Source organism: Hemicordylus capensis, chromosome 7, assembly GCF_027244095.1.
Source record: "Hemicordylus capensis ecotype Gifberg chromosome 7, rHemCap1.1.pri, whole genome shotgun sequence".
Classification (NCBI taxonomy): domain Eukaryota; kingdom Metazoa; phylum Chordata; class Lepidosauria; order Squamata; family Cordylidae; genus Hemicordylus; species Hemicordylus capensis.
This window is the reverse complement of record NC_069663.1, coordinates 19621428-19724341: the sequence shown is the minus strand read 5'-3', so window position 1 is coordinate 19724341 and position 102914 is coordinate 19621428. Positions and strand designations below refer to the sequence as shown.

The window sequence follows — 102914 nt, the reverse complement described above, 5'->3', positions numbered from 1 at the left end:
GTGTCTGGATGTGCCAGCAGCACTAAGGGGCATGTTTTAGTGGCAGGGTGGTCTTAGAGGGATGGACTGTGACACATCTGGCCGGGATGAACTGCCGTGGCGTGGGAGGCGCTGCATAGGGGGGGTGACGCGAGTCACTCGCCCTCCACGGCCAGTTTGGGGTAGCCCAGCAGGGGGAGGTTGGCCTTCAAGAAGACGAGCTGCTCGACCAACTCAGCACCCAGGCGTGAGCGCAGAGGAGTCACCACGTCCCCGGCCATGGAGAACAACCTCTCGCTCGAGACGCTGATTGGAGGGCAAGAGAGAAACCGGACAGCAACGGTCGCCAAGTCCGGCCAGACTTTGTGACACATTGCCCAAAAGGGGAACGGCTCACTCTCCTCGTCTTCCGTCGCCTCCTCCAGGTACTGCAGAACAGTCTGCTCAGCACGGCTGGGGCAAGGGACAGGGTCCTCCCGTCTCCCCGGCATGAGACTAGCATAGCCCCTGAGCCACCAGGTGGTGGTTCGAGGTCGCACTGGCTGCTCTGCTGGTCCCACTGCCGGAGAAACCACGCCGCTGGACTGGGAAGAAGTGGGGGTGGTGGCAGTGCTGCTGCTGCTGCTGGGGGTGGGATGCGCAGTGCCAGCCTGCGACCAAGACCCCTCCTCCTGGTCGTCTGCTGCATCACCTATCCCTAGCCTCCTTTCCTCTTCACGCTTCACGTGTTCGACCAGGAGGCCCCTCCACCTGGGCAGCTCGCCAGGAGGCACAGCGCTGCCCTTCATCCTTGGGTCACAAATGCATGCCAGGACATGCCATGCAGATGCGGCCCATGGTGTCTTGAGCCGCTCAACTACCCCAGTCCTCAACCGACCTGCCAGGGCAATCACAACCCCAGTGGTCAGAGTAGTCTGGAGATCGCTCATTGCCTTCTCCAGGAGAATAGCAGTGGGCAAAGCCAGGCTCAGCGTGGCGGTCTGAGTACACAAGTCGTTCGTAGCAGAATAGAACGGCTCTAGTACTAAGACCAGCTCGCGGATCACCGGCCAGTCATCATAGAGAGACTTGCACAGATCCAAGCAACCACGCATCCCCAGGCTGTTGAGTGCTCCCTCTTGCTCATGCATGCGCCGGAGCAAGAGAAAAGTGGAGTTCCACCGGGTAGGAACATCCTGGGGGATTTGGTGTTCAGGCAGGCCCAGCTCGATCTGTCTGGCCTTGAGCTGGCGCCTTGCCTTTTCACTCCGGTGGAAGTGGCCTGCTACCTGGCGGCAATGCTCCACCAGGGTGGCCACAGGAGCAGCAGGATCCTGACCTAAACTAGAAGAGCCCCGAACATGCTGGTGCTCCTTGGCCTTCTTCGGCGCCTCCTTGAGGCCAAGCGCACCCTTCACTATGAGGTTCAAGGTGTGCGCAGCGCAAGCGATGTTCACACTGTAAACCTGCCTAGCAGCCTTGGTGATGTTGGCTGCGTTGTCCGTCACCATGAAGCCTCGGCGGAGGGTTGGCTCCCCGGCCAGCCACGCCCCCACCTGCCGCTCCATGACGGCAGCCAACTCATCTGAAGTGTGGTCTGTGTCCATTGCCTCCACATGCAACACTGCCCAAGAAGGCGTGCATGCATGGGAGGAACTGGATACAGCACCAGCAGCACCAGATGTCCCCTCACCCCCATGCCCCCACCAATGGGCTGTCAGGGACATGAAGGCAGTGTGCAGCCCACTGCGGCTAGTCCAGATAACCACAGTGAAATGCACACTGGTGTTTGGCCCAGCTGCATGCAGCTTGGCCAACACGGCCCCCCTGCATGCACGGTACAGGGAGGGGACCACCCTCCTGCTGAAAGTGGTCCTTGAGGGGATCTTGTACTCCGGAGAAAGCAGCTGGAGCAGACGCCGGAAGCCAACATTGTCGACAATGGAGAACGGAGCGATCATCTCACCAATGGCCCGAGTCATGAAATGAGGCTTTGGACAATCAGACCGCTTTCCAAGAGATTGCACCCACTGATGATCGGTCAGCTTTTCCTGCCTGTGGGCAGGAGCCGCTGGCCGCTTGCTGCTGCTGTCACTACTACTGCTTCTGCTACCAGGTGAGGCACTGGGCCTACTGCCAGTGCCAGCAGAGGTCTCCACACCTGGGTGCCGCCGACGCATGTGTGACCACAGCCCCGAGGTTGTGAAGTGCATAGGGTCCCTGCCTCTGCTGACCAGTGCCTTGCAGTGGGTGCACACAGCATGGGTGGGATCACCAGGGCTAAGCTCAAAGTGATCCCAGACCACACTGCCAGACTCCCCAGCGACACAAGGTCGCTTTGTTGGTGGAACTTTTGCTGGTTCCTTCTCGGGCATACCACCACCGATGCCCTCAGCGCTGGCATGGGAAGGCCCAGGGGCAGGAGAAGATCTTCCCTCCTCCTGAGCCCCCTCAGATGCCAGACTGAGCCCCCCACCAACCCCCATAGTGACCGTTTGGGGGGTCCGCAAGGTGGATCTGGCTGGACTGCCAACCTCCTCCACCAGCACCACCTCCTCAGCTGCCACAGGAAGATCTTCTTCCTTGGCAATCTGGGAGGCCCCCCCCCCTAAATCCTGCCTGGCCGCAGGCCCTGGCATAGGGCCAGGCTGACCCGAGAAGAAGTCAAGCCTGCGTGCCGAAGCAGGGCCGGGGGTGACTTGGGGAGTAGGCCCCTCTTGCCGCCCCCTGCCATGACCAGCTGTAGGGAAGACAAGCCTCCCACTTACTTGCACCCTCCCTTTTCCTGCTGTCCTCCCAACCATTGCTTTTTAAAACTTTTTAAAAAATTTTAAAATGTGAAGAAGGGGTGTAGTTGTCTCAGGGGGCAGGTATACTAGAGGGGCAGAAAAACAGTGGATGTGCTGCGGTGACTTTACAATGCCTCCTTGCTTAAGGCTTGTTGTTGGCACAAATGCTGTTGCTGCAAGATCTCAGTCAGAAGTTGCCGTGCAATGAATGTGTCACGACACAGTCACAGAGGGACTGGGAGACAGTGGGAGTTACTTGATGCGCGATACAACAGAAGCAGGCTGTGCAACAAAAAAATATAAAAATTAAAATATTAGCTCAGCTGCTGTGCACAGGTGCAGGAGGAGTTATTTAAGGCTGGAGCCTTGCGCACACAGTGTGCAGTGCACTTAGTCAGTAGAAGTGAAAGTAAGTTTAGTTATATATCTTTCTCTCACTGTGGACACTTTGAATGGACTGGAGAAGTTGTTGCAAGTAACTTGTTACTAATGTATCGAACGCACTCCACCCACAGGGGAAGTTACTCTCTCTGTGGTCTGAAAGTAACACACAGTTACAAAAATGTTTCAAAAAATTATCTCTGTGTCAATTTCACAGGCAAACAAGATGGAAAAGTAACTGTGGGCAGACTAGGCCCTTAAAAAATATTTTTGCAAAAAACACGAAAGCAGCAACAGAAATATAAAGTTGCAGCACTACTAGGCCAGGCCACTCTTACAGTCTACTCTACAGTTGAACCTCCTAAAATAGCTAGCTACCGGGGAAGGCTACACACACAAACCCTAGTTATTTAAAACCCTATTTATTTAAAACCCTATTTATTTAAAACCCAATCTTACAACTATCACAAAACTTATAGAGAAAAGTTAAAACCCCAAAAACCTTAAAACAGGGAAAAAATAATAAACCCCAAACACACAGTTAAAGGAACGGAAGACTACAGATTAGAACGCCGTGTGTGACGTGCGTGTGTCTGTGTGTGTCTGTTGTGTGGTGTGTGCGTGTGTAAAATATAAATGGCTGGGCCAATCTCACTCAGGTGTAGGCTTCTCCAACGCAGGGTCTCTGTCGTCCACCTCTGAGGGTCTGGTCTGGTGGTCACACAGGCGGGCCTGGAGTGCAGGCAGGCAGGCAGGCAGGCAGGGACAGGCAGCAGTGACTCTCCGCAGGAAAAATTTGCCAAAGAAGTTTTTTGGCAAAAAATAGGGTGGGGGGATTCAAAAGGAGAAAAAAAACACCCCCTTTTCCACCAAGGGCTGCAGGCTGGCGATGCTTGCAGCCAGGCAGATGTTTTTTTAAAAAATTCTAAAATCTATTCCTCTTCTCTTCCCAAAAAAGGATTTAAAAATGAGAAGAGGTTTGCTCTGCAAGGAAGAGGTTTCCTTTCCTTAAAAAAAAAAATCCCCCTCTTCTAGCCCCAACAAGGATTAAAAAATGAGCAGAGGGTTTGCCTCTGCAAGGCAGAGGTTTCTTTAAAAAAAAAATCTCACCCTCTTTTAATCCAAAAAAAGGATTAAAAATTGAGAAGAGGTTTGCTCCTGAAAGGAAGAGGTTTCCTTAAAAAAAAAAAAAATCTCCCCCTCTTCTAGCCCCAACAAGGATTAAAAAATGAGCAGTGGTTTGCCTCTGCAAGGCAGAGGTTTCTTTAAAAAATTTTCCCCCTCTTCTCTCTTTATTTAAAAAATTGCTGAAATAAAGCAGAAAACCAACCAACAAGGCAGAGCACTGGCGTAAATGCAGAAAAACAGCACCCACAAAAATCCAAAATCAAAATGGAGACAAGGCTTACTAAGCAAGGCAGCAGAGCTCTCTCTTGTGTCTCTTCTCCCACGCAAGGCAGCAGAAAGAAAGAAAATGGCTACTGGTGGCCCCTTAAATACCCTCCTGCAAAGCCCTCCAAAAATCACCCCCACCCTTGACCTTTCCTCCACCTCTACCTGGCCAATGGGAGGGTGTGATTTACTATCAAAACCTTATTTGGTCATTTTCCTCTGCAGGTAGGAACTTTTATTTTCAATGGAGGTGAATGGGAAGAAATTTTTGCATTGAAGTCAATGGAGAAAAAAAGGCGGGAAATTCAAAGAGCTGTCAGAATGAAAATGGAGGGGGAAGAAGAAGGCAATTCTGCTGCCACACAATGGAGGCTGCTTTCATGCCCACGGAGGTCCGAATCACCCGAATTCCCCCCCCCCTGAAATCGGGGTGATTCGGCTCGGGCACAGAAAATTTCGGGGGTCCTCGGGGGTGATTCGGCTCGGCGCCGAATCACCCAAAATTCATTGTTTCGGGCAAAGAACGATCTGTGCCCGAAACAAAATGCACATCCCTAGTGCTGTCCCACTGAGCTATGGCTCCATCCCTGAATGTACAACTGTAGCTCAGCATCTTGTTTCACACAGTGGCCCACCAGATGCCTCTGAGAAGCCTACAGGCACGAGGTGAGGGCATCCTCTCTCTTCTGCTCTTGCTCCCCTGCAACTGGTATTTAGAGGCATCTTGCTTCCTAGTCTGGAGATGGCCTATATCCCCCAGACTATCTCTCTCTCTCTCTCTCTCTCTCTCTCTCTCTCTCTCTCTCTCTCTCTCTCTTTCTCTCCATCTGTCCATCATCTATCCATCCATCTACTTACTTACTTACATTTATATCCCGCTCTTCTTCTGAGGAGCTCAGAGCAGTGTACATGGTTATTTTAATCCTCACAACAACCCTGTGAGGTAGGTTAGGCTGAGAGACACATGACTGGCCCAGAGTCACCCAGTGAGTTTCATGGTTGAATAGCGATTTGTACTCGAGTCTTCCCGGTCCTAGTCCAACTAGTAGCCATTGATAGACTTGTCTTCTGTGAACCTATCTGCGCCCTTCATACAGCCATCCAGGCTGGTGGCTGTCACTACATCTTGAGGCATTCCATAGGTTGAGAATTCCATAGGTTGATTTATAGGTTGATAGCTTGTGAATAGGACTTCTGATGTGCCAAAGAACAGGAAAGAAAGGCTGCTTTGAGACTTTATTTTCTTCTTTATGTTCAAAGGTGACTGGGGTGGGGTAGGGGGGAAGCACCCCCACACTAGAAAAGTGGTTTGCCCTCCCACCGCCTTCACATTTCTGTTTCAGAAATCGAATATGAGGGACACAGTTCGCCCGCCCATACATGCACTTTGCTCCTTCTGTGGCCCCCACTTAATTTTTTCCCCTGGTGCCACCACTGTTTATCTTCTTCATCTCCTTTTCTCCTCCCTTCAGGTCCCCCCACAGCTGCATCCCATCACAAACAATTCATCACAGCTATTATGCAAAACGGGGACAGAAGACTGCAGACAGAAATCAAGCTGTTCCTCACTGCTTCCCAAAGCTCCACCATAGTTACTGTGACCATAAACAAATCAATGTACCAGAAAAGTTATTCAATTGGAGAGGGCGAGACAATATCTGTGCCAATCCCAGAAGGTGCAGAAATGATTGGGAGTAAGATATTTGATCAGTCCATTTTGATTCAGGCTGACAAAGACGTATCGGTGGTCTTGCTGCACAGGAAAGCACTCTCCACTGGAGCCACAAAGGTCTATCCCGTCCAGGAGCTCGGCACAGAGTATTATGTGGTGACCCCATCGGTGCTGCAATCAGCACGCTACTTAAAAGAATTTGCCATCATAGCCTGGGATTCCCCCACTTCCGTTGATATTTATCTGAAAGGGGGTGTGATATTCAACAGAAAGCACTACCCTGCAGGAAGCACACTCACTGTTTCTCTTGAGGCATTCCAAGTTATCCAGCTGCAGAGTGCATACGATTTGTCCGGCACCAGAATCCAGTCCTCGGAGCCAGTGGCAGTCTTGAGTGGGCATGCCAACATGAAGAACATCCATAATCTTGACCACGTTGTGGAACAGCTACTTCCAGTCTCCAGCTGGGGCACCAAGTTCCTTGTTCCTCCCCTGTCTTTCCAAAGTGATTTCGACATCATCTTTTTAGTGGCTGCCCAAAACACTCGTATTGATTATCGCGTGGGGCCTACACAGAATGTTCTCAGCCTGTTGGCTGGGGAAGTCAGGCAACTGGAAGCTGAGTTCCCTCAGGTGCTTTACATCTCAGCTGATGCTGGAATCCAGGTCCTTTTCTTCTACACGGGCGAAAGGATCAAGATGACCTATGACACATTCCTCATCAACATCCCAGACCTAAGAAGCTACAGTCGCTCCTACCAGGTTAATGGGATAGAAGGCTTCGACAATTTTGTCACCATCTTAGCCAAAAGCTCTGAAACCAGCAGGATAACAAAGGACAAGAGTGTTGTTATGGGTGTGCACTGGAGAGAGATCCCTGGCTCAGACTATTCATGGGGCGTATACAAGTTGGATCCAGAGGCCAGAAGCATCTTCCTGGAGCACCCTGCATCTCCCTTTGGTGTCTTGGCCTTTGGGGGCAGAGACTCTGAAGGCTATGGCTTCGTTCCACCATCTTTTTACCCACCTGGTAATTAATATGTGTATGAAATCTGGTGAAGCATAGCAAGAGCGTAGCCTGCATTCCAAGCATTGTTATATAATTCCTTCTACTGAGTTAATGAGATAGGACGTTGTGCACTTAGGGGTGTGGTTGTTAGCGGATTCTGGAGAAACGACTCAGTATCAGAAGAACTTAAGTAAGAAACTTTACTTAAAATAGGAAAAACTTAGGTGGGTAACACAAATGTATGAGATGAGAAAAGTCTGTATCCGTGTACGCGATTAAAAGCTGGTAAGAACATAAGAACAACCCTGCTGGATCAGGCCCAAGGCCAATCTAGTCCAGCATCCTGTTTCACACAGTGGCCCACCAGATGCTGCTGGAAGCCTACAGCAGGAGTTGAGGGCCTGCCCTCTCTCCTGCTGTTGCTCCCCTGCAATTGGTATTGAGAGGCATCTTACCTCTAAGGCTGGAGGTGGCCTATAGCCACCAGATTAGTAGCCACTGATAGACCTGTCCTCCATGAATCTGTCTAAGCCCCTTTAAAAGCCATCCAAGCTAGTGGCCATCACCACATCTCGTGGCAGAGAATTCCATAGATTAATTGTGTTGTGTGAAAAGGTATTTCCTTTTGTCAGTCCTTAATTATAGGACCGACTGGTATATCGAGAGTCCATTAGTATATGAATCCCACCACCCCACCCCACTCCGCCTCCCTGCAGGTGCTCAAGGTAAACAATAACCCTTTACCTTCTGGCTAGGAATAATCTGGCTACCACTGCAATCCCAAGAGTAGCAAGAAGAGACATTCTTCATTGGGGGAGCAGAGACAAACATTGGCAGATGAGGAGAGTTGGGGGATCAGTCACCAGAAAGGAGATTTTTGGCAAAAGGTTTTGATACGGAGGGATAGAATTATCATTTGGGAGGGCACTCCCCCTATTTGCCAACCCCGTCATTACACCCCTATATACAATATCTAATGTCTATTTCTGAAAGAGCTGGTATGTTAAGACAGTTATGGTTGCATAACCAGAGCACATGCAAGCAAGAGAGATGTACCGGAAGACCTGTGGTAACCCACAGATGTGTCAGTTTCATAAAGATCTGATGAAAAATAAGCCTAAGGGGAGGAAAAAAACCCAGACTGCTCCAGTGTTACTCAAGGGAGCAGAATGTTTGCAGACATTCATTGATAGTTAACAGACAATGAGGTGGGTGGAGCTAATGGAACTCAATGCTGAGGAGGGATGGAGGAGGGCTTGATCAAAAAGAGCAGGAAATATATCAGCTTGATAAACATTCACCTCACACAGTCCAGCATCATTATCATAACTTTTTTTGAAGGCCAAACTCATATTCAGCAACTACTGATTGAAGACCTGTGGGTTCTGCCTGTCTGCATGCACCCTATTTAATTTTAAATGTCTGCTGCCTATGTCCAGGGAACTCTTGTTTTTGAATTTATTAATTGCCTTCTCTGTCATCCCAGGGTGATGCACATAGCAAAAGTTAGAGTAAGAACAAAAACAAAATATCAAATCCACAACATACAATAAAACAGCAAGAATAAAAGCCATATTCAAAGTCAAGAAACGGAGCCAATTTAAAAGAGCAGATGATCCCAAACACAAATCGCAGTAAGCATTCAAAAGCTGGGATAAAAACCCAGATACATTTGTTTCTTAATTCTGCACGTAAAAGGTTTAGCTTTGTCTTCTCTTAGGAATTTCTTTCTTTCAGTTTAGAGGCATGCAGGACAGATTGCTATGCAGAAGCAGTGTTTTGGCCATTCAATTACATGCATGTTTACCAAGATTTATCTTCACAATTAAGGCATCTTGAGAAATTGACTGATCTGAATTTCCCTGGTTGGCTTGGATAACTGTTCCATTCAAATCCCATTCCAGGGTCATTCTCCTGTCCTGAGAACAGTCACTATGAGGCCTGTGGAAATGCCTGCCCAGCAACCTGCTCTGACCGGACGGCACCCTCCACATGTGACGACACCTGTGCAGAAATCTGCCAGTGTGACGAGGGCTACGTCCTGAGTGCTGAGAAGTGTGTCCCAGTGGAGACCTGCAACTGCACTCACAATGGCACAATCTACAAGCCAGAGGAGGAGTTCTGGGCTGATAAGGAGTGCCAGTCGCACTGCAAATGTGACCCCCACCTAGGCAAGGTTGTGTGCATCATGGCTTCCTGTGAGGCCAATACGAGATGCGGCGTGGTCAACGGGATCCGGGGATGCCACGCCATCACTGACTTCACCTGCGTCATATCTGGAAACCGTCACTACACCACCTTTGATGGAAGGAAGTATGGTTTTGATGGGAGGCGGGATACGTTCCAGGGAACCTGCATGTATCAGGTGGCGGGCGTCTGCTCCGGCGACCCCACCCTCACTCCATTTCTGGTCCTGGTAAAAGATCACTTCCGAGACACCGTGGCAGACCAACCCAAAGGGCTAGTTCTGGAGGTCTACAACATGAACCTAAGTCTAAGCCACCAGTATCCAGGCAAGATCCAGGTACAACTCTGCCGGGTGGGGGTGGGGGTGGAGGCAGGCAGGACATTCGCTGTAATTGTACAGTGTTTTGAGTGTTCAAACTGCTTCCCAGGAAGGATCAAGTTGTAGTGGGAGGAAAGCTGGTCTGCCCTGGTGTGCATTTGAATGGGAGACATGCGTGAGCACTGTAAGATATTCCTCTCAGGGGGTGGGGCCACTCTGGGAAGAGCTTTTGCATGCTTGCATGTGGAAGGTTTATTTCAATCAATCAATCAAATTGCATTTCTATACTGCCCTATCCATCCAAAGGCCCTGGGTGGTGTTCCAAGGTCCAAGTACCCTCTCTGGCATCTTCAGGTAGGGCTGAGAGAGATTCCTGCCTACAACCTTGGAGAAGCTGCTGCTAGTCTGTGTACTGTAGACAATACTACTGCTACTACTACTACTACTACTACTACCACTACTACTATTTATCTACCGCTTTTCAACAGAAGCTGTAAAATTGGTTTACATAGAAGTAAATAAGATAAGATGGTCCCCTGTCCCCCAAAGGGCTCACAATCAAAAAATACTGAGCTAGAAGGACCAATGGTCTGACTTGGTATAAGGCAGTTTCCTATGTTCTTAATCCTTATAACAACCAAGGCTTTTTTAAAAAAGGCAAATTTGGAACAGTACAATGGTACATGAGTGAAATTCACGTGCATAGCATGTTTGTGTATACGCACAATGGTATGTGAATTTTTGCACATATGCACAATGATATGTTGATGTGATTCATGCACAAAGTATCTCCTCCTCTGTGCATTTAAACTGTGGTGTCTAGAGTGAGATTGCATGGCATTTTGATGCCATTTGGAGGGGGAGAAAATAATCAAAACTGGGAATTTGACAGCACTATAACAGCACTATAGGCAAAGAGTGTTATGCTGACTGGGAAAGCCTCTGTTGGGAGCAGTAATGGTGTCTATGGGAGGCATCTTTGTAAAGGAGAGGAGAAATGAGTGTGTTTCATCAGGAGCTGGGATACAGAGGAAGCTGGAGGATTCAATTCCCTTTTCTCATGGTTATCATTCACTTTGCATCATCTGATATAACAAAATTTGCACGGCTTTAATTTTTGAACTGCACAAATATTATTTTAGAACTTTACTGTTTGGGGGAGGGGGGAACGGTACATTTTGTGTCTGATTTGCACAATAACAAATCAAGTTGTTGTGCACCTTTCAAAGTACAAAGAGGCATGCTTCAAAGTGGTGATTCTCCTATATTTATCAGGGGGAGAGCAACTGGGCCTCTCTAACCCCGACACAGCATCCCTCCAGTGGCTGTTGCTGGTGTTTACCTTATTATTCCTTTTTTAGATTGTCAGCTCTTTGGAGACAGGGAACCCTCTTATTTATCTATATATTTATTTCACTAAGATGGTCCATGCGTGGATTCAGGGGACTGTGTCAGGGGAAACTTGTGAGAGCTGCCGAACTCTCGCAAGGAACTCTCGTGGAGAGACGGGTAGAAGCAAAGTGGCCCAGAAGGTGGCGGGGTGGGTGGCGAGGGGGTTAGGGTTAGGGCAGGTGGTGAGGGTTAGGAGGAAGCGGACGGCCAAAGGGTGAAGTGGCCGTCGGGCTGAGGAGGAGGAGGGCTCTGGCCTGGCCTGGCCGCCAGGAGGAGGGGGGAGAAAATGGGGTGGGGAGTGCTGCTGGTGGGCGGGGACAGAAAGTTGAGAGGAGCCCGGCCGAGTGGGCAGCAGAGCCATGCCGCACCTGGCGGGGAAGGAAAGTACTGCTGGGCTGGCGGGCAGGGAGGGAAAGGCGAGAACAGGAGCTGTATCACTGAGAGGAGCCTGGCTGGGCACCTGGCGGGGAAGGAAAGCGCTCCTGGCGGGTGGGGAGGGAAAGGTGAGAGCAGACGGGTGCCGGCAGGGGAAGGAAAGTGCAGTGACAAATTAGCAGCACAGATGCAATGCGCTGGGGTCTGCTAGTTTATTCTTTATTTTTCTCTGTAAACCACTTTGGAAATTTTGTCGAAAAGCAGTATATAAATAGTAGTGGTAGTAATTAGCTACTATGCCACAGCAACTCTCTCTAAAGGTCTATAATTCACGTGCTTTGCATGTAAGTGGACCCGAGTTTCAGGGCCTTTTGCAAGTAATTTCTTTATCTGGCTTTGGCCAACGAAAGGGAATAGATGGTATAGCAGGGGTGTGCACAGAACCGCTACGGGCAGTTCGGTTCGAGTCTGGTCCGGCCCGGTTTGACCCGGATACCCTTTTACAAGCATCGGGAACCATACTAGCTTGAAAAAGGGCTTGTGGGGGCGGGCTGGCAGCAGTTTTCCTAGGCCCTACCAGCACCCCCCCCCCCATCACCACAGGCCGAGTCGAACTGGTTTGCACACTCCTATTCTATAGGACAACTCATAAACTGTGCATTGAATACATCGTCTTAAACCTTTCTCTGAAAGCCTTTGACAGTCTCTTCCATGTGTTTTCCAGGTCAATGGAATCCTTATGGAGCTGCCATTCTCCTATGAGAATAAACTGAGGGCTTACACCAGTGGAGTCCATGGCGTCATCAAGACAGACTTTGATCTGAGAGTCAACTTTGACTGGTACAGCTATGCCAGGGTCATTATACCCAACACTTATGCCAATGCCATCTGTGGACTCTGTGGCAGTGCCAATCAGGATCCCAGCGATGACTTCGCCATGAAGGATGGAACTCAGGCAAGTGATGAAGTCCAACTTGCAGACAGCTGGAAGTTGAGGGAGGTTCCAGGGTGCTCAGCAGGATGCACCACCGACTGCCCAGTGTGCAAAGAGGGAGAGAAACAAACCTACGAGAGTGACCAGTACTGTGGGATCCTCATCAGAAAGGATGGACCATTCAGGCAGTGCCAGGAGGCCATTGACCCAACACCTTTCTTTGATGACTGTGTCTTTGACACCTGCCAGTACAAGGGTCACCGTGATGCCCTGTGTGGTGCCATCAGTGCCTATGCAACAGCCTGCCAAGCTGAGGGCATCCAGATTGGACAATGGAGATCAGTCTCCTTCTGCAGTAAGTGTTCCCTCTTAGGTTTTCATTTAATTATCTGTTAGTGTGACGTTGTTGTTGTTGTTGTTGTTGTTATAGCAACATCCATGTATATGGTGACTTACAGTGTTTGAGAGGACAGTCCACAATATATTTGACAAGGGTCCATCAGTACCTTAGAGCAGGGCTGCACAACTTTGTCCTTTCTGTTGCATTGTTTTAAGATTTTATGTGTGTTTTAATTGTTTTATGTTAACTGCCCAGAGACGAAAGTCTGGCTGTTACAGAATAAACAAACAAACAAACAAACGGGGCGAAATTGGTAGACATCTGGCAATTGGTGAGAAAGTTTGCTATGGCGCCATATTGGTTTTGACCAACACGTATTGAATCATACTGCAGATTTAATTTCAGCTAGCACAATGTTAGTCTGGATTTCAGCCATTGATTTCAGTGCCTCTTACTTCCAAGAAATATGGTTAGATGGCATCATTAGCTAAAGCAACAGCAACAGTGTTCCCTCTAACAGGGATTCCCAGATGTTGTTGACTACAACTCCCAGCATTCCCAGCTGCAATGGCTTTTGTTTGGGGATTATGGGAGTTGTAGTCAACATCTGGAAATCTCTGTTAGAGGGAACACTGTATAGCAGTATAAGCCAGTTCATAGGATCTAGCAGTAAACTGTTTTTCATCTCTCTTTCTTAGCAACCTCTAAAATCCCAGCAGCCTATAATGAATTCACCTTACTCCAGATGTACCTGCTATTTCAGATCATCATAGACTGCACTGACGAGAATCAAGGAGCTTCATTTTGTTCAGCAGTACGTGCCATCGACCGCATAAACAGTGCTCCTACAAACATCCTTGCTTTCCCTAGCATTTGTATTTACAAGATCTATACATCACGTGCTGATGCTGCCAAAAAGTCCATTTTGCTTTGAGTGATACCTTTTTCTGTGCTCTAAAGACAAACGTTCTGAATAAAACGGTACGAGACTAAGTTTACTTGGAGTTTGTTCAAGGTCACTCTGTATTTGGACTCTTTGTTTTGGATCCCAGTGGCAGGCAAATTGATTGGCCAGCTCCATATACACACAATGTGACCTTTCTTAATAAGAGAAAGCAAAAATAAAATAAAATAAAATAAAATAAAAAAGACTCAAATCTCGCTTGTCATTGGCCATAATCCAGAGAGCTACATTAGATGTACCTAAGGGCAGGGAAGCGAGAACCTAACGGAGCTCTTCTGACTATTAGTGATCAGAGCTGTGGGGTGGTCTGTCTGCAGGGAAGGCAGGATTAACTCACCTTCCCCACAGGTGATCTTCCCAGATGACTGGCTCGCCCGGCAGAAGACCGCCTTGCCTGGCAGCTCTGGGGGTCAGGTGCCGCTGTGCCACCCCCCAAACGTGTTGCGGTGCCACCCCCTGGAGCTCCAATAATGCACCACACATGTGAGCAGTGCATTATGGGAATCCCGCTCCCCTCCCCAAGTGTGTAAGCCATGTCTGCAAGCAGCCGCGGCTGACACACTATCAGAAAAACAAGGATAAGGGAGTGCTTGCTCCCTTGACCTCATTTTAATGGGAAGCTACTTAGGCGGGTTTGCCACTGTGTAGCCACCAGGATTGGGCCTGATCCCAATTGTTCATACACATGTGCAAAACCGGGCTGGGCTCCCTTAGCCCAGTTTTGCGTGTGTGTGTGTGTGTGTGTGTAGCCTCAATACTGATTTTAAGCTAATATCCAAGTTAAAAGTCGATCTGATTTATCTCCGGATTCAATATAAATATTAAATATAAACTCCTCCCCTCACAGGGTTAATATTCCAGTCCTTTCAGTTCCCTGTTAGCCAACAACAACCACATTTTAATCTTTTTTAGAAAAGGTTTCTCAATCTCACCAGCCTACAGGTCACAATCATCTTCCTTTCCTCCCTTCTCCCCGTTGACTGGAAAAAGGGTGTACTGTTCCTGGCAGGCCCCTCCCACCCTGACCTTATCGCCAGAGATACCGAGTCCATTGCAAGAGTTTCCCCAGCGAGGAGGACAGTGAAGTTATTTCAAAGGCAAAACAAAAGGTGCGGATAGGGCTGAGAGAGACTTCTGCCTGCAACCTTGGAGAAACCGCTGCCAATACTGAGCTAGATGGACCAATGGTCTGACTCAGCATATGGAAGCTTCCTATATTCCTATGTTCCTAAAAGAGATTTTTCCTAGGAAAGCACTTCATTTTTTGGCCCTGCTTTCAGTGTTCCTTCTAACAGGAATTCCCAGATGTTGCAGACTACAATTCCCATCATCCCCAGCCAAAGGCCATTGCACCTGGGGATGCTGGGAGTTGTAGTGAACAACATCTGGGAATCCCTGTTAGAGGGAACACTGCTTGCAATGTAGGCTACACCTCCCCAATCAGGATGATCATAATATGCGAGTCAGAGCTCACCCTGCCATAGGAGAAGGGAGATTTCAGCAGATGCAGCTTTTCTCTCCTTTGTAAAGCCACAATGTGATAGTGTTCTGTCACTCTTGTAGCATAGTTGTGCTTTACAACAGTTTATTAAAGATGGGAGTTGTAGTTCAGCAACATCTGGAGAGCAACATGTTACCTACAGCTGCCTGGTGGGTCTAGAGTTGGCCTTTAGTTTTTTAGTCAGTTATTTCTTGAAAATATTTAGACTGATACAAATCATTACAATTTCACATCACTAACTGATAAGAGTTTTGATCAAGCTGGCTTGCAGCCCAAATCAGAAATAATTAGAAGAGCATTTCTGATTATCTCTTCAAAAGCAGTTATGTGTCAGTCCAAGAACCACTAAAATCCTTAGGTGGGATAATAAGAATCTCAGATTTGGCCGCAAGCAAACTGATAAGGAGGGGGACCTTCATACCTAGTCAGGTGTCACCATCTAAAAGAGCCTATAGTATAATCAGGGTGAGAAAGCCATCTCTTTAATTAATACCATGCTGATTATAAACATTAGGTGCTATTTAAGGAGAGGAGAGCTGGTCTTGTGGCCGCAAGCATGAATTGTCCCCTTTGCTAAGCAGGGTCTGCCCTGGTTTGCATTTGAATGAGAGACTACATGCGTGAGCACTGGAAGATATTCCCCTTAGGGGATGGAGCTGCTCTGGGAAGAGCAGAAGGGTGCAAGTTCCCTATCTGGCCTCTCCAAGATAGGGCTGAGAGAGACTCCTGCCTGCAACCTTGGAGAAGCCGCTGCCAGTCTGTGCAGACAATACTGAGCTAGAGAGTCCAATGGTCTGACTCAGTATACGGCAGCTTCCTATGTTGCTAAATAGAAATAATTGGCTCCACTATTTCTGTGCTGAATTAGGTTTTGAAAATATGGAAGCTGATCTGATCAGGGCAGCACTGGGACCTGCCCAGCCTCAGCCCCGTAGCAAACTCCATGGCTAAAGGGCTGCCAAGAGCAACAGCCCAGAGCAGGCAAGGTTCTGGCTTCATATTGCTTACTTAGCTCTTTAAGTGGGTGTGTCAATAAAGGTGGGAGGGTTGGAGAGTTCTCTCGTAAAGCACTGAAACAGGCTTTGATGCATTCCCGAGCCCCTTCCCTTATAAAAGGGGAAGTGGCTACAGCAAGACAAAGAGAATGGGCAGAGCAGTCGTCCCTGCTTCTTTCTACTGCCTCAAGCCGAGGCAGGTCTGCTGAGGGGCTGACGGTAAGAGACAGCTCTCCTACTCCCTTCAGGACCTTCAAATCCCTCCTCAGAAGTAGGGCTGGTCTGTCTACCAAGCAGGCTTAGGTTGCCGGATCTTGGGGGTCGTGGGACAGGTGTGGACACTGCTGCCTCCATTGGGCATAGCTGCCCATTTCATGACAGTTGGGGCAGCAGCCACTGTGGGGGGGGGGGGCGTCGGAGTGGGGCATTTCAAGTCTGTAAGTTCACTGCTGTCTCCCCACACCACTGCCCAGCTCTGATCGGAGTCTGGACCTGGCCATGCGCCCCGTCCTCACTGCTCACCAGGCCACCAGGTGGGGTGGCAGTGTGGATTTTAAAAGATATAGAGGTCATTCACACAGTCAGAAACTGTGTTCTACCTGGGTTTGGGAGCCGTGTGTGCTCCCAATTTTTGGTTGTGTAGAAGCAGGGTAGGAGGAAAACCTGAGTAGAAGTGATTGTGTGGAAGCCAGGGAGGAGGAAAACCTGGGCAGCTTTTCCTCCTACCTTGCTTCCACACAATCACTTCTACCGAGATTTTTTTTCTGCCTTGCTTCCACACAATCACTTCTCCCCAGATCAGTAAAGCTGGCCCAAAATTCCCCCTCCCACTTCCCGACTGTTTTTTATGTTTAGATTTGTGTGTGTGTGTAAGTCCATTTCAACAAGGGCAGTGGAAGTCTGATATTACTTTCAAAGGTGGCTTTATTGAGAGATCCATCTCAGAAGATCAGATGAAGCAAAGACCATACATATATACATACATACATACCCTTCCATAACAGAAAAATCACACGTCCACTTCCAGATTGCATATAAAGATTACATACACCTCCCATATTTCCTTTGTGCTAGCAGAAACCAAATCCCATTCTAGATTATTATCCCAATAAGAATAGCTGATACCAGGCTGCTTGGAACAAAATCTGAATTACTACCTAATCTATAAAGCATGCTTTGTCTGTGTTCAGTTGCCTGAACGCCAGGTATCCATTAGCCTAATAAAACATTCAATTCAAGAACTGTTTGGCATCTTTTAAAAACCATTCAGGCACCCTGATTGGTTTTAAAAGGCACCCAAACAGGGTTGAATCAATTCAAGTTTGATTCTAATTAGAATCGAATTTTCAGACCATATTCAAATCTTATTCTAATTTGAAACAAATTTTTGGAATTCAATTTTAATTTGAAACAAATTGAAAAATTCATTTCGTGCACGTCTCTGTAAACCTTAAGCACTTCCTGTTGCAGCAAAGCCACCCTTCTGGGAAAGCTCCAGGAGAAAAACAATTCGTAACTCTCACAAATTTAGTTACTCAACAATTGGCTTATTTTCCAGCCCTTCTCCCAATACATTTTGGCTGAGTGACAAAGACTATTGCATTAACTTTGAACAAGGTCCAGTTGCAGTGAGCAAATAATGCTTTCAGACTAGCAAGCTGTTTCTGCTGCTTCAGGTCAGAGGCTCCGGTGAGAGTTTTTGGATGTGGCATGAATATCTAGCAAAATGATAGAAATCCAGATCCAGACCCTACACTCCTCCCTTGCTGCTAGCATGGTAGTGGGTGTGATCCAGCACTGATAGTAGGACATCTGTCCAAATGCAATGGGTGGGCTCCACTCTTCCTTCTAACCGGGATTCCCAGATGTTGTTCACTACAACTCCCAGCATATCCAACTGCAGTTGCCTTTGGCTGAGGATTCTGGGAGTTGTAGTCAACAACATCTGGGAATCCCGGTTAGAGGGAACACTGGTGAGATCACTACTGCATGGAGTAGTGGAGAGGAAGCTAAGTTTGTTCCCATGCCAATGAAGACACAAGGCTTTGCTGGAAGTAATGGGCCACAACTGATATGAGGAGGCCAGACTGACTCCATTTTGTGTGCAAACACGGCTCTCTCCCCCTACATCAGGGATTCTCAACCTTGGGTCCCCAGATGTTATTAGACTTCAACTCCCATAATCCCAAACCAAAGGCCATTGGGGCTGGGGATTATGGGAGTTGAAGTCTATCAACCTAAGGTTGAGAACTCCTGCCCTACATAGTTCTTTGCAGCTTAAAGTTGATGGATAAGGGCTTTATAGTCAAAATTGCTTAAAGGATGATACAAGAATAGGTGCAACTGACATGAAGGTTGCTGCAGTGTCTGGAAAAAGGGGAAGTTGGTAGTTAGACATTGCTACATGACTTCATGCCAGTCAGACATGATTGCACTGATGTGCTCTTTTGAAATTGCTGATATTGACATGAATATTTAGGGAGAATTAGATAATAGTTGGGAGGGGGAAAGAAGGCGGGGGTAGCTTGTCACGTGTGAAATGCTGTAATCACTTAAGGAAATGTATAAAAATCCCCTCTGAGAAAGGAGGGGTGTCCTTTTGCTTTGTGAAATTATTCCCAAAGTGCCACCTTTGCTATTCTGCAGAATAAACTGCTTTTTAGTTTGAACCTCCACTCTCTTGGTGTGTTAATTGGACTGCACGCCAGGCAAGAGCCTGGCTTTCCGGCATAACACAACTTCATTGATTCAGGCAGCCAGTGAAACAACGGGATTGACACTCCACCTCCCACAACAGTGCAGGATCTCATCTTAATAAATGGTCAAGCTGCAAGCCCCCCGGCTCATTATTACAGATGATTACAAGCAGTCTCGGAGCAACATCATCGTCCTGAGGGTGATCGCTGCTGCTCTCTTCACTGACCCAATAAGGTCAAGGTATCAGCAGGAAGCACTGTCGCCCCCAAGCCAAGTAGCCTTTAAGATCGGCAGCCCTCCCCCTGCTGAGTAGATAAGCCCTAGCCGTGGCTCCCTGAGCTGTGGAACCTCGAGGCAAGGGTAAGGCAACCTTCGCTCTCCAGCTGTTGTTGAACTACAACTCCCATCATTCCCAGTTGTGGTGTTTTGGGTTAATCCATTCCTTGATCCAGGCCAGGTTTTGAATGGGGCTTTAGTTACTTGTATTCCAGTCCTGGGGTAGAGGCGGGGCTAACAAGCAGCCAGCAGCAAGAGGTGCTGGAAAGATGCAGGGATAACTAACAAAACAGAGGCAGGGTTAACAAACAGCCAGCAGCAAGAGGCAGTCTGTGCTTGCCTCTCTGTACACAATATCTGTCTCATTAAACTGTTAATGTTCCTAATTCCACCCCACTGCCTTATCCTGGCATACCACAACTCTTTCCCTTGGATTCTACACAAGGCAGCTTCCCATGTTCCTAAGCACAGCATTTATCTGTTCTTTTAGAAAGAAAGAAAGAAAGAAAGAAAGAAAGAAAGAAAGAAAGAAAGAAAGAAAGAAAGAAAGAAAGAAAGAAATATTCTTCTGAATATATTTCCCCTTCACCCCCTGTTTTTCAGCCATGGCAATCAAGAGGATCATTTTCATTTTGGCTGGTTTGGCACTATTGGGCGGTAAGTAAACTGGGGAGGAGAGCACCTCACCCTCTCCTTCCTTTTCCAAATGGTTATCCTAAGATTCTGTGACATAGTACAATGGGAATGGGCAGGATCTCTCCAGATTTCCCCAGAGCCCAAAAGGAAGTGAAAGTAGCTCCCTGATGTTCATCTAAAGGGAGCCACTTTCTCTTTTTAGAATTAGATGTGTACATAAATTCAGACAAAGATCCATATTAATATACAGTATGGACCAATATTAACTCATTGTGATGGGAAGACCAACAGTAGATGAAACTCAGCCTCCAATTCAAGGGGCCATCTCAAGTCTGGAGTTTACACCCAAAGGTCAGACAGTCAAAGAGGTGAGGGTGAAAGATGCATTTCACAAATTGCTTTGAATTAACTGGCCACTGAAGCAAATGAGGAGAGAAAAATTATGAGTAGGATTGAGAACATCCACCGGATTTTCTCTCATTCAAGCAGCAATAATGGACATTTGGAATAAGATTGGAAGTTTACTGGTGCCGAGTACTTCTCCTTCAGCATCTATGAGTATCAGTGCATGAAGAGAGAAGGGTTTTTAAAGACATGGAGGGAGGGCACCATAGGAATATAGTAAGCTGCCTTTTAACGCTGAGTCAGACCACTGGTCCATCTAGTTCAGTAAAATCTACACAGATCGGCAGTGGCTTCTCCAAGGTTGCAGGCAGAAGTCTCTCTCAGCCCTATCTTGGAGATGCCAGGGAGGGAACTTGGCACCTTCTGCATGAAAGCATATAGACACTCTTCCCAAAGTGGCCCCATCCCCTAAGGGGAATATCTTACAAGCCACGGAAGACCCTGCTTAGCAAAGGGGACAGTTAGTGCTTCCTACCACAAGACTAGCTCTTCTCCCCAGTGCTGATCATATTCAGAATGGCTCCAAACAGGGGCTTCTTTTCCTTTTCATCAGCACTTGCAAATCAAATATGGCCTTCATCAGATGAGAAGATTCAATATTCTTAGAGCTTGAACACTACTCAATTCATAGACAGTATTCCAGTCCAGTAAGACTCCATTCCAAAAGTCAAGTATTCCAGACAGTCGACAGTATCCCAAATTGTGTCTGCCCATATTATTAACATTATGATCTTTGACTTTTTCAAGTAATTCCTTCTCATCTCCTTCAGGCCCTTGTGGAGCAGATCCCAGAGGGAAGGAATTTGTCACAGCCTTTCTGCAGAACTACTGGCAAGAAGTACCCAATGCAGACTTCAGGCTGCTCATCACTGGGTACCATCCTGCAACGTCTGTCACAGTGATAGTGAACAACTCTACGTTTCAGAGAGCTACCATCAATGCAGGACAGACAGTGTCTGTTCATCTCCCAGGCTTCGTAGAGATGTTGGGGACCAACACCTTTGATAAGACTATGTTGATCCAAGCTGACAAAGACATCTCAGTCTTCTCCTATAACTACAAGAATTATTCAAGTGCTGCCACAGTCGTATATCCAGTCCAACAGCTGGGCTTGTTGTATTACGTGGTCACTCCGGTGGGTGACACGTCAAACACTTTCAAGGAATTTGCTGTGGTGGCCCATGAAGACCCCACTATAGTTGACATTCATCTGAAAGGGGCTGTGAGATTCAAAAGGCGGGATTATCCTGCAGGTAGCAGGCTTGTTGTTGACCTCGAACCCTTCCAAACAATCCAGCTGCAAAGCTCGGATGATTTATCTGGCACCAGGGTTGAATCAAGTGGGCCTGTGGCTGTCTTGAGTGGGCACAGCTGCGCTAAACAAAACACACAGTGCGACCATGTTGTTGAACAGCTCCTGCCTGTTTCCAGCTGGGGTACCACGTTCATTGTCCCCCCACTGTCCATCCAAAGTAGTTCTGATGTGGTGTATGTTGTCACCTCCCAGAGCACTTTAATCAGATACCAAGTTGGGCCGACACAAAACTCCCGTAATACAAATGCAGGACAGGTGATCCAGATTGAGGTAAAACGCCCTCACCCTCTTTATATCTCTGCTGATGCTGGAATCCAGGTTCTTTTCTTCTTCACTGGTGCTAAAACAGGAGTAGGGATCTATGACCCCTTCCTCATCAATATCCCAGCCTTGACAAGCTATTGCACATCCTACCACATCGATGGGATTAGGAAGTCTGATAATTATGCTGTCGTCATAACCAAAAGCACAGAATCCAATGGAATCACCTTCAAGAGGAAGGCCGTGGGAAACATCCAATGGAGAGTCATCCCAGGCACAGAATATTCCTGGGCTGAACATAGACTGGGCAGAGAAGATCGTGCCCTCTCCCTGGAGCATCCCAGCACACCCTTTGGACTCTACATCTTTGGAGTTTCATACATGGAGGGCTATGGTTATTCTTCCCTTTGCCCTTCCAGTAAGTATTCTCATATATATGCATAATACTGGTGCTTCCTTGTTCTGAATGGGTAATTGGACTGCAGTCTAAAGGTCATGTGGACACATATGCCAGTTCTAGAATCTCACTGGGTGACTACTGGAATGTAAAAGGAATCTTTCCATTTTCCATCTCTGCCTATGGCTGCTGCCATTACCAATATTCTGCACTGACTAACACAGGGGTTATCAGTCTTTCCTCTTGTTGCCTGCCCCGCATTTCCCCTACCTCCCAGGTCTATCCCCAGTCCCTTGTCTGCCTCAGTACTGTTTACTCTGACTGGCAGTAACTCTCCAGGGTTCCAGATGAATATTTTCCAGTCTTACCTGGAGATGCCATGGATTGCACCTGGATCCAACTGCATGCAGATGCACTGCCATGGAGCGATGACCTCATCTCCCTAACATCGTGAGCACTGATTTCCAATTGGTCTTACTCCACTTACATTGCAATTGCTCTGTTCTAGGCCAACCAGTGTCTTCATGCAGCTCAATGAAATGTGGAAGTAAGGAGCAGTGTGAGATCTTAAGAGGTCAGCCGATGTGTGTACCAAAATCTGGATCCATCTGCAGGGCTTATGGAGACCCTCATTATCACACCTTCGACGGAAAGCACTTTGACTTCATGGGCACCTGCACCTATACCATTGCCAAGACTTGCAGTCTAGATCCGACTCTTCCTTTCTTCAGCGTTGAGGCCAAGAACGAGAACAGGGGCAATGCTCATGGTTCTTACGTTGGTTCTGTGACAGTCAGAGTCTATGACACCATCATTGCGATGGCCAGAAATGAGATTGGACTTGTGAGGGTAAGTCTGAAAGACAAACATGCTTTTCTCTTGCTTTCCAGGCCTCCTATTACTTTAAATCCCTTTCTCACAATTGTTACATCCCCGCGAACTGAGCGAAGTGGCACCTTTCTAAACTGGCGATTCTCTTTATTGAGCAGGAGGAGAGCAACTGGCTCTATCCAACCCCAGCACAGCATCTCTCCAGTGGCTGTGGCTGGTGTCTATCTTAGGTTTCTTTTAAGATTGTGAGCCCTTTGGGGAACAGGAGGCCATCTTTTTTAAAAAATATTTATTTATTTCTCTATGTAAACTGCTTTGGGAACTTTTGTTGAAAAGCAATATATAAAAATTCGTGGTATGAACACAGGACACTGTCTTATACTGAGTCAGACCATTGGTCTATCTAGCTCAGTATTGTCTTCAAAGACTGGCAGCGGCTTCTCCAAGGTTGCAGGCAGGAGTCTCTCTCTCAGCCCTGTCTTGAAGATGCTGCCAGGGAAGGAACTTGGAACCTAGATGCTCTTCCCAGAGCAGCTCCATCCCCTGAGGGGAATCTCTTACAGTGCTCACACATATAGTTTCCCATTAATCTGCAACCAAGGCAGACCCTGCTTAGCTAAGGGGACAAGTCATTCTTGCTACCACAAGACCAGCTCTCCTCTGGTCTTGTGGTAGCAAACATTCCTACTCTAAATTCATCTTATTTAGCAGAACATCAACTAACATTCTCCTTATTCCATTGGTGACCACCTAATGGCGCAGTGAGGAAATGACCTGACTAGGAAGCCAGAGGTTGCCGGTTCGAATCCCTGCTGGTATGTTTCCCAGACTATGGGGAACTCCTCTATCGGGCAGCAGCGATATAGGAAGATGCTGAAAGGCATCATCTCAGACTGTGTGGGAGATGGCAATGGCAAATCCCTCCTGTATTCTACCAAAGGCAACCACGGGGCTCTGTGGTCGCCATGAGTCTCCACTGACTTGACGGCACACTTTGTCTTTACCTATTCCATTGGTTGTATTTGACTTCTCGTGCAGGTGAATTACCAGCAGTCCCAGCTGCCCATCTCCCTGCAGGAGGGGAAACTGAGGCTCTACCAGAGTGGGAGCTCTGTCCATATTGAGACGGACTTCTCACTGAGAGTCTCCTACAACTGGGACAGCAACCTGGCGGTGAAGATCTCCAGCAGATTTTCAGAGAGCCTCTGCGGCTTTTGTGGCGACTACAATGAAGACCCAGATGATGACTTTACCATGCCTGATGGGAGCTTGGCCTCCAATCCTGTGGAGTTTGGGAGAAGCTGGAAGGTGAAGGATGGCCATGAGCTCTGCTGGGATGATTGCAATGGGGAATGCCAAAGCTACACCCCCGAGAAAGCCAAGAAGTATAAAGCTGAGCCATTCTGTGGCTGGATCAACAAAGGGGGAGACGGCCCGTTCAGCCAGTGCCATGCCGTGATTGACCCTCAGCCCTTTCTAGATGACTGCGTCTTTGATGTCAGCTTGAATGATGGCCTCAAGAATGTGCTGTGTGATGCACTGAAGAACTATGCAGATGCCTGCCAGGGAGAAGGAGCTGCTATTTCAGACTGGAGGACACCCACTGGCTGCTGTGAGTATCCCTGTGTGTGTTGAAAAGAAGAATGGATTCAGAACTAAGGGAAGCAGGTTTTACTTCCTTCATGGAAATGTTTTCTGATGTGGAACATCCCCAGATATATCTATAGGGTATAGCCAGAACAGTTCCTCTTTCTGCAGTGGAAGAACAGAAAACAGAAATGGCGTCTTAAGAAAATAATGTCTCCCACAGTCAAGTTTCTAGTCCTCTCTGATGTAGAGAACAATAGAAAGTGACTTCAGAATGACAGGATGATGGCAAAGAGAACCATTGGGCACTATATGACCCATTTTTATAGCATATTTAGTTTGCAAGGGCAAATGAAAGATTTGTTGTAAACCACCCAGAGACTTGCGTTTTGGGCGGTATACAAATATGTTAAATAAATAGACAGATAAATAAATAGTAATTTCATCCTGCTTGACCTTGCAGGAATCCTGTGCAATCCACAATCAGTTGTAGCTGAGGAGGATGGGAGTTGTAGTTTAGGAACATCTGGAGTACTACAGGTTGGGAACCCCTCTCCTAGTGAAATCTGGTAAAATATATTTTGCATAGGAATTCCAGGTAATGTAATCTTGTAGTGCTGACTCTCTTGTCTCTTTGACAGACCTACCCTGCCCTGAGAACAGCCAGTACAAGGCCTGTGGACCTCCATGTCCTGCCACCTGCAACGGCGAAGCTGGTCCCACGAACTGTTCCTCATTGCCTTGTGTGGAGACCTGCCAGTGCAGTGAGGGCTTTGTGCTGAATGCTGGGAAGTGCATCCCCTCAACGTCCTGTGGGTGTATCTTTGAGGGGAAACTCTTCTCCCCTGGTGAGCAGTTCTGGGGAGACGACAGCTGCACGAGACGCTGCACTTGTGACCGGGAGACGAAGCGAGTGGCCTGCCAAGCGGCGAGATGCAGGAGTGGGGAGCAATGCAAGGTGCAGGACGGCCTCCAGAACTGCTACCCCGCCAGTTTCACCAGCTGCTCGGCTTCAGGGGGCCTCCACTACCTCAGCTTTGATGGCAAACGGTTCAACTTCCAGAGCAACTGTGTGTATCGGTTCACTGGGCTGCGTGAGAAGAGAAATGACCTGGAGGATTTCCTGGTGCTTGTCCAGAATGACCATCAAGGCAGCCAGTCGGTGCCTTTTCTCCAGAGGGTGGAGATCAGCGTTTATGGCACAGCCATTGTGATGAGCAGAGAACAGCCTGGAAAGGTTCTGGTGAGTTTTATCAGGTGTTCTTTGCTCTTTGAAGGCTGGTCCTTTTCCCTATTCGGGTGTGCAATCAGTTCCTTCTCACAGAGGCCATTTGTGCTTGCTCGGTGGCCGCCATTTTGGCTGCCGCTCCATTTTATGAAGGCCCGAACGGACCAAAAAATGGGCAGAAAAGGCCCGAGGGGGCATTTTGAAGGCCAGTGGTGGGAGGGGGAAACTTCGCAGACACACACACACACACCCCGCCGCCTCAAAGACCAGTTTTAAGATAATTTTTTAAAAAAACCCTTCAAAAATTCAGCAACCCCCCCGGACTGAACTGAACTAGGAGGCGGAGTTTGGAGGGGTGCCGGACCAAACTTGCCCAGTTGGGTTCGAGTCCAGTTCAGACTCAAAACGAGCTAGGCCAGCCGGTTCCGTGCACACCCCTAGTCCTATGTCCATTTTTCAATGTTTTTGAAAATTTCAAAACTGATCATACACATCTCTGTTTTTGGCCCTTGATTGTTAAAGGAAAATTCATTAACCTGGCTTCAAGCACTGCTTTCCCCATAATCCACCTTCGGAAGTCACGGGAAGCCTGAGTCAAACCGACCTCAGGTTGGCCCTCCATGATGGAATAATCGGAACTGTGGATTCCGGACCCAGCCACGGTTCCGATTCCTCCTCCAAATCGCTGATGGAACTCTCAGCTGCAAGTAAGTTACACTTACAAAAGTGAGGGTCCAGAGGTCCCTTCGTGATGCCGGTTTGGGACACTTTAGTGAGGAAGCTCCTCCCACCTCTTAAACCCTATTGGCTGGCATGGCTTTCCTTCAAGGGTCAGAGGAAGCCCGCGCAGCCAGTTCGGCCTCCTTTGTGGTCTCCCATACTGCAGCTTGTGATAGTCTGGAAGAGCACTGGGGGATTGGCAGTTTATCCAAAATCCATTGGACCCACAGTTTAAGATGTGTCCGAAGGTGACCATTGGTTCCAGAGTATGAGAGAAATGAAGGAGGTAAGACCAAGTGTGCCAGCTTGAGCATCACAGAGAATCCATAACAGATTGTATTTATGTATGAATTTATGTTTATATGTATGTATCTGAACATTTTAGGAAAGCACACAGTACATATAAGAAAAAATGAGTTGGATATATTCAAAATGATATTGTGTGAGGTTGTTGAACTTTGTGCTCTGGGGATGTTACAATAGCACTTCTGAATTTCCCTTTTTTCCTTTGTCGAATGGGTCCTAGGTGAATGGCTTGCTGAACAACCTGCCCTACAGGAGCAGAAACAATGACTTTTCCATGTACAGGAGAGGGCAAACGGTGGTGCTCCAGACTGACTTCTACCTGACAGTCACCTTTGACTGGCAAAACCTGGTTGCTGTGTCTGTGCCCAGCACTTATGCCGGGGCCCTTTCTGGTCTCTGTGGGAACTTCAATGGCAACCCAGAAGATGACATGACCACGAGAGATGGCCATGTGGCTCCAGATCCAACAGCTTTTGGTCAGAGCTGGAAAGTGAGAGAGGTACCAGGCTGCAGAGAGGTTGACTTAGAAGAGTGTGTGGGCCTAGCAGCCATTAAGCGACGCCAACGGAGTCTTGTCAAGGAGTGCGGGCTCATCGCCAACAAGTTCGGTCCTTTCCGAGATTGTCACAGCAAAGTTAATCCAGAGGGATACTTCCAAGATTGTGTGTATGATTACTGCTTATACCACCAGAAAACTGTGATGTGTCCGGTTATTGCCAGCTATGCAGCAGCCTGCCAGGCAGCCGGGGCCACCCTCCATGCTTGGAGAACTGGCCTTTCTTGCAGTAAGTACCCTCAAAACAAACATTCTAGGAATCTGCCTTATACTGAGTCAGACCATTGGTCCATCTAGTTCAGTATTGCCTACACAGGCTGGCAGTGGCTTTTACAAGGTTGCAGGCAGGAGTCCGATGCGAAGCGCTTCGACGTCGAACAGTTCGTGACACCCCTATAGAGCGCCTGTTTTGCATGCAGAAGGTCTCAGGTTCAATCCCTGGCATCTCCAGGTAGGGCTGGGAAAAGACATCTGCCTGAAACCTTGGAGAGCTACTGCCAGTCAGTCTTGAGCTTGATAGACCCAATGGTGTAACTCGGTTTAAGGTAGCTTCTTACAGGAGAATGCAGACTGGCTCTTAGCCTGAAAGCAAACTTCAAGTGCTTGGTGCCATTCTTATGGCATGTCACTCTGGCTCTTTCCCCCTATTTATGCCCCTCCACCCTGCCACTCATGCTCCTCTTGTTTCTTATTGGCAGGTCCTTCTTGTGCTGAAAACAGCCACTACGAGCGGTGCACCATGGACTGTGCCCAGACCTGTAGCAGCATCTATATTCCAGTCCCCTGCCCGGACAGGTGCCAGGAAGGCTGTGTCTGTGACGAGGACTTTGTGCAGAGTGGCGATCAGTGCGTCCCCATGTCCCAGTGTGGCTGCTACCATCAGGGCCGCTACTACATGGCTGGAGAGACTTTCCACCCAACATGTCAGGAGCGCTGCGTGTGTCAGGGTGGTGGGACTCTGCAATGCCAAGCCTTCTCCTGTGGCCCCAATGAGGAGTGCAAGTTGTCAGGGGGCATCCAGAAATGCCACCCCATAGACAGCACCACATTGCCACAGCATCACATATCGACAGCGCCACCCACCACGACAGCGCCACCCGTCGCGACAGCGCCACCCACCGACAGTGCCACATGCTCCGTTTCTGGGGGCACTCACTATCTCTCATTCGATGGGCTGCCCTTTGACTTCCATGGCACCTGCCTATACACTCTGGTGAAGAGCAGCACAGAAAACCAGAACCTGATCCCCTTTACTGTCAATGTGGAGAATGGCCAATGGGGGATTGGGAAGGCCTTGGTTCCCAAGGTGGTCTCTGTCAACGTCTATGGCATCACACTCACGTTACTGCGGGACAAGCAGGGGCAAGTGAAGGTGAGTCCATACGTCAAGCTGGCAGAGATCTTTCCCTCTGCATCCATTCCTTGCTGTATAAAGACTTTGTTCTGGTCCCTCCATTCAGCTGGGAGGGCAGCACAAGAGCAGAGTGTAGGAGCCCCTCCCCATGGCCACAGGGAGAGCCTTCAGTGTGGATCAGCTCCTCTACAAGAGCACCTCCTCAGGCCCAATTTGCATGATCCTCCTTCTGCTTCCTAAAAGGGAACCTAGGAAGCTGCCATATACACTCTCAGACCACTGGTCTATCTAGCTCAGTATTGTCATCACAGACTGGCAGCGGATTCTCCAAGGTTGCAGGCAGGAATCTCTCTCAGCCCTATCTTGGAAAAGCCAGGGAGAGAACTTGGAACCTTCTGCTCTTTCCAGAGTGGCTCCATCCCCTGAGGGGAATCTCTTACAGTGCTCACACTTCTCGTCTCCCTTTCATACTCAACCAGGGCGGACCCTGCTTAGCTAAGGCAACAAGTCATGCTTGCTACCACAAGACCAGCTCTCCTCCCACATCAGTAACTAGGGTTGCCAACTCTGACTGAAGCTATGCTTGAGGTCTACATACTATTTCCAAGAATTTAAATGATAACCTTTTTTGCTCACCACCATGTTCCTTCTTTTATTTTATCTTTCCCTCTTCTCTGACTGGTATAATGGTGCCACAGCTCCACTAGGCAATGTATTGAAAACGATTCCCAGACTTTTACTTTTAACTTCAGAAGTCTACCTAACAATACTGTGTTATGTGATAAATGATAACTAAATTGTATATTGTACGTTGCATGCTCTTAAAGTGGCAGATCAATGTTTTGGGTTAAGATGTGGATCAACAGTGCCTATATGTTTTAATCTCCCCCTTCCCCCCTTCCTCAGATTCAAAATTTCTAGTAAATATTGGATCTATAACTGATGCTGCAGAAAATTGTAATTGAGGTCAGTTATCCAGTATGAGTTTGATACGATTGGGTTTCCCATTATTGGAAAACTAGGATAAAATATTACTCTTTTGCGTGTTTATGGCCATCAACCCACTCTTCTTGGCAAGGTAACCCTACTCAACAGGGAAATGCTTTTCTCCCTGCAGGTGAATGGTCTGTTCCAACCCCTCCCTGCAACCCTTTCTGGAGGACTGCTCCGAGCCTATCAACATGGCACTAAAGTCCTGGTCCAGACGGACTTTGGCCTCATTGTGAGCTATGACCTGGTTTACCGCGTGACGGTCACTGTCCCAGGCAGCTACCAGGGCCAGATGGGTGGCTTGTGTGGGAACTACAATGGCCAGAAGGATGACGAATTCCAGCTCCCTGATGGCAGGCTGGTCTCTGATGCCACTGTATTCGGTGCTGTCTGGAAAGTTTCAGCCCCTGGGGCAGAAGGATCCTGTGTGGATGGGTGTCCTGGCAATGAGTGCCCAGTCTGCGGAGCCGGGATGGAGAGCATTTACAAACGACGCAACTACTGTGGGATCCTCATCGCAGCTGATGGCCCCTTCAGTGCTTGCCATAGCACTGTAGACCCCAACCTGTATCTCAACAACTGCATCTACGACCTATGCCTGGGCAAAGGGGACAGAAAGGTCATGTGCAACAGTATCCAGAGCTACATGTCTGCCTGCCAAGAGGCCAGGGTCTCTGTCCAGCTTTGGAGGAGTCCATCTTTCTGCCGTGAGTATTAGTGAGCACTGGGAGATGTGTAACTGAAGAGATCCAATGGGAGCAGCATTTCAGTTGACTTCCCATTATCCCAGGGAACAATCTGTTATGAGGGTTTTCACGACCTTAAATGGTTTGAGGTCTGGAGATGTGTGCAGATTTCTGTTCTTCAGTGACAAGTTCCAACCATGGTGGATCTATGTTTGAATCAGAGGGAGTAGTCTGGAGGTGAGGTGAGCTAGGAGGCTGGCAGGTGGCCCATTTGGTGTGCAGGGACAAACTCATTTCATTTTAAAATGCTTCTGTATCAATTTCACTTCTCTACCGCCCATCCAAAAGTGGCTCAGAGTGGTTCAAAAAATAAAATGATTTAAGCTATTAACATAAAATAAAAGCATTTAAAATATTAACATAAAACCCTTTTAAAAACCCGTGGGTAGGTTTCATGGGGAGGACGCCTGGTGGCTGGATCTCAGGGTTGCCACCTGCCTGTGACAGGATGCCCTCAGAGCATGCAGGGTCCTGGTAGGGATGTGCGAATCAGCTCAAGGTCGAGCCAGTTCACCATCACACTGGGCCGGTTTGAAGGCTCACCTTCGGGCCAGACAGGGACCAGTTCAGTTCGACCTCGAGCCGAATCCCCCCAGGCCAGGTCGGAGCCAATTTTGGGGTTCTAAGGTTTGTTTGTTTGTTTGTTTGTTTGTTGCATTTCTATACCACCTATAACCTTAGAGCCCCCAAACCAGCTTGAATTCGAATTGACCTGTGGGTCTGATCCTTTCCTCCATCTCCCCACCCTTCCTGCCATGCCAAGCCTGGGCAGAACCTCCTCACATGTGCGTGTGGCATCTCCTGGACCACATCCTTGCCAGGCACCCGGCAAGGCCCCACTGTGTCTCCCTGTCTTGTCTGCACTGGTGGCTCCTTCCGACTCAGGCCAGCTGGATATTGTGCTGCAATTGTGTGTGTGTTGCACTGCCGAGCCTGTTGCTACTCTCCCTGCTCCCAGGAAACGGGCCCTTGGAGTCAGTGGGGTCTACCCCCACAACCCTTTAAAACCTCTTACATATTATTAAAGGCCAAGCAGAAGAGGTGGGACTTGTTGGCTCTCTTGAAGGACTCCAGGGATGATCAACCTCTTATTTCCATGGGGAGCACATCCCACCAGTCAGGGAGCTCTATCTGTATCCGATGGCTATCCAATGCTAGATGGATAGCCATCAGATGTCTGCATTATATAGATAGCCATCCGATGCACCTGCATGGGAGTTGCAACTCCCAGGTTATGGGAGTTGTAGTTCAGCAGCAGTTGAGATACATCAGCGGTAGGCAACCTTGGTATTCCAATTGCCAAGGTGACTGAGGTGCATCCTTGCCTTCATGAAAATACAGAGCTCTCATGAGATACTGTGAGATTTCCTCCTGGGTATGTGGCCCTGTGTGGCGGTTGGGGGTGGGGAGCTGAGAAGAAGTCAGCCCTAAGTCCAGCTCCGGTAGATAGAAGAATGATAACTTGAAAAGAAGTGTACTGAGGATGATGAGCCTATTCTTCCTCTTCTGAGGTCTCCAGAGTTTGTAGGGTAGGGAGTGTGGGTTGCCCATTGGTGTTGGCCCCAACTGATGATTCCCAGTGGCCACACTGACTCTAAAATGTTAGGGATGGAGCAGGCAAATTTTATTTCTCCTTGTTGTGATTTCTCTAAATTCCCTGCTTCAGCTAGTAAATAAAGTATCGGTAATACTGGGAGAGTTGAGAAAAAAACTATTCAAATGAGAAATCATTTGAGCCAGAAAAAAATCCTTAAAAATCTCAGCCTTAAAAAAAATTTACATTGTCCTTTCTTCCAAGACTTAGCATTTATAAAACAACAGTATTAATGATTTGTTCCTTCAGCAGTCTATCTGTTTGTCTTCACTGTGAACCTGTACCCAAGTTCACCTCCTTTTCATTCCTTCTCCTCTTGAGTAGCACTGGGAACCTTTTCATCTAAAATATACACTCTTCACATTCAGATCTGAGCTGCCCAGCCAACAGCCGCTATGAGATCTGTGCTGATCTCTGCTCCACCAGCTGTGCCAACATCACAGACCCCAGAAGATGTCCAGAGACCTGTGTAGAGGGCTGCGAGTGTAATGATGGCTTCTTCTTTGATGGTCTTGGTTGTGTTACCATGGAAAGCTGTGGATTTGTCAAGAATGGGCGCTACTACAAGGTAGCTGGTCTTCTGAAGCTTATTCTCCCATTCCCCATTTGTGGTGGTCAATACTGATATTAAGGATCAGGTCTTTTGTTTGTTCTTATTTTATTGTCCATCCTGTCCATGCTTGCTTAGTTCCAGACACATCTCACGAGATCTTACAATCACCTCCAGCATTTCTCAGGAGTCAATTACTAGGATCCAAGTCTTTCTATCAGTTGTGAAATACTTATGACCGAATAAACTTACATCTGTCAACCTAGATCAGTGATAGTCACTGTTTTCCAAGCAGGGGACAGTTTGGCAAAACACCTTCAGTGTAAGAGCCATTCCCCACTGTGCTGACCTTCACACAGTACTGCACTTTTCTCAGTGCTGGGAGGGCCCTTTAAGATGGGGATGTGCACAAAACCATCTGGCCCAGTTCGGTTCGAATTCGAACCAGACTAGAACCGCACCGGGCCAGTTTGGCTTTGGCCCACTTCGAAACCTCCCTACCCATTTGGTTTGGTCAGGGGGGTGGGGGTGGGTTGACAAGCTTTTAATTTTTTTTTAAAACTTACCCTCTCAGGGGGGCTTCTCCAAGGTGGCGGGGTGTGTATCCACAGAGGTTCCCCCTCCCCGCTCCAGCCTTCCTTCCTTTTAAACTTGCCTGGTTCGGGCATCTTTGGCCCTTTCTGGGCCTATTCCCTGGTGCGGTGGCCCTGTTCAGTGGGGCCACCAAGCAGGGCCCTGTTCAGTGGGGCCCTGCTTGGCCGGGTCATGACCATCTGGCCTCCAAAATGGCCACTGCACCAGGGAATAGTCTGGGAAAGGGCGAAGACACCTGAACCAGGAGAGTTGTAAAGGTAGGAAGGCTAGAGTGGGGAGGGGGAACCTCCATGGACCCACCACCACCACTTAGAGAAGCCCCTCGGAGGGTGGCTTTTTGGTTTTGTTTTGTTTTTAGAAAAGGCTCACCGAACCCCCGAATGGGGGTGGGGGCAGTTCATGTTCAGGGTTGAGCCAAACCAGGGGGTGGGGTTTCGGCTCAACCCCGAACCTTCAAACTGAACCAGTTCAATATCAAACTGGTTTGGATTCAAGCCTGTTTGCACACCCCTACTTTAAGAGAGACAAAGCCTTCTGTTAAGAGCTTTGTGGGGAAAGCTTTGGGAAGAAAGGCTAGAGTCCTACCATTTTAAGGCAGTTGAGATTTTTGCAGCCAATATGTTCCAAACTGGTTTAAAGTGGTCTTTACTAACCTAACCCTGCAGATAACCCCAGAAAATACAGAATGGATCAGTTGCAAAGGCTTGCCAATCATAAATAATACCCTTTGATTGTTTGGGTAGGGTTAGGGTACCAGCTCCAATTCTATTGCTTTCTCACATTGTTTTCAAACTTCGCAACAGCCCAACGAGAAGATTCTGTTGAATGAATGCAGGGAAAGCTGCATCTTCATCCCAGGCCAAGTGGTGAACTGTGAGGCCCACAGCTGTGCCCCTAATGAGAACTGCGAGATCCAAGATGGAGTCATGGGTTGCATTAGCACAGGTAACGACTGAGATTCAGTGAAAAACACTAGTCATGTCTGCGCCAGATGCCACCTGCATTCAAAACAGGTGCTGTCCCACTGAGCTATGGCTCCATCCCTGAATGTACAACTGTAGCTCAGCATCTTGTTTCACACAGTGGCCCACCAGATGCCTCTGAGAAGCCTACAGGCACGAGGTGAGGGCATCCTCTCTCTCCTGCTCTTGCTCCCCTGCAACTGGGATTGAGAGGCATCTTGCTTCCTAGTCTGGAGATGGCCTATATCCCCCAGACTATCTCTATCTATCTATCTATCTATCTATCTATCTATCTATCTATCTATCTATCTATCCATCTGTCCATCATCTATCCATCTATCCATCCATCTACTTACTTACTTATATTTATATCCCGCTCTTCTTCTGAGGAGCTCAGAGCAGTCTACATGGTTATTTTAATTCTCACAACAACCCTGTGAGGTAGGTTAGGCTGAGAGACACATGACTGGCCCAGAGTCACCCAGTGAGTTTCATGGTTGAATAGCGATTTGTACTCGAGTCTTCCCGGTCCTAGTCCAACTAGTAGCCATTGATAGACTTGTCTTCTGTGAACCTATCTGCGCCCTTCATACAGCCATCCAGGCTGGTGGCTGTCACTACATCTTGAGGCAGAGAATTCCATAGGTTGATTTATAGGTTGATAGCTTGTGAATAGGACTTCTGATGTGCCAAAGAACAGGAAAGAAAGGCCGCTTTGAGACTTTATTTTCTTCTTTATGTTCAAAGGTGACTGGGGTGGGGTAGGGAGGAAGCACCCCCACCCCACTAGAAAAGTGGTTTGCCCTCCCACCGCCTCCACATTTCTGTTTCAGAAATTGAATATGAGGGACACAGTTCGCCCGCCTATACATGCACTTTGCTCCTTCTGTGGCCCCCACTTAATTTTTTTCCTGGTGCCAACACTGTTTATGTTGATATAGTCTTCTTCGTCTCCTTTTCTCCTCCCTTCAGGTGCCCCCACAGCTGCATCCCATCGCAAACAATTCATCACAGCTATTATGCAAAACGGGGACAGAAGACTGCAGACAGAAATCAAGCTGTTCCTCACTGCTTCCCAAAGCTCCACCATAGTTACTGTGACCATAAACAAATCAATGTACCAGAAAAGTTATTCAATTGGAGAGGGCGAGACAATATCTGTGCCAATCCCAGAAGGTGCAGAAATGATTGGGAGTAAGACATTTGATCAGTCCATTTTGATTCAGGCTGACAAAGACGTATCGGTGGTCTTGCTGCACAGGAAAGCACTCTCCACTGGAGCCACAAAGGTCTATCCCGTCCAGGAGCTCGGCACAGAGTATTATGTGGTGACCCCATCGGTGCTGCAATCAGCACGCTACTTAAAAGAGTTTGCCATCATAGCCTGGGATTCCCCCACTTCCGTTGATATTTATCTGAAAGGGGGTGTGATATTCAACAGAAAGCACTACCCTGCAGGAAGCACACTCACTGTTTCTCTTGAGGCATTCCAAGTTATCCAGCTGCAGAGTGCATACGATTTGTCCGGCACCAGAATCCAGTCCTCGGAGCCAGTGGCAGTCATGAGTGGGCATGCCAACATGAAGAACAGCCATAATCTCGACCACGTTGTGGAACAGCTACTTCCAGTCTCCAGCTGGGGCACCAAGTTCCTTGTTCCTCCCCTGTCTTTCCAAAGTGATTTCGACATCGTCTTCTTAGTGGCTGCCCAAAACACTCGTATTGATTATCGCGTGGGGCCTACACAGAATGTTCTCAGCCTGTTGGCTGGGGAAGTCAGGCAACTGGAAGCTGAGTTCCCTCAGGTGCTTTACATCTCAGCTGATGCTGGAATCCAGGTCCTTTTCTTCTACACGGGCGAAAGGATCAAGATGACCTATGACACATTCCTCATCAACATCCCAGACCTAAGAAGCTACAGTCGCTCCTACCAGGTTAATGGGATAGAAGGCTTCGACAATTTTGTCACCATCTTAGCCAAAAGCTCTGAAACCAGCAGGATAACAAAGGACAAGAGTGTTGTTATGGGCGTGCACTGGAGAGAGATCCCTGGCTCAGACTATTCATGGGGCGTATACAAGTTGGACCCAGAGGCCAGAAGCATCTTTCTGGAGCACCCTGCATCTCCCTTTGGTGTCTTGGCCTTTGGTGGCAGAGACTCTGAAGGCTATGGCTTCGTTCCACCATCTTTTTACCCACCTGGTAATTAATATGTGTATGAAATCTGGTGAAGCATAGCAAGAGCGTAGCCTGCATTCCAAGCATCGTTATATAATTCCTTCTAATGAGTTAATGAGATAGGATGCTGTGCACTTAGGGGTGTGGTTGTTAGCGGATTCTGGAGAAACGACTCAGTATCAGAAGAACTTAAGTAAGAAACTTTACTTAAAATAGGAAAAACTTAGGTGGGTAACACAAATGTATGAGATGAGAAAAGTCTGTATCCGTGTACGCGATTAAAAGCTGGTAAGAACATAAGAACAACCCTGCTGGATCGGGCCCAAGGCCAATCTAGTCCAGCATCCTGTTTCACACAGTGGCCCACCAGATGCTGCTGGAAGCCTACAGCAGGAGTTGAGGGCCTGCCCTCTCTCCTGCTGTTGCTCCCCTGCAATTGGTATTGAGAGGCATCTTACCTCTAAGGCTGGAGGTGGCCTATAGCCACCAGATTAGTAGCCATTGATAGACCTGTCCTCCATGAATCTGTCTAAGCCCCTTTAAAAGCCATCCAAGCTAGTGGCCATCACCACATCTCGTGGCAGAGAATTCCTTAGATTAATTGTGTTGTGTGAAAAGGTATTTCCTTTTGTCAGCCCTTAATTATAGGACCGACTGGTATATCGAGAGTCCATTAGTATATGAATCCCACCACCCCACCCCACTCCGCCTCCCTGCAGGTGCTCAAGGTAAACAATTACCCTTTACCTTCTGGCTAGGAATAATCTGGCTACCACTGCAGTCCCAAGAGTAGCAAGAAGAGACATTCTTCATTGGGGGAGCAGAGACAAACATTGGCAGACGAGGAGAGTTGGGGGATCAGTCACCAGAAAGGAGATTTTTGGCAAAAGGCTTTGATACGGAGGGATCGAATTATCATTTGGGAGGGCACTCCCCCTATTTGCCAACCCCGTCATTACACCCCTATATACAATATCTAATGTCTATTTCTGAAAGAGCTGGTATGTTAAGATAGTTATGGTTGCATAACCAGAGCACATGCAAGCAAGAGAGATGTACCGGAAGACCTGTGGTAACCCACAGATGTATCAGTTTCATAAAGATCTGATGAAAAATAAGCCTAAGGGGAGGAAAAAAACCCAGACTGCTCCAGTGTTACTCAAGGGAGCAGAATGTTTGCAGACATTCATTGATAGTTAACAGACAATGAGGTGGGTGGAGCTAATGGAACTCAATGCTGAGGAGGGATGGAGGAGGGCTTGATCAAAAAGAGCAGGAAATATATCAGCTTGATAAACATTCACCTCACACAGTCCAGCATCATTATCATAACTTTTTTTGAAGGCCAAACTCATATTCAGCAACTACTGATTGAAGACCTGTGGGTTCTGCCTGTCTGCATGCACCCTATTTAATTTTAAATGTCTGCTGCCTATGTCCAGGGAACTCTTGTTTTTGAATTTATTAATTGCCTTCTCTGTCATCCCAGGGTGATGCACATAGCAAAAGTTAGAGTAAGAACAAAAACAAAATATCAAATCCACAACATACAATAAAACAGCAAGAATAAAACCCATATTTAAAGTCAAGAAACGGAGCCAATTTAAAAGAGCAGATGATCCCAAACACAAATCGCAGTAAGCATTCAAAAGCTGAGATAAAAACCCAGATACATTTGTTTCTTAATTCTGCATGTAAAAGGTTTAGCTTTGTCTTCTCTTAGGAATTTCTTTCTTTCAGTTTAGAGGCATGCAGGTCAGATTGCTATGCAGAAGCAGTGTTTTGGCCATTCAATTACATGCATGTTTACCAAGATTTATCTTCACAATTAAGGCATCTTGAGAAATTGACTGATCTGAATTTCCCTGGATGGCTTGGATAACTGTTCCATTCAAATCCCATTCCAGGGTCATTCTCCTGTCCTGAGAACAGTCACTACGAGGCCTGTGGAAATGCCTGCCCAGCAACCTGCTCTGACCGGACAGCTCCCTCCACATGTGACGACACCTGTGCAGAAATCTGCCAGTGTGACGAGGGCTACGTCCTGAGTGCTGAGAAGTGTGTCCCAGTGGAGACCTGCAACTGCACTCACAATGGCACAATCTACAAGCCAGGGGAGGAGTTCTGGGCTGATAAGGAGTGCCAGTCGCACTGCAAATGTGACCCCCACCTAGGCAAGGTTGTGTGCATCATGGCTTCCTGTGAGGCCAATACGAGATGCGGCGTGGTCAATGGGATCCGGGGATGCCACGCCATCACTGACTTCACCTGCGTCATATCTGGAAACCGTCACTACACCACCTTTGATGGAAGGAAGTATGGTTTTGATGGGAGGCGGGATACGTTCCAGGGAACCTGCATGTATCAGGTGGCGGGCGTCTGCTCCAGCGACCCCACCCTCACTCCATTTCTGGTCCTGGTAAAAGATCACTTCCGAGACACCGTGGCAGACCAACCCAAAGGGCTAGTTCTGGAGGTCTACAACATGAACCTAAGTCTAAGCCACCAGTATCCAGGCAAGATCCAGGTACAACTCTGCACGGTGGGGGTGGGGGTGGAGGCAGGCAGGACATTCGCTGTAATTGTGCAGTGTTTTGAGTGTTCAAACTGCTTCCCAGGAAGGATCAAGTTGTAGTGGGAGGAAAGCTGGTCTGCCCTGGTGTGCATTTGAATGGGAGACATGCGTGAGCACTGTAAGAGATTCCTCTCAGGGGATGGGGCCACTCTGGGAAGAGCTTCTGCATGCTTGCATGTGGAAGGTTTATTTCAATCAATCAATCAATCAAATTGCATTTCTATACTGTCCTATCCATCCCAAGGCCCTGGGCGGTGTTCCAAGGTCCAAGTTCCCTCTCTGGCATCTTCAGGTAGGGCTGAGAGAGATTCCTGCCTACAACCTTGGAGAAGCTGCTGCTAGTCTGTGTAGACAATACTACTGCTACTACTACTACTACTACTACTACTACTACTACTACTATTTATCTACCGCTTTTCAACAGAAGCTGTAAAAGTGGTTTACATAGAAGTAAATAAAATAAGTGGTCCCCTGTCCCCCAAAGGACTCACAATCAAAAAATACTGAGCTAGAAGGACCAATGGTCTGACTTGGTATAAGGCAGTTTCCTATGTTCTTAATCCTTATAACAACCTTGATGTGATTCATGCACAAAGTATTTCCTCCTCTGTGCATTTAAACTGTGGTGTCTAGAGTAAGATTGCATGGCATTTTGATGCCATTTGGAGGGGGAGAAAATAATCAGAACTGGGAATTTGACAGCACTATAACAGCACTATAGGCAAAGAGTGTTATGCTGACTGGGAAAGCCTCTGTTGGGAGCAGGAATGGTGTCTATGGGAGGCATCTTTGTAAAGGCGAGGAGAAATGAGTGTGTTTCATCAGGAGCTGGGATACAGAGGAAGCTGGAGGATTCAATTCCCTTTTCTCATGGTTATCATTCACTTTGCATCATCTGATATAACAAAATTTGCATGGCTTTAATTTTTGAACTGCACAAATATTATTTTAGAACTTTACTGTTTGGGGGAGGGGGAACGGTACATTTTGTGTCTGATTTGCACAATAACAAATCAAGTTGTTGTGCACCTTTCAAAGTACAAAGAGGCATGCTTCAAAGTGGTGATTCTCCTATATTTATCAGGGGGAGAGCAACTGGGCCTCTCTAACCCCGACACAGCATCCCTCCAGTGGCTGTTGCTGGTGTTTACCTTATTATTCCTTTTTTAGATTGTCAGCTCTTTGGAGACAGGGAACCCTCTTATTTATCTATATATTTATTTCACTAAGATGGTCCATGCGTGGATTCAGGGGACTGTGTCAGAGGAAACTTGTGAGAGCTGCCGAACTCTCGCAAGGAACTCTCATGGAGAGACGGGGGAGAAGCAAACTGGCCCAGAAGGTGGCGGGGTGGGTGGCGAGGGCGTTAGGGTTAGGGCAGGTGGTGAGGGTTAGGAGGAAGCGGACAGCCGAAGGGTGAAGTGGCCATCGGGCTGAGGAGGAGGAGGGCTCTGGCCTGGCCTGGCCGCCAGGAGGAGGGGGGAGAAAATGGGGGAAGGAAAGTACAGTGGTCCCTCGACTTACGAAGCACTCGACATCCGAAGATTTCGACATACGAACGACAAAAAATACCGGAAGTCGTTGCCAGTTTAGATGCGGCTTCCTCGACCTACGAATCTTTAGATGCGGTTTCCTCGACATACGAGTGTTCCGGACCTCCGTGGATGCACTTTTCGACTTACGAAAATTCCGACCTACGAACGTGCGTTCGGATCGGATTATCTTCGTAAGTCGAGGGACCACTGTACTGCTGGGCTGGCGGGCAAGGGAGGGAAAGGCGAGAACAGGAGCCGCATCACTGAGAGGAACCTGGCTGGGTGCCTGGTGGGGAAGGAAAGCGCTCCTGGCGGGTGGGGAGGGAAAGGTGAGAGCAGACGGGTGCCGGCAGGGGAAAGAAAGTGCAGTGACAAATTAGCAGCACAGATGCAATGCGCTGGGGTCTGCTAGTTTTTTCTTTATTTTTCTCTGTAAACTGCTTTGGAAATTTTGTCAAAAAGCAGTATATAAATAGTAGTAGTAGTAGTAATTAGCTACTATGCCACAGCAACTCTCTCTGAAAGTCTATAATTCATGTGCTTTGCATGTAAGTGGACCCGAGTTTCAGGGCCTTTTGCAAGTAATTTCTTTATCTGGCTTTGGCCAAGGAAAGGCAATAGATGGTATAGCAGGGGTGTGCACGGAACTGCTCCGGGCAGTTCGGTTCGAGTCTGGTCCGGCCCGGTTTGACCCAGATACCCTTTTACAAGCATCGGGAACCATACTAGCTTGAAAAAGGGCTTGTTGGGGCAGGCTGGCAGCAGTTTCCCTAGGCCCTACCGGCACTCCCCCCTATCACCACGGGCCGAGTCGAACTGGTTTGCACACTCCTATTCTATAGGACAACTCATAAACTGTGCATTGAATACATCGTCTTAAACCTTTCTCTGAAAGCCTTTGACAGTCTCTTCCATGTGTTTTCCAGGTCAATGGAATCCTTATGGAACTGCCATTCTCCTATGAGAATAAACTGAGGGCTTACACCAGTGGAGTCCATGGCGTCATCAAGACAGACTTTGACCTGAGAGTCAGCTTTGACTGGAACAGCTATGCCAGGGTCATTATACCCAACACTTATGCCCGTGCTGTCTGTGGACTCTGTGGCAATGCCAATCAGGATGCTAGTGATGACTTTGTCATGCAGAACGGAACTCAGGCGATGGGTGGAATCCAATTAGCAGACAGCTGGAAGCTGAAGGCAGCCCCGGGATGCTCAGCAAGCTGTGCTAACCAATGTCCGATGTGTGGGCCGGACCAGGTACGAACAATGAGGAGTAACAGCTACTGCGGTGTCCTCATCAGGAACTCTGGACCATTCAGACAATGCCATGAGGCCATTGACCCAACACCTTACTTTAATGACTGTGTCTTTGACACCTGTCAGTTCAATGGCGACAAGAAGCACCTGTGTAGTGCCCTGAGTGCCTACGTGACAGCCTGTCAAGCTCTGGGCGTACAGATTGGGCAGTGGAGATCAGCTTCCTACTGCAGTAAGTGTCCATTCCTAAATCTAGGGGTGAAATTGACATGAGAGAGAGAAAAGGCTAGGTGCCAAGAAAAAAAAATCTCATGATTCACAAAGCTTGCTGAGGTTCAGAGAATCCCAGGAAAAGAAGCAGAAGATAACACTGCCTCTGAAGAAGGGGCCACCTCAAAACATACTGGGCATTTTGTGGAGTAATTTAATAACACAGTTTCTTAGTACCTTGGGTTTGCGTACTCTCTTTCATTCCAGTGCATTAGTGGCAATCTTCTCCCCTGCTCCCCGCTTTTCTAGTTGGTGAAACAGACACCAATTTAACCAGAGGCTTCACTCAACCACCAGCAAGTGCGTAAGCCATGGACCTGTCAACGAAAAGTTGGGAAAAGCTGGCATATGCTCCCAGCAGGTGTGATGTTCGAATCTGCTCGAGTTTGATTCCTACACCTGATTCCCAAGATTCACCTGTCATTCTCTTGAGATCCTCCACCCAACTTCAAATATAATATAAACTTCAAATGTAAACTGCCCTGAGCCATTTTTGGAAGGGTGGTATAGAAATCAAATAAATAAATAAATAAATAAATAAATAATTGCAGGTTATGAATATTTATATTTATATACCGCTTTTCAACAAAGGTATTGAATTGATGAGGCCATACAAAAATTACTGTATGTGTTGTGGAGTGGAGCATAACAGAATCAGATGTTATCCCTGTCAAGTCATATTCCTATATTATAAACAATAACCTATAGCACAATTAATTTGACACTGGGATCCTTGTCAAATACCTCTCATTTTAAGAAACAGACTATGGGAAGCTTCACAGAACCACTAGCAAGTCACTAAACTGTGAGAACATTGGCAAAAGGCTGGGAACTGGGTGTGTGCCCTACTGGTGGGCATGGTGACGGAACCTGCCCAAGCCCAGTTCCCACACTGGATTCCCAAGAGTCACCTGAAATTCTCCCAAGATCCTCCACCCACTTGTAGCCTCTTAACCCCTTCTAACTGTGCAAAGAGAGGCACCTTTTAAAAGTGATGTTTCTCTTTATTTAGCAGGGGGAGAGCAACTGGCCTTATCCACCCCCAGCACAGCATCCCTCCAGTGGCTGGCGCTGGTGTCTATCTTATGTTTCTTTTTTAGACTGTGAGTCCTTGGGGACAGGGAGCCTTTTGGTTTAGTTTAGTGTTTAGTTTAGTTTAGTTTAGATCTATCTATCTATCTATCTATCTATCTATCTATCTATCTATCTATCTATCCTGCTTTGGGAATTTTTGTTGAAAAGTGGTATATAAATATTATTATTATTATTAGTAGTAGTAGTAGTAGTAGTAGCCGCTCTCTCCCTGCCATGCATAATTTTTTATAAACCTCTACCATGTACCCCCTTAGTCTCCCATTTTTCTAAATGCAAAATGCTTTAGCCCTTCCTTGAAGAGAAAGGACTCCATTTCCCTGCGGTACATTCAGTGTCCTGTTCCAGCGATCAGCAACATTCTCCTTCTCCTTCGTCCCTTCCAGGCCTTCCCTGTCCACATAACGCTCACTATGAGCTCTGCGGAAATGGCTGCCCCGCCACTTGTCATGGTCTCATCGTTCCAGAAACGTGTGAGGCTCCGTGTGCTGAAGGGTGCTTTTGCGACTCTGGATTCATCCACAGTGGGGACCGGTGTGTCCCTCCTGCAGAGTGCGGCTGTGTGCACCAAGGCAGATACTACAAGAAGGGAGAGGAGTTCTATCCTGGCAGCTCCTGCCAAAACAAGTGCCAGTGTATGGAGAATGGAGCCACCGAGTGCCAGAAGTTCTCCTGTGAAGCATATGAAGAGTGCAGGGTGGAGAACGGCATCCAAGGCTGCTATCCCATGAGATACGCAACCACTATAGTATCTGGTCCCCCTCATTATATTTCTTTTGATGGACGGAATTTCAGCTTCCATGGCTCCAACACTTATACTTTAGCCAAAGTCTGCAGCAAGGATCCTCAGCTCGTCAACTTCTCTGTACTGGTGGAGAATGAGAAGGCTGAGAATGGTTCCTTACCTCTAATGAAGGCAGTCATCGTCTCTGTGAATGGACACACTGTTGTTCTTCAGAGGGGAATGAAGTGGAAGGCTATGGTACGTGCTGATCACCCTGGGCCAGTTGGTTGCAGCTCCTTGTAGATTACGGGCATGAAAAATGCCATGTCTAGAACTATGCATGTGCATGTGCTTGTATGAATGTGTGACCAGAACTAATCTTCTATGGATGTTCTTTGTTCTTGATGCAGGTGGATGGAGAATGCTATAATCTGCCAATGAACAAAGATAATGGGCAACTCTGGATCACCCAGGAGGGGAATAATATCATTCTCCAGTCATCCTTTGTCCTCAGGGTCCTTTATGATACTTCCTCATATGTCCATGTGTCTGTCTCCTACACCTATCAGGGACAGATGTGTGGTCTGGGTGGAAACTTCAATGGTGACAAGAGTGACGATTTCAGGATGCCCAATGAAAGCATCACTGAAAGTGTGGATGAGTTTGGGGCCTCTTGGAAGGTCCCTACAGATGGTCCAGGTGACTCTGATGGCTGTGGTGAGAAATGTCCCACCTACGATCCAGCCCAGGCAGCACCATACAGAGTCACAAGTTCCTGTGGGATGATCCCATCCCAAAGAGGCCCATTCAGAGACTGTCACTCATTAGTGAATCCTGCTGAGTACTTTGAGCACTGCCTGTATGACATGTCCATGACCAATGGAATGCAAGAATCTCTCTGTCGGAGTCTTCAGGCCTACATGGCTGCATGTCAGGCAACTGGAGCCAAGGTTGAAGCATGGAGAAGAGCCTCTTTCTGTTGTAAGTTGATAGAGAAAATTGTTATTTTTTCTAAATTTCTCATAATGAATCTCCCCAGGTTACTCCTGCTAACTGAGCAAAGGGGCACCATTCAAAGTGGTGATTCTCTTATATTTAGCACGGAAAAAGTAGCTGGCCCTATCCATCCCCTGCACAGTTTCCCTCCAGTGGTTGTTGCTAGTATCTGGCTTATGTTTCTTTTTAGATTGTGAATCCCTTGGGGACAGGGAACCATCTTACATTTATTATTTGTTTTTCTTTGTAAACTATTTTGAGAACGTTGGTCAAAAAGTACATTTTATAGCTGCTTCCCTCACAAACACAAAGTTAACTTATATACATTTAACTAAGAGTTTGTTCAGAAACAACTCCATTTTCTCCTTCTCCTCAGCCAGCAAGTCTCATGGCTGAATGGGGATTTGCACCCGGGTCTCCCTGGTCCTAGTCCAGCACTCTAACCACTACACCACGCTGGCTCCCAGGCATAAAGGAAAATGGGGGAAATCATGCAAAACAGTATCATCATGTTTAAAGTATATTAAAATTAAAGAAAACAAAGCATAAGGATGAATATCATCTTGTCATCCACTGGGTGCAAACAAGGCCTGCATGGAGTTTGCATGGGATTTTATTCCTAACCAAACTATCTAAGTCCCCTTCCCTCATAGAAGGTTGACTGATATCTTCTGGCAGCTTTGCTCCTTGAACAATTGTAAACATTGCAAACATTCCAAGTTCCAACTCATCTAACCAGTATCAGATATTTTAGTGCCACTAAAATAATTATGTATATCTTTTAAAAAGTAGTTCAGAACAACATAATTTTTGTAAAGAATCCCTCCGGTGTTTTTTTTTTAACAAGAAGAATGTTTGCAAATATTACTTTCTTTCTACTCAGCCATCAAGTGCCCAGCTAACAGCCACTATGAGAAGTGCACTTCACCTTGCGATTTCAGCTGTGCCAGCATGATTGCGCAAATCAATTGCACAAGCAATTGCTTTGAAGGGTGCCAGTGCAATGAAGGCTACGTGTCTGATGGGGATGCCTGTGTGCCCGTTGAGAAATGTGGCTGTGTATATGATGGAGTCTACTTCAAGGTAAGCCTCTGTGTCCCAGGCTGCTGATTGCCATCCAAGGGTTCTACCAGGCTTACAGAGTGGGTTGAAGAACTGCCAATCAGGAAGGGAGTCCCTCCTTCAAATGGAACCTTGAGGAGTGCATGTGGAGGGGTGGGAAACAGTGGTTTGGCAGCGCTCTAGGAGGAGGAGAAACCTTAAGAGAAAGGCAGCTGTGCCCAAGAGGAGCCCCCGAGGGCTCTGTCTTGGTGAAACTACTAGGCGGGGGCTGTAGCTCAGTGGTAGAGAATCTGTTTTGCATTTGGAAGGTTCGGGGTTCAATCCTTGGCAGCATCTCCAGGTAGGGCTGGGAGAGACTCCTGCCTGAATCCTTGGAGAGCTGCTGCCAGTCAGTGTAGAGATTACTGAACTAGATGAACCAATGGTCTGACTCAGTATAAAGCAGCTTCCGATGGAGCCCATGTAGGTACTACTTAAGGCAGTGACAGGAGTGGAACGAGGCTGGTGGTGACCCATGTGTGGTGGCTGCTGCAACCCCCCTGGCCCCGCCCCGCACCTTGACATCAGACGTGGGGCCCGGCTAGCCACGCCCCCATGTCTGACACGGGGGCGTGGTCTCCCTTCCAAACGGGGACGCACGACCCTGTTTTGAAAGGAGATCAGCCCGTGCTGTCCCTTAAAGGCAGGGAGAGATGTTCTGGCCATGCTGCCAATGCAGCGCGGGCCGATCTCTCTCCTAAATGAGGCTGCACGGCCCCATTTGGGAGCTGAAATCGGCCCCACTGCATTGGCAGAGTAACCAGGAGTGGCTCTCCCTGCCTTTAAGGCAGGGAGAGTCCCTCCGGCCATGCTGCCAACACAGCGCAGACCGATTTCGGCTCCAAACGGGGCCGTGTCTGACGTCAGATGCGGGGTGTGTGTCTGGGGTTGTGCTTGCGGCCCCTGATTGGTAGCGGCCCGGGTTCTTTGAACCAATTCACCCGATGGTGGCTTCGCCCCTGTGCAGTGATGTAGTTGCAAATTCAGAAGTGCAGGCGCTCTCCATGACAGCCCCCATGGCCATGCCCACCCCATCCGCTGGAGAAGCCGAGAAGTACTGTGCTTCGTCCCTGCGCGTCCCCCCTCTACTGCACCTCTGACTTGAGAGACGGAAAAGTGAAGACACACTAGCCGCATCCGCGCATAGCACCAATCCGGAGGTGAAGCTGTTTGTCTGCTGAAGCTGTTGTTTTATATTCCTTTATATTTTAATTCCATGTAAGCTGACTCGTGGATCTTTATCGGTGGGGAAGTGTCATATAATTATTTTAAATGCATAGAGATACATACATATAAAGAACAAAGCACAATTTGAATATTCAGATTCTTTCCCAGTTCTCATAATTATCCTTTGTTGTCTTACGGTTTCTGAATAGACTGGAGAGATCCGCTTCTCAAGCAACTGCAGAGAGAAACGCACCTGTAGTGCTTCAGGCCAAGTCACCCCTGAAGAAACCACTTGCCAGTCGGGAGAGACCTGCATGCTCAGAGATGGCGTGCGTGGCTGTGTGGAGCAGGAAGGCCGGTGCAAGCTCAGCCCCGAAGCCCAGCTCACGTCCTTTGACGGTGCCATGAGGAAGTATCACTGCAGTGGAATCTATGATGTGGCTTCTGTTTGTGATGAAAGTGCCCTCTTCTGGTTCAGGGTAGCAGTGAGCATCGGAAAAAACTGGGATGAGAAGTTGGTAGTTGGGAAGGCCGTCTATGTTTTCTTTGAGGATGCATCCATCACCATTAAAAAGGACTCAAAGACATGGGTAAGAGGAGGCTGGGGAGAGGGGAAGTATACCAAGTTCCTGAAACCTGCAGCAAAATTCAGCATCTCCTCTTGCTTATATTATCTGTCATCAGTGTGCTCCAGGCCCCGCTTTGCTTACATGATCTGGCAGCTAATAATAGAAAGCTGCAAAATGAAAGTCAAGAAGAAAGCCCCAAGATAACTAGAAGCATTTGATCAATCCCTGCAAAATTTGGGGAGAAAAATGTTTTTTAAAAAATGTTTTTGTAATTTTACAAGCCCCTTAACTTGAACCTGCTGAAATAAGAGCATCTCCTTCTCTGTTTGTTTTCAGGGAGACCCTCAAGACTCCTGTTCTCTCAGGCTTTTAATTAGAATTAATTTTAATGATTTGTTTTAATAACTGTTCTATGTTATTGTTTTTATTGTGACATGTATTTTAATCTGTTTTGACTTTTAAATCTTTTAAATTTTGCACACCGCCTAGAGATGTACATATCAGGAGGTGTAAAAATATGATAAAAACAAACTATTTATGAAATTTGAACATTCAAAATAAGATAGAGGCCATATCAACAATCACTCAGTTATCTCAGATATGCAGAAGTATGGGTTGCAGGTGGTGGAATATAGATTTGCAGCCAACACACAGTGTTTCTAGAGCAGGCCTTCTCTATTTCAGCCCCCCCAGCTGCTTTTGGACTACAACTCCCATAATCTCCAGCCACAGTGGCCAATAGCCAGGGCTTATCTGAGTTGTAGGCTAACATCTGCAGGATGGCCAAAGTTGAGCAGCCCTGTTCTACCTGAAATAGTGTGCTGGTATGTGTGGGATTCCCTGAATTTGCAAAGTATTCCATAGCTTAGAATGCAACTGTTTTGCTTTGCATGGTTCAGCCTAGATCCGTCATAGAGGCTCCTGGTTCTCAATATCCTATGTTGACTTCTTGGCCTTCACACATGTCTGCATCTCATTTCCTGATTTTGTTTTTATGCGTTCCAGGTCAATGGGCGCTCAGTGACCCTGCCGTACAAGAAAAAAGCCGTGTCTGTGAGCAAGGTTGAGGACGGGGTTGTGATTGACCAGGCCTCTCAGGTGCAGGTTCACCTCCATGCTGATGGGGAGGTGATGGTGAGAGTCTCAAGGACCTTTGCAGGGAAGCTGTGTGCCCCCTGTGGAGACTTCAATGGAGACAGCTCTGATGACCTGAAGCTGCCCAGTGGGCAAATTGAGGAGAATGTTGTTGAGGTTCTTCATTCCTGGAAGGCCAAGGACTTCTAACCTTAGTTTGTTCTATGGACAGATGCTCTTTCTGACAAAGCAACAGGAGATCTACAGATTAACTAATCTGTAGTACAGTATAGTATTTTCTGTAATATAATATGTAGGCTTATTTTTGAAATAAAGATATGAATATATATTGTAGATCCTGCCTCCTGCCTTTCTTCACACACCACCCGGTTTTGTGTGGATGAATGGTATTTCTGAAACCTTCAGTAAATTGTTTATTTTTTAAAAAAATGGGTATGTGTTTAGCAGCTTTCTTTAGGAACATAAGAAGTTGCCTTATACAGAGTCAGACCAGTGGTCTATCGAGCTCAGTATTGTCGGCCCAGACTGGCAGTGGCTTCTCCAGTGTTATAGGCAGGAGTCTCACTCAGCCCTATCTTGGAGATGCTGCCAGGGAGGGAACTTGGAACCTTCTGCATACAGGTGCTTTTCTCAGAGTGGCCCCGTACCCTGAGGGGAATATCTTACAGTGCTCACACATGTAGTCTCCCATTCAAATGCAAACCAGGGTGAACTCTGCTTAGCAAAGGGAACAATTCATGCTTGTTACCACAAGACCAGCTCTCCTCCCACTCCTTCACACATACAACTCTACCTGATGAAGGCCAGCCTGCAGGCAGCATGGTTTTCTGCTCGCGTGGAGGAGAAAGGGAAAGGCCGCACCACTCACACTCAACAGCCACCACCACTACCGCTTTTGGTGAAGGTGCTGTGCCAATCCATTGCTCCTAGGAAGTAGTTTTGAAGGACACACCCGGGAGTGCAGTGGATCAGACCTATGGCCACCTGCTGGGGAAGTGAACCCTCCGCCACCTGATTGACAGATAAGGAGGGCCACCAGGAAAATGAGAAGATATCAATATTGTGTAAGGAGTAGCCTCCTTTTCCAGCCCAAACGGTATGCTTGTGAGTCACCCAGACTGTACCAGGGCTCTTCTGATCGAAACTGGCATTACCAGAGACCAAGCAGGAAAAGACATTTGGCAACAGAAGGTGAGAGAAGGTCTGGCCGCAGTGTCCCTCTCCCAGACTGAATCTCAGTAACAAAAGGACTTAACATCTCTGAGTAGATCCAGGACTTGGGAAGACCCTAAAACCATGACAAACATGTCTGGTGTTAATGAGCCTTCCCCAGGAAATGAAAGGTAATCAATAATAAAAGTGTTTCTCAGTGGAGCAATCTCCCTGACCAAGTGTAAAACCTATTACGTTAGCATCGAGGACCTGAGCCTCACGAATAGATCAACCCCAAAGGTGAAGCAGCCCCACACCCATGGTGATCTCACCCCTAGGCAATTCAGCTTATCTGAATACAACAAGCTTGGCTACTGAATTCATCAGTGTCTTGATCAGAATGCTAGAAAGTGGAAGGTGTCCAGCCAGGGTGTAGGGAGGACGGAATCCACCAGCTGTGCCCCTGCCCCCTAAGATTTTCAATCGTGCACACTTTGTGCGTGTGCAATCCAAGCCATGCTTAGGTTGCGCACAGATCAAATGGATTTCCATATAATGAATTGAACTACTGTTCAATATAGAAATGGATTTCTATATAATGAAAACAGACCAAATGGACTGTTCCATTGGAATACTAGGTGTGATTTCCGTCAAGTGATATCTCAGGGTCAGTCTTTGTTCCATTTTAGGTGGAATGTGTTTCCAGTTCTGCACTATTTTGCATGTTCATTTAAAGGGTATTTAGTTACTATTCTCTGACATCATTAGTGTCTGTTATATATTTCTTTATTATAAGGCCTTTGTATAATATGGTGGGGATCTACGTTTGTTTGATAAAGAGATCCCAATACACACAGTTTATCTTCGGTTATCTCAAATTGAGTCAGACCATCAGTCTATTTTTAGCTCAGTATTAAGGCCGTTCACACAATCAAAAATTGGGTAGGACTCTACAGGTTGGGAAACTGTGTGTGCTCCCAGTTTTTGCTTGTGTCTGAGCAAACAACTAGGCAGGAGGAAATGGGAGTGATTGTGTGTGGAGCAGTTGCTGGGTATAGGGCAGTTTTTTCTCATGTCTTGGTAAAATGCTGGGTATGAAAGCTGGATAGGACCACACTCTCCTACCCAGTGCCTGCCTCTCACACAATCCAGTGATCAGCAAAGGGAGGGGGTTAGAGCTCTGCTTAGCTCCTGGCTCTATCTTAAGTCACAAAGCCAGCATATATCGTACAAATAGTCAGTAACACAAGATTATGCAAAACATTACAATTCCAAACGGTGAAATAGTCTCCTTGTATACATTGTATTCATTCCAGTGGGACTGCAGAGGAGAATTGGTCAGGAGAATTATGCCCATTGAGAAGTCCATTAACTTTAAATACATATTAAACGTGTGCTGTTGAGTTAGTGTCGACTCCTGGTGACCACAGAGCCCTGTGATTGTCTTTGGTAGAATACAGGAGGGGTTTACCATTGCCTCCTCCCACGCAGTATGAGATTATGTATTTCAGCATCTTCCTATATCACTGCTGCTCGATATAGGTACCAGCGGGGATTCAAACCAGCAACCTCTGGCTTGCTAGGCAAGTCATTTCCCTGCTGATACATATACTTCATTTTAATTATGTGGGATTGGTTTGTCAAGGGGGAAAGGGGGAGGTTGCATTTGAAAAACAGAATTTGAACATTTCTGCTTCCAATGTCCAAAATGCACAAACTTCCTATACGTAAGCAGTGATATAGCTTGTGACTGAGTTTCCTTGATCCACTGAAATGTTTTCTATTTGCGTGCATGCTCCTTTTGCACGAGAACCCGATTCAATGCCTTATTATACTACAGGAAGATCATGGCATTGTGTGTCTTCTCACTCTGTTTTCTTCTTCTTCTTCCAAGTTTGCCTTTTGTATTGGTTGTACATATTTTTAAAAACAAAAACAAAATCTTTTCAAAAGTACAAACATACATATTTCTTTCAACAAAAGATAGGGGGCTTTGAGAGCTGCAGATTATCCACAGCCATACACACCTCCCAAGAGGTCAGAGGGAAAGGCTGATATTCCATCCCCGCATTCATATGAAGCAGTCCGTGGTGATCCCAGTTACAAATTCGTTCACCTGGAACACCCAGCGTCCTGGGATGTTAACATTGCTGGTTTTCCCAATATTGAGGATATCAGGCGTGTGGGAAGCAGGTATGACATAGTAATTTGTTTGGTCTCCACTGTCAAATCCAGCCTGGAAAAGAGATAAAGCCTGTTCTTCTTCCTGCAGAATGTAGTGCAGGGTTGCTCAACTTTGGCCCTCCTGCAGATGTTGGCCTACAACTCCCATAATCCCTGGATATTGGCCACTGTGACTGGGAATTATGGGAGTTGTAGTCCAAAAACAGCTGTGGGTGGTGCGCTAAGTTGAGCAGGCCTGATGTATTGGGACAATTTACATTTGGTTCCCAGGTAGTCTCATCCATCCTTGTTAGGGATCATTAGGAAACTGCTAATACTATAATGCCTTTATACAAATCTATAGTGTGGCCACATTTGGAATACTGTGTACAGTTCTGGTTCCCTATTTCAAAAAGTATATTATAGAACTGGGAAAAGTTCAGAAAAGGGCTACTGAAAAGGGCTACTGAAAGGATTTAGAGCACCTGTCTTATGAGACAAGGCTAAAAGATCTAGAGCTCTTTAGAAAAACGGCCACTAAGGGGAGACATGATAGAGGTTTATAAAATTATGCAGGATGTGGAGAAGGTGGGGAGAGATAACTCCTTTGCCCTCTCTCACAACACCAGAATCAGGGTTCATTCCATGAATCGCATTGTCAGGAAATTTAGGATTGACAAAAGGAAATACTTTCCCGAAATAATTAATCTTTATAATTCATAATTATAACTTCATAATGAATTAAGTGCACAATTAATCTATGGAATTCTCTGCCACAGGATGTGGTGATGGCCACCAGTTTGGACGGCTTAGACAAATTCATGGAGATCAGGTCTATCAACGGCTACTAGTCCTGGCTATAGGCTACCTCCAGGTTCAAAAGCACAATGCCTCTGAATACCAGTTACAGGGGAGCAAAAGCAGGAGTGGGGCAATCCTTCATCTCCTGCTTGTGGGCTTCCCAGAGGCATCTGGTGGGCCAGTGCGTGAAACACAATGCTGGACTAGATAGGTCTTGGGCCTTAACCAGCAGGGTGGTTCTTACAGTTTTCTATTCCTCGTTAGACTCAGGCCAACTGGGTTTCAGCAGCAGAACTGGACTGTGTGCCTACAGACCATCTTCTGGATCTTACTGTGAAATGGCCTGCAGTTATAAACTAAATGCATGTGTTTTGTTTGGGGTTCTGATATTTTTCTGAAGGCATAAGCTTCCGACTTCATTACTAACCTGCACAGAACCCTCCCATAGCACCTTTATCTGCCCCACGCAAGATCTGCCCAGATCTACCTGTGCTGGGGTTCCACCCAGGCCCGTCTTAGGATCCCCACCATTCGCTGCCCCTGTGGTCCACTGAATGTCAGCGTAGTTCAGTATCACGAAGGATGCCTTCCTATTGGTGGTTAAGACAGCCTGGAAGGTGTTGACCTGCACAGGAGGAGAAAAAGGCAGAAAGCTTTGCAGCTTTGAAAGGCACAAGAGGAACCACTTTGAAGGCACTCTCACGTCTCGTTTAGAAGCGCCTTCTCTAGCCACTTGCTCTCCTATTGGAGAGGCTCCATCTCAGCCATGCAGAATTCTGCACCACTCAGCCTGCTATCCCTGGGCTGTGATGCTCTTTCCTGGGTTTTGGCCGCAGAGGCCATGGGTTGCTGCTATCCATGGCTGCACTGGGCCCTGAAGCAACTTCTGGGCAGGCTGCTAGACCGTCGGGGAGACCTGACAGCTCTGCCTCACTAGAGGTGCCCCTCTATGTTGGAGCCTGGCCCTAAAGGCCTTTGGAGCCCCCACCAGCAGCAAGTTAAGCACCATTTTTTAACATGTAGGTTCTTGAGGGCACAAACCACATCACCCAGGACAGACTAAAGAAGATTTGGGGGGGGGTGTGTGTGGAGGGCCTGAACCTTGGCCTTGAAGTCCAGGGGTAAGAGCGCCTCTGGCCCTGACCCCTCTGGCTGCCATGGCAAGCAAGGTAGGGATGATGTCTGGACAGAGGGTCAGCAAAAAATAACAGGGAGTTTCTTTTTCCCTTGGTAGCCTCCCAGGTGACCAAAAATGGGTACTGTGAGAGACATACCTTGCTTGATTTAGCTTTAGATCCAAAGTAGGCCACACGGTCCCAAGTAGCAATGAGAGCCCAGGCAGCTGTGAAAGGGATCTCAGGGAAGTACTGGTTGATGTTCTTTGTGCAACGGTCAAGGACATTTGGGTCCTGGGTCTGCCTCCAGAAGACATCCCCACTTATACGGTTGTGGACATCAGCCCAATATGGGATGACAAATGGTACTCCACCATCCAGGGGTAAGGGGCTTGGTGTGTACTCGGAAAGCTCCTGTCCAAAGGAGATCATGCCATTGTTGTTGACCTGCAAGAAGTGGACAAAAGGAGTGGAGATGCAAGATGGGTAGTGACAGAGGTGAGAAGGCTTCTTTTGCCCCTGTCACTATAACAAACATGCTACTCATGTATTGAAGCCTGTGCCCAGCTGGTGAAACACAATATGTATTTGCTACGACTGGAGATGGGAAAATGGCTTTCACACTGAAGCTTCTTGGTCTGCCTGAAAAATGAAGATCACTGTTCTACTCTACAGGGATATATCTGTACCAGAGACATATCTGGTTCAACAGTCATTCCCCCTTGCAGAAGAATCTTGAAAATTAAAAGTGCGGCTAGGATCTCTAATAAAAAATATTCTCAGCAGGTCACCAGATTATAAGTCTATATAATTCTATTCTTCGAGGCAAACTATGAAAAGTAAAGTGAAATAGTCTTGTAGTGAAATATGCCTTTTTTATGTATGTATGTATGTATGTATGTATTTATTTAGAATATTTATACCCCGACCCTCCAGAGCAATACTGCTTGGGGCGGCTCACAACAATAACATAGACACAGATACAAGTAATATTTTTTTTTTTAAGTCAGATTAAAATATTAGGTTCAAATTAAAGCTGAGAATTATAAAAAGCTAAATAAGCTAATCAGATATAACAAAATAATGATATTACAAAGCCTCCTTAGCTTTCTGATTGCATGAGGCATGTGCACGGAATGGATTTGTGTTCCATTCTGAGCTCAGAACAGAACGTAAATCCCTCGGAACATTCCATTGGAACAACCAATGAAATCCGTTGTTCCAACAGAATGAGCTTGGTTTCCGAGTGTTCCGAGCCGGGTAGGTGGTGAGGGGCAGTGGGAGGTACCTTTAAAAATCATTACCCATTACTTGTGAGCCCCCACAAGCAGCGGCACCCCACCCAGCATCTTATGCCAAAGTTGCCCCGTCTATGGCGCGCTTCTGGCCTCTGTGCACAGGCGTCAGCCATTTTGTGTGCAAATGTGAGGAGACAGGGTTCATTCTGGCCAAGTATTACGTACATAGAAAGAATGGTGTTCTTTGCCATAGAAGGTGAAGGGCACTGAAGCAAAGATCTGTGGAGATATCCCATCATCTGACTTGGGGTTCTTGTCATCACCGTTGCTTGTTCCATAAGGATACAGCAAGGATTCTTCTAGAACAGGAAAAAAAACCCCACCATCTTTATGTCCGCAGAGCCCTGGTCAGCAACGAGTTCTATAGAAAGGCTACTTAGATTGAGGGATGGAGTATTAAGGCCAGGCTCTCAACTGGAGCAGATGGCTAGCAAGACTTATTGTCATAAATACTGCTCCCTCCCTCCATGTACCCCTTCTGCCTCTTCTTCGACACCTGAGGTGGGGGAGATGATATTCCACAGGAAATCATATGTGAACTTGGTGCCTTCAAGTGCCTATGCCTCTCATAAAGCCTCAAACCATTTTGAGACCAGTGTGGTGCAGTGGTTAGAGTGTTGGACTAGGACCAGGAAGACCTGAGTTCAAATCCCCATTCAGCCATAAAACTCACTGACTCTACCCCAGTTGTATATCCCTCAGTCTAAACTACCTCACAGGGTTGTTGTGAGGACAAACATAACCATGTACACTGCTCTGGGCTCCTTGGAGGAAGGTAAAGGTAAAGCTGTGCCATAGAGTTGGTGTCAACTCCTGGCGACCACAGAGTCTTTGGTAGAATACAGGAAGGGTTTCCCATTGCCTCCTCCCACGCAGCCTGAGATGATGCCTTTCAGCATCTTCTTATATCGCTTCTGCCCAATATAGGTGTTTCCCATATTCTGGGAAACATACCAGCGGGGATTCAAACTGGAAACCTCTGGCTTGGTATTCAAGTGATTTCCCCATTGCATCATTAGCCTTGGAGGACGAGCAGGATATAAATGTAATAAATGAATAATAAATTTTGAACCCGATTGCTTGGGATAATGGTGAGAAGCTTGTACAGCATAAGCAATCGCCAACTTCAAATACCTCCCAGCAGGGAACTTGGGCATTTTCTTGTGCCTAGCCAATCAGTGTTCACTGCTAGTATGAGTGAATTAGCGGAAGCTTTTCAGGTCTCTTCCAGTGTATGTATCTTGAGCATTACACCCTTGCTCTGAATATTTTGTAAGTTTTCAACACTTTTTTAAAAAAAGAGAATGGTATTAGATACTAGACTCACTAAAGCCTAAGGCAGAAGTAATAGCACAGTTTATGAATACCATATTTATTTCCCACCCAGGATGACTCACAAGTCTGGTAAAACAAGAAAACAGATAAAACAATGTAATATTTGAAATGGTTAACTAAAAACAGGACCCAACTAAAACTAACCTTAAAAGTTTAAGAATTTAAAAACCCAGTCAACACAGGCTTCAGATGAAAAGAAAAAAAAGGTTTTCAAAGTCTCTCTAAAAATATGGGTCTTCAAATGCTTTTTGAATACCCTGGGAGAAGGAGCATGGTGCACCTCCTCTAGGAGGACATATCAATGCTGAGGGGCCAGAACTAAAAAGGCCCTGTCTCTAGTCCCTACCATATCCACCTCCATAAGTACCCAAGAGCCCAATTTTGACTATAGTAGTATACTGAAATTTAGTTTGGAATTTAACTCCAACAGGAGCCTGTAATTTTTCTTAAGGCCAGTCTTTCCCAGGTTATAGTGTCTTCTTGTCTCCTTCCATCTTATAAGTGTGAGACATGTTTTGCTGCTAAAGAATTTCCCAGATCAAATGCAAATTGTAACCAACTGTACCTTACCGTTTGAGTTCAGGACAGGTGAGGTCGGTGCTGACCCTAAAAAGCAGCATAAAGAGACTATCAGGTCTGTGTCAGACTTACACACGCAGATAGACATAGAGTGAGACTGCAAATAACAATCACAGATTCATAGAGTGGGTCCAGGAGGTGTTAAAAGAAGTACAGATGCCCCACAAAAAAATAACTTAAACTGAGAACCTGCCAAATCAAACAGAATAAAATACTCTAGGAGATCAAATGGCTGCATATTAAAACTATTCAAATGTACTGTATATTTGTTTATCCCAAACCACTGAAAATGAACCCTATCAAGAACATCCAATGGCGGTGATATGTTTAGGCATCTGCAGAGGAAGGAAGGGACCCTGTGGGGAAGTATTAGAACATAAGAACATAAGAACAGCCCTTCTGGATCAGGCCCAAGGAGGCCCATCTAGTCCAGCATCCTGTTTCGCACAGTGGCCCACCAGATGCCTCTGGAAGCCACAGGCAGGAGTAGAAAGGGGCATGCCCTCTCTCCTGCTGTTGCTCCCCTGCAACTGGTACTCAAAGGCATCCTGCCTTGGAGGCTGGAGGTGGCCTGTAGCCCTCCGACTAGTAGCTGATGATAGACCTCTCCTCCATGAAGTTATCCAAGCCCCTCTTAAAGCCATCCAGGTTGTTGGCTGTCACCACATCTTGGGGCAGAGAATTCCACAAGTGGATTATGCGTTGTGTGAAAAAGTACTTCTGTTTGTTGGTCCTGGATTTCCCTGCAATCAGTTTCATGGGATGACGCCTGGTTCTAGTGTTATGGGAGAGGGAGAACTCCGTGGGTTTTAAATCAGCAGCTCAAGCATGGGGCACAGGACCTTCCTTTCTGTACAACTATAGTACATAAAAACAGAAGTGAAGAGCATTGCTGGATCAGGTCCAAGGCCTTTCCAGTCCAGCAACCTGTTTCCCAAAGTGGCCCATCAGATGCCTTGGGAGGCCACACAACCAGGAGATGAAGGCACACCCCCTCTCCTGCCATTGCTCCTGCCTCCTAACTGGTAGGAACACAGGAAACTGCCTTATACAGAATCAGACCATTGGTCTCCAAGGCTGTAGGCAGGAGTCTTTCTCAGCCCTATCTTGGAGATGCTGCCAGGGAGGGAACTTGGAGTCTTCTGCATGCAGGCAGGCAGGCACTCTTCCCAGAAAAGTCCCATTCCCTAGGGGAATATCTTACAGTCCTTTAAAAGGATCCTCTTTGCCCAGTTAGCAGGAGTATCCTCTGGGCCTGTAAAGGTGTTGATCCTAGTCTGGAAATATTTTCTCAGGTGAATGGTTTTTAGTACACCAGAAGACACTCATGGAGTTTGTGCACAGCTACTGTAAGCAGCCGCATGGAACATTCCCAGACATCGGGCTTAAACGCCAGCTTAAACGCGGGAGAGGGGTTTCTTAAAGTGAATCAATTAGCCAACACACACACACACACACACACACACACACACACACACACACCCAATGATGCAAAAAGTGGATTTTTTTTTACCCTGGACATAAATCAGGCTAAGTTCCAATGCACAATGAAAAACCCAAATCATGTATGGAGTGCCCCCTGATAGCTCTCAGGGACTTTCGTATAATTCTGGATGATATGTGAAAGCACACCTGCTCTTCCGTGGGGAAAGAAAAGTAAAATCGCTATCTGGGAATGTGCCAGGAGAATAACGTTTTTCCTGAAATACCTCTCAAGAGAAAACCACTGCTTCTTAAACATGTGACACAAAGAATTCATCAGCTCAAATTCAGACCTCAACCCGGCTGTCACTTACCTCCTGGGTTCAGGGCAGAAGAACTCGGTGCTGATCCTAAAAAGGAGCAGTAAAAAGTTAATTACGCCTCTCTGAAGCTTAAAGACACAAATATCATTTCTGTCTGTCTATCTATCTATCTATCTATCTAGTTTATATACTGCCTGACTCCAAAGGCAGTAGGCGGTTCACAAAAATGTCAGAAAGTTGCAACTGGGACCAATCCCACTGTCACAGGAGTCTACCTAATTTTCAGGTGGCGAAGAATTGTCTTTCCCACTTCTAGGAGTTCTAATGTTGCTCATAATTTTTGTTCTCCCCTTACTCCCTGCCTCCTAAGCTTACCAACATTAGCATAGTGGTTTATGACCCAAGATGAATCTGAGAATCTAGACTTTCAGCTGGTGCACCTTTACCCACTCTAGAGTAAGTTTGTCTGGAAAAGTGTCATTGGCCCTGCAATCATGCAGCTGTTAAAGGCAGATGAGCCATGCCAGGAAAAAGGTGGCAACTTTATCAATGGGTTTAGTAAGAAAGGCAGTTTAGAAAAGAAGGTGGTGGAAAGGAATTTGATACAGCAACCTGATCAATGCCAGTGCTTTATGCTCAAGTCCTAGTTATGCTCAAGTTTGTTCTTGATGTCCCTTCTGTATTTCCCTTCCCTCCTCCTTTACATGTGTAATCATGTAAAGCATAGCAAACCATGCCGGAGGGGGAAGGGACGAGAATATTGGTGGCAGTGGCAGCCACTGGAAGCGATGGGACATTTAAAATAGTGGTAGATTACTTTTTAATCCAGAAGACTCTGTATAATTGTCAAAAATTCCCATTCATTCAGATGGCATTCCAAAAGGAGAATACTTACTACAGGAGCAAAGGGCTGCAGAGCCATACCCATCACGGTAGGAACCCCCAAGGATGAAGAGTCCAAAAGGAGAGCTGGGGTGTTCCACAGAGAGGGCAATAGATCCTGTGCTCAAGCTGTATTCAGCCCAGGAATATTCCGTCCCATTGATTGGTTGCCACAGGATACTGTCAAGGGGCCTCTTTGCCACTTTTATCAAGCGGGTTTCAGTGGCATTGGCTATGATGACCAGATAATTGTCATTCTGCCTCATCCCGTCAATATGGTACAGCCTGCAATAGCTTGTTAAGGCTGGCACATTGATGAGGAACGGATCGTAGATTCTGCTTCCTTCTGGGGCACCAGCAAACAAAGGAATGAGTTGGTCGTAGCTACTGCCTCCATTGGTGGCACCAGTGAAGAAGAAAAGGACCTGGATTCCAGCGTCGGCAGAGATGTAAAGCGGCTGAGGGTTCTGCATGTCCAGCTGGATAACTTGCCCAGCCACCATGCTTTGGGACTCCTCTGTGGGCCCATTCTGATATCGGATTGACGTGTCTTGAGCAGTGATTACATATGCAATATCGGACTGGCTTTGGAAGGATAGTGGGGGGACAAGGAAGGTGGTACCCCAGCTGGAAACAGGCAGGAGCTGTTCAACAACGTGGTCACAGGCTGTGTTTTTCTTAGCACAGCTGTGCCCACTCAAGACAGCCACGGGTTTCGTCGATTCGACCCTGGTGCCAGATAAATCAGCTGAGCTTTGCAACTGGATGGCTTGGAAGGCATCGAGATCAGCCACAAGTCGGCTCCCTGCAGGGTAGTTCTGCCCTTTGAATCTCACATTCCCTTTCAGGTGAATCTCAACTCTAGTGGGAGCTTCGGAGGCTACGACTGCAAATTCCTTGAAAGTATCGGGCATATCACCCTCGGGAGTAAGCGCATAATACAAGGTGCCCAGCTGCTGGACTGGATATACAACTGTGGCACCTGCTGTGTAGTCTTTATGGCTATGGGAGGAAACAGAGATGTCTTTGTCAGCTCGGATCAGCACAGTCTTATCAAAGACGTTGGTCCCCAACATTTCTACAGAGTTCGGGAGCTCAATGGACACTGTCACCCCTTCATTGACAGGAATGGTTTTTCGGAAGGTAGAGTTGTTTGCTGTCACCACCACGGTGGTCGCAGGGTGATAGCCAGTGATAAGCAGCTCAAACTTTGCGTTGGTCTGATGTTGCTTGAAGTTGCAAAGGAAGGCTGTGATAAACTCCTTCCCACGAGATCGTGCTGCACTAGGCCCTGAAAGAAAGAAAGAAAATCATAATGATCTCTAAATCTAGAATGTTGCCCCATTAGGAATACTATAAGAACATGAGAACAGCCCTGCTGAATCAGGCCCAAGCCCAATCTAGTCCAGCATCCTGTTTCACACAGTGGTCCACCAGATCCCTCTGAGAAGCCTACAGGCAAGAGGTGAGGGCATGCCCTCTCTTTAACTGTTGCTTCCCTGCAACTGGTATCTAGAGACATCTTGCCTCTGAAGCTGGAGGTGGCCTACAGCCATCAGACTACTAGCCATTGATAGGCCTGTCCTCCATGAATTTGTCTAAGCACCTTTTAAAGTCAACCAGGCTAGTGGCCATCACCACATCCCATGGCAGAGAATCTATATATTTAATTAATGTACCTGTTGCTAATCCCATGCGTGGCAGCTCTCATGAGAGTTTGGAGATGGGCGGGGGGAAGAAAATGGTGGCAACCAGCCGGCAGGCCCAGGAGTTAATGGCGGTGGCCGGCCAATGGTCGGCCGGTTGGGGAAATGATGATGGTGCTGGCAGGCAGGTAGGCAGAGAAGGCGGGGCAGCCGGCCAGAGTGAGGGCAGGTGGCCAAGAAGCAGCCAGCAGGAAAGCAGAAAGCCCGGTAAGCTGGGTGCGGGGAGAAGAAGTGGGTGGGCTGGTTGACCCACTAGCCAGAAAGCGCCAGGTTGGGGGAAGCAGGGGAGAGGAGAAGTGGGCCGGCTGGCCGATCAGAAAGGGGTGGGGAGAAAAAGGCAGCGTTGGGTGGATGGGTGGGCTGGCCCAGCTAGTTCCGTAGATTGATTATGTGGCTGTGTCAAAAACATCTTCCTTTTGTTGGTCCTAAATTTCCTGGCAGTCAGCTTCATGGGATGACCACTGGTTCCAGTGTTGTGAGAGAGAATCTCTGCTCCATGCATAGTTTTATAAGCCACTACCATGTCTACACTACTGTGTAGAATGATGGTTTCCCAAGGACATCAAAGAACCAGAAAGAGGGAAGAAAGAGGTGAGTCAATTAGGCACATCTATTAAGCTTTGATAGCGTGGAGACTGTGGGTAGCGATAACCATTTCTCTCCCTTTCATAATACTAGAACATGTGGTCAGCCCGCAAAGCCGGTTTGCAATAGATTCAGGACGGATAAATCGAAGTACTGCATCACACAACACATAACATACACAGAATATTTGCTATCACAACATGTAACAAGAGGGAGCAGAATCAGCTCTTTCTTTCTGCCTCTCTCTGCCCGCTCAAAGGATCTACAGAAAAGAATGTTCCTAACTTGCCAGCTAAAGCTTAAAAAGAAAGAAGTCAGACAAGTCTGCTTAGGGAAGGAGTCCCAAAGGTTAGGATGATAGAAATTTAGAGCTGGAAGGGGATCTTAGAGGTCCTCTACTCCACTGCTCAGTACAGGATCTGTTTCAGCATCCCTGACAGACAACCATCCTGCCTTTGTTTGAAACCCTTTGAAGAAGTGGTGTGTGAGCATCAGTCAAGTGTAGGGCCTGGTGAGTTCTGGTAATTCTGAGTATGCAGAAAATCAGGAAATAGCTCTGCATATTTTGCTGAGCACATTAAAATTCTTCTCCAGACCACAAACCCCACACTCCCACTTAGCCCCCCACAACCCCCTGCCCCCCAATTCTGCTACAGTCCTCAGGAAAACTCCATTAATGAAAAGCCACCAAGTCCTGTCTTTCCATGATGTGCTAGCAACATGCCGGGGAGGGGGAGAGAGCTCAAATGTCCCTCTTGACCCTATAAGTACCACTGATGCTCCTGCCATCCTGGCTCTGGCGTTCTAGGGAAAGGGGGAGGGTTTGGGGAACTGCCTGGTGGCTTGTGTGTGGGATGGGGTCGGCCTGGAATTCTTCTCCAGCTTGGATTTTAAAGATCAAACTCTGCTCCTGGCTTCTCCTTTGGTCTTCGAAATCTCCTCCAAGAGTTCAAAGTCCAGATTCTGAGAGAGCCTCTCTGCCTTTAAGAGTGGCATAAAAGAGAGAATTTGACTAGCTGTCAATTTCCCATCATGATGCATTAATAGGAATAATAATGCTTATTCTATATTAATTGTATGAACATATGTATACACTTTGTGTTAACATGAAATCCTTTGTGGAAGGGCAAACTATGAATGAAGATCAGGGTTGCTGCTTTGGGATATGCAAAGAGATTCTCTAAGCTGCATATCCTTTGCACGAGGAGAGGAGAGCTGGTCTTGTGGTAGCAAGCATGATTTGTCCCCTTAGCTAAGCAGGGTCTGCGCTGGTTGCATATGAAGTGGAGACTTGATGTATGAGCACTGTAAGATATTCCCCTCGGGGGATGGAGCTGCTCTGAGAAGAGCACAAGGTTCCAAGTTCCCTCCCTGGCTTCTCCAAGATAGGGCTGAGAGAGATTCCTGCCTGCATCCTTGGAGAAGCCACTGCCAGTCTGTGCAGATAATAATGAGCTAGATGGACCTATGGTCTGACTCAGTATATGGCAGCTTCCTATGTTCCTATGCCCCCTGAATAACCCTCCTGAAAATGAAGCAGGAGCGGGGGGGGGGGGGGTTAAAGGGCCCAATGTACTCACCACTCAAGAAGATCAAGCCAGCCAAGAGGGAAAGGATCCTCCTTATTGCCATGGCTGCAAAACAAGAGAGAAAGGAAGAGTCTTGATGAAGGATTTCCCTACCTCTGCAAAGCCTCACTCACTTGCCAGGGTGACTATCAAACTATACTAGTAACCAGTTCCCACCCCTACCTTAGCTCGACAAAGGAGAAGGAAACACAGTTCTGCCTGCTCTCCCTGGCTCTCAGCTGTTACTCCTTTCCCCTTTATAGGGGAAAAATGGGTCAACATCTATTTCCAATGAACTTCCAATAAAATTCCCCCCCAAAGGGCTGGATTTCTTGGCATGTGAAAATTCTGCTTCTCTGGAACATCTTGGTTAATCCGCCTGACAGTGCAATCCAAATGTATCCAAAGCAAAAGCAACACCCAAAGAGGGTCCAGTCCCAGACACCTCCAGGCCACACAACCCTGAGGCAGTTTCTGATATGCGGTTTTGTTGTTTAACGAGAAAAACTAACACGTCCCACAGGATGCTTTTAAGTAACTCCCAAGTTTATGGACAATGCTCTGGGTCAGTGTCTTCATTCTGTTAAGGAAGAAAAATCCCAAAGGTGAAATTCTGCTTCTCTGGGACTTCTTGATTAATCTGCCTGTCATGCAGTCCAAAATATATCCAAAACAAAAGCAAAGCCAGCAGTTCTTTGACCCCTTGCCTTTTCCAGATGTACTGCATTATGGAAAATGGCTTGTTATTTACTGTGTCAACTGACACAATTGTGATGATACATCTGCAGAACGGAGGGACCTTTGTTTTGAATAGTGCTGTATTTACACCAGATATGAGACTGAATTGGAACAAGGGTTGGCAGTGCTCACTGTGCCAGAATCTATTGCATCTGATCCAGAAATCTGGCTCCAGAAATGTGGGAGGGAGGTGCTGGCTAAGGTGAAGGCAATGAGGAGGGACAGTCTGTACATGCTCAGAGGCACTCTGAAACCTTCAACTGCCAGAACAGCTACTAGAAGAAAGAGTTCTTTTGTCAAGCACTCAAGGTTAAATATGACAGTGGCCGCATTTGCACATAACGTGATAGTGAAGATTGCTAAACCCGCGGTTAATTGTTCTAACTGTGAATTGCAGTGCAGACATTTGTCCAACTGCAGCCTGGCATCTGCCATTTTCAGGAACCACTTCCTCTTCCTGGTCTGCTGAAGCTGCATCCCAGCAAGCATCACCTGATTGTGGGCAAAGCATCAGAACACTTGCAGGGTGGCAGCCATTGGCCACAATCTTCAAGGGGGTGTGCCAAGCATGATTATGCCTTTTTGGAATGGTCCAACCACGAAGAGCCCTACAACAAAACAGTCTCAAACAAGCACAATATCTGGCAGTGGGGGATGCTGAAGGGCATTATTTTTTCTGTTACTCAGGAAAGGGAAGGGAACATGATGCCTTCCTAGGAGGGGACATGTATATGAGGGAGGGCAAATGATCTTGGGGTCTGGCCCGCTGTGAGCAAGGATGCTCTTGCGATGGTTCAGCCCAGCAAAGCAGACCACGGAGACCAAACCACACACCTGACTCCATAGTGACTAGCACTTCCATGAGAGGGCCAGTCAACTGGAGGGGGGCAGTCTACTGGCAATGACTTTAGGCTCTTCAGCCTTCGCTCTTCGACTGGACTGCACACTCATTGGTTGAGCTATCAAAGAAAGGGGACCCGCTTGTGTTTGGTCCTCGTTCTCTCTGGTTAATGATAGATCTTTTGCATGGTGGCCCCCTCCTCTCCAGGTAAGGCTTTGATGCACCCAAGGAGATTTTGATGCTTCATGTCTCCGGGCATAGCTGGATGGGCAGACTGGGGAAACATTGGGACTGGGGGGAAATCTTTTCTTTCATTCAGAATTCCCAGGTTTGGACCGGAGTTTGGATTTCCCTTTCCAAACATACCTCTAGATCCAGTTTGACCAAAGGACTGAACCAGGGGGCGGTTTACTTGAACCAGCTTGCCGATCGGCAGTCCAGTTCAAATTCGAACCAAACTTCCAGAATTGGTTCCGTGCACACACACACCTTCAGACTAGATATTTCATGGCTCAAGATGATTGGCCTGGTGCTTCTCTTGGCACGGGGGCGTTGTCAGCCTAAGAGGCTGCATGCCTTGTGCGGAGGCAATGCTTCTTGCTGATACCTTGGACCTCTGTCGGTTGGTTAAGAACAGCCTAAGGCAGCTTTGAGCCAGGGTGTAATTGCCCCGCAAGGGTTAGGGGCAATTCCACCCTAACATTGGGTGTACGAGGTGTGGAGGTGTAGGAAGTGCAATATTGATTGGATTTCAATTAGAAATAGAATGAATGAATAAATAAATAAATAAAATTTGTGGCCTTTCCTCCCAGGAAATCTAGCCTTGTGTCTTTATTGGTGTGAGTGAGACAGTGGAAGCCTCACCCCAAACCACCCCAAACGGAATGGCTCACTAGAGTATGAAAACTAATGCATGTGGTTCAGCTGACTGTTGGTTTCAAAGCATTTCTTCAGACAATGCCATTTGGAGAGCTTTGGGGACAGATGGTGTAGTAGATAATAAATGACATCTCATTACCTTATGGTCCTGTAGTAAGTCTAAGTCTGTAAAGTCATGCTATGATAATGGCTTAAAAGTTCTACTATTGATTCACAAAGAATTATGAATGCTAATTATGGAACAGCTCCCCCCACCTATTTTAAGTATTGAATAGTTTTTTTGGAAACCATGAAAGACATGCTACAACTTTCAAGCTGACCGAGCATGGAGATCGATGGAGTCTGTCCAGGGTCACACACCCAGCTACCCCCAGCTCCAACTCCATGATTAAAGCCAACTGGTTGCACTTTTTTAGGCAGTGGTTGGAGCCCCAAGACTTGTGCCTATATTGTATCCTGTGGCTCCTTGGCCTGCCAAGAAACCCAGTCCTTTGGGGTTGGGAGATTCCCTGGAAGTTCTGGGGAAACAGGCTTGGAATCCTCTTTTTCCCTATAAAAGAGCTTCTTTCTTCTCCCTTTTCTTGCCATTTCACAGAAGAATTCACTGGATCTGAAGATCTGAAGGTAAGAGACCTTCGGCTAACTGAACAAATCAGGCACCTTTTAAAAGTGGCAATTCTCTTTATTGAGCAGGGGGAGATCATCTGGCCCTATCCATCCCCAGCACAGCATCCCTCCAGTGGGTGTTGCTAGTGTCTATCTTATGTCTCTTTTTTAGATTGGGAAACTTCTGTTGAAAGAGAGCCATTCTTTCTCTCTCTCTCTCTCTCTCCCTCCCCCCATAAGCCATTTTGGGAACTTTTGTTGAGAAGCAGTATATAATATTCGTGGAGTACTTTGTGACCCAGGTTATACCTGAGCTGAACAAGGATCCATCTAGTCTCACATACATTTCCCATCAGTGGCAAAAGTGCTAATCAGTCTAGAAGAAATACTTTTAATGGGGTTGGGGCAAAGTGGTTGGTCCTCTAAGTTGCAGCTGCTGCAAAAAGCAGACCTGCCAATTCACTTGCTCTGTCATTTCTGGTTTGCAGTAAAGGGGATCTGTTCCCTTTGCCTTTCTCCATGTCCTCCATTCTTCACTAACCCAGAATTAACAAACAGTGTTACTGACAATCCAGCTGTTTACTTGCTGGGCTGAGTTTGACAGATCAAAGGGAACAGGATGCTGGCCTGATCCAGCAGGGCTCCGCCGCTTATGTTGCAGCAGAGATCTGTCACTGCCTATCAGTCATAATGGCTATATGGAACCTCCATGTCCAGAGGCAGTATACCCCTGAATACCTGTCCGTGGGGAGGTCAGCAATAGGAGAGGGTCAGTGCCTTCATGCCCTGTCTGTGAGCTTCTCAGGAGCTTCTGGTTGGCCTTTCTAGGAAACAAGATGCTGGACCTGATGAACGTTTGTTCTGGGGCTTCATGCAAAGTAATCACAATAACTGATTCAATCCACTAGGAGAGAAACATAGCAGCAGCAGCAACACATATTTATATATTTAATTGTAAACCGCCCTGAGCCATTTTGGAAGGGTGGTATATAAATCAATCAATCAATCAATCAAATAAATAAATAAAATACTGCTTTTCAACAAACGTTTCCAAAGCAGTTTACATAGAGAAATAATAGCAATAAAAAAATAAGATGCTCCCTGTCCCCAAAGCGCTCACAGTCTAAAAAGAAACCGTAAGATAGACACCAGCAACATTCACTAGAGGGATGCTGTGCTGGGGGTGGATAGGGCCAGCTGCTCTCCTCCTGCTCAATAAATCACCATGTTAAAAATGTACCTCTTTGCCCAGTTAGCAATGATACGTTCTCAGTCCTTGTTCCACCACTCTACTCCTGGCAATATATTTTCTTTTTAGGGTGTTTTAAATCACCAAAGAGCTGCAACTTCACTGCACAGCACAGCAAATTGTTTGAAATGTCCTTAGTAAAGAGAACCATGACTGACCATTCAAATGATCAGCATTTTTCACTTTGTTTCAATACTTGCTTTTAATACTATATTGTATAGCATGTTTATTGTCCTAAACTACTTGGATGAGAATATTCTCCTGCTACTGTGTTAGAATATTCTTAGCCCGGAGGAAGGGAGAATATTTAGGAGAATTTAGCTGCCATTCAGCAATTCTCATCAGTCAGATTTCCACACACAGGAATAGTTTGCATCCGCATATCCATAGATGGCTCCTTTGGGGCATAGCTAGCAGAAAAAGCAAACCTTAAGAAGCATAAAGGGGTGATGGGGGCTGCGGGGAAGCACGCACACACAATGAAGTGAGGCGTCTGGTTTTTGTTCTTGTTTTTAGAAAGCCTTCACAGGCAGCTAATATATAGGGGCACAGGAACATAGGAAGCTGCCTTCTACCAAGTCAGACCATTGGTCCATCTAGCTCAGTATTGTCTTTGCAGACTGGCAGCAGCTTCTCCAAAGCAGGAATCTCTCTCAGCCCTATCTTGGAGATGCTGCCAGGGAGGGAACTTGGAACCTAGATGCTCTTCCCAGTGCAGCTCCATCCCCTAAGAAGGGGTTCTCGAGTGGGTTACCCGCTCGAGAACCACCGGGCTCGCAGCCGAGCCCAGTGGTTCTAACGATTAACAAAAATCGGGCTAGGCTCTCCAGCCTGATTTTTGTTAATCGTGAGAATAGCCCCATAGTCTCTCATTCAAATGCAACTAGGGTGGACCCGGCTTAGCTAAGGGAATAAGTCATGCTTGCTACCACAAGACCAGATCTCCTCTCTGTCCTCTATCCATGCAGTAGTTAGAACCTAGACAAAGAGGGCTGATGAGAAAATAACCCAAGCCAAATCCCCTCTCAGTCATGAATCTGAGAATACACATGAACCTCCTCCTCCATCTGTACATAGTTTGTGCTCTTGCTGGAGTATGTTCGGTTAACCTCTGAGATTTGCAAAGCAAAACAGCAACAACAAAAATAGCCCCAATGTTGTGAAATGGAAAATACAATAAATTGAGGCTATTCACACGGGCAGCCAAGCCCAGGTTTGGTCTGCCCGTGTCTGTGCACTGACAGGGTTGAGCCCCAGCCTAGTGCTGCCTTGACCCCAAGCCAGGGAATTCACCCAAGGTTTAAGGGCAGGTCCAGGGTCATGTGTGTGGGCAGGTTGCAAGCAACCCGCACACACACACACAGCCAGGCAGCAAGAGGGATGTCAACTGACTTCCTCCTCTGGCTCCCTGCTCTGTCATTTGCTGTAACACTGATCGTATGTTGGGCGAGCAGCAGAGTGGAGAGATGAAAACAGCCCATATGCGGAGAGGCAGGCAGGGGCCTGGCTCTGGGCCAACCCTCCACCCTGCTTGCATATTTGGTTGTGTGCCCAACCTTATATTTTGTGTTGCTAGTGTTCTGCAAAAAATGAGTGTTTCCGGTTCTTGGGACAACTCTATGGAGTTGCAAATTAACCTTTTGTGACCCTAGACTACACACACACACACACACATTGTCCAGACAATGAAGGACTTTGTTTCTCTGATTCTGAAAATTTGTGGTTTTACTCATAACCTTGGTGATATAATAAAATAGATTCTGTCAGCCGCTTGTGGAGAGATTCTCTTGCCCTTAAATAGCAAGCAAGCAACAACCCAACCAATCTCAATTCTTTCTGGTGGCTGGCTAGTATATTTTCCCCCTTCATTTTCTCCTCCAAAATGAAGGTCATGGCTGCAGTGGGGGGGTGGGGGGTGGGGCGGGGTCATTTCCGGAAAGCAAGCTGCTGTGCTGAAGAAAAAAACCTGCAAGAGAATTTAGGAGAATATTCAACAGTTCAGCAAAAAAATTGTCAGGATTTTGCTCTGTAGTATTATCCTCCTCAGAAATTGCAGAGAATATTGGGTGTGTGTATATTTAACTTATTAGTGGCAACTATAGGGTGGATCCAGCTACTTAGTAGGGAGCACTGCTTGAGTACTAAGAAGCTGAACAATAAACCAGCAAGCCAGCAGGAGTTTGCTCCATAACATGGACACCTAGTACTTCTACTAGGTACTATCTTCATTGCCATTCCAGAGGGAGTAAGCCATTGCTGTTCTAATCATGCCTCAATAAATACTAGCCATGGAGAATAAATTAAGAAGGAAATCGGAAGTAGTTTAAGAGAGCCATTGCCTCCCATAACCTTCGCACATTTTGGGAGTCATCTCTGGCCAAAAAGGATTTTGTAATAAAACATGTTCAGTTCGCCAGAGACAAAATTGGGACTAGTTTCTGCACCACAAACACCACCAATCTCTTGTTCAAAGTATCTTCAGCTCCCTAAATCCCCACCCAAACTGATTACTTACCTCCAGTCCTTATACAGAACTAACAAAAAGGGTTTCTTTCCACAAATAAACCAAATGGATGTTCTGTGCATGGCCTCAGATTCTACTTTAAGCTGTAGGAGAGGTGAAGACTCTGGTGTGTCGGAGTGTCCATGTCAAGAAAGGAAAGGAAATCCTTCTTAATTCATTCTTCTCTTCATTCTTGTTTTACAGCAATGGCGGTGCAGAGGAGTCTGTTCCTCTTGGCTAGTTTGGCACTATTGTGTGGTGAGTAAGCCGGGCTGGAGTGCACTGCTTCATTGTCCAGATGGGTAACCAGTTGATGGTGTGGCTCCTTGGCTGCAGGGAGGGGGCAGCGAGTGGGCTTAGGGAAGACTGCAGCTCAGTGGAAGAGCATCTGATTTACATGCAGAAGGTCCTAGGTTCAATCCCTGGCATCTCCAGGTAAGCCTGAGAAAGACCCACCTGAAGTCATAGAGACCTGTTGCCAGCCTGTGAGCTAGAAGGACGAAAGTTGGACTCCGTATTGGGCAACTCTTCCTCCTACTCATTTATTCTCTCCACATTTGTAGGTTCTGTGTCATTCTGAATCTCTTTTCCAGTTAGCATCTTCTTCACTTTGATCAGCGTTGTGAGCATCTGCTTCCTTCAATCACTAATGATGATGATGATGATGATGATGACCTACCCCAAATTCTGACCTTGGAAGCAGAACCTAGAGTGCCCCCTCCTGCCGACTCATCCCAATTCAGATCTTTGGCCAACCTCACTTTTTTTACATTCCTCAGCTGTGAAAATGGCCCATTGGTTTCTTCTCTCTAAAGCTTCCTATGCTTTAGCAAGTTACCAATCCTAGCACATTACTCTTATCCCATGACCGCTAAGTTTATGCAAGAGGATTTGGTGAGGGACTCTGTCAAAAGCTCTTGGAAGATCCAAGGATAGAAGGAGAGCCAGATTCCCCCTATCCTCAAGCCTGCTGACACTCTCAAAGACTCTAAAATGTTAGTGAGGGAAACTGTACCTTTGCAGAATCCATGCCGATTCTCCTTCTGCAAAGCATGTTTTTCTATATGCTACGTAATTTATGCTTTCTGCCATTTTATCCGGAACAGACATTAAGTTAACCAGTCTGTAATTTCCTTGATCTCCTGTTAAACATCAGTGTGGCACTCCCTACTAATAGTAAGGTGTTGCTTTCTGTCCATTTCCCAGATATTTGGTGTATTTTGAAATGGGTCATTGAGAGTGGTACAAATCATTCACAATCTGGCTGCATCCCAGGTGATACTAATATCAATGCTGATACTATTTCCAGGTCCTTAATGATGTCTTCTTTCTTTTCTTCTTCCTTTCAGGCTCGTGTGTTGCCAGTACCGATGAAACGGAATTTGTCACAGCTTTCATGCAAAACAACCAGCAAAATCATCCCAATTCTAATTTTGAGCTACATATCACTGGACAGCATCCTAAAACTACTATCATAGTAAGAATGACCAGGTCTAGCTTCTGGAGGACCATCCCTGTCCAAGAGGGACAGACAGTGTTGATTAGGCTGCCAAAGACCATAGAAATGATTGGGTCCAGCATCTTCGATAGGACTGTGCTGATCCGAGCTGACAAAAGCATTTCCGTGACCTCTCACAGCCAAAAAGACTTGTCAGCTAGTGACAACGTAGTACATCCAGTCAAGCAGCTGGGCACACGGTATTCTGTGATAACCCCACCGGGTGACTTGCCAAACACTTTCAAAGAATTTGCAGTTGTAGCCCACAAAAATCCCACTAGAGTGGATATTCACCTAACTGGGGCTGTGATATTCAAAGGGCAGAATTACCGTGCAGGAGAAAGACTTATCACTGACCTTAAACCCTTCCAAGCAATCCAGCTGCAAAGCTCAGATGATTTATCTGGCACCAAGGTTGAAGCGGACGGACCTGTGGCTGTCTTGAGTGGACACAGCTGCGCTACCACCAACACACCCTGCAAGCATGTTGTTGAACAGCTCCTGCCACTTCCCAGCTGGGGTACCATTTTCATTGTTCTCCTGCTGTTGGGGTGGGCATGGTCATGGGGGCTGTCATGGAGAGAGCCTGCATTTCTGAATTTGCAACTACACCAGTGGGACCATTTCTGAATTCCACAAACTGTTCACTCTGACCATGTGCTGAGTGTAAGACCCATATGCACTTTGTATGAATCTAAGGGCTCATTCACAGGACCTACCAGGTGGGCTGGCAGATGGAAGGCTTCGCAAGCCTTACTTTAACCTCACCTTCTCCCCAGACAATAGTCCTATGCTTGGTGGAAGCACAGAGCTCATTCCCACACGATCCGTGTAGAGCAGGCCAGATTGCTCTGAGGCTGGGACTAGTTATCCCAACCTGAGCACAGTGCACCGAGGAATTCCCCCAGGGGATGTGCTCTGCTGTCTAGGAGCACTGTTCCCTCTAACCAGGATTCCCAGATATTGTTGACTACAACTCCCAGAATCCCCAGCTGCAATGTCTTTTGTATGGGGAGTCTGGGAGTTGTAGTCAACAACATACGGGAATCCCTGTTAGAGGGAACACTGTCTAGGAGCCCGTCTCTGTGTCAGTGCGAGCTGCAAGCTCGCGATCCTGGCAGCCGGGTTATGAGGCACGTTTGCTCCCTTAATCTTGGCTAGAGCCAGGCTTCGGTGCCCCGTCTGGCGCTGCAGGATCGCAAGGATCCACATGGATCCCATCGGTTCCCATGGGCAGCCAAGCCCAGGCTGATTTTAGTTGATTCGAATTAAAACTTTCTCAACAAATGACTTCAATTAGCTTATTAAACTAATTCAAGTCCATTATGTTTAATTAATGACTCATGCCTTTAATCAGGTGACAGCTCTAAAGAGAATGAACATGTAGCAAAGTCTTCTTAAAATTTTATATATATATATATATATATATATATATATATATATATATATATATATATACACACACACACACACACACACAGAGAGAGAGAGAGAGAGAGAGAGAGAGAGAGAGAGAGAGAGAGAGAGAATGAATGAATGAAGGCATTTTATTGGAGTAACAGGTATCAGTCTATTTGCTCAGTACCCACAAGGGTCCTTTCTTCCAGGCTCATTGTGTGTGTAAGATAGAGTGCTTTTAGTAGTAACATTTTCACCCCCAAACTTTCTTCTATTGAGGCCGTGGTTAATTGCACAACTGGTTAACTGGGGTTGTGACCCACTAGTATAGGGGTCTTGCCAGAGACTTAGAAATAGGCTGCCACAGGCAACACCTGCACTGATGTCCGTATGCTGAAGCAGGGAGCATAGCACCTGACTCCCTTTCCCACTCCCAGCTGCCTTTTTGTTCACTGAATAGATGCTTTCACCTACCAGGTGGGTGGGTGAGTAGGCAGGCAGAAGGCTTTACAAACAATGCCTTCCCCCCAGATGATCGTCTTATGACTGGTGGGAGTGCAGAACATGCTCCCACACAATCTGTGCATCTCCATGCAGTGCAGAGCAGGGCAGATCACTCTGAGGCTGGAGAGGAGAGCTGGTCTTGTGGGAGCAAGCATGACCTGTCCCCTTAACTAAGTAGGGTCCACCCTGGCTGCATTTGAATGGGAAACCACATGTGAGCACTGTAAGATGTTCTCCTCAGGGGATGGAGCCACTCTGGGAAGAGCATCAGGTTCCAAGTTCCCTCCCTGGCATCTCCAAGAGAGGGCTGAGAGAGAATCCTGCCTGTAACCTTGGAGAAGCCGCCGCCAGTCTGTATGGACAGTACTGAGCTAGATAAACCAATGGTCTGACTCTGTATATGGCAGCTTCCTATGTTCCTATGTACTCGTCATCCCGGCCACTGGGTATCCCAGTGCACTGGGGGATTCCCCCAGGGGATAGGCTCTCTAGGCACTCGTCTCTGTGTCAGCATGACATATGATCCGGGCAGCTGTGTTAAGGATGTGTTTGAGTCCTTCACCTTGGCTAAGTGCTGGGCTTCAGCACTGGGTTTGGTGTCACAGCACCACCAGTATCCAGATGGATCCTAGTAGTTCTCATGAGCTGCCTAAGTGTGAGAATAGCCTCTAGGTATGCCCATAGTTCCTGAGTCATAAACCTGATGTATTAATTTAAATAGTTTCTATTGGCCTAGAAAAGAACCCAATGTTGTAAAGCTTCCTTACCTGATTGCCTAGAAGTGGTTCATGCCATCTACAAGCAACTCGGAGAGTCATTATTTCCAAGCTTAGTTTAATTTGGTACCTCCTTCATCTCCCTGTAAACATTGTCACCACCATCACCCATTATCCAAGCTGACTTTTGACTTTAAAGCACACATAGATATTGTCAAGGATTTGTGCATTCAAAAGTTTCATTTCTGCTTATGGGCACCTTCCACTGGTTTCTGGCTGGTTAGTTTGTTTGCGCTGCACTGCAGAACAACCCGCCAGCATCCTGAATGCATGGAAAACCTCCTCTCAAGTTCTGCCACATCATTCAATAAATTCCTCAACAAACAGGGCGAACACACCACAAAAGGATTGCTTAGTAGAGACAGCAGCTAGTTCCACCTGTGATGTATGCAACCAGTTTCTCTTAGTTTGAAGCTCCCTGAGAGCAATTCCAAGGTGATGGGGTGAGCTCTGTAATTCTGCATGACTAGTGCTTACAAGTTTGGCATTGCTTCTCCTTGAAATGTAGTTCCTTGAAGTGTGCACGTGTGTGTGTGTGTATGTGTGTGTGTGTATACACAATCTCAGTTAGAAAGGGCATCTTGATAGGCATGAGAATTTGCCTGATAAGTTTTGATCATGGCTCAATCTTGTTCCAGGCTCATTATCTTGTCCTGAGAATAGTCACTATGAGGCCTGTGGAAATGCCTGCCCAGCAACCTGCTCTGACCAGATGGCACCCTCCACATGTGACGACACCTGTGCAGAGGTCTGCCAGTGTGACGAGGGCTACGTCCTGAGTGCCGAGAAGTGCGTCCCAGTGGAGACCTGCAACTGCACCTACAATGGCATGACCTACAAGGCAGGCGAGGAGTTCTGGGCTGGTGAAGGCTGCCATTCCCGCTGCATGTGTGACCCCAGACTAGGCACTGTGTGCAAAGATTATTCCTGCAAGGCCAATGAAGCATGCATTGTGTTCAGAGGAGTCCGGCAGTGTCGTGCTGTCAGCTACTCCACCTGCATAGGAACTGGAGACCCTCACTATACCTCCTTTGATGGGAGGAAGTATGACTTCATGGGCACCTGTGTGTATCAGATGGCAGCAGTCTGCTCCGAGGACCCCACTCTCACCCCCTTTTCAGTCAACGTGGAGAACAACAACCGCGGCAGTAAAAAGGTGTCCTTCACCAAAGTGGTGACTCTGGAGGTCTACAACATGACCATCAGCCTGAGCCAAGAGTATCCACAGAAGGTCCAGGTACACATGCTGGGCTATGGGGACATTAGGAAGGTTTCAGGAGGGGGCACGGAAGGGGTCAGTTCCTCCTCAAAGATAAGGTGCCAAGAATACACATGACTTCCATGTGGAAGAATAATGTGGATACCTTTAGAGGGTGAAGAGCAGCCTGAATGTATTTTCCTGAAGCAAGATGTGTGATTATAGAGGCAGTAGGCTGAAAAGCAGGGACCTTAGGAAACAAGGGAAGGTTCTATAGGAACATAGGAAGCTGCCATATTCTGAGTCAGACCATAGGTCCATCTAGCTCAGTATTGTCTTAACCAAGCAAAAGTGGAGAAGGAAATTAATGTAAGACATACCTTTGCTGATTAACCATCTGCACAATCCCCCAGAATCCTCAGGGTGGGAAATCACCAAAAAACCCTGATGGTCTTTTCCATGTATCTTTCAGGTCAACGGGGTTTTTGTGGAGCTTCCATTCTCCTATGAAAATAAACTGAAAGTCTACACCAGTGGAGTCCATGGCTTCATCAAAACAGACTTTGACCTGAGAGTCAGCTTTGATTGGTACAGCTATGCCAGGGTCATTATACCCAACACTTATGCCAATGCTGTCTGTGGACTTTGTGGCAATGCCAATCAGGATCCCAGCGATGACTTTGCCATGCAGAATGGAATTCAGGCAAGGAGTGAGACTGAATTTGGAGATAGCTGGAAGGTGAAGGAGGTTCCCGGGTGCTCAGCAGGATGCACGAGTGACTGCACTGTGTGCCCAGCATCAGAGAAGCAAATCTACAGGAGTGACCAGTACTGTGGGATCCTCATCAGAAAGGATGGACCATTCAGGCAGTGCCAGGAGGCCATTGACCCAACCAGCTACTACGATGACTGTGTCTTTGACACCTGCCAGTACAGAGGACACCACGGTACCTTGTGCAGCGCCATCGGTGCCTATGTGACAGCCTGCCAAGCAAAAGGCATCCCGATTGGGAAATGGAGATCAGAGTCCTTCTGCAGTAAGTCTTCACTCCTGCATCTCTTTTAACTATCCAATCACATGGCTAGCATCCAAAGTTGGAATAGTGAGGCTTCTTGCAAGAGTTCAGGTCTTCAGAAGGGCACACCATTAATCCCCAAGACCACTTCTGTTTCCATAGCCATGCAGTAGTGATGGAGAGACTCTCTTGGCTGAGTGAATCACTCTGTTCTCAGTCACTTCTGCTGTCCAATCCCATGTGGAAATGGGGACTTTCCTCCACAAGCCCCTGAGATGACATAAAGGTCATCAGGGGAAATGTTCCTTTTGTATAGGGGGTGGGGAGACTGGAGGAAGCAGAAACAGAGTGGCTTTCTTGGTGAAGTTGTATTTTTGTTGCCTCCTCTCTACCATTCAATTCCCAAAAGCTAAGGTAAGGTCTACCCTGAAGCCTAAAAGAGGCCCACGCAGGTAAGAGGAGGCCCACAGAAATTAATTTGCAGGAGACTCCCGAAAACCTGGAGAAGGACCTGATCCAAAAATTGAGAGAGGAGACAGGTTGGGGTGGGGAGGACTGACTTGAGGAAAGAGAAAGGCATTATACTATATTATTGTCCCTGAAGAAGAGCTCTGTTGAGCAACAAACACATAAAGCAAGTCAAGAGGTTTCGTGGTGTTTAGTCATAGGATGCAGAAAGACAATGGATGCATTTCCCAACTCCATCCGCAATAAATGGAATATTCTGTCTGGACTATAAAACTAGTTTGGTCCTACATTTGAAAAAGACATACAATGGAAATGTGTCATTTGTTTCCCTTTCAGAACTTCCCTGTCCATATGGCTCCCACTATGACCTCTGCGGAACCGGCTGCCCTGCCACCTGCCAGAGCTCCCCCTCTCCAAAAAGGTGTGAGGCTCCCTGTACCGAAGGCTGCTTCTGTGACCCTGGATTCATCCGCAGTGGGTCCCAGTGCGTCCCTCTTGCAGAGTGTGGCTGTGAGCACCAGGGCAGATACTACAAGAAGGGAGAGGAGTTCTTCCCCAGCAGCTCCTGCGAACAGAAGTGCCAGTGCTTGGGCAAACGCACCATTGACTGCCAGCCCTTCTCCTGTGAAGCACATGAAGAGTGCAGGGTGGAGAGTGGCGTCCAAGGCTGCCACCCCAAGGGATACGGAACAGCTATTGTCTCTGGTCACCCACATTATATTTCCTTTGATGGACAACGTTTTACCTTCCAAGGCTCCTGCACTTACACTCTAGCCAAAGTCTGCGGCAAAGATCCTCGGTTATTGAACTTCTCCGTGTTGGTGAAGAATGAGAACATCGGTGATGGGCCTGTTGCTGTGGCCAGCATGGTTGAGGTGTCGGTTCATGGATACACGGTCCTCCTTCACAGGGGACGGAAGTGGAAGGCTGTGGTACGTGTCAATCACATGAAGACAGCAGCAGCCCCTTTCTCATAAAAGCCTCCAGTTGCTTGGTGAATGCCGAGTTCATGGGTTTGACTCCTTTCTCATGGATGCTGCATGCATGGCCACTAAGGGGTGTGGCCTTAGGGTGGGTTAGCAGCAGGGGGTTTGGCCAGCAGGCATGGTCCCACTCTATCCTGGATATTGCACTTTTTTATCCAGTAAGAGGTGGGACGAGGGCTAGTCATACATCACATCTAGCTACAAATTCCTGGTGTGAAAAATAGCATAATGTGAACAGGTGCATTTGTGTGTGAGAGAAAGGAGAGACTAAAACTCTTCCCCCATGGGTATTCTTTGTTCTTGATGCAGGTGGATGGAGAGCTCTACACTTTGCCACTGAACAGAGAGGATGAGAAACTCTGGATCACCCAGGAGGGGAACAATATCATCCTCCAGTCATCCTTTGGCCTCACGGTCCTTTATGATACTTCCTCGTACGTCCATGTGTCTGTCCCCAGCAACTACCAGGGCCAGATGTGTGGTCTGGGTGGCAACTTTAATGGTGACAAGAGTGACGATTTCAGGATGCCCAATGGAAACACTGCCAGAAGTGTGGATGAGTTTGGGGCCTCTTGGAAGGTCCCTATGGATGGAGTCAGTTGCTCTGATGGCTGCGGTGAGCATTGCCCCACCTGTGATACAGCCCAGACAGCACCCTTCCGGGCTGAGAGCCTCTGTGGAATGATCCAGTCCAAGACAGGCCCATTCAGAGAATGTCACTCATTGGTGAACCCTGCTGATTACTTTGAGCACTGCCTGTATGATATGTGTGTGGCCAGCTCAAGAATTGATACCCTCTGTCACAGCCTTCAAGCCTACGTAGCTGCATGCCAAGCAGCTGGAGCCAGAATCAAACCCTGGAGGACAAGCGACTTTTGCCGTAAGTTTGCAGAGCAGGATTTTATTCTCAATTTTGCGCAAATCTGTCCAGTATCAGAAACCAAGTGCTTTGAGCTTTAGGTTACCTGATTCAGAAGAACTGAAAGAGTAGGGATCATTGCAGCGGTCTTCATTGTATCGCCTGGGGGGCAGCGGTGGCCCCCATCAGTGTGGCTCCCTGACTAAGGGTTTATCTGGCCTTCCAGAGGTGGCCATTCCCAGCATGCAGTGCTGCACTTGGCCCAACACCGGTTGAGGTTCTTGAAGGGAAATGGAGCCCTCTTGAGCCCCAGGCACCATCTTGGAATGTGTGCACAGAGTTTTCCCCACTGCTTTCTCTCCTCATAATGGAGCCCACTATCTCCAGTACAGAGAAAAGTGCACAACTGTGCAGGGGTCAGCACAGTGGAAAATGGCTCTCACGCTGACGTTTTTTTGAAAATTGGCCCCCAATTGAAAGATTGTCTAGGTCCCTGGATTATGGCATTTCCTTGGAAAGTCTTTTTTAGATAGTGGATCGCTTCTTGCAAGAGTTCCAAACAAGTACAATATCCAGGGTTATATATAATTATTCTATGGATACTCTCTCTCCTTCCTCCCTGCAGCCTTTGCCTGCCCAGCAAATAGTCACTATGAGACATGCACCATGACTTGTGAAACCACTTGTGCCAGCTTGACCACTCCAGCTCAGTGCACCAAGAAATGCTTTGAAGGTTGCCTGTGCAGTGACGGCTACATGTTTGATGGGGATATCTGTGTGCCGATGGACAGATGTGGTTGTGTGCACAAAGGAGTCTATCTCAAGGTAATGCTTTTCAACCTTTTTATGCTGTTGCCATTTATGTATCAGAGGACATGTAATGGAAAATGATGCATTAGGCCAACAAGGGTATTCCAGAGATAAATATCTCTAGCCTCTTTAGAGTTAAAGATGTCTAGCAACAGGGATGGTGGGAATTCAGCTCAGTGGCAGAGCATATGTCTTGCATGCAAATGGTCCCAGCTTCAATTCCTGACAAGTCCAAGTAGGAAATGACCCCTGCCTGAAACTCTGGAAAGTTGCTGATGCTGTCAATGTAGACAGTTCTGAAGTCGATGGATCAAGAGTCTACCTTTTAGATAAGGCAGCTTTGTATGTTCCTGTCTAAATATTGAGACTGTTCTTACAACCAGCCTAACTCAGCCTGGGGCAGCCCAAACTGGTTTAGGCTGGTCATAAGAAGTGGCAGAATCCTCGCGAATCCCTCTGCTTTCCTCCCACCCAACTCTCCTAAAGAACTAGGCTGTTAGCGGATGTTAAGCTCACACTTAAGTTGGCTGCCAGGTATTATGTCTCCTGCCTGAGAAGACACAGAGACAGGTGCATTGAGCACCCATCTGATGGGGGAATCTCCCAATGCAATGTGTGTCCCACACGGTGTATTGTGGGATGACCGGAGGCGGGAACAACAAGGCCCGAGTTCCCTCTGCCCTGCTCCGTGCTTCATGGAGCAGGGCTGCTCATATGGGAGCACCACCACCTTCACCTTGCTCCCTACACCTTCACCTTGCTCATCTGTGGGGAAGGTAAGGTTTATGCTGCCTCCCCACCACAGCCACCCGCACACCCTGGCGATCATGAGAATCATCTCATTATCTTGGTTTCTTCTCTAATCAAGTAGTAATGTTGGTCCATCAGTTAGACAAAGGATTTTTGCCTGGAAGCAGTATGAACAGAAGCTGTAATAGGCCTAGTGGAAAGGGAAGAGGGAAGAGAAAGAGAGAGGGAAGAAAGTAAGAGAAGAGACCAGGCTAAGGTGAAGCTTCAGAAGCGAATTTCTGACACAGGGGAAACACTGTCCAGGATAACCTTTCCATGTAATTCTACTGACTGCTTAACCATGAATCAGGGGGTCTATATGCTGCTTCACATTTGGAACTCAGGACATCTGGGTTTCTTGATTGTTTAATCTCTTCTCTCCATGGAAAAGGGGAGAATGGTGTGGGATGTTGAACATCCTTTTCATCAAGGCCAATTCTTGTGTCTCATTCCTCCATTTTATCTTGTGTCTCATTCCTCCATACCCTTTGTGAATCTCCAAACAGGTTGGAGAGAGCATCTTCTTCAGCAACTGCACAGAGAAATGCACCTGTGCAGTCTCAGGCAGACTCACCTGTGAGAAAACCAGCTGCCAGTATGGAGAGACCTGCACCCTTAGGGACGGTGTGCATGGCTGTGTGAGTCAGGAAAGGGAGTGCAGGCTCAGCCCAGGAGCCCAGCTCACCTCCTTCGATGGGGCTTCTGGAAAGTACTTCTGCAGCGGGATCTACGACATGGCCTCTGTTTGTGATGAAAGCACCCTCTTGTGGTTCAGAGTGATGGTGGGCATGGGAAAGGACTGTGGCGATGGTTTGGCAGTCAAGAGTGCCGTCTACGTTTATTTCCAGGATGCATCTATCATTGTTAACATGAACAAAGATGTATGGGTAAGAGTAAGCCTCAGATCACTTCAATTTCTCTATTGCTTCCATGATCCAGGGGTAACTGCAGGTCCTGCAGAGGTCCCCTGGAGGGTTTTCAGACAGCAGGTTTTACAGTGGGTTTACCAGGAGGCTTTATTGCTAGTTTGGGGGATAACGGATACTCTGACGCAAAGAGAACATTTTTTTCCCACCCCAGACATAAATTGGGCTAGGTTCCAAAACAGAGGGGAAACCCAAAATTGTGTGTGAAGTGCTCTCTGAAATATCTCATTGACTTTGGGGTAAATCTGACTGATTTGTGAATGTACACCCACCATTCCAAAGTCAAGTTGCAGTAGTCTCGCAGGCTGAAAAAGCTCCTGCTAACTAAGCAAAGAGAATCCTTTAAAAAGTGTTGATTCTCTTTATCGAGCAGAGGGAGAGCAACTGGCCCTGTCTATCCCCAGCACAGCATCCCTCCAGTGGCTGTTGCTGGTGTTGACCTTATGTTTCTTTTTTATATTGTGGGCCCTTTGGGGACAGGGAGCCATTTAACTTATTTACTTTATCTGCTTATTTATTTATTTTATTGGTAAACCACTTTGGGGACTTTTGTTGAAAAATGATATATAAATATTTGTTGGATTCATATTAACTGTAGGTGCTGCTAATGGAAAGTGAGAAAGAAAGCTACCTGAAAACCAGGAGCCCTTAACTAACCTTGGCTTCATTTTGAAAAAATACAGATATTTACAGAAATGGTATCAGGCAGTGCTTCAAATACTCTCATCCTAGACTATTTAGGGATTAAGTCAAATACAGTTGATATCTTTTCAAATCTTCCCGGTCCAGATACGGCTTTGTCAGGAGTGGCCTTGTGTCAATTTCCTTCAATGCAGCCAGGGACCACTCCTCCCTTAAATGAAACATTAATTGTCTCCTGGACAGAGTCATGTTCTACTACTTGGGATTAATTAAAGAATTAAAAAATACTTGCCGATCTCCTACTCATTACTCAGATTTACTGTTAATATTGGAATTTAGAGCCTTAACTCCATCCGATGAAAGTGTGGGTGATCCACCCTATGCCGTCCTTTAAGTTCTCTGATTGCAAGAACAAGGAGAGTATTTAAATTCTGTTATGATGCTAAGTTCATGTTAAGTAGTCCAGAGTATGCAGTTTCAGTTGATGCATAGCAGGCTCCAGTGTTTGACTTAACTTTCAGTTTTTATGGCAAAGATAACAGACTCTGGAATGTTCCATAGGATAGGATGCAGATTTTCTTTGATTGCTTCAGCCTATAGTAGTTGTGGAGTCTCCTCAGATTTCTGCTGTTTTCAGGGTCTCCATTTGAGCCGCTCTCTCATCCCTCCTCCAATCTTTATGTTTTCTAGGTAAATGGGCGCTCAGTATTTCTCCAGCAATCGTACACAAAAAATGCCATCACTTTAAGGAAGGCTTTGGATGGGATCCTGATTGACCTGGCTTCTCAGGTGCAGGTCCACGTCCATCTCAATGGACAGGTGACTGTGAGACTCAAGAATAGCTTTGCAGAGCAGCTGTGTGCCCCATGTGGAAATGCCAACAGAGACCGCTCTGATGACCTGAAGCTGCCGAGTGGGCAGCCCACAGATAACTTTGATGAGGTCCTCCATGCTTGGAAAGCCAAAGACTTCAATCTTTAGGAGGTTCCTCTAAGGACAACAGCTGTTCTTCCTGACAAACCAATACAAGCACTCCCGATTCACTCATTCCTTCAGGCCCATTTTTGGAAGTCTAGTGTGGCATCAAGCTTGGACTAAGTTAACACCAAAGAAATCTGCATTAATAAAGGACATGCATCCTCCACCAAAACATGGTTCATCACCATTATTACTGCTTCCTCATCCCACATTGCAGAATCTCAGTGTACTGTGCAATTCATTGATGAGGGTCTATTATAAGGAATGTAGGAATTTGCTGGCTCCAGACCTCCATTCCCTGACACTTTAATCCAGGCTTCCCCAAACTGCAGCCCCCCAGATGTTGCTGAACTACAACTCCCAGCATCCCTAGCCACAATTTATTGTGGCTGGGTATGCTGGGAGTTGTAGTTCAGCAACATCTGGAGGGCCGCAGGTTGGGGAAGTCTGCTTTAATCCATTCAAAACTGGACTGAGAAGCTCTGTCCTGGCCAACATATGATGATTCTCTGCAGTGTGCCTTGCAGGGGGACCAGTCAAAGAGATTGATACAACTGTCTCACCTTCTTTCTGTCTTCCTTGGCCACCCAAGTGGAAAGAATACAATGGAGACTTTCCAGTTCATCAATCAAATTGGAGTTTCCTTTCCTTTTAATAAATGTAACATTCCTATGTCTTATTGTGTTCCCTCTAAACAAACAGAGATTTTTTTTGTTTAAACTAATACAGAGATTGCTATATTAGGCAGTATATAAAATAAATAAATAAATAAATGGGGAAAGGCTGGTTGATTTAGCTTTGTCTTTCCAGTCTTTAAATCCAATATGTGTTCAGTGAATTGCTCTTTCTTGCTACAGAGAACTTGCAATCTTGTAATGAGTCTGAGGTTATGATTGTCAATAATAGCTGACCAATTTTTTTGTTAGGCAGATCATTAGTTGATGGTTCCAGAGGCCAATGGATGTTCCAGAATGTGGACTTGATGGTGAAAAACCATTAAGAGTCTTGCTAACTAGGTGACAGGTACCCATGTCCACCTGACGGGAAGCATTGATGGGAGGGGTGTACAATCAGATGTCTCTTTGCTTGGTGAAAAGAAACAGTAGTTTTTTTGCTTGGTGAGAGAGAAGCAGACTGAGTAATTTTAGAGAGGCTGTAATGGAAGCAAACTGAAGTGCTTTAGGATGCAGGGTTTGCTTTCTGGGAACTGATGTAAGGTATTTCTAACTTGTAGCAATGCTCTGCTGTTTCAACTCTAACTCACACTCTGCTTCTGTATTTATAAAAAAAAAAACCAGTATTACAGACTCCATGAACCTCTAGTGATCTCTCCTCCAAAGGAAGCAGAATGTAAGAAGCACTGTACTCCTGGAACTTCTTATCGCTTGGAGAAATGGGGAGCGGGCACCTAGCCATCTAATTAATACTCTGGATTTTGTCTAAATTTAATATATTCTGCATAATGTTCTCACTTTTGGTCATCTCATTCTTGTCTATCTCTGTACTATGAGGCATTTCTGTGATGACTGGCTGGATAACAAAATAATCAAATCAGTTTAACAACTAATCACTGCAACCCTAATTATAGAATAATGATCTAAAACCTGTCTGTCATTTGCTTAAACCAACTTTGTAGGGACTCATGAACTTGACTGATTTGGGAGAGTATCTCAGTTAAGGCAGACTTTGTTGGTTCTGTTTGGACCAAAATTAAAACGTCGGAACATAAGAACAGCCCTGCTGGATCAGGCCCAAAGTCTATCTAGTCCAGCATCCTGTTTCACACAATGGCCCACCAGATGCCTCTGGAGGAAAGCCCACAGGCAGGGGATGAAGGCATGTCCCCTCTCCTGCTGTTGCTCCCCTGCAACTGGCATTTAGAGGCATTGGGGATACTCGTGTGAAATTGCCTTTAACCATTCACCTGTGACCCCATCCAGACGTTTTTCCTACAGGAGGACAGAATCTTTCTTTTCTGTGCTGTGTGCTGGGCTTCCGTCTGCAAATCGGTGAGAGTCACATCTGAGACACCTCAGAAAGCGGAGGTGTTTGCTTCCTCCCAGAGTGGCAGTCTTCCTTCTTAGACTGCAGACTGGCTCACTGGGCAGTTTTACACAATTTCTTGCTTTCAGTAGTACACAAGAATGGGGTCACAGCAATGTGTTTCACTACATCCCCGGTGTGCAGGTGGTACCTGAGCCTGTGTCTGAACATGGTTAAAATAATAATTTATATTAAAAACAAACAAACTGAAATATAGCAACAATTAAGTCCTCAACCCAGCTGTGGCTTCCTTCCTGGGTTTGGGGCAGGAGAACACGGAGTGATCCTTAAAAGGAGCAGTAAAAAGATCATTTGGCCGGTCTGAAGCTTAAAAACACACCCAAAGTGGGTGAGCTGAACAACACCTAATTCCATTCCCAGACACCTCCAGGCCACACAACCCTGAAATAGTTTCTGATATGGGGTTTTGTTGTTTAACGAGAAAAACTAACACGTCCCACAGGATGCTTTTAAGTAACTCCCAAGTTTATGGGCAATGCTCTGGGTCAGTTTCTTCATTCTGTTGAGGCAGAAAAATCCCAGAGATGAAATTCTGCTTCTCTGGGACTTCTTGATTAATCTGCCTGTCAGTGCAGTCCCAAATATATCCAAAACAAAAGCAAAGCCAGCAATTCTCTGACCACTTGCCTTTTCAGTCTTTAGCAATCCAGATGTACTGCATTATGGGAAATGGCCTGTTATTTACTGTGTCCACTGACACAGTTGTGATGATACATCTGCAGAATGGAGGGAACTTTGCCTGTTTCGAGTAGCGCTGTACTTATACCAGATATGGGATCGAACTGGAACAAGAGTTGGCAGTCCTCACCGTGCCACAGTCTACTGCACCTGATCCAGAACTCTGGCTCCAGAAGTGTGGGAGGGAGGTGCTGGCTAAGGTGAAGGTGATGATGATGGACACTCTGTATGTTCTCAGAGGCACTCTGGAATCTGCATCTGCCGGAATAGCTACTGGAAGAAAGAAGTACACTCAAGCTGAAGTGTGACCGTGGTGAGACCCATTTATTTATAGTGCAGTCTGCTGCGTCTCTCAACCCCACCACTTCCCTTGACTTTCTTTGTCCCTTTCTTCAGGCCAGAAGGAACTTGCCTCAAGCAGCAGGCGGGGAGGAGGGCCACGAAAAGGAAGAAGTGCAGTAGGCGGCACCCACTTTCAGCGCTTCCAATCATTCAACATCATTTCTAGACAAGAACCTCGTTATCCGACCTGGCTCTTAAGCAGGGCCTGCCCAGCCACAGATGACTCCACACCACTAGTCTATCTACCAGCAGATAGATTCTTCTGCCTGAAGGAATCTTCTCCTGGGAGCGGAGTTCACCTCAAAGCCCTAAGGCAATTTTGAGCCAGGCTGTAATTGCCCCACGAGAGTTAGGTGGGGCAATTACATTGGGTGTAGGAGGTGTGGAGAGCCCATCCCCACTGCAATATTGATTGGATTTCAATTAATAAAATGGTGACCTTCCATCCCCAGAGATCTAGCCTTGTGTCCTTATTGGTGTGAGCGAGACAGTGGAAGCCTCGCCCCAAACCACGCCAAACTGAACGGCTCACTAGAGTATGGAAAATAATGCACGTGGTTCAGCTGACTATTGGTTTCAAAGCATTTCTTTCAGATATGGCCATTTGGAGAGCTTTGGGGACAGATGGTGTAGCAGATGATAAATGACATCTCATGACCTTATGGTGCCGTAGTATGTCTAACTTTGTAACCTTTCAGTATGTCTAACTTTGGGCTTGAAAGTTCTGCCTTTGATTCATGAAGAATTATGAATGCACCTGACCCAGAACTTTGGCTCCACTGGTGTGGGAGGGAGGTGCTGGCTACAGTGAAGGAGCGATACTCTTTATGTGCTCAGAGGCTCTCTGAAATCTGCATCTGCCAGAAGAGCTATTGGAACAAAACAGATCCCCCACCCACCCACTGCTGCTCTTTTAAGTGTTGGATAGTGTTTTGGAAACCATGAAAAACATACTACAGCTTTCAAGCTGACCTAACATGGAGATCATTGGAGTCTGTCCAGTCTCACACACCCATCACACCCCACACACTGCTCCAACTCCATGACCAAAGCCAACTGGTTGCACTTATTTAGGGAGTGGTTGTAGGCCCCGGACTTGTGGTATGTTGTCTATTTTGTGTCCTGTGCCTCTTTGGCCTGCCAAGAAAACCAGTCCTTTGGGGCTGAGAGATCTTCCCTGGAAGTTCTTGGGAACCAGGCTTGGAATCCTTTTCCCTATAAAAGAGGAAGGAGCAGCTGAGAGACAGGGAGAGGTGGAAGAAGCTTTCTTCCTTCTCCTCCTTTGTCAAGCTGTTTCACGGAAGAGCTGAAGGTAAGAGACTACTTTGTGACCTAGGTTATGCCTGAGTTGGATCCATCTAGCCTCACACGTTTCCCATCAGTGGCAAGAGTGCTAGTCAGTCCAGAAGAAATGCTTTTAATGGGGTTGGAGGCTGGAGCAGAGGGGGTGGGCCTACGATATGTTGCAGCTGCTGCAAAAAGCAGACTTGCCAATTCACTTTTGGTGAATTGGTTTGCAGTAAAGGGGATCTGTTCCCTTGCCTTTCTCCTTGTCCTCCATTCTTCACTAACCCAGGATTAACAATGTTACTGACAATCAAGCTGTTTACTTGCTGGGCTGAGTTTGACAGATCAAAGGGAACAGGATGCTGGCCTGATCCAGCAGGGCTCTGCTTATGTTGCAGCAGAGATCTGTCACTGGTTATCAGTCATCATGGCTATATGAATCCTTCATGTCCAGAGGCAGTATACCTCTGAATACCAGTCTCTGGGGCAGTCAGCAGTAGGAAAGGGTTAGCCAAAGTCCAGGGCCTGCACATCCCATGCCCCCCCCCCCCCCAAAATCATCTTTAGTCTGTCCTGGCTGGTGTGGTTTGTGCCCTCAAGAACCTACATGTTAAAAATGATGTTTAACTTGCAGCGGGGCAGCGGGGGGTAGGGGGACGGGACTCCAGAGGCCTTTAGGTCAAGGCTCCAAAATTACCTAGGTGCACCTCTGCCTTCATGCCTTGTTTGTGAGCTTCTCAGAGGCAGCAATAAATTGTGGTTGAGTTGTCATTCAGCAACAGCTGGACAGCCAAGGCTGTCGCCCCTGTGTATAACAACTACCTAAACTTCTCACTGCTGTGCATATTGGGGGTGGGGTGGGGGGGGCTACGTTGGGATATGATCCCAACATATATCATATATCTGAAAGTGCTATTATATGGTGAAGTTTTCAAATATCTGAAGTGCTATTATATAGTGAAGAAGGATCGGACTTGTTCTTTATTGCTCCTGGGGACAGGACGAAAACCAATGGGTTGAAATCACAAGGAAGCAGAGTAGCCTAGACGCTATGATGACTTTCCACATTATAAGAGCTGTCAGACAGTGGAACAGCCTGCCTTGTATGGTAACCTCTTTCACAAGAAGTTTTCAAACAGAAGTTGGGCCATCTGCCCAGGATATTGTTGCAGATTCCTGAACCAAATAGCGGAGTTTGACTGGAAGACCTCTAAGGTGCCTTCCACCCCTAACATGACATGATCCCCCTTTATCCATACAATAGCCATGCAAGGTTGGTTAGGCTGAGGGCATGTCACTGGCACAAGGTCATCTCAGCCTCACAACAACCTTGCAAGGTAGGTCAGGATGAGAATGCATGGCAAGTGGAGGGGCATGCACTTTGATCCATGGCCAAGATGAGCATTTAAACAGGGGTCTTCAGTTCAGTAATCACTCTCTGCCTCATGCCTAACTCACTCCTGTGCATGTTGGGATGCACAGGAAGGGACAGTTGCTTCCCCCGTTAAATATAAGACAGCCACCACTTTATAGGGGGCTCTACAAACTACTTTCACCTTGCATCCCACAAAATCTAGTCCTCAATATACACATGTTCAAGTATTTCATATTTTATTATATTTAGCTCTTGCCCTTCCTCCAAGGAGCTCAAGACAGTGAGGCTATTCACACGGTTGCAGAAAATCGGGCTCCTCTAGCCCGATTTTCTGCAGTCGTGTGAACCACCAGGCTCAGCTGCGAGCCTGGTGGTTCTAGAGCGGGTAACCCACTCAAGTACCCCTCCCCTAAAACCGGGTTTGCAGAGCGAGCAGTCCGCAAACCTGGTTTTTAAATTGTGAGTAGCCGCGCCGCCGCTCCACACCGCGGCTACTCACGAGGAGTTCCCCGAAGGGGAGGCGAAAAGCTGCCTCCCGGCTCCGGGGGTCTTGCCAGCATGCCCTGCACACTCACACAGGCCATTCTGGAGCTGCTCCCCCAGCCCCCACCGGCTCCGTCACGGAGCTGGCATTTGTGTGGGCGGCTGATCCGGCCGCCCAGGGCTCCGTCCCGATTGTGAGTGGGTGTAGCCTACTCTCCCCGCTCAGCTCACCAAACCGGGTCTCACTGATTATGAGACCCAGCTCAGTGTCTGTGATTCTTCCTCCCCACGTGAGGTCGGTTGGGCTGAAGAGAGAGGGATTGGCCTAAAAGCACCCAGACATGACTGAGCAGGGAAAGACTTGGATGAAGACTGGTAATACCTGGCTTCAACACTGACCACTAGACCACACTGCTGCCCAAGTTTTCAATTGCTGAAGTTTCAAATTGCTGAAGAGAAAAGAAACTCAGATCTCCATTTTAGCTGCGGCATTGCTGGAGGCCCGAGATCTCTGCGAATTTGAGTTTGCTCTTCATTTCAGTATCTTCTTAAGTGAGGCAACAATCCTATACTCATTTACATTGGAGTAAATCTTAAAGTTGGACAAACAAAAAGGGTGTTATGAGCATGACCTTGAGTTCTGCTTTATGCTGTAGGAGAGGTGAAGATTGTGGTGTGTCGAAGAGTCCATGTCCAAAAAGGAAAGGAAACCCTTCTTAATTCATTCTTCTCTTCTTTCTTGTTTTACAGCAATGGCGGTGCATAGGAGTCTGTTCCTCTTGGCTAGTTTGGCACTCTTGAGTGGTGAGTAAGCCGGGCTGGAGTGCACTGCTTCAGATGGGTAACCAGTTGATGGTGTGGCTCCTTGGCTGCAGGGAGGGGGCAGCGAGGGGGCTTAGGGAAGACTGCAGCTCAGTGGAAGAGCATCTGATTTACATGCAGAAGGTCCCAGGTACAATCCCTGGCATCTCCAGGTAAGTCTGAGAAAGACCCATCTGAAGCCTTAGAGAGCTGTTGCCAGCACGTGAGCTAGATGGACGAAAGTTGGACTCCGTATTGGGCAGCTCTTCCACCCACTCATTTATTCTCTCCACATTTGTAGGTTCTGTGTCATTCTGAATCTCTTTTCCAGTTAGCGTCTTCTTCACTTTGCTCAGTGTTGTGAGCAACTGCTTCCTTGAATCACTATCCGCCCCAACCTCTGACTAAACAGAACCCAGAGGGTGGGCCACACACCCACTGGTCTCAATTCAGATCACTGGGCAAACCTTACCTTTGCAGAAGCCATGCTGATTCTCCTTCAGCAAGGCGTGTTGTTCTATATCAGGGCTGCTCAACTTAGGCCCTCCTGCAGATGTTGGCCTACAAATCCCATAATCCCTGGCTATTGGCCTCTGTGGCTGGGGATGGGAGTTGTATTCCAAAAACAGTTGGGGGGCCTAAGTTGAGCAGGCCTGTTCTATATGCTCAGTAATTTATGCTTTCTGCCATTTTATCCGGAACAGACATTAAGTTAACCAGTCCTTTATCAAGTTAACCAGTTAATTTCCTTGATCTCTGGTTAAGCATCAGTGTGGCACTCGCTACTAATAGCAAGGTGTTGCTTTCTGTCTATTTCCCAGCTATTTGGTGTATTTTGAAATGGGGCATTGAGAATGGTACACATCATTCCCAATCTGGTTTGCATCCCAGGTGATACTAATATCATTGGTGATACTATTTCCAGGTCCTTAATGATATCTTCTTCTCTTCTTCTTCCTTTCAGGCTCTTGTGTTGCCAGTACCGATGATACGGAATTTGTCACAGCTTTCATGCAAAACAACCAGCAAAACCATCCCAATTCTAATTTTCGGCTACATATCACCGGGCATCACCCTAAAACTACTGTCGTAGTTACAGTGAACAAGTCTATGTTCCGGAGGACCATTCCTCTCCGTGAGGGACAGACAGTGTCGATTAAGCTGCCAGAAACCATAGAAATGATTGGGTCCAACATCTTCGATAGGACTGTGCTGATCAAAGCTGACAAAAACATTTCCGTGTCCTATCACAACCAAAAAGACTTGTCAGCTGGTGCCACTGTAGTGTATCCAATCCAGCAGCTGGGCACACAGTATTCTGTGGTAACCCCACCGGGTGACTTGCCAAACACTTTCAAAGAATTTGCAATTGTAGCCCACAAAGATCCAGCCAGGGTTGATATTCATCTGTCCGGGGCTGTGACATTCAAAGGGCGGAATTACCCTGCAGGAGAAAGACTCATTGCTGACCTTGAACCTTTCCAAGCAATCCAGCTGCAAAGCTCAGATGATTTATCTGGCACCAAGGTTGAAGCGGACGGACCTGTGGCTGTCTTGAGTGGACACAGCTGCGCTACCACCAACGCATCTTGCAGCCATGTTGTTGAACAGCTCCTGCTGCCAGGTCTCAGTTGGGATACCGCTTTCATTGTTCCCCCGCTGTTGGGGTGGATGTGGTTAGGGGGGCTGTCATGGAGAGCGCCTGAATTTCTGAATCTGAAGCTACACCACTGGGACCTTAACTAAATAATCCATACCGTTCACTCTGATCATGTGCGGCGTGTAAGACCCCTATGCACTTTGTATGAATCTAAGGAGCCATTCACATGACCTACCAGGTGGGTGGGTGAGCAGGCAGGCAGAAGTCTCTACAAACAATGGTTTCCCCCCAGATGATCGTCTTATGATTGGTGGGAATGCAGAACATGCTCCCACACAATCTGTGCATCTCCATGCAGTGCAGAACAGGGCAGATCACTCTGAGGCTGGAGAGGAGAGCTGGTCTTGTGGGAGCAAGCATGACCTGTCCCCTTAACTAAGTAGGGTCCACCCTGGTTGCATATGAATGGGAAACCACATGTGAGCATTGTAAGATGTTCTCCTCAGGGGATGGAGCCACTCTGGGAAGAGCATCAGGTTCCAAGTTCCCTCCCTGGCATCTCCAAGAGAGGGCTGAGAGAGAATCCTGCCTGTAACCTTGGAGAAGCCGCTGCCAGTCTGTAAGTTTCATTTCTGCTTATGGGCACCTTCCACTGGTTTCTGGCTGGTTAGTTTGTTTGCGCTGCACTGCAGAAAAACCCGCGAGCATCCTGAATGCATGGAAAACCTCCTCTCAAGTTCTGCCACATCATTCAATAAATTCCTCTACAAACAGGGCGAACACACCACAAAAGGATTGCTTAGTAGAGACAGCAGCTAGTTCCACCTGTGATGTATGCAACCAGTTTCTCTTAGTTTGAAGCTCCCTGAGAGCAATTCCAAGGTGATGGGGTGAGCTCTGTAATTCTGCATGACTAATGCTTACAAGTTTGGCATTGCTTCTCCTTGAAATGTAGTTCCTTGAAGTGTGTGTGTGTGTGTGTGTGTGTGTGTGTGTGTGTGTGTATATATATAAAAATCTCAGTTAGAAAGGGCATCTTGATAGGCATGAGAATTTGCCTGATATGTTTTGATCATGGCTCAATCTTGTTCCAGGCTCATTATCTTGTCCTGAGAATAGTCACTACGAGGCCTGTGGAAATGCCTGCCCAGCAACCTGCTCTGACCGGACGGCACCTTCCACATGTGACGACACCTGTGCAGAGATCTGCCAGTGTGACGAGGGCTACGTCCTGAGCGCTGAGAAGTGCGTCCCAGTGGAGACCTGCAACTGCACCTACGACGGCATGACCTACAAGGCAGGCGAGGAGTTCTGGGCTGGTGAAGGCTGCCATTCCCGCTGCATGTGTGACCCCAGACTAGGCACTGTGTGCAAAGATTATTCCTGCAAGGCCAATGAAGCATGCATTGTGTTCAGAGGAGTCCGGCAGTGTCGTGCTGTCAGCTACTCCACCTGCATAGGAACTGGAGACCCTCACTATACCTCCTTTGATGGGAGGAAGTATGACTTCATGGGCACCTGTGTGTATCAGATGGCAGCAGTCTGCTCCGAGGACCCCACTCTCACCCCCTTTTCAGTCAACGTGGAGAACAACAACCGCGGCAGTAAAAAGGTGTCCTTCACCAAAGTGGTGACTCTGGAGGTCTACAACATGACCATCAGCCTGAGCCAAGAGTATCCACAGAAGGTCCAGGTACACATGCTGGGCTATGGGGACATTAGGAAGGTTTCAAGATGGGGCACGGAAGGGGTCAGTTCCTCCTCAAAGATAAGGTGCCAAGAATACACATGACTTCCATGCGGAAGAATAATGTGGATACCTTTAGAGGGTGAAGAGCAGCCTGAATGTATTTTCCTGAAGCAAGAAGTGTGATTATAGAGGCAGTAGGCTGAAAAGCAGTGACCTTAGGAAACAAGGGAAGGTTCTATAGGAACATAGGAAGCTGCCATATTCTGAGTCAGACCATAGGTCCATCTAGCTCAGTATTGTCTTAACCAAGCAAATGTGGAGAAGGCAATTAATGTAAGACATACCTTTGCTGATTAACCATCTGCACAATCCCCCAGAATCCTCAGGGTGGGAAATCACCCAAAAACCCTGATGGTCTTTTCCATGTATCTTTCAGGTCAACGGGGTTTTTGTGGAGCTTCCATTCTCCTATGAAAATAAACTGAAAGTCTACACCAGTGGAGTCCATGGCTTCATCAAAACAGACTTTGACCTGAGAGTCAGCTTTGATTGGTACAGCTATGCCAGGGTCATTATACCCAACACTTATGCCAATGCTGTCTGTGGACTTTGTGGCAATGCCAATCAGGATCCCAGCGATGACTTTGCCATGCAGAATGGAATTCGGGCAAGGAGTGAGACTGAATTTGGAGATAGCTGGAAGGTGAAGGAGGTTCCCGAGTGCTCAGCAGGATGCACGAGTGACTGCACTGTGTGCCCAGCATCAGAGAAGCAAATCTACAGGAGTGACCAGTACTGTGGGATCCTCATCAGAAAGGATGGACCATTCAGGCAGTGCCAGGAGGCCATTGACCCAACCAGCTACTACGATGACTGTGTCTTTGACACCTGCCAGTACAGAGGACACCACGGTACCTTGTGCAGCGCCATTGGTGCCTATGTGACAGCCTGCCAAGCAAAAGGCATCCCGATTGGGAAATGGAGATCAGAGTCCTTCTGCAGTAAGTCTTCACTCCTGCATCTCTTTTAACTATCCAATCACATGGCTAGCATCCAAAGTTGGAATAGTGAGGCTTCTTGCAAGAGTTCAGGTCTTCAGAAGGGCACACCATTAATCCCCAAGGCCACTTCTGTTTCCATAGCCATGCAGTGGTGATGGAGAGACTCTCTTGGCTGAGTGAATCACTCTGTTCTCAGTCACTTCCGCTGTCCAATCCCATGTGGAAATGGGGACTTTCCTCCACAAGCCCCTGAGATGACATAAAGGTCATCAGGGAAACGGTTCCATTTGTGTAGGGGGTGGGGAGACTGGAGGAAGCAGAAACAGAGTGGCCTTCTTGGTGAAGTTGTATTTTTGTTGCCTCCTCTCTCCCATTCCATTCCCAGAAGCTAAGGTAAGGTCTACCCTGAAGCCTAAAAGGGGCCCACGCAGGTAGGAGGAGGCCCACAGAAATTAATTTGCAGGAGACTCCCGAAAACCTGGAGAAGGACCTGATCCAAAAATTGTGAGAGGAGACAGGTTGGGGTGGGGAGGACTGGCTTGAGGAAAGAGGAAGGCATTATACTATATTATTGTCCCTGAAGAAGAGCTCTGTTGAGCAACAAACACATAAAGCAAGTCAAGAGGTTTCGTGGTGTTTAGTCATAGGATGCAGAAAGACAATGGATGCATTTCCCAACTCCATCTGCAATAAATGGAATATTCTGTCTGGACTATAAAACTAGTTTGGTCCTACATTTGAAAAAGACATACAATGGAAATGTGTCATTTGTTTCCCTTTCAGAACTTCCCTGTCCATATGGCTCCCACTATGACCTCTGCGGAACCGGCTGCCCTGCCACCTGCCAGAGCTCCCCCTCTCCAAAAAGGTGTGAGGCTCCCTGTACTGAAGGCTGCTTCTGTGACCCTGGATTCATCCGCAGTGGGTCCCAGTGCGTCCCTCTTGCAGAGTGTGGCTGTGAGCACCAGGGCAGGTACTACAAGAAGGGAGAGGAGTTCTTCCCCAGCAGCTCCTGCGAACAGAAGTGCCAGTGCTTGGGCAAACGCACCATTGACTGCCAGCCCTTCTCCTGTGAAGCACATGAAGAGTGCAGGGTGGAGAGTGGTGTCCAAGGCTGCCACCCCAAGGGATACGGAACAGCTATTGTCTCTGGTGACCCACATTATATTTCCTTTGATGGACAACGTTTTACCTTCCAAGGCTCCTGCACTTACACTCTAGCCAAAGTCTGCGGCAAAGATCCTCGGTTATTGAACTTCTCCGTGTTGGTGAAGAATGAGAACATCGGTGATGGGCCTGTTTCTGTGGCCAGCATGGTTGAGGTGTCGGTTCATGGATACACGGTCCTCCTTCACAGGGGACGGAAGTGGAAGGCTGTGGTATGTGTCAATCACATGAAGACAGCAGCAGCCCCTTTCTCATAAAAGCCTCCAGTTGCTTGGTGAATGCCGAGTTCATGGGTTTGACTCCTTTCTCATGGACGCTGCATGCATGGCCGCTAAGGGGTGTGACCTTAGGGTGGGTTAGCAGCAGGGGGGTTGGCCAGCAGGCATGGTCCCACTCTCTCCTGGATATTGCACTTTTTTATCCAGTAAGAGGTGGGAAGAGGACTAGTCATACATCACATCTAGCTACAAATTCCTGGTGTGAAAAATAGCATAATGTGAACAGGTGCATTTGTGTGTGAGAGAAAGGAGAGACTAAAACTCTTCCCCCATGGGTATTCTTTGTTCTTGATGCAGGTGGATGGAGAGCTCTACACTTTGCCACTGAACAGAGAGGATGAGAAACTCTGGATCACCCAGGAGGGGAACAATATCATCCTCCAGTCATCCTTTGGCCTCACGGTCCTTTATGATACTTCCTCGTACGTCCATGTGTCTGTCCCCAGCAACTACCAGGGCCAGATGTGTGGTCTGGGTGGCAACTTCAATGGTGACAAGAGTGACGATTTCAGGATGCCCAATGGAAACACTGCCAGAAGTGTGGATGAGTTTGGGGCCTCTTGGAAGGTCCCTATGGATGGAGTCAGTTGCTCTGATAGCTGCGGTGAGCATTGCCCCACCTGTGATACAGCCCAGACAGCACCCTTCCGGGCTGAGAGCCTCTGTGGAATGATCCAGTCCAAGACAGGCCCATTCAGAGAATGTCACTCATTGGTGAACCCTGCTGATTACTTTGAGCACTGCCTGTATGATATGTGTGTGGCCAGCTCAAGAACTGATACCCTCTGTCACAGCCTTCAAGCCTACGTAGCTGCATGCCAAGCAGCTGGAGCCAGAATCAAACCCTGGAGGACAAGCGACTTTTGCCGTAAGTTTGCAGAGCAGGATTTTATTCTCAATTTTGCACAAATCTGTCCAGTATCAGAAACCAAGTGCTTTGAGCTTTAGCTTACCTGATTCAGAAGATTTGAAAGAGTAGGGATTATTGCAGCGGTCCTCATTGTATCGCCTGGGGGGCAGCGGTGGCCCCCATCAGTGTGGCTCCCTGACTAAGGGTTTATCAGGCCTTCCAGAGGTGGCCATTCCCAGCATGCAGTGCTGCACTTGGCCCAACACCGGTAGAGGTTCTTGAAGGGAAATGGAGCCCTCTTGAGCTCCAGGCACCATCTTGGAATGTGTGCACAGAGTTTTTCCCACTGCTTTCTCTCCTCATAATGGAGCCACTATCTCCAGTACAGAGAAAAGTGCACAACTGTACAGGGGTCAGCACAGTGGAAAATGGCTCTCACGCTGACGGTTTTCTGAAAATTGGCCCGCACTTGAAAGATTGTCTAGTTCCCTGGATTATGGCATTTCCTTGGAAAGTCTTTTTTAGATAGTGGATCGCTTCTTGCAAGAGTTCCAAACAAGTACAATATCCAGGGTTATCATCACATATATATAATTATTCTATGGATACTCTCTCTCCTTCCTCCCTGCAGCCTTTGCCTGCCCAGCAAATAGTCACTATGAGACATGCACCATGACTTGTGAAACCACTTGTGCCAGCTTGACCACTCCAGCTCAGTGCACCAAGAAATGCTTTGAAGGTTGCCAGTGCAGTGATGGCTATATGTTTGATGGGGATATCTGTGTGCCGATGGACAGATGTGGTTGTGTGCACAAAGGAGTCTATCTCAAGGTAATGCTTTTCAACCTTTTTATGCTGTTGCCATTTATGTATCAGAGGACATGTAATGGAAAATGATGCATTAGGCCAACAAGGGTATTCCAGAGATAAATATCTCTAGCCTCTTTAGAGTTAAAGATGTCTAGCAACAGGGATGGTGGGAATTCAGCTCAGTGGCAGAGCATATGCCTTGCATGCAAATGGTCCCAGCTTCAATCCCTGACAAGTCCAAGTAGGAAATGACCCCTGCCTGAAACTCTGGAAAGTTGCTGATGCTGTCAATGTAGACAGTTCTGAAGTCGATGGATCAAGAGTCTACCTTTTAGATAAGGCAGCTTTGTATGTTCCTGTCTAAATATTGAGACTGTTCTTACAACCAGCCTAACTCAGCCGGGGGCAGCCCAAACTGGTTTAGGCTGGTCATAAGAAGTGGCAGAATCCTCGCGAATCCCTCTGCTTTCCTCCCGCCCAACTCTCCTAAAGAAGTAGACTGTTAGCTGATGTTAAGCTCACACTTAAGTTGGCTGCCAGGTATTATGTCTCCTGCCTGAGGAGACACAGAGACAGTGGCATTGAGCACCCATCTGATGGGGGAACGCGGTGTATTGTGGGATGACCGGAGGCGGGAACAACAAGCCCCCAGTTCCCTCTGCCCCGCTCCGTGCTTCATGGAGCAGGGCTGCTCATATGGGAGCACCACCACCTTCACCTTGCTCCCTACACCTTCACCTTGCTCATCTGTGGGGAAGGTAAGGTTTATGCTGCCTCCCCACCACAGCCACCCACACACCCTGGCGATCATGAGAATCATCTCATTATCTTGGTTTCTTCTCTAATCAAGTAGTAATGTTGGTCCATCAGTTAGACAAAGGATTTTTGCCTGGAAGCAGTATGAACAGAAGCTGTAATAGGCCTAGTGGAAAGGGAAGAGGGAAGAGAAAGAGAGAGGGAAGAAAGTAAGAGAAGAGACCAGGCTAAGGTGAAGCTTCAGAAGCGAATTTCTGACACAGGGGAAACACTGCCCAGGATAACCTTTCCATGTAATTCTGCTGACTGCTTAACCATGAATCAGGGGGTCTATATGCTGCTTCACATTTGGAACTCAGGACATCTGGGTTTCTTGATTGTTTAATCTCTTCTCTCCATGGAAAAGGGGAGAATGGTGTTGTATGTTGAACATCCTTTTCATCAAGGCCAATTCTTGTGTCTCATTCCTCCATTTTATCTTGTGTCTCATTCCTCCATTTTATCTTGTGTCTCATTCCTCCATACCCTCTGTGAATTCCCAAACAGGTTGGAGAGAGCATCTTCTTCAGCAACTGCACAGAGAAATGCACCTGTGCAGTCTCAGGCAGACTCACCTGTGAGAAAACCAGCTGCCAGTACGGAGAGACCTGCACCCTTAGGGACGGTGTGCATGGCTGTGTGAGGCAGGAAAGGGAGTGCAGGCTCAGCCCAGGAGCCCAGCTCACCTCCTTTGATGGGGCTTCCGGAAAGTACTTCTGCAGCGGGATCTACGACATGGCCTCTGTTTGTGACGAAAGCACCCTCTTGTGGTTCAGAGTGATGGTGGGCATGGGAAAGGACTGTGGCGATGGTTTGGCAGTCAAGAGGGCCGTCTACGTTTATTTCCAGGATGCATCCATCATTGTTAACATGAACAAAGATGTATGGGTAAGAGTAAGCCTCAGATCACTTCCATTTCTCTATTGCTTCCATGATCCAGGGGTAACTGCAGGTCCTGCAGAGGTCCCCTGGAGGGTTTTCAGACAGCAGGTTTTACAGTGGGTTTACCGTGAGGCTTTATTGCTAGTTTGGGGGATAACGGATACTCTGACGCAAAAAGAACATTTTTTTTTTTACCCCGGACATAAATTGGGCTATGTTCCAAAACAGAGGGGAAACCCCAAATTGTGTGTGAAGTGCTCTCTGAAATATCTCATTGACTTTGGGGTAAATCTGACTGATTTGTGAATGTACACCCACCATTCCAAAGTCAAGTTGCAGTAGTCTCGCAGGCTGAAAAAGCTCCTGCTAAGTAAGCAAAGAGAATCCTTTAAAAAGTGTTGATTCTCTTTATCGAGCAGAGGGAGAACAACTGGCCCTGTCTATCCCCAGCACAGCATCCCTCCAGTGGCTGTTGCTGGTGTTGACCTTATGTTTCTTTTTTATATTGTGGGCCCTTTGGGGACAGGGAGCCATTTAATTTATTTATTTTATCTGCTTATTTATTTATTTTATTGGTAAACCACTTTGGGGACTTTTGTTGAAAAATGATATATAAATATTTGTTGGATTCATATTAACTGTAGGTGCTGCTAATGGAAAGTGAGAAAGAAAGCTACCTGAAAACCAGGAGCCCTTAACTAACCTTGGCTTCATTTTGAAAAAATACAGATATACAGAGATGGTGTCAGGCAGTGCTTCAAATACTCTCATCCTAGACTATTTAGGGATTAAGTCAAATACAGTTGATAGCTTTTCAAATCTTCCCGGTCCAGGCTTTGTCAGGAGTGGCCTTGTGCCAGTTTCCTTCAATGCAGCCAGGGACCACTCCTCCCTTAAATGAAACATTAATTGTCTCCTGGACAGAGACATGTCCTACTATTTGGGATTAATTAAATAATTAAAAAATACTTGCCGATCTCCTACTCATTACTCAGATTTACTGTTAATATTGGAATTTAGAGCCTTAACTCCATCCAATGAAAGTGTGGGTGATCCACCCTATACTGTCCTTTATGTTCTCTGATTGCAAGAACAAGGAGAGTATTTAAATTCTGTTATGATGCTAAGTTCATGTTAAGTAGTCCAGAGTATGCAGTTTCAGTTGATGCATAGCAGGCTCCAGTGTTTGACTTAACTTTCAGTTTTTATGGCAAATATAACAGATTCTGGAATGTTCCATAGGATAGGATGCAGATTTTCTTTGATTGCTTCAGCCTATAGTAGTTGTGGAGTCTCCTAGTTCTCAGATTTCTGCTGTTTTCAGGGTCTCCATTTGAGCCGCTCTCTCATCCCTCCTCCAATCTTTATGTTTTCTAGGTAAATGGGCGCTCAGTATTTCTCCAGCAATCATACACAAAAAATGCCATCACTTTAAGGAAGGCTTTGGATGGGATCCTGATTGACCTGGCTTCTCAGGTGCAGGTCCACCTCCATCTCAATGGACAGGTGACTGTGAGACTCAAGAATAGCTTTGCAGAGCAGCTGTGTGCCCCATGTGGAAATGCCAACAGAGACCGCTCTGATGACCTGAAGCTGCCGAGTGGGCAGCCCACAGATAACTTTGATGAGGTCCTCCATGCTTGGAAAGCCAAAGACTTCAATCTTTAGGAGGTTCCTCTAAGGACAACAGCTGTTCTTCCTGACAAACCAATACAAGCACTCCAGATTCACTCATTCCTTCAGGCCCATTTTTGGAAGTCTAGTGTGGCATCAAGCTTGGACTAAGTTAACACCCAAGAAATCTGCATTAATAAAGGACATGCATCCTCCACCAAAACGTGGTTCATCACCATTATTACTGCTTCCTCATCCCACATTGCAGAATCTCAGTGTACTGTGCAATGCATTGATGAGGGTCTATAACAAGGAATGTGGGAATTTGCTGGTTCCAGGCCTCCATTCCCTGACACTTTAATCCAGGCTTCCCCAATCTGCGGCCCCCCAGATGTTGCGGAACTACAACTCCCAGCATCCCTAGCCACAATTTATTGCTTGGAGCTTCTTATTGCTTGGAGAAATGGGGAGCGGGCACCTAGCCATCTAATTAATATTCTGGATTTTGTCTAAATTTAATATATTCTGCATATGTTCTCACTTTTGGTCATCTCATTCTTGTCTATCTCTGTACTATGAGGCATTTCTGTGACGACTGGCTGGATAACAAAATAATCAAATTCATTTAACAACTAATCACTGCAACCCTAATTATAGAATAATGATCAAAATCCTGTGTCTGTTGTTTGCTTAAACTAACTTTTTAGGGACTCATGAATTTGACTAATTTGGGAGAGTATCTCAATTAGGGTAGACTTTGTTGTTTCTGTTTGGACCAAAATTAAACGTAGGAACATAAGAACAGCCCTGCTGGATCAGGCCCAAGGTCTATGTAGTCCAGCATCCTGTTTCACACAATGGCCCACCAGATGCCTCTTGAAAGCCCACAGGCAGGGGATGCAGGCATGTCCCCCTCCTGCTGTTGCTCCCCTGCAACTGGCATTTAGAGGCATTGGGGATACTTGTGTGAAATTGCCTTTAACCATTCACCTGTGACCCCATCCAGACGTTTTTCCTACAGGAGGACAGAATCTTTCTTTTCTGTGCTGCGTGCTGGGCTTCCGTCTGCGATCGGTGAGAGTCACATCTGGGACACCTCAGAAAGTGGAGGTGTTTGCTTCCTCCCAGAGTGGCAGTCTTCCTTCTTAGACTGCAGACTGGCTCACTGGGCAGTTTTACACAATTTCTTGCTTTCAGTAGTACACAAGAATGGGGTCACAGCAACGTGTTTCACTACATCCCCGGTGTGCAAGTGGTACCTGAGCCTGTGTCTGAACATGGTTAAAATAATAATTTATATTAAAAACAAACAAACTGAAATTTAGCAACAAAGGCAGGAGTGCCTGCTGTAGCTTGGGTCTTACATTATATGCAATTTTTATCTCTCCCCCCACCACTTTTCTGGACAACAAATTAAATTTTTAAAAAATAAAATAAAAGCTTGGGGTGGGTGAGTAGTGCTCAGTCCCAGCTCCTTTTCAAGCCCCTTCCCCCTCAGAAACACAAAGTTATGAAATGGCCAGTAAGAAAACAAAAGAGAGTTCTACACACGCACCCCCTAACCCCCCAACTCCCTTCCCCCCCACTGCTTTCTGGTTGCTTTTGTGGGGAGAGGGGCACCTCTGTTCCTTCCCAGCTCCTTCTGAAATCCTTTCCCTCACAAAAACCAAACTTCTGAAATGGGTGGCGAGCAAACAAAAGAGTTCCACACCTTCTCCCCTGAGAAGCAGAAGGGCTTGTGCCAGTCTCGAGGGGGTGTCCTTCCAGGTGCTAATTTCCCGCTCTTTTTGTTCACATTCTTTGCCACACCAACATAGCTGTGGGTCATCC

At 47.1% G+C, this 102914-nt stretch overlaps 6 protein-coding genes across 8 annotated transcripts; 5 read left to right on the top strand and 1 right to left on the bottom strand.

The window, feature by feature from the left end:
• Positions 1-8726: 8726 nt before the first annotated feature.
• Positions 8727-13682, top strand: LOC128332820 (IgGFc-binding protein-like). The gene is made up of 4 exons (XM_053267581.1): positions 8727-8835; positions 9106-9725; positions 12199-12763; positions 13447-13682. Exons 1-4 carry the CDS (start codon positions 8814-8816, stop codon positions 13680-13682), a joined length of 1443 nt encoding a protein of 480 aa, XP_053123556.1. The 5' UTR covers positions 8727-8813.
• Positions 13683-16264: 2582 nt separating this feature from the next.
• On the top strand, positions 16265-49107 carry LOC128332446 (IgGFc-binding protein-like). Of its 3 annotated transcripts, none has more exons than XM_053266723.1 (19): positions 16265-16427; positions 19688-19838; positions 20993-22216; positions 22704-23044; positions 24065-24638; positions 25255-25856; positions 27088-27652; positions 28122-28795; positions 29895-30474; positions 32476-32675; positions 34055-34196; positions 35186-36415; positions 38299-38918; positions 41428-41992; positions 43509-44104; positions 44257-44827; positions 45726-45925; positions 47320-47700; positions 48685-49107. In XM_053266723.1, the coding sequence occupies exons 2-19, from the start codon at positions 19787-19789 to the stop codon at positions 48961-48963; spliced, it is 9396 nt and encodes a 3131-aa protein (XP_053122698.1). In that variant the 5' UTR covers positions 16265-16427; positions 19688-19786; the 3' UTR covers positions 48964-49107. The 3 variants fall into 3 exon arrangements, with proteins under 3 accessions (XP_053122698.1, XP_053122697.1, XP_053122696.1); XM_053266722.1 differs by having other exon boundaries at positions 16266-16427; positions 19676-19838; XM_053266721.1 differs by having other exon boundaries at positions 16266-16427; positions 19672-19838.
• Positions 49108-50775: 1668 nt separating this feature from the next.
• LOC128332819 (IgGFc-binding protein-like) lies at positions 50776-63867 on the bottom strand. The gene is made up of 8 exons (XM_053267580.1): positions 63716-63867; positions 59858-61135; positions 59014-59049; positions 57209-57244; positions 55469-55602; positions 54165-54452; positions 53378-53515; positions 50776-52162 (listed from the first exon to the last, which is right to left on the bottom strand). Exons 1-8 carry the CDS (start codon positions 63765-63767, stop codon positions 51998-52000), a joined length of 2127 nt encoding a protein of 708 aa, XP_053123555.1. The 5' UTR covers positions 63768-63867; the 3' UTR covers positions 50776-51997.
• A 10564-nt stretch (positions 63868-74431) lies between these two features.
• On the top strand, positions 74432-78151 carry LOC128332818 (IgGFc-binding protein-like). The gene is made up of 5 exons (XM_053267579.1): positions 74432-74510; positions 75334-75932; positions 76366-76930; positions 77714-78024; positions 78131-78151. The coding sequence occupies exons 1-5, from the start codon at positions 74432-74434 to the stop codon at positions 78149-78151; spliced, it is 1575 nt and encodes a 524-aa protein (XP_053123554.1).
• A 3436-nt stretch (positions 78152-81587) lies between these two features.
• On the top strand, positions 81588-83579 carry LOC128332454 (IgGFc-binding protein-like). Its single transcript, XM_053266743.1, has 2 exons — positions 81588-81708; positions 83080-83579. The coding sequence occupies exons 1-2, from the start codon at positions 81601-81603 to the stop codon at positions 83368-83370; spliced, it is 399 nt and encodes a 132-aa protein (XP_053122718.1). The 5' UTR covers positions 81588-81600; the 3' UTR covers positions 83371-83579.
• A 5450-nt stretch (positions 83580-89029) lies between these two features.
• LOC128332817 (IgGFc-binding protein-like) lies at positions 89030-101755 on the top strand. Its single transcript, XM_053267578.1, has 10 exons — positions 89030-89075; positions 90347-90400; positions 91362-92021; positions 93092-93690; positions 94124-94688; positions 95472-96067; positions 96431-97001; positions 97615-97814; positions 99096-99476; positions 100848-101755. Exons 1-10 carry the CDS (start codon positions 89030-89032, stop codon positions 101136-101138), a joined length of 3963 nt encoding a protein of 1320 aa, XP_053123553.1. The 3' UTR covers positions 101139-101755.
• The last annotated feature ends 1159 nt before the right edge of the window (positions 101756-102914 follow it).

Excerpts from the sequence above, each read along its gene's own strand:
- LOC128332819 (XM_053267580.1), bottom strand. The coding sequence starts at position 63,767 with ATGGCAATAAGGAGGATCCTTTCCCTCTTGGCTGGCTTGATCTTCTTG. Across the intron at positions 57,245-59,013 it reads TTCTGCCCTGAACCCAGGAG|GGTCAGCACCGACCTCACCT; the intron begins GTAAGTGACAGC and ends GCTGCTTTTTAG. Across the intron at positions 54,453-55,468 it reads AAGAACACCATTCTTTCTAT|GTCAACAACAATGGCATGAT; the intron begins GTACGTAATACT and ends CACTTCTTGCAG.
- LOC128332818 (XM_053267579.1), top strand. The coding sequence starts at position 74,432 with ATGACATATGATCCGGGCAGCTGTGTTAAGGATGTGTTTGAGTCCTTC. Across the intron at positions 74,511-75,333 it reads GTGCTGGGCTTCAGCACTGG|GCTCATTATCTTGTCCTGAG; the intron begins GTTTGGTGTCAC and ends ATCTTGTTCCAG. Across the intron at positions 76,931-77,713 it reads GAGATCAGAGTCCTTCTGCA|AACTTCCCTGTCCATATGGC; the intron begins GTAAGTCTTCAC and ends TTTCCCTTTCAG.
- LOC128332454 (XM_053266743.1), top strand. The coding sequence starts at position 81,601 with ATGGTGGGCATGGGAAAGGACTGTGGCGATGGTTTGGCAGTCAAGAGT. Across the intron at positions 81,709-83,079 it reads ACATGAACAAAGATGTATGG|GTAAATGGGCGCTCAGTATT; the intron begins GTAAGAGTAAGC and ends TATGTTTTCTAG.
- LOC128332817 (XM_053267578.1), top strand. The coding sequence starts at position 89,030 with ATGTCACTGGCACAAGGTCATCTCAGCCTCACAACAACCTTGCAAG. Across the intron at positions 89,076-90,346 it reads CCTCACAACAACCTTGCAAG|CAATGGCGGTGCATAGGAGT; the intron begins GTAGGTCAGGAT and ends CTTGTTTTACAG. Across the intron at positions 90,401-91,361 it reads TAGTTTGGCACTCTTGAGTG|GCTCTTGTGTTGCCAGTACC; the intron begins GTGAGTAAGCCG and ends TCTTCCTTTCAG.
- LOC128332820 (XM_053267581.1), top strand. The coding sequence starts at position 8,814 with ATGATCCCAAACACAAATCGCA. Across the intron at positions 8,836-9,105 it reads GATCCCAAACACAAATCGCA|GGTCATTCTCCTGTCCTGAG; the intron begins GTAAGCATTCAA and ends ATCCCATTCCAG. Across the intron at positions 12,764-13,446 it reads GAGATCAGTCTCCTTCTGCA|CAACCTCTAAAATCCCAGCA; the intron begins GTAAGTGTTCCC and ends TCTCTTTCTTAG.
- LOC128332446 (XM_053266723.1), top strand. The coding sequence starts at position 19,787 with ATGGCAATCAAGAGGATCATTTTCATTTTGGCTGGTTTGGCACTATTG. Across the intron at positions 24,639-25,254 it reads GAGGACACCCACTGGCTGCT|ACCTACCCTGCCCTGAGAAC; the intron begins GTGAGTATCCCT and ends TCTCTTTGACAG. Across the intron at positions 44,828-45,725 it reads GAGAAGAGCCTCTTTCTGTT|CCATCAAGTGCCCAGCTAAC; the intron begins GTAAGTTGATAG and ends CTTTCTACTCAG.